The sequence below is a fragment of the Ctenopharyngodon idella genome, chromosome 16 (genome assembly GCF_019924925.1).
Source record: "Ctenopharyngodon idella isolate HZGC_01 chromosome 16, HZGC01, whole genome shotgun sequence".
NCBI classification, from domain to species: Eukaryota; Metazoa; Chordata; class Actinopteri; order Cypriniformes; family Xenocyprididae; genus Ctenopharyngodon; species Ctenopharyngodon idella.
The window spans coordinates 2159878-2304056 of NC_067235.1; the positions used below are offsets into that span (position 1 = coordinate 2159878).

Consider the following 144179-nt stretch of genomic DNA (forward strand, 5'->3'; position numbering starts at 1 on the left):
TTGTGAAGATCATCATGATGAACAAAACGTGTAAGAATCATGAACTTTTGTTGGTCACAGAGCTTATTTTCTGCAATAATCCAAAAGCCAATAAAAAAAATACTGAGTTTTTTTAAGGGAAACAGGATGATGCGAACTTATGGGTTGGACTATTAAAAAAAAGAAGGAAAAAAAAAAGAAAAAAGTCATCGATGCAGCAATCTACTGACAGAAAGTGCATTTATGGATAAACTATTCATTTATGATCCAAGAGAAGTACTGTGGATATAAAAAGTCTACACTCCCCTGTTAAAACAGCTGAGTTTTGTGATAAATCATATCAGAACTTTTGCACGTTTAAAAATTACAACCTATGCAATGTCAGTGAAAACCAAAGTAACACATTTCAGAGAAAAAATAAATAAATAAAAATAAAAATCTTGGAATAAATAACTGCATAAGTGTGGATAATAGTGAAAAAGCTCTTTAGATTGAAGTCACCATTATCATAATTAGTGTTCTCTTTGACAGACAACGTGTACCTTATTTACTTTGAATTAATTTTACAGCCAGTGTAATACTGGAGAAAATAAGCTAAGCACAATAATGGACTCTTAAGTCATTTAAGTCAATTAACTCATAACTTACGATTTATGATACGCATTATAGAAATGCTATGCTGTATTTTTCAGAAATAATAGGATCTTTAATAAATAATTAAGGGAGAGGGGATTGTTGGAATAAAACTGCTGTAGGGTTTGAGCCTTTTTCCTCTGCAACTTGTTATGACGCCTCTGTGACCCTTTTTGACTGGCTGCTGTGTGACCCATGACCTCCACACAGCCCATGGGTATCAAGCAGACATATCTTATCAGTGGTTAAAATCATTTCAGCGCAATCATTTTTCTTTCATATGACATTTCTGCTCTGCACAACACATCCCTTTGTTTTTCTGTTAAAAAAAAAATGGCAAGAAAGAGAAAATGTGTTTTATAAGGAACACAGACAATAAACATTTTAACACAACCTCTTTGGAAAGCAACAGTACCAATTTCTGAAGAATCATTATATTATTTTAACGGTGGCTGTTTCAGTGGAACAAGAGTAGGACATAATAAACATAATAAAAGTAAATCCAGGCAAAACTGATAAATCCAGACACAGGCAAGGAAGGCAAAACAAAACCGACAACAAGCATGCACACACACGTAACATACATGGAAGGACAACACTAGACCAGGAACATGAGAAACACTGGGGTATATATGCACAAGGGGTGACTGGCAAACAATACACATCTGGGAACAATCAAAGAACTAATCAACAAGAAAAAAACTACAAAGGACTACAAAACATGGCGTAAAGACAGGAAATGCCCTGATCTTGGGTGGAAAAGTTCACACAAGGGCCCTGTCCAAATACCCACATTTGTGGTCTTGGCCACTTGAGAGCTCGTGCACGCGACAGGAAGTAAGTGCGCAAGACTGTCCCATGTCTTAAAAATGCCCAAGTGCAGTGCCCTTAATGCACATTATGTTCGGGAACTCACATCCCCCGAAATCGCGAGATGTCAAGAAAAAACATTCAACTGTAAGTTAAATTAATTATATATTACATATAATTTGGTAGCAAAATATAAAGTGTTGCACATTTTATTGATGCAAAGATGGGTAGGCTGTGTGTATTTTGTACATCATTTGCAACTGATTTTTATCACTTAAAGAAGCACCACAATTTTAATATTGTGTCTTCTGTTAGTTGCATAGCGACTACTGAACAGACATTTAGAAGTTTATTTTAAAATGCAAAGCACTGAAAATAAAATAAAAAAATTAAAAAAAAAGCTCTGTAAACACTTGCATTCTTTTGCAAGACTATAAGTGTGTCCCATCGGGTAATCAAAAGTTCTACACACACTTGCGGTCTTCACGCCTACTTGAACATTTGGGCCAAATACAGGAAATACATCATGTAAGTAGACAAGTGGTCAAGTGCAAAGACTGCAAGTGTGGGTATTTGGACAGGGCTAAAATCAGGGCAACACAAGACAGGAATCATGACAATTATACAATGTCAGTTTAGTGGCCACATCTGTCAAGCTCTAAAAATGACAAAAAGGGGAAAAAGCCTCAAACTTAAAGGGATAGTTTACCCAAAAATGAAAATTATCCTATGATTTACTCACCCTCAAGCCATCCTTGGTGTATATGACTATCTTCTTTCAGACAAACACAGTTATATTAAAAATATTCTGGCTCTTCCAAGATTTATAATGATAGTAAATGGGGTGCTGGACTTTGAAGCCCAAAAAAGCGCATCCATCCATCCATCCATCCATCCATCATAAGAGTAATCCATACGACTCCAGGGGGTTAATAAATGCCTTCTGAAGTGAAGCGATGGGTTTTTGTAAGAATTTTATAAACTGACAAATGACCATAGGCAAGTCGAGTTACTGTGAAAAAGTAACCTCTGACCCGATGCATGAACGTGGAAACACAGAGGATAGAGCAAAACAAAACACCAGTCATGAATTAGAATGAAGAAGAAGAATTTTTAAAGAGAAATGTCAGAGGATTTTGATATAAGAGAAGAGGAGCTTGAGTTTGTTGCCCAGCAGTATTTGTTTGAACCGCGAGAGGCGTCTAAGCTTACGATACTCCAACATCCTGCGTCATGCGTCGGGTCAGAGGTCTTCCGTACAGATGTTTGTCGGAAGCTGGTTATTATACTTTATCAAGTTTAAATATGGATATTTTTTCTTACAAGAACCCATCGCTTCACTTCAGAAGGCCTTTATTAACCCCCTGGAGTCGTATGGATTACTTCTGTGTTGGATGGATGCAGTTTTTTGGGCTTCTAAATCTCACCCCCCATTCACTACCATTATAAAGCTTGGAAGAGCCAGGATATTTGTTTTTAATATAACTCCGATTGTATTTGTCTGAAAGAAGATAGTCATATACACCTAGGATGGCTTGAGGGTGAGTAAATCATGGGATAATTTCTTTTTGGGTGAACTATCCCTTTGATTTCACTGATATTCTTCCTCTCGATAGAAGTTGTAGGGAAGACACTGGAGCCAAAACCCCTTTTTTTTCTTTTTAAGATTACCAGGTGTCAGACAAAGACACACTGACAGACACAGATGTCTATGCCATTTAAAAACTCCTCCATAGATTGTTGTAGGACACCGCAGGTCACACTGTATCATGAAACAAAAGCTACTGAGTAAATGGATTTGTTCTCCCAGCGAAATGAACTCCATCATGAATATGATTATGAATAATGCATGAATGCATTTAAATCTTTCCCTGACATTAGTTACATTGTATTTTAGTGTGTCCAGTGGCTTGTACATTGAAGCCAGTTAAGGTGGCTATCCAGGTACATATAGTAGACTTGGTGAGCATAAGAGACTCCTTTCACATTATTTTCACAAGACATTACTCTCAAAAAATCAAGGGTCCTGGCAGAGAGTCTGTTTACGCCTGAATAAATAATGTACAGGATAAAATTATATTGTAGCCAATATTATATTTGTAACCATTCACACAAAATAACATGGGCTTAATTGTACAACCACAGGACGGATGTTTGTACAGGGATTCACACATTACAGTCTTTCATGGTGATAGAGATTGAGAGTTTGCTCATGACATGCTTTTGCTGCGATTTAGGTTTGGAACAAAACAGTAAGTAAATGGTTACAGATTTGTCACTTTTAGGTAACCTATCACTTTAAACTTTAAAGCAAAACATTCAATCTACACAAAAGAATTTAAAACAGTGGTAACACCAAGAGTTCAAAGGAAAGCGAGATTCTGTGACATTGAGTTGGAGGTATAGACTGACCTGATCAATATGTGAAGCAAACAGCAAAGCCCTTCAGAGGAATTCACAGCACAAAATAAAGGGGAAAGTAGTGCACAGCAGCCAAAGTACAGAGAGCAATGCATCTGAGCCAATGTCAAACAGAGGTGAAGGGAATTCAAACTCACAAACACATTTAACGCTTAGACACGCTGACCTGTAGACTCTGTGAAGCACTGATGTGTATTCATGAGCGATAACAAGCGAAAGAGCTAGGAGAAAAATGTGATAACGTACATTTACGTGCATCCACGCACTCAAGTAGCAGTAAACCATTTCAGTAATTTAATTGAAGTAGAAGAAAAATATGTAAATTTATACGCACAGACTTTTAAATGTACATATAGAGAACACGTTCATTCATACTGCTGTTCACTTATTACGCGTGGGTTGACCTTGACTCTCATGCCCTCGGCTGCTGCATTTTACTTTGATCTAAAGGCCACGGGTTGACATGAATACAGTTTCCACCCACAGAAAGACTCACCTCTGCTTTTCAGTGGCATCTGAATCAGTGGTTCTCAAATGGTTTTACATTGGATATCAAGTGGTCACCCAATACAATACCCAAATTGTTCATTGTACGGAATTTGCTACTTTCACCGTCTTGGCAGCCAATGTTTATACACATTGCAAGTGCACCAGTGTGGAGGTGTGAGAGGGGAACAGGATCAAGGGTATCAAAATCCTATAGTTATTCTTGCTTTAGCACTAATAAGGTACTTAAACATTCACAATAGTGAGCAATAGTTTTTAGGATTAGGAGTAATGGATAATACAATAATATAGGCACCTTTGGGGGGTTTTAAAAATATATATTTGAAGAATATAATGAAAATGGAAGCTGAAGCTGAAGCTGAACCGTTAACTGAATTTTAAAATGCTCATTTTAGATTGAATATATCATGCAGGCTTAGCCTCCTACAGTGAAGCAAGGTCATAGACAAATCTCCCATTGTGACTGATAGAAAACTGAATGAATGAAAATGGAACATAGCTACAAGTGAAATGTGTGTCCTAAACAAACAACCACTTCATTGGCTTCCATTAGTTACATTTAAAAAAAAAAAAATGTGAGATTTTGTGTGTGAAGTGACCCTTGTTTAAATAAAAGTGTGAGAATGTAAATTACTGGATGGCAGCAGAAGATAGTATGGCCAAACATTCCAACAGCACGTCAAAAGCAATTCATGTAAGAGAACACACTTTGCATATTAAATGCTCTTTAAAACTATACAGTCTGGCAATGCTTATTCTCGGCACCCATCGTCCTCCCAGCTGCATGCGGGGAGCAGGCAAGAGAATTAATGAGCGAGAGCAGCTCCTGTAACAAGAATGCCAGAACATGTTACTACTGTTGTCCGTTCATGGTAACCATCTGTGAGCACTGCGGTATGTGTCCTTTGGGGCATTGCTGTGAGAGGAGCCTGTGTACCTGCTGGCTTGCTGTTTCTGGATTTTTGTTTTGCATTATAATTAGTATCATAAGTCAAATTATCTTTTATATGCTGTATATTAAGTATATAAACATTTTGTTAACTCGAAACCACTAAATTAAACATCTAACGTGCTGAGGTCATGTGACAAACGTAGAAGTCGTGCTAAGTTTGATCTTTGGCAATTAAAGCAAGACAAACTTCAATGAGCCACATCAGATATTGTTTGAAGTCTAAAGGTGATGATACACGGGGCAACTTTTTTGAGCAATGTTGCCGAGCGATGTTGCTTGGGCACTTTCCCATTAAGAATGGGCAACGAATTTCTATCTGGATACGTTAGATCGGTCGTGGGCCCTGTGTCTCACCTGGTTGTCCATTGACGGCAACATTGCCCAGCAACATTGCTAAAAAAGTTGCCCTGTGTATCATCACCTTAAGACTAGAATCAAGACTGATGTAGAAATCAAAGTTATGCATATAACTACTGTTCCCAGTAGGAGCGAAACAAGGTAAAACACATGACTATGGTATATCTCACTCCAAGGCCAATAACGCATATAGATGTGGGTGGACCTACCTGCCCACAGCATATAATTTCCTTTGTTCAGTCCAGCTCTTCACCGAGCCTCCGACTACACGGAGCTCAGAGGTGTTGCACCTCGTTTCCCTCCTTCTGGGAACAGTAGTTATATGCATAACTCAATGTTTCCATTCAGCCAGTTCACTCGGTACAACACATGACCATGAGACATATATTCACGTCTCGCAATGTCCACTGAAATAAATGTATTTCAAGGGAGCGATGGCCCTTGGTTTAAAACCCCTGCGGTAAGCATCGACTGAGCCACCGTCGCCGCAGTGACATCCAATCAATCCAAACAAATGTGTGTGGTGATGTACAACTGGTGGTCGCACAAATATCTTCAACAGACATCCCTCTAAACAATGCCAAGGATGTCACATACCCCTCATGGAGTGCACATGCACCCCTGCAGGCAGAGCCAACACTTTACTTCTATATGCTATAGAAACAGCCTCCACAATTCAATGAGAATAACGCTGTTTAGATAGCGGCTTCCCACGGACCAGGTTGGTATATAAAAAACTGGTAAGAAGAGCGCACAGTCTGCGTCTGCTTGATGTATCTGCGTAAAACTTGGACAGGGCACAAAGAATAAAAGTCTCCTGTCTTCCTCTGAGTCAATACAGAGGTTTAAATGGTGGGCAGCCCCCGACATGACTTTAGGCATATATGGATGCAACAGCACTCTTGACTCATCCAGTGCAAATTGAATGCACGAGGATGCACCAACAGCACATGGAGATCACCAATGCATTTCGCTGATGCCAGCGCCAGCAGCAGGATTGTTTTAGAAGACAGCTTCCTTAGATCCAATGATTCTAAAGGCTCAAACAGAGGTTCACACATAGCCCCCAAAACTACAATCAGGTCCCATGATGGCACCATTGAATTTCTAATGGGCCTAAGACGCCACGCCCCTCTAAGTAACCAAATGGCAAGCGGGTACGCACTTGGTCCAGCACCATTAATGCCCTCATGACAAGCTGATATGGCTGCCAAATAAATTTTTAAAATGGAATGGGAGCAACCTTCCTCCAACAATTCCTGTAAAACAGTTAGTATCCCCGCAATCGGGCACTGATACGGAGATAAAGATCTTCGCCCGCATCAAGCTTCAAACATGAACCACTTCAACGCATTCTGTCCAGGGTGGGCTGTATCAGTTCAACTGTAGGAAACGCATACAGCAGGTCCCTGGGCCATTCATGCGACAGGGTGTCCACCTCCAGCGGGGCGCTCATGTCCACGATTGAGAAAAACAGCCGGTAGTGCGTGTTTTCTGCTGATGCAAAAAGATCCACATCAGCCCAGCCAAACCGATCCCAGCTCTGCACCAATATCAGAGGTTGCAAATGCCACTCCCTAACTTGCAGTCCCCCACTGGACCGCAGGTCTGCTCCATCATTTAGATGGCCTGGGATCTAGATTGCTTTAATAATTACATTAATTTTGAATTTTTGAGGAGGCCTCTGATGGACATATAGAGGGAGATATATTTGTTTATTTGGCAGCAAGAAGCTAGTATGTTGGTAACAGTGGCATGCAGTGGTGATCTGAAATGAGGAGGTCTTCACTATTTTCTATGATAATTTTTAAATTGACTGTAGATTCATGTTCCAGTTACACTTAATGCTAAAAAATTTCCATGTTAAACATGTACTATTCATTAAAACCAAGAACATCTCTTCATTTGAGTCTCTTTTACTTTGACCATTGTCAAGGTTTGGACCAGCTGTATCCAGTTGGCCAACCCGACCACTGTCGTGGATCACATCTTCCGCACCCATAGTCTCTTGGTGGATGTGGTTTCCAACAGGGGTCAGCAGTTTGTGTGCCATTTTTGTAGAGAGTTAGTTCTCTTGACATTTAAGCACTTCCCTTAGCCTGTCCTTGGGAATTCCCTAAAGGCCAGATGAGCGGCCTTGAGTCGATGCTTTGTTTCACCTGGGTTGCTTATAACTCTTCTTCAACTATAGGGCTATCACCATTGCAGTCTTATAACCACCTCCCTTGTTTCCTTCCCAGAAGATGTCATATGGTACTGTTACCTCTGATGGTACTGAACCAAGACCTGGGCTGATTTATGCCACTCTGTTCCTCTGGTTTATGTGTCCAGTCAAGACCGAATCTGACCGGTCATGCTGATTTCAACAATTAGGCTTTAAATGCCTTTATATTATGAGTATAAACCTCAGATTGTGCTACATTACCTTTGCACAGGCATCCTTAAAACACATTGTGGCAACTCAGGACTGGTGCTTCACAGGTGTCACTCGTTGCCACTCATTCCTCCGGCCTCGCTCTGTTCTTATGGCACTCGGTCCCGCCATGCTAGCTACACACATGCCATTCATTGTCCTCTTATTGTTGTTGTTAGTGGCCATTTATTTGTTATAATTCCTGTAAGAACTCTTATTTTAAAGCACATTTTCTCAAGGTGATGGGCACAGAGAAACTCCAGGGGGACAAAAAAAGCAAATGAAGCACATCTACAGCATAGACATTACTTCTACTACAGTAATTTAATGAGTTCATAACATAAAAACTTTGCATAACTGGCCAGTGCATATTCATTCAGACTGCTTTAGTAAGAGTGACTGAAATGACAGACTGCAGCAGAATTTAACCTAAAGTGTGGCCTGTCTTCAACTTCAATCATAGACATCTAAGCAATGCCATATCATCATCTTCATCTTCTCATGTGGATGTGTCCTACCATTCCCAAGTTGTCCTAGAGGGTGTACTAAACAGACTTCCTGCGATGGACTGGCCATTTGGCCAGGGTGTATCTCTACCAGATTAACACAGAACAAGAGGTTTGGAAAATGCATGAACAGACTTCCTATGCCAGAGCTAGAAGTATTCATTGAAAACTCCATTAATTTTATCGAATGGAAGGCTGAAGGCAACTTTTACAGAAATTATGAGGAATCACATCCCCACTTGTGAGATCCCAGGCATTAGAAACATATTGTTAGGGATGTACCAGCAATGAGAGATGTAAACGAAGTGACAAGGGACAAATATGCACAGCTCAGAGTGTCTTTCCCAAAGTGCAAAAAAGTGGTTCTCCAGTGGGGTGCAAAAATCTATATACAGTGCCAAGAATCCAACAATAAGTGACAGTTTTAAGCAGAGGTACTGGCCTGAGAATGCATGTCACCATTTCAGGCACTGCAGTAATTTCACAAATGATGCTTGACTCTCAGGAATATATTCTGACCCCATATCAAAACTGACATGACCACTACCGGCTCTTCATTTTAGTAGTAAAGAAGATCCTTTGCTATGCATCTAAGGTCGTGGGTTCAAGTCTCAGTACCGGCAGGAAATGTAGGTGGGGGAGTGAATGAACAGTGCTCTCTTCCACTCTCATTACCCACAACTGAGGTGCCCTTGAGCAAGGCCCCGAACTCCCAATCGCTCTCCAGGCGCCGCAGTACAAATGGCTGCCCACTGCTCCGGGTGTGTGATCACAGTGTGTTTGTGTGTTCAATACTTACTGCTGTGTGTGTGTGCACTTGGATGGGTGAAATGCAGAGCACAAATTCCGACATGTCACTTTCAATGAATTCTTTGGTGTTTGCCCCTGTTGGAAAGCTGTCCGTATGCTGTACCCTGGTGAAAGGGTCGCTGTAATTGGGAGTGTTGAAACCATGAACCCACGCCGACAAATAAAGAAACTACTGCCTGTACAGGTTCTTGATTTGGGAAATCACAAAGGATCATCCCGGATGGTTGCATCATTCTTCACTCTAATAATTAAAGATCCCCTCCAGACCTTGATGAATATCCTTGTAACATCCATTCAACACAGACAACATCTATAACAAGAACCTTTTAAAACAAACAAGGCCCATGAATGTACAACTGGCAAAGTGGAAACTGACTGATGGAAGTCTGGCAATTGGAGTTTTGCAGTTTGAAATGATTTCTAAGCTCCACAATACACTCACATGAGAAAAAAGATCAAGGAACCCTTACTTTCACCTATAATTTGATAAAAGACCACAAGGACAAGGTGAGACTTAATAACAATTTATTGCTCCCAGGGGGAATTCTGCTGGCTACAGCAATAATTAAAAGGAGAAATGACATATAGTGGTGCCAGACATAAATTATGTCATTTCCAACCACATGTGAATTTTTTTTTATTATTTTTTATTTTTTTAGGAACAAGTACTAAGAAGCCTGTGAAACCTCTACTTGGCAAGAGACTATTAATGTGCATATAATTCTCTAAGACATGTTTCCAATGTCTAGGGCTAAGAGTGTCTAGGGCAGACAAAAATGGGGTAGTGTTGAGAGAGAAAGTGAAAAAGGATGTTTCATCTTCCCTTCCCTATAACTGTACTGTAGCACTGTAGTTTACATCACAGTGAGACCTTTGTGATATGTTCCAAAGATGCAATCATCAGTTCATGCTGTTGTTGAGGTAGTAAATTAAATGATCCAGCAAATAACCCAACAGAAGGGTTGCATTTTCATTAGAACTCTACATGTATTCTATGAAAAAAACAAGTGTAATGTCAGTCACTGCAATCTCTTACCCAGTGAATAAGAATGACAGATGGAAAATGACACATGTATGAATACACTCCACATTCTGTTGTTATAGATGAAATTGATGTGACATCACACAAGCAAATAAACCTTCGGGTTCTTCGGACAAGTAGCTTTATATGATGACTCTGAGCTGACTACATCTAGTTCTATTGATCTCTTAATCAAATGTAATAATATTTGTTGATGTTACTAAACATTAGTTAAACATAATGAAGGTAGTGGTATTGACAAAAAAAAATCACGATTCGATTCATAAGCTTGCGAATCAATTTTGATCTCAATCTCGATTCAGTATCGATTCTTTTGGATATATACATGGAATTTTCTCAGGGAAAAAAAAACTTGTACCCTGTCAGCTGGTACATTATTATTAAAAGTTAATTAACAACTGATTTGTAAACAATTACACAAAAGTCCATTTTTATAACAATAACATTATAATAATAACTTTTTAGTGGTATTAGAGTAAAAATATAATGAATATGTAATATAGTGCATATTTTTTTAACTGCACAGTTTATTGAATGGCTTTTCTGAGGTAAATGTAGCATTACGTGACATTATTTACAAGCTGTTTTATCCGCGGTTGAAATACTGATTGACCAATTACATAAATCATGACACATTTCATTAAGTTTTACTTGTTCTTTCAACATACCCTCTGATGCTCATACATGTTTATTTGGTGCTGTAACTAGTAGTAAAGAGGAACAGATGATCGGTTAATGGGCAGCTTAAACTCAGGCGCACATTAAAGGGTTAGTTCACCCAAAAATGAAATTTCTGTCATTAATTACTCACCCTCATGTCATTTCAAACCCGTAAGACCTTCATTCATCTTCAGAACACAAATTAAGATATTTTTGATGAAATCCGAGGGTTTCTGAACCACACACAGGCAGCAACGTCAGTGCACCTTTTAAGGCCCAGAAAGGTTGAAAGGACATTGTTAAAATAGTCCACGTGACTACAGTGGTTCAACCTTAATGTTTTGAAGCGATGAGAATACTTTTTGTGCGCAAAAACAAAAATAACGATATTGGACCAAGGTATTCGGTGGGCCAACAAACCCAAGTTTACTTATTACTACATTCAAAATACATTCAAAGACGCATTTTATTAGTGTTGCATTATTTTTCTTTACATACCCGGTCCACACTGTAACCGAGACCTGGGTCCTGTACGTTTTTTAATGGTTTGTATTTGACCTGACATCTGTTACCTTGGTTGCTTTTTTGTAAGTTAAAAAAATCGGTATGCAGCTTCAGGGTTTGTGTGACGCCTCAGAGAAATGCAAATCTACCGAAACCACCTGCAGGTTAATCAGATCTTATTAGAGCAGGAGCAATCACAAATTGTGTCAAATCCTGAGTGTGTTCTGATCCACAGATAATGATGGTCTAAAGAAGACCAAATCTCCAACCCCACACAACACTTGTTAGTTTTCAGCTAAATTTGATTTAAATGCTAATACAAATCTAGTTTTTAATGTGCCTAAGGAAACTGAAAGTCACCACAAATCATTAGTAAACAGCAATTCCATGTAATATATGGTATATATGGCAGGATGATTCAGCAGTTGATTACTGTACAATCACATGAGAATCTGAAAGCTGGAAGGATGAAGGTGTCTCAGTGTGGAGCGAAACCTCCCCTTCTTTCCAATTTCATGGACTGGAACTTCAGTTGAGCTGGAACAGATTGTATTGGAATGGGATGCAAGTCATACATGTCACACAAAAGGGTTCGGACCGCCAAAACTTTCCAGAAAAGCACAATAGCATGAAAAGTACAGTCTGTACTTGTTCCATCTGTCCATTGATGACACCACAAATCGCACACACATATAATACGTACGTATGTATATTCTATTCAATCCGAGCTTATTCTAGTTCCCCCTGCTTCTCTGACTCTTTCAATCTTGTTTTTGCTTGGCTGTCATGGTGACATATGTTTAGTTCGCATCTGTCCCAGCTCCGGGCGAGCCCTCATGCTGAGTCGCTCTTGCTCTGGATGCTGCGTTGCCATGGAGAGCAGCTTGCAATTACAATAGCACTACCGTAGTGAGCAGGTGATATCAAAACAGCACTTTCGCCAACTGCCAAGGGCCTCATACACACTATGGCACACTAGTTGGCAGAAATCGATGTGTAGCACACTGTTTGGTCGTGTTCAAGATGCTGAGCTTCAGCAGAATATAAGGAAAGCTGGAATTGTTTATGTAGGTTTTTGAGTGAATCCAGTGTCAATTGTAGTTTTTTAAAGAAAGCTGTATTATTAGTGCTGTTGATTATTCATCAGTGCAATGGAGTGCTGCTTGGATGATGTATTTTTGTAGGCCAAAACCCAGACAGTTTGCATTTTATCACTTCCGGGTTCCATCGGCCCAAAGTCAATGGGTTTTTTGAATGGCTTTTTGCCTGAAAGCTCAAGATATTTTCATGTTTTATTCCACAACATAAAATACATAAGTAAAACCGCCTTGATTTTTTAAAAAGCTTTTATTGTCTTGAAAAAAGCGGTTGCTAACAAGTGGCTAAATGGGACTATAGATGTAAACATTAACAACAGTTTAATGTCAGAGTTCAAGAACAACTAGGTCACGGGTTTTCAGCTTGTAATTACGGTAATTGCGATATGGCGGAACAGCATATCATCATTTCAGGGATTTGTTTTTAAATAAAGACTGAAGTACGGAGCCCCGCACATGACGTGCAAGAAAAAAAATTAAATCGTGCGCACGATTTACTAATTCATTCCCTCGATTTACTAAATCGTGCGCACGTTTTAGTAAATCGAGGTAACAAATTAGTAAATCATGCGCACGATTTAGCCTACTATTTTTTTCCTCATGTGCGGGGCTCCGTATGAAAGAGTTAACTTAAAGCTGCAGTCCGTAGGTTTGGGATCTTTGTCGCCATCTCTGTTTGAAACCTGCAATTGCAGTTATTTGGGGAATTATCATCTTTACGTGGGATGTGGATCGGCACGGCTCCTCAGCGCGGATGAATCTAATGTTTGCCGTCAGTCACCACACCGGTGTGGATACTGTACTTCACAATCACAGATTGTAGTCTTGAAGTATGACCAAAATAAGAATTTTCACCGAAAATGTCATCTCAATAAGTAACATGTCTGACACTTTTGTTCTGACCAACTGAGAAAAAAATCATTACAGTAAATCGCGCTGCCAATGGTGATTAAATCTAACGATCGCTTAGCTCAGATCACGTCAAACCGTGCAAATTATTATTATTGTTATACTTTGTTCTAAAATTGGTAATATTAACAACATCAGCATTGCGTGATTGTGCGTATTTAGTGTGTATTAGCGTTACCTGTAGATTTCAATTCCTGTAGCTACTCCGCAGTCCGAAGTCTTTTGCTTTTGACTACGGGTGAATCTCGATTGTCATTTTGATCTTTCTGGATTACAATCCACCATCAAAATGATGTTTAATTATCCAGCTGCTGTGAGAAAAGGCTATAAGTGATCCGTCACCTGCAGCATCCTCACATGTAACTTACTAACCGGTTTATGTAAACAGACGTGACGTAATGACACAAAGATGAATGGCTGAATGCTCAAATTTCCCACAGAAACCCACCAGTACTATTTGAATTAGTAAACATTACAAGCTTACCATTGTGAATCGGCCTAAGGTAAAGAGATAGTTTTAAACATTGGCTGGTTATGTACATGCTCAAAAATTGATTTTGGATTTTAACCAAAAACGGACAGCAGCTTTAATGATGGTGATGTTGAAGTCATGTGACCATGGTGTAGTTCGTAGCATACATTTAACTTTTTACTTCTGCTGATTGTATATATTCAATCTTCATAAAAGTTGCATTCATTTGCAAAGATTATCATGATGAACAAAACGTGTAAGAATCAAATACATTTGTTGGTCACAGAGCTTAGTTTCTGCTATAATCCAAAAGCCAATAAAAAAAATAAATACAGTAACACTTTATTTTAGGGTCTTTTAACTAGTTGCTTATTAGCATGCATACTAGAATATTGGCTATTTATTAGTACTTATTAAGCACATATTAATGCCCTATTCTGCATGACCTTATTCTACATTCTTAAACCTACCCAATACCTAACTACTTTACTAAATATTAATAAGCAGTAAATTAGGAGTTTACTGAGGGAAAAGTTTATATGTGTTCCCTATACTGAAGTGTTACCAAAAATCCTATTGGTTTGTTGTCAAGGAAACCAAGGTGATGCAAACTTGTTGGTTGGTCTTCAAAAATACATCATTGCCGCAGCGCTCTATAGCTCATACTCTGGCCTAGGGATTTGCTAAAATAATGCACTTTAATGAGAAATTCATCCTACAATTGGGTTATAGATATGAATTATGCTTGATGAAACCTGCTAAAATGATTAAACACAAATAATAACTTTAGTTAGCTTCATTTGTAATAAAATCCATACTTTAATATTTTTGATGGCCACCTGTAATATCCAAAAGATGTGCAGTATATTCTGTTTTTACAAGTACAAAAACAAATTTAAATCCCAAATCATAATGATAAATTAGAATAAATAGATTTATATATCTACATTTTCACTTTAATTCACAACCAATAGTAAAGATATTGTACATTCCTAAAATGACTTGACTTCCCTTTTTCAAAATCATTTCTTGACATGTCCTTGCTTTACAAGAAGAAAACTATATGATTTGTTGGTGAGAATATTTGGCACACCTAACACATTATTTGATACTTTCATATAATAACTTAAATGCACAGAAACTATTTAGACATACAAATAAAATTAAGAATTTTTGGACTATGCTGACAACCCCATATATAACCAAATACATTTGAGTACATAAAAATATATATATGGCACAATAATCATGAGAGAGTAAAAAACTGTCTAGAACACTAACTGAAAGTGTGCCACAAGAGACCAATACAACAATGCAACAGAGAGAAGAAAAAAAAAAATGTTTTTCTCAAAATCACAATTTTCAGTAATGTGCTGACTTCATCAGCTATAAATGTTTAATTGTCACATGCATCCACACATGCAACTGAAGCATGGTGCGAGTCGAACAGCATCAAATAACTGAAATAATACAGCCTGGAATATAGTTATCAATGTAAAAGAAACTGACTTTTGCATGTAACACAAGAGTGAATCTCATGAAACCTGTCAAGAACATCTCTGGGTCATATTTCACCAAAAACATTAAAAAAAAAAAAAAAATGCATAGCCTATTTTTATGACAAATTAGATTTTGTGGAAAACAAAAAGTCAAGTATTTATACATCTTGGTAATATATGCTGATTTTAATAATAAAAAAGTATAATGGTAATGATGTTTGATGTAATACAGAAAAATGGCTATTACAGCAATGGGAATATATATATATAAAAAAAACGTAAAGGCCCTAAAAAGGCTGAATTTTCTTTATGCAAAATATAGTTTCTTATTTTGAATTTATGGTGAAATGTGACCTGGACATCCGTTTCATACATGCAAAACAGCCTCAGTGCCTGGAGTGTCATTAATTCCTGTCATTATCCACTGATGTCCTTGTCAAAGATTTTAAATTTAAAGGCTTTTGAATTGTAGCATTGAAGAATCCCTGAACTCAGTCATGTGTGCGTTGTGTGTCCATAGAGCAGAAGTTTCAGCAAACGCAAAAGCCTGCGTCATGCCATGGTGTATCCGTAACTCCCACAATGCAGTGCAACCAGCAAACGATCACGCAGGACGTCCTTGCTGGGGTATTCTGGGAGTTTCAGCATGTTAATGCTGGGAGAACAGAGAGATGGGTAAGTGATGCTACATTGTGAGTGTCATACTGGTTTCATTACATGCACTTTTTTCTATTTGTTATTCTTTGTCACTCTCCCAGTTCTTCATCATTATGTTATAAAGCAGCTCTGCATTTACAGCTCAGAAATCTCAGAAGAGCCACATTGCCCTCTAGTGCTCCTATCTGAACAACACTATCCACGTGTCTCTCACCATGTACTCGAGGTAGGCAGTAGGTTTGATGTGTAGGGCACAGCGGCAATAGTAAACTTCTGCAGACCACTGCCACCCATAAGGAAAGCAAATCCTCCGTGAGGGACTCTTGAACTGTTAGACAAAAGAAAAAAGGGTATCATGTTGTTGTTTGTGCATTAAAAAAAGCTCTGTAAAGCTCCAAAGCACAAAACGGAGTTCTTCTCTATATCAGTGTCAGTGTTTCTGAACTCTCTGAAACACCTCCATTGTAGTCTTGAGTTTTCTTCTAGGAACGAACACGTCACAATATTCCTCATTTAAATAGGAATACATCCTAGGTGTATATGACTTTCTTGTTTCTGATGAACACAATCGTAGAAATATTAATAAATATCCTGACGCATCCGAGCTTTATAATGGCAGTATGCGTTACCAAACGAGTATGAGCTGAAGAAAGTGTCTCCATCCACATCCATCCATCATAAATATATTCCAAGCAGCTCCGGGGGGTTAATAAAGGCCTTCTGAAGTGAAGCGATGCATTTGTGTAAAAATAATATCTGTATGTAACAAGTTATGAAGTTAAATATCTATCTTCTGCCAGACCGCCTTCCATATTTTTCAAAAAGCTTACGCTGTACGTCCTACGCCTTCCCTATTCAACTTACGGAACTGACGCAACGCCAGTTCCATTTTTTTCGTAATTTGAATGCAGTAGGCGGTCTGGTGGAAACTAGATATTTTACTTTAAAACTTGTTAAATATGGATTTTTTTACATAAACGCATCGCTTCGCTTCAGAAGGCCTTTGTTAACCCTCTGGAGCCATGTGGAGTACGTTTATGATGGATGGATGTGGATGGAGACACTTTCTTCAGCTCATACTCATTTGGTAATGCATAGTGCCATTATAAAGCTCGGATGCATCAGGATATTTATTAATATTTCTCCGATTGTCTTCATCAGAAAGAAGAAAGTCATATACACCTAGGATGGCCTAGTAATTTTCATTTGAAAGTGAACTAATCCTTTAAATCAGAATTGCATGATATAAAGTCAGAATTGTATGATATAAACTCAAAAAAAGTCAGAATTGCAATTCTGAGTTTAAATTCTCGCAATTGCGTGTTATAATGTCCAATTGTGAGGGGGGAAAAATTGTTTTTCTCAGAATTGTGAGTTTATATCTCACAATTCTGACTTTATAAGACACAATTTTGACTTTATATCTCGCAATTGCGAGTTTAAATCGTGCAATTCTGAGAAAAAAAGTCAGAATTGCGAGATAAAAAGGTCGCAAATAGCTTTTTTATTTATTTTTTTTATTTAGTGGCGGAAACGAGTTTCCACAGGAACTAAGTCACTATTGTACCCTGTAAGTGTCACAAGCTTATAAATGGTCAATACACTGATCATATTTATATAGCATTCCTGTTTAAAGTGCCTGAATACAGCATGAAGAAATAACTATACGTACCTTCCTGTAACAAACTGTAAGAGAAGGACTCTTTCTTCTTGAGTGAGATTTTCAACCACTTCCCAAAACCACTGCAACAAAAACACATGCGAGTCTCTAATTGGATTGGGCTATAAAATGACTGAAACAATAAACCAGTAGATATTTGTTAACTGATACATTTCCATTTATTGTTTTTAATCGCTGCATTATTGCAAAGAATGTGTGTTACAATTACCATAAGGCAATTTACCTTCTACTACTGTTGCTGTCTCTGAAAAGCACTTGTGCCCTCACTATTAATAAATGTATATTGTGATATGTAAAAATTGTTACAATTATTTGCTTCCATCATCCAGAATGGCATGAATGATCGTTTTGTATGTGCTGGTGCTGATGGGATACCTGTATGACAGGCTCCTGCAGGTCATAGCCACTAGTGTACTCTGTGTTCCTCTTCCAGTCCATCACATCAATTTCAGGCATGCCCGACAACAGCAGCTCCTACTCAAACACACACAAACACAGAAACATACAATCCCATCAAGCATCCACAGCAGCTAAACATACACTCAGGTTCTGATTCAGGGAAACTGAATCATTCCTAACATGGCCTAGGACTTTTAAAGAAACAGTTCTCTCAAAATATTAATATTGTGTCAATTTATGCTCATCATGTTATTTCAAATCTGTCATGACTGGTGTCAAACCCGGTGCGGCACGTTAAAAAGGTGTCTGAATGTGTACAAATGAGATTTGTTACAGCACATAGGTTTCTGATCGATTTGGTTGCAAGTGCAGTAGCTTGCAGAGAGACTCCGCCCACATGCTCTTCTGATTGGCTGTGATTTGTTACTGATTTGGTTGCGAGTGCAGTGCACTTGCAGAGAGACTCCGCCCACACGCTCTTCTGATTGGCTGTGATTTAAGATTGATACTTTTATCTCATTCTATACTTTTTTTTTGTTGTTGTTGTTTTTCTTTTTTCTTTTTTTTTTTTACAATCTATTTTTTTTTCCAGTGAGCACAGGAGAGAAAAACAGCATAGAGGAACTCCAAATGAAAAATGCAACATGAGAATATAAAGAGAAAGAAGCAGGAGTCTCATGCAGAGATGAGAGGAGGAATCTACTGACCAGCTCATATTCATCAAAGAGCTGGATGAGCGAGGGGAGGATGAAAGTGTGAAAGCCCTGAAGGAAGGCATTGATCTGCGGCTGAATCGCTCGGGTCATCCTGAGCTCCGTCACCAGCTGCACATACTCTGCCTGACAGACACAGAAACATGACAAATCAAACCATCATTCGCTTTTTCACAATCATGGAGAGAGTGCTTTGTACTCAGTAGTCTTGGGTGACTAAAATGAGGGTGAATGTCCCTAACAAAAAACTAATGTGTAAATGATTTAAACTGATTTGAAAAGTACAATTCATCTTTTTTTAAAGTACCTTTGATTTCATGTGGAAAAGTTTTTAATGAGGTAAATTATTTAAACGAAGAGACACAACTAGTTTCAAATGGTATGAATATTACCCTATTAACTAGCCTGGTGACTGGCTCATCTTACCCCACTGTTCCCTACAGTTGATTCCAAAGGTTAATAAAAGAGAACCGAGGCACTTCTAATTGAAAACAATGACAGAACGCCTATATATACTACCTTGTTGTCTTGGGTGACCTGGATGGCAGTTCCTCCTGGTTTGAGAGGGACTTCTTCCATGGTCCCAAACACATCCGTCTCCACGGAAAAGGTGAGCTCAAGGCCAAGGTCACTGATGTCATTGTCCAGGATCCACTGAAGATTTTTAGCATACTCTGGGTCAATGGACGACACATCCTGATAGCTCACCGGGATGCCTGCAAAGATCACACACAAAACACATTAACACTTGATGCATGTATCAGACACTCCTGTTTACATGCACATTATTTTCCCACTGCAGCCCAGGTAATAAATATGCCAGCTGTCTTCCGCTTGGGATTTCTACAAACTGGAATACTGGCTTAATCAGATTGTGGCTTATTGGGTTACCATGTGAACATGATGCAATTTCTGATTCGTATATGATTATTCTTGTGCTTGTAATCATGGTCAATGAAAATGAACAAGTATTGAGTTCACGTGATTAAAGCATATCAATTGTGTGTCTATACAAGTTCTGATCTGTACACATATGCATGCAAAGAGTATTTCAAACAGATTAAAAAAATGTGCTGATACAGAATTGCTCTGAGAGTGGAGTGTGTTACCCAGTATGTGCTTGTAAAAGGAGCGTGTGAAGTAGATGTTCACCAGCTGCCGATGATAGAGGGCCAGACCCAAGATTTGACCAGCAAACCGGAAGTAGTTCAGATGGTCTGGATTTACAGAGGAATTGCTGTTGGGTTGAAATGTGGTACCTGTAAAATAAAAATAAAAAATCCACACATGCACATATAAAACACAAATGTAAAAATTTAAACACAACACAGTGCATCTAAGAAGAGAAGGGAATATTATCTATTTCTGCACAAATCACAGAGGAAATGATTTCCCACTAGCCAATATTTCTTTGCTGATTTGAAGTCATTCATTCATAGGGTCAAGAGTCAGAGTCACTGTGTGCGGCCACATCTCTCAGCGGGTGGACGTTAATGGCTCCAGCGACTCCCAGCTGAGTTCACGGCCCTGCAGACCCTCAGACAACTTCAAGCTGCCCCTTGGCAGTGACCAATGAGCTTTTTCCCACACTGAAAGAAGATCAGCTCAGATCTGATCCAATCTTTTCCCTCTGCAAGTGCAACATGGTAAAAGCAGACTCTTCCATGGCGATTGTTCAACTGAGTGGTTTTTCCTGCACTTGTATTTTTTTTAACATAAGAGCGGACGCGGCCATTTGTGTCGAGGCTTAATCATAAAGGCTAATGAATCAGAAGTCTCTGCATATTAACAGAAATAAATATCTTACTTTCACTTTTCAAAATAAGGTGAATAGAATGTAAATGTTTTTTTTTCATTGAAACTAAACATTAAAGGCACAATATGTAAGATTTTTGGATTAAAATATCCAAAAACAACTTGAACAATGTTATATATTTTGTTGTACATTTTGTTGTATATTTTGTACATTCATCGACAGAAAACGAATCATGTTATATAGCTCAACACAGCAAGTCTTATTGTTTAAATCTCATTTTCTTGATTTACCATGAGTACCATGCTTTACCATGCCTAATATTGATCTATCTTACCGCAGTGAATAACAAGTGTCTTATAGCAGCTGCTGAGCGAACGCAGAGTAGCATTTTAACAACTTTCAACACTCAAATGTATCTAATATGATAAACAGCACTGCGTTACCCAACATCCTCATGACCGGAAGAAGCGAAAGCGGTGACTGCGGCATAATAAAAGTTATTATCTCTCATTATCTCTCATTAGCAATCACTCCAGCGGTCTCGTTCCACTCCAATGGCCTTCAGCCACACCCCGCTTCATACTACAGTCATGTTAATAAATCTTTAATACATTAGCTCATCCATGAATATGATTTCTTCCCGAGTCTCATCAGATTTTTTTCCACCGGCTGTAGACGTAAAGACAATACCTCCCATGATTCTACGAAAATCAAGGCGTCATCAAGCTACACCTTTGTTTTGAATAAGTGACCTCTAGTGGCGAAAAATTACATATTGTGCCTTTAACATATAATTTGTATTGTATGTCCCAAAAACAATTCCATATCACACCCAGTCATAGGGCACTCCATGAACTACATTCTTATTTTTTGTTTACACTTTTTTTGTCACTATATTTCCATATCAATTGATGAGCGTGACAGACAGAAGTGGGCGATAGTTCAGTTAGAACAGCTGATAGGTGCAACACCTGACCCGACCAATATCAAGTTGGCTAGTGGATGCTGACATGGAGGACAAACATTCTAACTACACTGTATTTTAGAGATAATGTCATTTACCATCAGCAGATTGTGTAAACAGCGCATAGTCTGGGTTGATGATCTCATTGGACAGAATGTCAAACCACTCTCTGACCACCCCCTGACCCTGAGAAAAAAGACAGAATAAAGTTATTCATGGCATCAATCCCCTTGCATTAAAACCCCACGGATAAAATACTCTAAAATCTTGTAAAATGTGCAATAATATGCAGCTACCTAAATTATTTTAAGCATCATCAGTAGACTCTTGATGCAAAGCAAGCTTATGGTGGCTTCACTGATCACTGATTTATTTATTTATTTATTTATTTATTTTTTTCGAAAGTAAGAGGTGGAAAATCATTCGGCATAAGAACTCTGGCACAGTTCTAGGTTTGGGAACTGAAAATCGATTCCAATTCTGAATCTTCCGGCAAAAAGTCTTTGACATGACTTTTTAGTGGAGTAAAATCTAACGATACTATAATTGGATCATAATGCCGGATTGAAAAGCCTCAATGTAAAGACCTCAATCAATCCGATGTGCATGATCCAAATGAAATTTTGATCGGATTGAAAGGGTGATGTAGACCTGGAATAATCCGTTCAATAGGAGAAAAATTAAGCATGCAAACACTTGACTCCAACTATCAAACACATACCTTTTTACATATATCTACAAACAGTTTACATACATTTTACATCTTATGGTCAGTGGAGGAGACTTAATGTTTAATAAATATTGGCTAAAAAAGCTCTTATATGTCAGAGGTGTCATCAAGGCAAAAATGGCAATTATGCTCACAGTGACATTACTGCAGTGGCTTTAGTTTTGTTCAGAATACATGTAATGCATATATAAATTAATATGTAAATCAAGACTGTACAATGTAGGTTCATATAAACAGAACTTTCTAAATCTGAAATTAATGTAAACATTGATTGTATTTTTGTTGTTGCCATTATGATGCTTTTACCACTTGTGCCCAACTGTGGTAGAATCAGTGTAATGAATGACCTCTTTTGACCGGGCTAAATGTCTGGAAGTGCCAAAAGATTTAAGATGAAGAGATTCCTGGATGACATGTTCAAGCTTACCATTCCCTCTTCTCCGTGGAACCGCACAGCGATGCCTTGTTTGAGTTTCTCATTGGACGACTTAGATACAACCTCACAGCTGCTTCGGAATATTGAGTCTGAAATAGGAGATGATAAAAAAAATGAATGAAGGAAGTGGAGGCTGAAATATGAAATAACCTTTGAACAGATAAAGTAGAAATTCATCTACCTCTGTGAACAAGAAGAATATCATTTTCATTAACTGGCCGGTGAACCATGTCTGAGTCTGGCTGTCCGGCCAGAAGATGTTCATAAAACCACTCACACCTGTCTTTAAATGGCTAAGGCAGAGAGGTAAACAAAGACCCATTAAACATGAAGACAATCATTCAGTCCTGCTGCACTGCTCTTGTCTCACAGATGAATTCTTAGGCCAGAAACATATTTTACACAAAGATGCAAATGAAGACCTGAATGCTTGACCAATGCAATGCAAGCACACAGCGTCAACTCCAGCAGGTCAAACTAGGGCTGCACGATATATCGCTTCAGCATCGATATCAAGACGTGTGCATCCGTGATAGTCACATCACAGGATGTGCAATGTCAAGTATATGGATCGTAGTTGACACGACAAGGCACTGTGGTTTGAAACGCACATGATTCTTGGATTAATTGCAAAGTTTAACCATCATACAGTGAAAGTTTATCATCTGCACGTGTTGTAGGTCCTGTCTTTAAACATTCAAGTGATTGTAGACCATTTAAAGTGCAAGAAGACATGAAAGAGAATTCAATCCGAAATTTGCGCACCATTTTCTGTGCACAAACACACAGAACAGCCGAGACATAACGCGGACACTGAATTCAGTTCTCTTTCTCGTCTTTTTGTGCTTGAACGGACACATGCACGCAAAAAATATGTCAAAATGTCCTTCTCTCTACGAGTGTCCTTGTAAACAAAGCCGCTTATGGCTTACGTGAATGAAAACAATTGAGAAAGAAAACAGATGTGTATCATTATTATGATGTATTATGATTATTATGTATTATATGACATTATCATTAGATTCGTGCATTTGCTCTTAAAGTGACAGCAGCCTAATATTCCTGCTGCTGTCTGTCTCATTAATGTTAATCAAACAACAAAACACAAAGAGAAAATCACTTTTGTAGCTTTAACAAAGATTAATTATATTTAATTCATACAGTGAAGACTATGCAGTGTTATTTTACATTTGATATTCAATTTCTGTATCTGAATACTGTTAGACTTACCTGAAAAACATAAAGCACTGTTTATTTCATTTGTATCTTTGTTCTATTGTATTTATCTATGCTTTTAAATTTGTTTAATATTTTCTATGCAGATTCACTCCTCTACAAAATCACCCCAATCATTCTAGAATGATTCAGTCTTTGCAAATAGAGATATTCATCTGTTGGAACTGTTTTCATATCACAATATGTACTGCAGAAAAACAAAATATTGCATTGTCAGTTTTTTCCCCCGATATTGTGCAGCCCTAGGTCAAACAAAATATTACATGAGCCATTTTATTTTATTTTTTGGGGGTTTGCGATTTATGCAATCCTATTAGCATGTCTACAGTTTTAATACTGTGTAATATTGTGTAATATTGTGTAATTTTGTGAGTTCTATTAAGTGATTTTTTATTTTTTTATTTTAATCAATAAATAAATAAATAAAAACTACACCAGGGCTGAAAATTTAGTCTAAATTAATTGTCACTCACTTGATCCAATCTAGTCTGTTCAATAATGTCACTTCTTGGGTGATACAATTATTATTATTATTATTATTATTATTATTAGTACTACTACTACTATAGGTGGAAAATCATCTGGCAACAGAGCTGGGCAAAAAAGGTAGAGCACAGCTAAATATTATATTTTTGACAATTAAGCTTAATTAAACGATTAAAATATTTTTACTACAATTGTACACTCAAGTGTATCCAGCAATTAAAATCATATGGCAGTGTCATAATTTGAACTGATAATAAGTTGAGAAGGTAAGAGATGGACAGCACCAGCATCATCATCTTAAGGAGAGGGATACAGATATTTGTTTTATTAATATTCATTGAAAAATTAAATTAGATATTAGTTAATTAAATATATACTTCTAATGCATTTAGATGAAATATCATGAAGACATACATATTCTTGGGAATAACATGAAATAAATAGGGAATCAAATCAAGTAAATAGGCTAATTTCTTCATGACTCCTAAAGTTTTCCAGGCCCTATGGGAGTCGAGGACCCTGCTAAAGTCCACATCAGATCGTGTGGATCTGATCAGCAGATTTTACTTCAACTCCAGGATCTGTTTCAGGACTCATCATGCTTACCTGGCCTTTGATGATATGCATGAAGCGAGACATGAGTTCAGGACATTCCAGCAGGAAGTGGAAGTGGTTGAAGATGATTTTGGGATTCCTGGGAACAATGAAAGAGCAACTGTGAGAAAGTATAGGGCTACACATGCATACATACACATATGCACACCGCTGGCCATAAACTAAAGTTTAAAGGAATAGTTCACTGAAAATGTGAAACTGCCATATTTACTCATATATTTTAAAACGTAATTTATTCCTGTGATCAAAGCTGAATTTTCAGCATCATTACTCCAGTCTTCAGTGTCACATGATCCTTCAGAAATCATTCTAATATAATAACATTTCTGATTATTATCAATGTTGAAAACAGTTGTGCTGCTTCATATTTTTGTGAAAACTGTGATACATTGAACGGTCATTGTATGGAAAAGAGATGCATGTTCTTTTTTTTTCTCATTAAACTATTCCTTTAATAAGCAACGTAACGCATTTATAAATGTATTAGATGCTCTTGACGTACCTTGTCACGAAACACTTGAGCACTTCATCATGTTTACAGACAAACTCGATGAATCGAGGCGAGGTCATGCTAGATATCAGAGAAGGAAAAGGAAAATGAAGGAAGAGCATGCAGGGTCTCAGACTTGGCAATGAGAGTATATAAATTATGCATTAATTAAAGAGTGATTTAACCATCTAATAACATTAGGGAAGCAGCCTGTGGTGTCGGGTGACGATTAAACCATATTATTAAACACTCATTTAGCAACTCATAATATAATAACTGCACATAATGTAATAAGTGTTACTAGTATTAAAGTAATAAAATGTTCATAACGTAATGATTTTCTCATAATGTAATGAAATTTTGAGTTTCTGAATGCAATAATGATTTTTCACAGTATGTAATAGGCTACTGTATGAGAAATGTATTACATTATGAACACACTGTAATAACTTATATTGTAACCACAGTTTACAGCTATTTACAATATAATAATTATCTTTCAATATAATAAATTTGATCACAAACATAATAACAGTTTTATATAAAACAAGCTATTACATTAAAAGAAAAGTAGCTACATATTAGGCTACAATGTGAATGCAATATAATGCGATATATATATATTTTTTTAACAAATTTTGTGATTACGATGTGCTCCATTATTTTAAGTCACGTTGACCCAGAAACACATTTTCAGTCCATTAAAAAATAAATAAATAAATAAATAAAGAATTGTGGAATTATACGTTTTTAATCATTTTTTAGATATAGTCCCATAAATGGTTGTCATAAGGTAAATTTTATACTGATGATTTGGGTTATGAACAAATAAGTAATGTACAGTAATAATATTAATAATAATAAACTGTTTACCATTTTAAAAAAAATGTACTGTATAGAAATGTTTTTTTTTTTTCAGTTTAAAAAATTCTAATACAATTACGACAAATATGACCATGTTTATAATGTAATACATTTCTCAATGTGAAAACTGATTTTACATAATGAGCTCAAGATTTTATTAAAAATTAATACATTATGAACATTTTATTACATTAATATTGTAATACTTATTACATTATGAGTTGGTACACACTACATATTTCACACTTTTGAAGCATTTAGGTCCACTTATACGGTTCACGTGTAAATGTGAGATGTACAGTATTCAAGACATACATTTTGTCAGTATGTGTGTTTTCCTACTGGGTATTGAACGCATGAACTTGTCATTATCCCTTTTTAACTGTTTTCTGCAGTTTAGTTTGAATAAACGGTCTGTGTGGACTGGGAAGAAACATCTGAGTTTGAGGTCAGTCTTACCCATGTGGCATCTGACAGGAACAACACATGTAGAAGGCCTGGATTACGGCGCTCAGGCGATTGGCTATCATAGAGATGACATCCTGACCGTCGGCACAACCCTCTGGCGTCTTCATCACTGACTTGGCGTCCAGCAACAGAGGGGCATTTTCACTGGATACAGAGGGGTCGCCCTCCTGCTTTTTCAGGAAAAGTGACGCAATATCATTTCCTGAGGATGAGGTTGTTGTGTCTGTGCACTCCTTCTCCAGCTCAGTGGAGATGAGAACCAGCCATTCATCAAGAGAGTGCCATAACAGCTCCAGAGGCTAAACAGCAACACAAGAGAACGTCACGTCAACACAGCTGTGCTTCACAAGACCAGAGCAGCTTTGGTCTTTCAAACTGAGAGAAATTATACCATTCTTCAGCAGACTGAATGTTCGTCTATGGTCTATACACTAGGGCCAGGTGATGTATGGAATATTTACAGTATATTCTACAGTGGTGACTAAAAATAATGTCTGTCCTAGGAAATTTCACATCTTCAACCTTTATTCAAATATTATTACAAATTTGTTAAAGATTTTGTAAGCATATTGCGTAATTGTGCTTGGAGCCGATTGTTTTATTTGTGATAACGCAATGAAACATGACAAATTTACATCATTTTTAGCCAGAGAGAATCAACCAAATATAAATAACTGATTATTTTGTTCTCAATGTATGCTTTTTTTTTTTTTTTATCTATGCATATTTTTTTATTTTTTGCATAGTAAAATAAAACCTGTAGCTGTAGTTTGTATTATATATATATATATATATATATTTTTTTTTTTTTCCTCATATTTTGATGGTTTAATCAAACTCACAGGGTCATTAAAAACAAATATCCCCTCCAAACATCACTTTTGGCCACTACTGTATATGATATTTTATATAAAACGTAGTGACATTGTAAATATCTCATTTGTAGCAGTATACTAGTTTGAGTGCTTGTGACATTCTATAAAAATGTTAGATATTTTAATATTATCTCTGATTGAAACTTCAAGGTCAAAACCATCGATAGAGGAGGCAAGTTTGATTCATTACTGACAATAACTTCTTCCAAAAATTTCCTGTCAAGGCACATATTCAAAGGATCGGATCATCAGTCAAAAATGTTCACTGAGGTCCGCAGTAAAATATGGGTGTTCCTTCATTTTTGGCCTTGTGGGTTTTCAGAAAATAAACTCAAACACTTTTCAAACTCTCATTAGTTACTGAGTTTAACCATATTCTATGATGGAAATTATAATTAAACAGTTTGAAAATAAAATTGTCTAAGGCCAATTTCAAAGAGTAGGTAAGATTTTAATTGTTTTTTTTTTTTTTTTTTTTTTTAAATGCAATTTAAAAAAAAAAAATCATAATTTCAACATAATTTGACAGAATTACATCTTGATTGTAAATTATGTAAAATAATCATAATTTATTTAATCACCAGAATGCTCTTCAGTGATGCTGTTATATCCTTGTAAACAAATACATTCACTTTTGATAAAATGTTATTAGAAGCTAAAATTTTTATTGTGATGGAAATTTAATAATTTCACACATTTCAAACATTTAATAATATAATTAAATAATAAAAATATATGTATAATAATATAAATGTATAAAAATTTTTATAATAAATATTAAAATAGTTTTTTGTGATGTCATGACAGGGTTTTTCCTGGATCAAAAATGGTCTTCGGTGATTAACGGACGAACACGGTCATCCACACACACAGTACAAAGTATCTGACCCACGTGAACTGAGAGTACTGGCAATAAATCCTAAATAAATGCAAAGAAACAGTTTGTAATATTAACTTCTCCTATTTATTCATGGAATAAAAAAATAATCACTGTCAAGACTGATCATAAAACACAGTGCTTAAAAATCGGTACATTTATGTGTAAAAAGTCACTGATTGAGTGACTGAGTGACTGATTTGAAAAGTTAGTAATAAAATTAATAGCAAAGTAACTACAAAAAGCCGCAGGTCTATTATTTCGCATTTACACTCCAAGACACAAATCATTTTACACACAGTATCAGATTATTTCGTTCCGTCCATTGCTATGGTTATCGCTGTCAACTGTGCATTTAAATACAGTTGTCAATCCAGAAACTTTGCAATGTGTAGTTGGCAGCATGAAAAATATATTTTATATACAGAAAGCGAGAAAAGATTCCTGCCATTATAATCACTGTAGCTGTCAATCACAACACAAGGTACACAAAGCTGCACTCTTGCGAAAACTCCCGCTATAATAACTGAAGCTGTCTACGCTGTGCAGTGAATCACCTATTGACATCGTATTTATTCTTTGTTGGTTATAATTAAAGGATTCACGAGCGTGCAGAACTTGCACTGAACAAAACCTCACGTGAGTGTTTTAAAGCAACCGGCTACAGCAGAACGGCAGGTATCGTCACATTAAATGATCAAATAAATCTTTGGTGGGACAATGATTCATTTTGGGGTCTGGCAAAATATTTTCAATGCATATATATTTTTTTATGATGAATTTTTAGAGTTTAATACTGAAAGTAAAGTCTAGGTGTGGGACAAGGGTAAAACAATTAAATCATACATAAAATACATTTGAAAAGCAAATGAATAAATAATGGAAGTCAAGAACGTTTTTAATGTCAGTTGAAATCTGTAGTGTAATGCGCACTGACCTTGAACACCTGGCTACGGGGCGTCTTGTTTCCATTGTAGCACATATCAGTCCCGTTGTTTGGGGAGGACGGTCCAAGGCAGAACACATGACAGAAGATCCGGATAATCCGGAGTAAACTCTTTGTTTGGACCTCAAAGTTACTGGACAAACTGAATGGAAACAGAGTGAGAAACAGATTTGAGTAAAGGAAGTTCTCAATAAGAAGAGGAATTTCTTAAAAATTGTGGATAACGTAAATGCACCTCAGCAGTTTGTGTCCATTTGTGGTGGCCACCTCCGCCAAACTGGTCAGGATCCTTTGGTAGTTGGAGTCACTCTGCTGTGAAACATGTTCTAGAACCTGCCTTAGCTTAGAAATAATATTCAACATGTAAAAATACATTTATGTACATAAACTTATGAAGAAAGATAGATGAGGAAAAAAGAGGTGTACCATGTTTTCTTTAATGTCATCGTTCTGGGTCATCTGTATCAGTGTCTGAAACAGTCTGCCGTGGTGCTGGATGAGGATTTCACACGTTTCGCCATAACCACCCTGAAATTAGTTACAGACAAGCTTTAGTGTCCAGTATATGAGCACCCGAGTTCTCATTAACTACAACTAAAACTATTAAAAACATTTCTGTTCACTGAAATAAAACAAACTAAATGAAAATTAAAAAATGTTGCCTTGGCAATAAATTGAAATTTAAAGATTGAGATGAAACAAAAGATTAAGATTAAGATTAAAAGTTTAAGATGAGACAGCTATTAACTGACAATAAAAACTAAAACTAACTAAAAGTGAAATAAAACTAAATTAATCTTAAATAGCAATATAAAAAATATTAAAATGACAAAAGCACATGGCGAAAATATTAAACATTAAAGGGTTAGTTCACCCAAAAATGAAAATTCTGTCATTTATTACTCACCCTCATGTCGTTCCACACCTGTAAGACCTTCATTCATCTTCAGAACACAAATTAAGATATTTTTGATAAAATCCAATGGCTCAGTGAGGCCTGCATCGCCAGCAATAACACTCCCTTTTTTAATGCCCAGAAAGCTACTAAAAACATATTTAAAACAGTTCATGTGACTACAGTGGTTCAACTTTAATATTATAAAGCGACTAGAATATTTTTGTGCAGCAAAAATAACAAAATAGCGACTTTATTCCACATTATTTAGTGATGGGCGATTTCAAAACACTGCTTCATGAAGCTTCGAAGCTTTACGAATCTTTTGTTTCGAATCAGTGGTTCAGAGCACCAAAGTCACGTGATATCAGTAAACAAGGCTTCGTTACGTCGTAAGTGCTTTGAAACTTCAATAGTTCACGTGACTTTGGCAGTTTGATACACGCTCCGAACCACTGATTCGAAACAAAAGATTCGTTAAGCTTCGAAGCTTCATGAAGCAGTGTTCTGAAATCGCCCATCACTAGATATTGTGGAATAAAGTTGCTATTTTGTTATTTTTGGCGCACAAAAAGTATTCTAGTCGCTTTATAATATTAAAGTTGAACCACTGTAGTCACATGAACTGTTTTAAATACGTCTTTAGTAGCTTTCTGGGCATTGACAAAGGGAGTGTCATTGCTGGCGATGCAGGCCTCACTGAGCCATTGGATTTTATCAAAAATATCTTAATTTGTGTTCTGAAGATGAATGAAGGTCTTACGGGTGTGGAACGACATGAGGGTGAGTAATTAATGACAGAATTTTCATTTTTGGGTGAACTAACCCTTTAAACTAAAATGAACATGAAAACTAAAAATAAAAGCTAATTCAAAATAGTGGACGAACTATTAAAAGCATTTCTGTTAACTGAAATAAAGCGGAAATAAAATAAAATATAAACTAAATGAAAATTAGAAATGCTTCCTTGGCAATAAACTAAAACAAAAAAGCTTAAGTTAAATAAAAACAAAAACTAAACTACAACTGAAATAAAATGAACAAACCTAATAGCAATACAAAAAAAAAAAAAAAAAAAAAACAACAACTAAAAAACAAAACAATAAAATGTCAAAAGCACATAAAAAAATTACTAGAGGTGTGACAAGATCTTGTGAGATTAAAACGTGAGATTTCTCGTCGAGGTGAAAAGCTGTCTCGTGATATTGCCATGACGGAGTGTGAGGGTGAAATTAGTGTAGAATATGCCACCGCTACTTTTACATTATGCCTCCACTGTCGTTTTGCTTTTTACAGAAATAAAAAAAACATTTAATTCAGTTGGATAACGGTCACATCAATCCCATCCAGCTTACGTAGTGCAGCAGGAATCAGGGTTCAGTGATTACGTGACAAGAGTAAGTGACAAGATGACTGACAAGGCCATAGTGGAGGATTCGTTGCACAACAGAGTCTTAGTGTCTGACAAATGTCTTGTGTTGTAGAATATGCGCTCAGCACTGCCGCTCTCTATTCACAGAGTATGTGTGATCGTGAAAGAGAAAGTAAAACGCGAGCGCACATTCAAATGCGATTTCAATATCCCACATTTCGAGCGGCTCCCTGATGCATGTAAATATCTCCCAGTATGAAAGCTATCTCAGGCTGGGCTGTGTATCTGTAACCATCTCTCAGTTCTGTATCATGCTTGAAGAAAAATTCGGTCTCTATTTGCACTTTGAATATTGAGAGAGTACTTTGATTATGGTTGCACTTATTGTTTGCACTTAATACGACTAAGAGAAAACTGTCATTCATTTTTATTTATACTGTTTTTATTTCTATGATCAATTTGTGTAAAGGAGTTTAGTTAGGAGGTCAAAGTTTTCATATAAACTCATACAGGAGAGAAGCAGTCGGTTGAGTTTGTGGCAAAACCTTTTACACTGCTTGAGCATTGTTGTCTTTTACTGCATATGATAATTCACACTCAGAAAGTAGAACTGAAATGACTTTCATTACAAGATGATTAATTAAAACATTTCAAATGCACCTGCAGACTGTTTTTCTAGTCATTGAGGATTTCTTAAAAAATACTGTGTACAAATCTCGTCTCCTTCTCATGAACTTAATCTCGTGAGCTAACTGTCTCATCGCACCCCTAGAAATTACTAAAAATTAAACTAAAATTAACATGAAAAATAAAAATATAAAAATGAAAGCTAATTCATAAAATATTAATCAAACTAAAATAAGAAGTAAACTACACTGTGTTCACCTGCACACACAGGTCCAGCGGCGTGACCCCGTTCTTGTCTGGCAGATACTTGGCTCCCCTGAACAGCAGTATCTGAGCTGTGTCCCTCTGACCGTGACTGCAACACAATGACAAACGCTTATAAACTGCACAATATCAATATCTTCCTTCAATGTGAACAAGTTTAGATTGAAAATCCCCTCATTTTTCTATGATGTTCAGCATGTTGCACTTTGTTCTCTGCTAGTAAACAAATTAGTTCGGATCTTGAGTGTATAATGAACATGACAGATTTGATCAACAGTGGAAAAACAACAATTTTAATGACAAATTCTGTTCTGTTCCTCACACAAAGCTACCAAAATGGCTTGGATGCTGTCAGAGCCATAGCCTCGTGGTCAGCGCTCCAACCTACAGTGCGCAGGCAATAAGGAGGACACAGATGAAGATGAGGAGAAAGAGAGCAACGTTTTTCTTGTACAGTTTTCCTCAAGTTTTGCTTTGTATAGAGCTGTCACCATCATACTGATGAGTATAGCAGCTCACTGTCCCTCCACAGACTAACATAGGAGCAAAAAAAATCCAATTTGGGCCACTTTTGCCCGCAGTCTGAACGTAATCTTTGTATGCCACCCTCAGTTCAGGATTCAAGACAACATCCTGGTTGCCCACCAGTAATGAAGGGCCTGCCATTCCCAAACCCAGACAGATGCGTATGGTTCATTTACAATACGCAAGTATCACAAAAGTGAGTATGAAATTACAAGAGTCAGAGCAGGCCCAGACTTTTTCAACCCCACGTTTAATTAGTCTTTTTAATTATCTGTTGTGAGGCATGTTAGTGTTGATCACATCATCATCAGCCTTGAGTGGACTGATATCAGTGGCAAAATGTAATCAAAACAAGAGACGGATGCAGTGCTGTTGCTCAGCAACCAAAGATGAACACTCAGAATACCAACAGCGGCGTATCCTCATCAGGACACATTCTTATTAGCCTGTCATTACAGCAAAGAAAGCTCAATTCTCTAGTTATTCTCATTAAACTCACAACAAAGCCCTGTGTTAAAAGGTTTTATACAGGAAAATTATCTCTCCAAACCCCTAACTATCCTAATTATGTTTTTTGTGTAGTCAGAAAGCTGTCCCGATTCAGTCACTGAATGGAAGTTAATTTTCTTTAGGGGCCACATTCTAATTCTTGACCAAATGTGTCACTTTCCCATTTCAGGCCAAAGTGAAACAAACAGTAATCATGGTAAACAGTCTATCTTTACATTGGCAGCTGGTAGTTCTGTGAATATGATCACCTGCAGGCGAAATAGAGTGGAGTCGCTCCAGACACATTGGGCCTGTTGATGTCCGCTCCACTGTCCAGAAGACACTGCACTGTCTGTGGGAAACATCACAAGAACATAACTTAATACAATTAGTAAAAAGGACGTTCGGTTCTAGCGTGCAACTGTTGTAGTCAGGCAGTTTTCGTACAGTCTTGTGTCCATTCTGGCAGGCCACATGCAAGGCTGTCTGGCCCATGGCGTCCTCCACGTCCACATTAGACACATGCTGCACCAGATCATGAAGAAGCTCAGTCCTTCCATTCACTGCCAGCCAATGAATCTAATGACATGAGAGGATGAGATAAAGAACACAATATTATTATTATTTTTTTTTTTTTTTTTTCCTGGTGAAAGAAATATATAAATTAAGAAATGTGCAGTTTTATCATCATACTCACAGCAGTGAGACCTTCATTATTGCAGATATTAACATCAGCATTGAACTCTAACAGTCTGCCCATACACTTCTTCTGTCTGTAAAAATATAAGACAACATGGGGAAAAAGATCAGAGGTCTCAACATAAAATAATTTCTCAGTCTGAAGAAAATTACTGATCAGATGCCATTTTTTGCATGCAATACACACATGCCAGAGGTGTCAGTCCAGGGGTCAGAAAGTAAAAGTCCTGCCATGTGTTTATTCCACCCCTGAACTCAGCCAGCTGATTTCACTAATTAGTTCTACCTCCTGGCTGAAAAACTGTGCTAATTAGCAAATCCAGGTGATTGGAACAAAATACTAAGGAGGACTTTTACTTTCTAAACCTGGACTTTACACCTCTGACATGCTTAGGCTTGAAGGGATAAAGACTAATGAATGTGAATTGTTCTGCTTCCAGCAGGTGGCAGTGCTGCTCTGAGTTTATGAAACCCTCAGTTTACCCGTTTCTTGCAGCCAGATGCAGAGGTGTGCAGCCGGATATATCCTGATAGTTTGGATTCGCTCCACGCTTTAACAGCAGGACAAGACACTCTACCGACCCACAACTGAAACAACAACAAATAAAAATCTGAAGAACATTATCAGAATACATATATAAAAAATAATTTGCTGTTTATTTAGGAAACACTAAGAATACTGGAAACCCCTTAATAAAGAGTTTCAGAAATATATTTTCAAACATTGATGGCAGAATAGAGAATGCATTTAAAAAAAATGTGGTTGTGTCAATTCTGTAATTTTGTGAGAATGTGAAAAGAACAAAATTCTACAGCAACAACTTACTTGGCAGCAATGTGTAGAAGGCTTCTTTTAACACGTCCGAAGGCGTAGTTGACATCAAACTTTGAGTTTAAAAGCAATTCAGAAACTGACCTGTAAGCATAAAAAAAAAAAAAAAAAAAAATGGCAAAAAAGATTCACAGTTGTTACATTCAGTAGTGTGGCCCAAGATTTAGGAGTTTAAAGGATTTTAATTGTGTTCCAGGTTGTTGCATTCTCACCATAGTCAGGGGAAAAAAATATGTCGGACTAACAATGTGTTCCTCATACGAACAGAGACACTCACCTGTGCTGGTCAGCCATGACCATGGGCATGAGGGTGTACACAGCTGTTTCACTATCTACAAGAACAAAAATACACACATTTCAAATGTATTTTCTGTCAAACAAAGACCGACCCAAAACAGTGCACTTGCAAACAGCTAGGAAGATGGAATATCTTATAAAATACATCAGGGTAGTATGCTGCACTACCTATGATTTATGCTGGATTAAATAAGTTTGTGTATTACAATAACGAGAGTATACTGAGAATCACCATCAAGAACAAAGACAAAAGTACGATGTCCAGATGCATTACAGACGGTTATGAGAGCCATTCTATAATTTAGGGCACATTTCATGTCCACTGATGATAATGACACTTTTATATCAATTAAGGGAAAGCATTTTATAATCTTAAACAAATATTTTGTGCACCCTATTTTGTTTCAGTTTGTTTGAAATTTCCTTGATGTTCCTTAAATTACAGTTTTTGCGGTGTCAGTTTTAGAAGTGAGTGGGTTAAAATGATCTATATTCCATTTCTCTCAAACGTTTAAGTTTTGTAGTTGTTGTTAGATTGATTTTAAATTTAATTTAGGAAAATATTTTATTTTGTTCATGTCAACTTTGTTACTGATTAAACAATGCCCTGCAATTAAAAAATAGTTTATAACAGCTCCATGAAACCAACATCATATAATGTTATTTTCTTCTGTGGAGGACATTTTGAACAACAACATTACTGTAAGTGTCCTCTCTCTCTCTCTCTCTCTCTCTTTTAAAATATTAAATCTACAATAACCTATTGCCAAGGAGTATTACAGGGATTGTTCACTCAAAAATAATAAAATAATGTCATTAATTACTCACCCTCATGTTGTTTCAAACTAGGGCTGGGCGATTTTCCGGATTTTTTTCCGATTAATTCTAATTTAATGTTTTGCCTCAATTTTATTATTTTTGAAATCGAGAAATTGCAATTTTGAATAAAAATGTCAGCAAGCGTAACACGAGAATGAACCTCATTGGTTCTTGTGGAAGCTCAAACGTGCTGCGTAACACGAGAATGAACCTCATTGGTTCTTGTGGAAGCTTAAACGTGCTGCGTAACACGAGAATGAACCTCATTGGTCCTTGCAGAAGCTCAAACGTGTTGCGTAACACGAGAATGAACCTCATTGGTTCTTGCTGAAGCTCAAACGTGCCGCGTAACACGAGAATGAACCTCATTGGTTCTTGCTGAAGCTCAAACGTGCTGCGTAACACGAGAATGAACCTCATTGGTTCTTGTGGAAGCTCAAACGTGCTGCGTAACACGAGAATGAACCTCATTGGTCCTTGCGGAAGCTCAAACGTGCTGCGTAACACGAGAATGAACCTCATTGGTTCTTGTTGAAGCTCAAACGTGCTGCGTAACACGAGAATGAACCTCATTGGTTCTTGTTGAAGCTCAAACGTGTTGCGTAACACGAGAATGAACCTCATTGGTTCTTGCAGAAGCTCAAACGTGCTGCGTAACACGAGAATGAACCTCATTGGTTCTTGTTGAAGCTCAAACGTGTTGCGTAACACGAGAATGAACCTCATTGGTTCTTGCGGAAGCTCAAACGTGCTGCGTAACACGAGAATGAACCTCATTGGTTCTTGCAGAAGCTCAAACGTGCTGCGTAACACGAGAATGAACCTCATTGGTCCTTGCTGATGCTCAAACGTGCTGCGTAACACGAGAATGAACCTCATTGGTCCTTGCTGATGCTCAAACGTGCTGCGTAACACGAGAATGAACCTCATTGGTTCTTGTTGAAGCTCAAACGTGTTGCGTAACACGAGAATGAACCTCATTGGTTCTTGCTGAAGCTCAAACGTGTTGCGTAACATGAGAATGAACCTCATTGGTTCTCGCTGAAGCTCAAACGTGCTGCGTAACACGAGAATGAACCTCATTGGTTCTTGTTGAAGCTCAAACGTGTTGCGTAACACGAGAATGAACCTCATTGGTTCTTGCGGAAGCTCAAACGTGCTGCGTAACACGAGAATGAACCTCATTGGTTCTTGTTGAAGCTCAAACGTGTTGCGTAACACGAGAATGAACCTCATTGGTTCTTGCAGAAGCTCAAACGTGTTGCGTAACACGAGAATGAACCTCATTGGTTCTTGCAGAAGCTCAAACGTGTTGCGTAACACGAGAATGAACCTCATTGGTTCTTGCAGAAGCTCAAACGTGCTGCGTAACACGAGAATGAACCTCATTGGTTCTTGTTGAAGCTCAAACGTGTTGCGTAACACGAGAATGAACCTCATTGGTTCTTGCAGAAGCTCAAACGTGTTGCGTAACACGAGAATGAACCTCATTGGTTCTTGTTGAAGCTCAAACGTGTTGCGTAACACGAGAATGAACCTCATTGGTTCTTGCAGAAGCTCAAACGTGCTGCGTAACACGAGAATGAACCTCATTGGTTCTTGTTGAAGCTCAAACGTGTTGCGTAACACGAGAATGAACCTCATTGGTTCTTGCTGAAGCTCAAACGTGTTGCGTAACATGAGAATGAACCTCATTGGTTCTCGCTGAAGCTCAAACGTGCTGCGTAACACGAGAATGAACCTCATTGGTTCCTGCTGAAGCTCAAACGTGTTGCGTAACACGAGAATGAACCTCATTGGTTCTTGCTGAAGCTCAAACGTGCTGCGTAACACGAGAATGAACCTCATTGGTTCTTGTTGAAGCTCAAACGTGTTGCGTAACACGAGAATGAACCTCATTGGTTCTTGCTGAAGCTCAAACGTGTTGCGTAACACGAGAATGAACCTCATTGGTTCTTGCTGAAGCTCAAACGTGTTGCGTAACACGAGAATGAACCTCATTGGTTCTTGTTGAAGCTCAAACGTGTTGCGTAACACGAGAATGAACCTCATTGGTTCTTGCTGAAGCTCAAACGTGTTGCGTAACACGAGAATGAACCTCATTGGTCCTCGCACATCAAACAATGAACTTCTGTTTACCACAACTGATATGTGTGTTGATGAATTTTTATATGTGAATAAAAACCTAAATTAAATCTGTTCATCATATAAAGTGATCGTGTCTCTTCAGAAAACTAAACTGCTCGATTCATATGGATTAGTTGTACGATCTCTTTATGAACTTTTTGAAGCATCAAAGTGGTAGTTGTAGCAGTTTATGGAGGGACAGAAAGCTCTGAGATTTCATCAAAAAGATCTTCATTTGTCTTCCGAAAATGAACAAAAGTCTTACGGGTTTGGAACAACATGGGGGTGAGTAAGACATAATTTTCATTTTTGTGTGAACTATGCCTTTAATTGATCGTCATATATGTTGGGTACATTGTTAAGGTTTACAATATTTCTATGATTTCAGTTTAAATATATATTCAAATTTGAGGTTAAACCTGATTAAGAAAATAACATTTGGTTGTCCAGACAAGGCCTGACTTTGAAATAATGCAAAGTCAAAATGGTGAAATTGTCAAATATGTTACCGCTCAACTAAGTTACCCTATAGAGCAATTCTTGGATAACATACTGTATGACTGTCAGATGACAATATGTATATTAAATTGTGAATATCTAGTTCTTCTCTTATCATTTCAGGGTTTTTTTTTTCCTTTTTTTGTTTTTTTTTTCTTTTTTCATTATTGTTTTTCTTCTTCATCGTTGTTTAATTTTGGTGTAAAATATGTCCTGGCCGGAGAATCATCCAAATGATTCACACTTTTAGGTATTTGGTTGTAATTGACCAAATATGGACAAACCCGAAAGAATGTAGCCTATGGCCATAGACAGGAATCCTTCCCGGAAGCCGAGATGACTACAATGTATCCAGGGTCGCCTTGACAACTTCAGTAGTCTTCAGAAATAGGAATGTTTGTAAATAGATTGTATTGTGTGACGTCTCACCTTCGGGGAGTTCCACGGTCCTCGCGCGGCGCAGGGAGCGCGTCAATCGATTCAGCTGTACATTAAAATGCTCCATCGCCCGTTCCATCATATGAGATGACCAACACAGAATTCAGCTCATGGAACACTCACTCACTCACTCTCTCTCTCACTCTCTCTGAAAAGCCAACGCCTCGATCTCTTCCATCGGCTGTTGGCTGATGCGCTGTGTTCGCGGCTCATTCCACCGCACAATATCCCTCCATCGCTCTATGATTCATTTTGGGACAATATTTCCTCATGGTGTCTTTCTTCCTGTTTTCATTGCAATGCATTATGGGAAATGTAGTCTTGAGATAAATGCACATGTAGACGTAAGGGTCAATGACGTGACGCCTTTCCATTAATTGGTCTTTAAACGACTTAAAACGTATTTTAAGGTCTTTCTTTCGGACTTAAATGTTATAAAACATTTTATATTCACAACTTAAAGGTAGGCTATTTAACACTTTTTTTTTTTTTTTTTTATGCAGCACATTACTGTGTTGTGTTAGTCATAACAAAAAGTAGGCCTAACTAATTATGCAATAATACACTTCCAGTGTTCCCGAAGGATTTCACAGAAAATCTGAAAAGAAGTTTAAAAATATAAGATGGAGGCAGATGACCCATTAAAAACAATGAGCATTTACTTTTAAATTGTAATATACAGTCATGTCTAAAAGTGATGTTTGGCCTAGACAAATTTATCTTTACCCTTTATTCACTTCATTTGAACTCTTTCTCTCACTGTACCGTTTTATATTATTGTTTTATAGCCTATTAAAGCTATTTTACTTTAAAAGATAACACAGTAAACAAACAACAAGCATATTGATGAGTGCATGTGAAGAAGTTCATCCAGGAGTAGCAGTTGAGTGTCATTCTCAGAGGAAAGAGGACAGCAGCATGTCTCGCTCCTCCATGAAGTTGCCCTATTGACCTGGAAATGGACAAATCACAACAAAGTGAATTTTAGTAGGATGTTCAACAGTCAAAGGACGTGTGATTGTAGAGAGGAGAGAGAAGTTCATTTCCAGGTGATGGAAATGAGCAAACCAGCTGTAATCCAGACCTCTGCTCTTCTACAAGGTTCAGCTCCAGATCCTCAGCGTGCTGCGCTCAAACAAAGACAGTCAACCAAAAAAAAAAAAAAAGACCAGTATCAGAAATAAAGGGATTTTATGATGTATTCAAATGAAACACAATCAGATTTCATTGTAATAAAAATGTGGGTTACTGAACTTTAGTTACAGAGAAAATCCAAAGACAACAAAACTACCATCATAAAAGCAGTAGAATAGAAAACACTTAAAAGGACATACAGTACATGTAACTGCAGCTCATGAAGACATCATTAAATGTCCTTTACAGTGCGTACGATACTAGTTCAATGCGTTTCAACACTCCAGTTAAGTGGTTACGGCTTGAGTTAAAGCAAACAGCAACAATAGGGTTACCTTATATTTGATCTGTAATGTGACTCTTTTCAACATTTACCACAACAGCTCAAACAGTGGCATGTATGGAAAGAGTCATACACAATAAGCAACAGAAAAGATCAGTATTAGAGTTTGTTTATGTGTTTTTATATACAGTATGTTTATATGTTTTTGTGATTTTAATTTCAACATACCGTTGACATTATTTTACGTATCTAGAGATTGACCTTCATGAGAAGACAGCCTGCCTTGTTCGTAGTCGCACACAAGAACTATAAAGACTACAACAACATTAGAATAGAACACATAGAAACATTAGACTACAAACGACGTCATTAGAATGTTACTGTTGCTGTTGTACAAGGAGCTCTAAAAATACTACAAAGCACAAGCATGTAGCTAGATAAGTAAATTTGACTTATTTACATACTGAAAACAATCTAGTCTCCAATCATGGAATGTCTCAGACTTCATGTTCGAGGAAAAAAAAAAAAAAAAAATGTCTTTCACATGACTCATTCAATGTGCAGGTGGAACACCAAATCTTTCTGTGAATAAAATAAAATAAAATAAAATAAAATAAATAAAATAAAGATGATAATAACCAGTTTGGCGTTTCCCACAGCAAAAGCTCAAGAAGATTGTAGAAACTCTCAGATCTACAGGCTTGCGATGTTTTGGGGGAAAAGCAGCACAGATCAATGAGCTCTACTGTATTACTGTATTAGGTAATAATGATATTCTTCATAATGATTCATTTTTTTGCAGTTAATCTGAATGCATCACATTGCATCGATTCAATTTGAATAGACATCTGTGGCTGCTTCTTAAAATGTGTCTTTTAGCTCATGACTATTGTTGAGGCCATCTATATTGTGTCAGAATCAGATAAATGAAGAGTGTCCAATAAAGAGGAGTTATTCTTTTCTCTCTCAGTAAATGATCTACTGATAACCCAAGAATTCACTTAAAGATGAAAATGTAGTCAAACTCATCTCACACAGTCTTCAAGACATTTTTAGTTGTACATGAATTAATCAAAGAATTTTGTTAAAAATAAATAAATAAAAAGTAAAATTTTGTGTAATGCAAAAGCTTTGACAAGCTTTGTAAAATGTTTAACTCAAGGATTCAGAGTTTATATTTCATCAAGAAAACCACTTCTGCATCCTTGTCATGTAAAGTGTGATTCTGAGTTACTGTTCATATAAAATATGAGTGTTTGACTGAAGGTGGAAGAGCGCAAGAGGATGTTTGAGGTTTCTTACAAAACACAATGACGTTAGAGGAAATTTGTTTTAAACTTTGACGCTTTATTCAGGACTGAGACTTTTATTTTGAAGACTTTGAAGTCCTGTGTCATTCAGTGTAATCTCTACTAGTTCCTAATGGTAGGATTAAACAGATTAGCCAATAATAAAAGTCATGCAAGATCAGCATGTACCTCCTGTCAAAATATAAAGCCATGCATTTGTTTGATCTGACAGATAATTAGATTTTTAAAACCACTGATTGTAAAAGTTATACCCCTGGAATGGTAAAGGAAGATGAAGAGGACTTTGAGGAAGAGGAGGAGGAAGATTATAGAGCTGAAAACAGAGGAAACATTTCAGTTGTCTTTTCTGTCATCTCCAGTGTTTTGTCTGGTGAGTTTTTTGATACATAATAACTACCAGGTTTAAGAAACAGTCTGTAAGTGGAGACAGTAGAAGCAGTTGTGCACTTACAACACTATCATACCTGTTGCATTAGACAAAAGATGAAATGTGGTCCAAAGTAATCATATTAACTTCAGGGGCATTATATTATTGATCCATCATAACCGATTTTGGTTTCTAAACATTTATTTAGTCTAGGTGGAAAAATATTAAGGGTAATATAAAAATGTAAATGTCTGAGAGACAGCTGGTAGATATCAGAATTAATACATGTTAGTTCATATATTGCACACTATACAGGCATTAAAATACACATCAACAACAATAAAACTAAAAGCTAAAAACGAAGCTAATCTAAACTAAGCTATTTTATTTCAGACCAATTGCATTTTGCATTATGTATAAATGTATTTATTTCCACATATATTCGTTTTTATGTTTTATTAATTAAGAAAACCAGGCCTATTGCAAGTTCTCATTTAATTTACAGGGCTTAGACACAAAACGAAAGAGAGAAGAACAGCAAGTGAAGTAAATATATAAATAAATGTAAAAACGAAACAAGAAAATATATGCACAGGCTCAAAAGAATAAATAATACCCTTCTACACACAAGAAATAAATACAAGATCATCATGTGTGGTATTAAGAAAATATATATATATATATATATATATATATATATATATATAATTTTTTTTTTTATCAAATAAGTCCAGCAAAATCCTAGATTTTTATTTGTTGTTGTTTTGTTTTGTTTTTGTTTTTTTGACAGGGCTTTTATATAGCCTATGAATAAAGACTTAAAGACTACAAACGATGGTGATTTGTCATATATTCGTCTTTTATTATGAAATCTGCATTTCATAATATAAGACGGCAATGACGTCACATTCTCGCGACAGTTTATTGAGTAGTAGGAAAGTGCTGCTGAAGGTGCTGTTGTGACAGTAGTGTCATCGCTACTGCTTATTACGTTTCTCTCATGTTTATGTGTGTTTTTAGAGCAGCTGAATTGGGTCATGTTGTCATGTTGGATAGGTCAAAAAAATGAAGCCACTTGCCAAAATGAGGAAGTCGCATCTCACAGCACTCCCATAACACTTCCTTACAAGTGAACTCCCACGATCAGTGGCGTTCAGTGTATTTTTGCCAGTTTTTTTATTTATTTATTTATTTCTGATTAGTGATATCCAGTGTGTTTGGACAGGTTTTCTCAGGAATTGGCGTTGTTTTAAAGCATCAGTAATGTTGAACGTGCCATCGCAGTCTTTTCCGGCAGCTGGATCTCAGCAGAGAGTCGCACCAGCCGGACAGTCCAGAAACAAGGTTTGACCCTTAAACTACGTTATTGTCATGATTTAAGGGGTGATTTAAATGCATAGACAGATGAGCCGGATATTTATTCATATTTAACATTAGTGTATGTTTAAATACAGTTGTGTTTACAGCTATGTAAGTATGTTGCTGTGTGTAACGCGTACAGGTGGCACTAAAGCCCGGTCACAGTCTGCTGGACTGGATCCGACTGACCAAGAGTGGACGTGATTTGACTGGACTGAGAGGAAGACTGATCGAGGTGACAGAAGAGGAGCTGAAGAAACACAACACCAGAAATGACTGCTGGACATGCATTAGAGGTAGAACTTGAACAGCAAATCATCATATTAGAATGATTTCTGAAGGATCATGTGACACTGAAGACTGGAGTAATGATGCTGAAAATTCAACTTTGATCACAGGAATAAATTATATTATAATAAAATAGAAAACAGTGCATGTATAATTTTTTCTACAGTCTTACAGAAAAGTACTCTACTTTTGTCAATATAATATTTTGATTTTATATTAAAGTCACCATGTTTGTGTGTTTTTTGTAGGTATGGTCTATAACGTGAGTGCCTACATGGATTTCCATCCCGGTGGGGAGGCGGAGTTAATGAGGGCTGCTGGGATTGACAGCACTGACCTGTTTGACCAGGTAAAATGCTGCATGAGCAGAACTTGAATGCTGTTTTCAGAAAATAGTCCATGTTTTGATCTCGAACGCTTACAGTATTAAAGTACTTACAAATCATTTGTAAACTGTTTATAGTTAATTCATAGTTTATAAACTGTAGCCTCTACATTGTTAATATATTAATTGGCTATTTACGAATAGTGAGTTCTTCATTCATTGTCACTGTAATTTACAAATGATCATTGTAATCATTAGCTCATACGTAAAGAGTCAGTATGTTTAGTAACACTTTAGTATAGGGAACACATATAAACTATTAACTTTTTAACTTTTCCCTCAATAAACTCCTAATTTACTGCTTATTAATAGTTAGTAAGTTAGTTGTTAAGTTTAGGTATTGGGTAGAATTAATAATGTATAATATGGTCATGCAGAATAAGGCATTAATATGTGCTTTATAAGTACTAAGTACTAATAAACAGCCAATATTCTAGTAATATGCATGCTAATAAGCAACTAGTTAAAAGACCCTAAAATAAAGTGTTACCGTATGTTTTTGTTACATACCAATATCTACATATAAACAGTGAGGTCAGTCTTATTTTAAACCAGAGTTCATGAAAACATTAAAAAGTTATTCAATTAATAGTAATGAGGTGTAAAGAAATGTTTATGTATAAAGCAAATTTATGCTTAATGCACTTGTTAACAATTTACGAAACTATTAATATCTAAGGGTTTCTGGTACCACTTCAGTATAGGGAACACATATAAACTATTAACTATGACTTTTCCCTCAATAAACTCCTGATTTACTGCTTATTAATAGTTAATAAGGTAGTTGTTAAGTTTAGGTATTGGGTAGGATTAATAATGTCGAATAAGGTCATGCAGAATAAGACATTAATATCTGCTTTATAAGCACTAATAAAAAGCCAATATTCTAGTAATATGCATGCTAATAAGCAACTAGTTAAAAGACCCTAAAATAAAGTGTTACCAGTTGTCTTAACAAGTTTGCATAGACACAAAAACATACATTACTGACAGCATCTAAAACATAAACAATTTATGTATGAACAGATTTACTGACGTACAAATGTTTACAAATCCTTATTAATCTATGATAATTGAATTCATGGAATTAATCAGTGCATTCTATTGAATTTGGGATCAGTGACATTGTTTTCAATTGCATTTAATGAGGTTGACTCAGTTACTTAATTATAACATTTCTTTTCCGTGCTCAAAAATATCTATATTATAGTATATTGTAACTAAAATTGTCACCATAAATGTTATATTTAAAAAAAAAAAAAAAAAAAAAGATTATGTTTAGCTTAATTTGTAAATATTTTATATTTCTATTGCTGTATTGTACATTTTGGCACATATCCAAACATACAAAAAAGTCTGTTTTTGTGTCTGTAAATGTTACATCTACATATGTCTTATTTTAAGCCAGTATTGTTCATGAAAAAATTAAAAAGTGAAATTAATAGGAATGAAATGTATAGAAATGTTTATGTATAAAGTGAATGGATGCACATTTATGCCTAATGTATTTGTAAACATTTTAGGAACCATTAATGTCCAATGCAATCAATGTCCAATAAAGGTTGTTTTTAGTATTTTCCGTGACCTAATGTAAAGTGAGGACTATTTATTCCTTATAATCATTAACAACTCCTTTACTGTTGGTTTAAAAAACTACATCATTTAGGTATGGTTAACAAGTTGTTGCATTATCTAACTCTTAACATATGGGCTAATTAAACTAATAATTAAAGTGACACTGAATGAAGACCTCACTATTTTTATATAGTCTATTAAAGGTGCAGTGTGTAAATTTTAGCGACATCTAGCAGTGAGGTTGCGTATTGCAATATAGAGAAGCTACAGTGGCCAACACAGGACAAAAATGTCGTAGTCTGAGACAGCAGAGAGAGGCTAGTCAAGCAAACGTGCTCTGTAGAGCACTTTGTCCATTTAGGGCTACTGTAGAAACATGCCGGCGCAAATGGCGATTTAACATGTAAGGGGACCTGCGGTTTATGTAGATATAAATGGCTCATTCTACGGTAATAAAAACGGTTCCTTATGTAATGTTTTTATACACCACTGAAAACATAGTTAGGTATATTATATTGCATTTCTGTCGATAGATCCTCCTAAAATGTACACATTGCACCTTTAATGTATTAACAAGACTGCAATTTATAAACTACGAATCAAATTAAAACTAATAGTTGGTGAATGATTTACAAGTGCTGTATACTTCTTCTAAAGTGTCACTGTATTTTTGTCCACCCCAGGTCCACCGGTGGGTGAATTATGAGTCCATGCTGAAGGAGTGTCTGGTGGGACGGATGGCAGTGAAGCCCAGTCCTGCTCTTCAAGGTTCTCTTAGCACTTTTGACAGTAGAAAAGAGTTCAGCAAGATGCACATAAGTTTGTGGAAACATAATTATTTTCATACAAACATGTTGTTTAATGAGCTGGAAATGAAAAAATCTGATTTATTTGATTTAACCTGAAATATCCCTTTAAATTCAGAACATGAAACATGAAATAAGCTTTTTATGGTTGTTTTAATTCCTCGTTACGTGGTTCTTTGGTTATTACAGCTCAAACAGAGAAGATGGAGAGCACTCATTTGAACGGTATGACAGCAAACCCATAGTTCAACTATGTGGATTTCTAGTTATAAATGCTGACTATGCCAATACTTAATTATTTATTTGACTCATGAGGAGTAATTGTGTGTATGTTACTGCTCATACCAGGTTTGTCTGCTCCTCCACCCTTAAGACTGGAGCCTTTATCTGCTCCTCTCCCTGCCAAAGATCATCGCCCACGGTATGTTTGACTTTTGTTATATCTCTATTGTAAGAACAATAGTACTGAGTGACTCATTCATTGATACATTAACAGCTGGTCTATGTGTGTTTTATTCCAACTTCTTATGTTATTCAGCATTCAGCTGTGGTTGCGGTCTAATGAGTAATGTTGAGTTTACGTGTTTGATCTCAGGGAGAGGGTTTATTGTGCTGTCAGTCTTACAACACTCTAAAAATATTAGTATTTTATTAAAATTAAATTATATTAAAAAATATTAAAGCTAAAACTAAAATTGAGGAAAGCTAAGTCACACTGTGCATTTTTTTCCATATGACTTAGGTATGACTGGTTCCAGACAGATGGCACTGTCAATATTGTTGTTTACACCAAGCGAAAGGTTGGTGCCAACTGATTTTCATAAAATCCAGTGGTTATGTGGCTGTCTTCTCTCATATGTAAAAGAAGAAAGTTTAGTAAAGTCAAACACTTTATTGTTTTCACCTCACCAGATTCCCAGCTCCGGCTGTGCAGTTGTGGATCTACAGGGTGATACTCTTCGGGTGGAGATGCTCTTGGGGAAGATGTCATACCTTCTCTACTGGCGTGAGTCTTTCACCAGCCACACAGACATGAGTTGATTATGGAGTTGATAACACTGTTTCTTTTTCAGGCCTGTCCAGTGAAGTTCAAGAACATGTTGATGGTGAGTAGTATGTTAAATTACAGTAGACATGCTTTTTTGTGTTGAATCTAGAATTATATTGAAAATTATCTGTTCAAAAAAACCCACTATGGCGGTATTAGCGTTGTCAAAAGTACAAACTTTTCAGTACCAAGTCGATACTGAAATTTTAAAAATGTGACGATACCAGCATTTCCTCACTAGCATTTTGAGCGCTGTTGATATGTCTGTTCTGTGATTGGCTACAATGATCAACGCTCCAAAAACATGTTGTAAATAGACATCAGACGTATCCGCTTTCTCTGTGAAGAGCGTCAAAGATGTCAATTTACAACATGTTTTTGAAGCGGTGGTCATTGTAGCCAATCACAGACGTATCTGCTGAGCGCTTTTGACAACACTATGCGGTACAATGGTACATTGATGGAATCAGATTATATAATGTATATAATTCAGATACACATAGTACTTTACTATTGACATAGCCCCGAAGGTAAGTAAAGGAAAAAAGAAAAAGACATTTTTAGTGCTTATTATGAATTATCAATATTTTTTCTCATTCTAAGTAAGTGTCTCTATATTTCTCTCTGCTTATAGTCCAGACGGCTCACTCTGTAGGAAAAGTTCAGGTGTGTCTGCGCAAATCTGTTAAAGACAAGTGGACACAAGTGGGACAACCACTAGAACTCCATGACACATTTACTCAGTGTAAAGATCGTGGTGAGTAACAAACCTGTGAACTCCATTGTCAGACAAAGGTCTAAGTCAATTTGTAAAGATAAAGTTATAGAGGAACTCATTTGAGATATTACATTGTTTTGTGACATAACATGAACTAAAGGGGTACCACAAGGCTCGGTGTTGGGCCCCTTATTATTTGCTTTTTATATTATTAATTTATGACACAGTGTTAATGCAAATTTTCGTTTTTATGTTGATGTATTACTGCTGTGCTTCTACATGAACAATTTTCTTGGAATGTTCACAAATAGCTTTTAAAATAATACAAACCTTCCAAATTTAAATTAGTTCTAAATACAAAGAAATAATGATTTTTACCATTTAAGGTGTTCATATTCAAACAAATATTCCTGACTACTTTAAATATGAACGTTTATTATGTGCATCAGTGCCTAAAGTAAGGACTGAGTTTGGGAAGAAATTGTTTGTATCTGCTGCTCCTTTAAACCTTTTGTTAAACCGTTAAACAGTTCTAAGACAGAGTAAAAGTCTATTTAAACAGATATTTTGGCTGATGTTAATATTTTAATATAAAGTTAGATAGTACATTTGCCTGTTTACCCAATTTCCTCTTCATTGCATTTATTTATTTATTTATTTTCACGTTTCTTTCTGTTTTATGTGAAATTTCTTTATTGTTGTAATATGCTGCGAGGTCTCTCTCTCTCTCTCTCTCTCAAAAAAAAAAAAAAAAACTTTGTAAAACATAAAAGATTAATAATAATAGTAATGTTTAATAACATTTGTTTTATCACAGGGCTCTTCTACAGGGAATGTGTGTTGGTTTCAAAAACAGAAGTCACACATGACACGCAGGTCTTGCGTTTACAACTTCCTCCAGGGTCACGTATGCCAGTTCCTGTGGGGAGACACGTCTACCTCAAAACGTCTGTCCAGGGTAATATGTCACTTTGTCACACATCAAATGCTCTTCTAATCTACAGTAATCGAATGAAAGTTGACGTGCTTATGGAGTGTTCAGCAGGCTGGTTTTGTGTGTTCGTCGAGCAGGTACAGATGTTGTGAAACCCTACACACCAGTGGATCAGACGCTGATACCTCCTGCACAATCCAGTGCTGAAATGGGCTCAGACATACATCTCATGATAAAGATCTATCCTGATGGAGTGTTGACCTCACACCTCACCAACCTTCCTATTGGTTAGTAACTTCTCATATCTTTTTTTTTTTTTTTAACCTTTTTTATTTATTTATTTATTTTATTTAAACAGTATTATGTGCTTTTATATCAGGGTTTTTAACAAGACATTTAACAAGTCTTTAGGGAAAATCCACTGTTGTCCATAAATCTGAGAGTCATATAAAATCTCAAAAAAAAAAAAAAAATTATACATAGGAGTTAAATTATTTTTTTCCGTTCCGTTCAGTTTACTTTAATTCTTAACTTCCTACACGAAGAATTGAATTTGAATTAAAAACTCTCTCAATTCAGTTCTACATCGTGCACAACCCTGTTTCACATACTGGAAAAAAAAAGTGCAAATAAATTGTACATTAGTTTTATTTTATTGTAACTTCCCTATAATTTCTCTGAAACATATATTTATTGGACTTTGGTGGTTGAAATCTATTGAAGAAATGGTTTGATTCAGCTCACAATTTTGAAAAGATTTTAATAACTGTACATTTTTTTATTACATTTTAACCTGTTTTCCGGTTTGAATATAGCCATGAAAGCTGGAATTGCATTAAATCACAAACAAACCTTTCTAACTAATGTCATGTTTTTGGTCTGTTCCAGGAGCCACTCTGTCAGTAGGGGGTCCTGAGGGCTCCTTCACTATGCGTGTCCTGCGTGATGTCACTCATTTGTACATGTTAGCAGCCGGCACAGGATTCACACCCATGGCTCGTCTCATACGGCTGGCCCTGCAGGACCTCACATTAATCAGGTCTGCCCCATACAAATCTAGAAAAACACTATGAAGAGACAGTATTTGGTCACTTAAGTCAGTTGCAATCTGCAGTTTCTGCAATGACTTTTGCGTGTATCAAGGTGATTTTTAGTAGATGTATGTATAAAGTCAGTTAGTTCACAGAGTTGTCCTAGCAAAGCCACCATAGGCATAGTTCATCACATTAAAGGGTTTGTTTAGATGGCCCACTCGGTAGAAAAAGTTGTGTCTGCACAAATCTGTTGTAGACAAGTGGACGCAAGTGGGGCAACCACTAAAACTCCATGACACATTTACTTGGTGTAAAGATCGTGGTGAGTAACAAACCTGTGAACTCAATTGTCAGAAAAAGATCTAAATTAAGTTCGTAAAGAAGAAGGTATAGAGGAACAAATTTGAGATATTACATTGTTTTGTTACATAACATGGACTAAAGGGGTACCGCAAGGCTCGGTACTGGGCCCCCTATTATTTGAATTTTTATGTTATTAATTTATGACAGTGTTAAAGCGAATTCTCATTTTTATGTTGATGTATTACTGCTGTGTTTGCAAATAGCTTTTGGAATTTTACAAACCTTCAGAATTTAAATTACTTCTAAATACAAAGAAATAATGATTTTTACCATTTAAGGTGTTCATTTTATGTTCTGATTCCATTTATATTTAGTCTTTTTCCTCCAAAATGTTTGTTTTTAGCGGCAAGAAAACAGATTCTTTGTCTACAACATGGAATAAAATCCATGTATGTCATTCACAAGTGTTGGTAGGCAACCACTATTGGGAATGCTTACTAGCGACCTCACCGCCAGCCACTGTGAACTGTGAACGCAGCTTTAGTGATTAAGTGTGCTTCTTTTTATACTTAGCCTCTACATCATAATCGCCTGAAGTGACACACAATTTTAACTGATCCTACAGTTTAAATGTTTTCCTTAATTTAAGCATTAACACTACACTTAACATGTTTGTGCGTATTCAAGCAGGCATGATTTTTATTTTGGCATGTCTTTTCAGAAAAGCCAAGCTGATGTTCTTTAACCGTCAGGAGAGGGATATTCTTTGGTGCTCTCAGCTGGATGAACTTTGTACGAAAGAGGAAAGGTATAATTTATCACATTACATAAAATATGACTGTTCTATCAGGAACATCACATTTTTAACTACACTGTGGGCTTATGAAGTGGCTCTAGATCAGTTAATTGCCTTTGTCAAGTCAAGTCACCTTTATTTATATAGTGTATTTATATATACATTACAGATTGTTTCGAAGCAGCTTCACATAAAAAAAATAAGAGTTTTAATGTTGCAAAATTCCTCAATTTTGAAATGACTTTGGTTTCAGCTGTAAAGCAGCTCTACAGAAGACATTAATGTCATTATACAGCTCAATTCAGATTCACTGTTGATTCATTTGGGCAGCATCCTAACTGTCATGTATGTTTGTCAGGTTTGAGGTGGAGTATGTTCTGTCAGAGCCTGCAGACTCATGGAAAGGCAGAAGAGGGCGGATAGATGCTTGTATGCTGCAGAACTTCCTGGAAAGACCAGACAACTCCAAGTGTTTAGTGTGTGTGTGCGGCCCAACTGGATTCACGGAGTTAGCAGTGCAGTGAGTCATTTGTTTAATGGTTTACACACACACAAACATGCTTTTGATATATTAGAAGCTGTTTGAGTGAGTGCTTTATTTCATTTAACACACGTGCATTAATTTTAAAAAAGTTGCACAGGTCCTAGAGGACAAAAATGCCTGTCAAAAAAAAAAAAAGGTCATAAAATATTATATATATTAATATTTTTGTCCACTTTTTGGTAGTCCTGATCAGAACTACCAAAAACTATAATTAATTTTTAAGATTTTAACCCTTTAAATGCCACTTTGTTTACATAAGGCCACAGTTGATGAAAAAAAAAAAAAAATCTATTTTTACATATACTATACGCTAAGCAGAATTTTTTGGGGGGATTCTTACAGTCTTGGACATGTCAATGATTAGCAGAAACATTAACTTTGATGCATTATTAGTTTTTGTCAGTGTCAAAAAAAAAAAAAACTATCACTCACACAAACACTTCTCAGTTCATGCATACAAACCACACTCTGACATCCTTACATACACATCCACACATTTATAGGTGCATCATTTATTTAGTTGGCCTAAAATGCCCTATAATACAGCAGAAGCAGAAAACAGGAAAAAGCGAGTATTTGCTCCGTAGGCCAAACCTGAGAAATGGCGCCATCTGGTAGAAAATCATAAAAATGTCAGTTTTGAAGCCTTGCCAACAGAATGAAAGCCTATGAACAAAAAATGCATGATATTTTGCCCCCTTAAGGTCCTGAGTGTAAGTATTTGTGTGTGCCTAGTGTAAAATAGATTTATAGAAGGAAATGAGGATGAAATAAATAAAGTTCCAATACAAATACACACTTTTGGCAAAATCTACGCTGTTTGCATTAACAAGAAAAACATTAAAAATACCAAAAATGAAAAAGACAAAAATGTCTCTAAGGACACATAAGGGTTAATTTATGCTTTACAAAGATTTATTTACTGTTTGGTTAATGAAATGCTTGTTTTTCTCCTGGCATCCTCTCTCACAGATTGGTCAGACAGCTGGACTTCAGTGAAGAAGAAATTCACATTTTTCAGGGCTGATTGAGACACTGGAGAGTAACATGAATTTCTTATATACACACACCTGCAGACTACTTCTATGCATATAAAATGCACTTTCCAGTTTAATGAAACTGCAACAAGCGTTCTACTACATTGTCTTTTCATTTGTGGAAATCCAGTGTACAATCAAACGCGTGCACTTCTACATTCTCGCATAACAGAGACAACCACAAAAGCACTTGCTTTTCTAACATTTCTATTAGAAGATTTTCCCACCGACTTCTGTCACCAAACCATTCAAATACCAGGCCATTTAAGACGGCAGCCTTAAGTAGAATAATTCTCCTAGTTTTGTTCTTACACTGAAATAGAGGATCAGTTGTGTTGTCTGAATGTTTTTTTCAGACATATTTGAACCTTCACAGGGACATGGGAGGTTTAGTTGACATGGGCGATGTGTAATGCAACTAAAGCAAAACTTAATGAAAGAAGCAATCCATGGAACCAATTTTGTTGCTGTGTCTCCATATAGCAGATTGAAATCAGTATATCAGGATGCAATACATGGGTCATTTTACAATGAGAAGTGTAGTTATTGCTGTTTGGAAATGATAATCTGACTGCCAAATGAATAAGCATTCTTCATAACACTGTACTTAAAGCCTTGATGTATAATGCATTATAAAGGTATTCATAATGTACATTATAATGCATTAAATCTTTTTGTAACCAAAGTTAAAATGCATTATAATATTTTCAGATTCCTTGTTACGGCTGAAATCGGTTGTTTGTCATGTGTTTAATGCAATAACTTTCTAAAGGTGAATAGATAAGTGTTATAATAATGTATTATAACTGGTTACAATTATTCATGAGATCATACAATGCATTATAAGGTTCATATTTATTGCAATAACCATACTTTTATAATGCATTATATATAAAGGTTTCAATGTAAAGTGTTACCAGTTTCTTTTATCTCAGAATATGTGCAGATAATGTTCTAATATGTTAAATAGAGTGCAATTTCCCTACACAAATGTAAACTCCTTAAATATGTTTTGTGCCTCTAGTGCTGTCGTATCTCAACTGAAATCTGGTGGTGTCACATTTATCTGCACTGTAAACTCATATCACAGGTCTGATGTCATGAAAGTCAAATAATTTCATGCGATGAAAACTATTATAGCAAAGCACTTTCTGTCATATCTGCAGACCTTTTTTTTTTTTTTTTGAAGGATCTGATCATGCAATGTGTTTATTTTATGTTACTTAGGATAAGATGTGTTTGTATGCATTGCAGTCCAAATATTTATTTTTAGAAGAAAGCTCTGAAATATGAATGACTGTATAAAACTGATAATTATTTGACTCACCAGTCATCTTTATACAAACAACTGATGGCTTCCAGCTGACAGCTTTCACAGGATTTCCTCTTGATCAGTGTTCACATGCAAGGAAAGGATGGGATGTGGCATTAAACTGTCAGGAAGACGGTGAATACAGTGAATTAAATGGTTGAAAAAAGTGTTTATTGTGTCTTGAGACTACTTGATTAAATTAAACACTCCTTTGGAAAGTTTTGTTGTTTAATGCTCATTCTGTATGTCTGCAGTCTTTAGTCTGAAACAGGTATTTCACCTGCAAGAAGACAGTGACCATACAATACAGGGCAAGGTATTCAGTCAAATCACTAAATAAAACTAAACACAACATAGTTGGAGTTTTAGAACATTGATACATTTAAGGTAATTACTCAGCTAACAAAAATATGTTCTAAGAACGTTTTTATAACGTTCCCATTAAGTTATGAAAAAATTATTTTTAAAAAACGCCCAGTTTTTTACGTTTTATTATTTTTTTTCTTGAAATGCAAACATTAAGGAAACATTCCATTTGATGATTGTTCAAGCATTATGGGAACATTACTTTTGAATTCTCTCTGAACGTTCTGAAACAAGTAGTAAAAATGTTTGATAAACATCCAACTAAAACATAAAAAAAAAAAAAAAACTCCAACGATGTATAAATAATGATTGTGCTAACATTTTGAGGACATTATTAAAGACCAGATAACTTAGAGCAAACATTCTATTAATGTTACCGAAAGAACATTTGTTCAAAACTTTGAAAGAACCTTGCCAGAACGTTAGCTAAAGTTCTGAGAATGTCTTAATTTTTCTTAATGTCTTAAATCTTCATTTAATTCAGGCACATGCTTTGGCACATAGATTGATTAATCCCTGACTCTGAGTACTGTGTAGGCCTAGTTTCTCTATGTGCAGAATAAATTGTCCTAAAAAATCCTAATATTTAATTGGTAAATGACAATACACGAAAACAACAACAAAATGTACTAATACAAGCTCACATTTTTCTTTTTAACAGATGCAAAACAAAACTGTCACCTGTTTTAGTCTTTTTCACCTGAAAATAATCAAAATAATAATCTCTTTTCATAATTATGAAGTTATTTATGATAATTGTGACAGTATATGTCAATGTTTTTATTTTATTTAAATTTTTTTTTTTGGGTCAGGGTTTTTTTTTTTTTTTTTTTTACCCTGAGGTGGAAAGTGCCTTCCATAGCTTGCAGTCTGAATTTAATGTAAAGGAAGAAAGAAAGAAAGAAAGAAAGAAAGAAAGAAAGAAAGAAAAGTGTACCACAAAACGATAGCAAGAAGATAAGTATTTTTAAGGACCTGGTTCTTTTAATGAATCATTCAAGATGACTCACAAACTCACATCAGTCTGAGGAATCCTTCACTAAATGAACTTACTGAATCCGCCTGGGCATTTTTACCAAAAGCTTCGTAAAAGGCAGTAGACCATAGAGACTATTGATGCCAGTGGTTTCTACATGCTATGCTGGCTTGTCATGATGCTTTTGGGAAATGCATCCCAGAGCGGTTATAGAATCTGCATCTGACTCACTTAATGAACTGAATGTGAGGATGTCTCAAAATCAATGTTGTATAGTTAAGGTTTAAAAAACTTAAGGGTAATTGCTGATTGTTTGTTCATTGCATGTTTAAAACACACATTAACAATTGAATTTTTGCTTTATATATTTTTATAAAAAAATATCTTGAAACAGTCCTCAAATTCGGCTGGCCGATCTGTGTTTCAAGAGTGCTGATATAAAACGGTCCAACCCTCTGATCAGCGGTCAACTGGAGATAGGCCTCTGGTCCAACAGCGTTGGGACGTCTCACTGTCAGTGCATTAGTAGAGGGGAATTTTAAGATTTTCGACTATTTCTGCAATTTACAAAGTGACTGTCTTTATTAGCGAGTCATTGAATTACTCATTCAACCCATTTGTTCAAACTGCTGATTTATTCGACTGTCTTAATGAATGTATAATTGAATCAGTCATGTAACCAGTTTGTTCAAAACACTGAATCATTCAGGAATCAAAAACCATCTCAAATTCCCTATCGGTATATACTGCAGAACTTATTGCCATTGCCTTGAAACATCTGCAAGACAATTCATTCTTTAAGATTGAGTAAAAGAGATTGAAGCCATGAAGCTACACACTTAGTAGTTGGCAGTATGTGCATTTTAATGCTGGTTTTATAAAGTCTGTAAACACAGTTTCGGCAGAGCCTCTAGAAAATAATGTTTTTTTTTTTGTTTTTTTGTTTTTTTGTTTTTTCAAATAAACTTTACATACTGAAAAATGGACCAACACACATTTCAGTATAAAATTAGGAATGGCCAAATCATGTAAGTCTTTTATTTTGTCCTTCCAAAAAAATCTGCTACATTGCCAGATGTAACCAAAATTTGTACTCTTTTAAAATGTTGAAATGCATATAAAATACTGAACTCAAAGCACCATACAGAAAAGAGGTGAATGTATATAAAACATGTCAAACATCAGGTAACATTAATTATGAAGTAAATGAACATAGCATTTATCACTTTCTTTTTTGTCTTTCTTTTCTTTCTTAGATTTTCTCTTTTTCAAAAAACAAAACAAAAAAAAAACATACAAATACAAATCAGACATATTTGTGCTCCTTTTCTAATAGTACATAAATTCAAAATTCAAATATATATTCAATACAAATATACAGCCAAAAAAGTACAAGTATATATATATATATATTTTATTTTTTTTGTCTTATTTACCCTCACAGTGACATAATTAAGACTCAAGCATCTCTCAATTGACACTCCATTGGCAGTGAAGTGACGCAACTGACGCTGGTAGGTCACATGATAGGCAAATGTAGTATGTCCAGATTACACTCGTACTACAAACACTTATACTATATAGAACATACATTTTTAGCGGCCGTGAAGTAATTATTTCGGATGCAGCCCATGTGATTTCTCAAGACAAGTTTCACATATAGACCAGGCAGTGACTTTGCTGATTAGCTCTTGTATTTGGAAGGCGTGGATTACTTAATTAGAGCTGCCATATTGAAGGTTCCACTTTCTCCTATTTGATGAAGTGGTCTGTTTCATCGATATACAGTCCCTGGCAATATTAAAGACAGTTCATATAATTAACTGAGTAGTCACAGATATTCTACAAATACTTCATGTATTAGAATGAGTTCAGTTTAAATGATAGATGAACCAATCAAAGTGGAACATTGCATATCGAAGTTGATTAAATATTTTAGTCAACTGGTGGCCTTAATATACATTATTGTACCATACTGTTTAAAAGTTTGGTGTCAGTGAGATTTTTTAAAAGAAATTCTTAAAAATTATTATTATTATTATTATTTTGCTTTAAATTGATCAAAAGTAACAGTAAAAACATTTAGCACATTTATCGGTTTCCACAAAAATATTGCAGCACAAACACTGATAATAATAATAATCAGAAATGTTTTCTGGAGCAGCTAATCAGCATATCGGAATGATTTCTGAAGGATCATGTGACACTGAAGACTGGAGTTACAAAAATTACATTTAAAAATATATTCAAATTGAAAACAGTTACATTTTTCACAATATTACTGTTTTTACTGTATTTTTGATCAAATAAATGCAACTTTGGTGAGTGTAGTTTTTTTTACTTCTTTCAAAAAGATTTAAAAATCTTACCGACCCCAAACTTTTGAACGGTAATGTATACATATGTATACAGGGAAAGTTAATTGTGCAGTTTTGATGAATGTTGAGTTATTCTGACATATGATATAAAATCACATACCGCATACAGCCTCGGTGTGAACGTAGCCTTTTTGGCAACTCAAGCTCATTGGGAAAACGTACCTGTGGCGACATTTCTACACAATATTTCTTCGCAACACTTTCAAAGTGAAATGTCCAGTAAGTGGCACTAAAAGCATGTTTAGTTTTATCCCAAAAAAAAATAAGGTGAATCTGAAAACGTTTTATTGTGTTGGTTGTTGTACGTATCGCAGCAGTTCTGAATTGAAATGTCAGGTAAGTGGTGCTAAAAGGTTAATGCTCTAACGCAATTGAAAATAATGTACCACCTACACTAAAAACATTTGACATAAACATAAAAACATGACATAAAACATTTTAGCTGCTTTTACAAGTCTTTGAGCTCTTTTATCATGACTCTTCCCATCACAAGTGCACTGCTGTATCAGGTGAGCTACTGAGCAAGTTTACTACATCAGAAAAGCCTCACGTATGGATCTGGTTATGAGATGAAAACGTCAAAATGTATTAGTTTACAAATCATGCTCTACGGTAAAAGTGTTTTGAGGTCATAACATAGTTTTGTGCAAGAAACAGCACAAAAATAAATCTTTATTATCCGATAATCTATCCCTGTAATCATTTTGTGTCAAAAAGAATAAAAGTTGTTGCTGTTTTACTGCCTCTAGTGTTCTTTTCAACTGGACACTGCAGTGATTTCTATGTATTTGTATGTACATTTTCTGAGTTTTGCAAAAATGTTGGAAGAGGCACGTTTTTCCAATGAGCCTGTGTTGCTTTTTGGGGCCCCTGCATGACGTTTGTATATATACTCAAATTCAGTTTAGTTATGATCAGTATGCCTCGTCTCTAACAATCTGAGCATAGGGAATTCTTCCCAAAGTTCTTCATTCTCCTCACTTTCAGTGGAATTCCGAGGGAATGCAGTGAAGTGTTTCACTTTAGTAACACCCCTCACTAGTGGCACATTCTCGTATGGTGGGGGGCTGCCAGGCTCGTCCCCCCCTAACAGGGGCTGTGTGGAATCAGAGCGTACATAGGCTGGCAGAGGTGCCGAATGGCTTTGATACGGACCACCGAAAACAACAGTGGCGTAAGGGACAGAGTCCCTGTCATGCTCCGAGTTGTAACTGCCACAGGCCTGGAAAGAGTTGTGACTCTCATCACGGCTGTAGATATCATGTGACCACTGGCTCTCCTTGATGTAGTCACTCTTGAACAGCTCTTTCTCAGGCAGATCAAGAAGACTGAAGTGGGACAGATACACCAACATAGGGTCCTTGTCTTCTTTAAAGGGAGGCATGCCCTTGGACAAAAAACATGTTAAGATATTAATTTTTAAAATTAACAGTTTGATTAACTATTTCTAATTGACTATTTTTTTTCCCACATATTCAGTACTGGGACTTCAGTACAGTACTTTTTTCCTACTGGATAACATATTTTAGTAATCATCATAAATTAGGTATAATTGGAAAGCTTAAACACTCAAAATTCATCCTTTGAAAACCATCTTGCACTACCATGGAATCGGTACTTTACATCCTTTTCGTGGGCTCCTCCCCCTAGTGGGCGGTCTCAAATTTTACAAAAAGTACTGCATTATTTTAGAATCTTTTTCTAATCTTGACAAAACACATATCCTTGAAAGGTCTGAGACTTCCATGTTTCCATGTTTGGCTGTCATTTTGTGATTTTCTGTCAAGTGATGCTTTGACAGAAATGTATTCATTTTTGACAGGAAAACATAAAAACAATTCAGTAGAATGTGAGTGTCGCTTGTTGGCTATTTTTAGTAAAGCACCAAATCAAAATCTCACAGGAACCTCAATTTTTGTGACATCAACTACTCCAAAACTGGAACACAACTTAGCTAGACATATAGATTGATTTGATTTTATAGCAATTTTAGTATAAAATAAGATGTTTAATACATTTGCTTTACAGTAAACTTAAAGGGTTAGTTTACCCAAAAATGAAAATTATCCCATGATTTCCTCACTCTCAAGCCATCCTAAATGTATATGACTATCTTCTTTCAGACAAACACAATCAGAGTTATATTAAAAAATATCCTGGCTCTTCTCAAACGGCACTTGAGTTTTTGAAGTCCAAAAAAGTGCATCCATCCAACATAAAAGTAATCCATACGACTCCAGGGGGTTAATAAAGGCCTACTGTGAAGTGAAGCAATGGGTTTTTGTAAAAAAAAAAAAAAAAAAAATCCATATTTATACTTTATAAACTACAATCACTGCCTTCCGGCAGACGGCCGTACACGAGTCTAGTTCTGGGGGAAGAGTGACCTCTGACCCGACGCATGATATACTGACGAACACGAAAGCACAGAGCAAAACAAAACACTGGTCAGGAATTAGAAGTCTAAAACGAGAATTTTTAAATAGAAACGTCAGAGGATTTCAATATAAGAGAAGAGAAGCTTTAGTTCGTTACCCAGCCCTATTAGTTTGAACCTCGAGAGGCGTCTAAGCTTACGATACTCCTACATCATGTGTCGGGTCAGAGGTCACTCTTCCACCGGAAGCCAGTTATTATATTATAAGTTTTTAAATCTGGATATTTTCTTACAAAACCCCATTGCTTCACTTCAGAAGGTCTTTATTAATCCCCTGTAGTCATATGGATTACTTTTAAGATGGATGGATGCACTTTTTTGGGCTCTTTAAAGTCTCGAGCGCTGTTTACTACCATTATAGAGATTGAAAGAGCCAGGATATTTTTTAATATAACTCTGATTGTGTTCGTCTGAAAAAAGATAGTCATATACACTTAGGATGACTTGAGAGGTGAGTAAATCATGGGATAATTTTCATTTTTAGGTGAAATATCCCTTTAAACTTCTAGAACTTTTTTACCCTTTCATTTTTTGAAGTACAATAGGTCTGTGTTCCAAAGCAAACCTTAATTACAACCATTTAAGTTTGGATTTTCACATCAATGCTCAAAGAGGGCATGACAGTTAACAGGTTAATTAGTCAAATTATAAATTATACTCAGTTGATCATACATACCTGCAGTGAGTCAATGGTGGTCCACTTCTTAATACTGCTGTTGGCAGGATCGGGAATTATAGGCCACAAAAACATCTTCACCCTATGACAACCAGACATTAGTAAGTTATATTACTAGTACACTGTAAAAAGGATTTCTAGAAGTTGTAAATAAAGATTATTGGAGTATGTTTTACAAGAAAATACTCTTTCAGTCTTTCTACTTCAAAATGCCACATTATTTCAGTGTATTACTTGCAGTTACTTGCAGTTATTTATTTTTTTTTCAGTGTACTGGCCTCGCACAATAATAACGAGGCTGTGGATGCTCACCGTTCATGTTTCCCCAAACAGGTAAACACAACAATGATGATGAGAAGTGATAACCCAATGCATGCTGGGATAACAAAGAGCACCATTCCAATTCCATCTGAAAAACATTTTCAATAATCAGTCAAACCAATAATGAAAATATTTTAAAATCAACATGCCAGGTGTCGTTAAGGAGAGCATTCATATTACACTCATGCATGACTAAATGTACTTAGTGATTATGGTTTGTAAAAGTTATTATTGAAATCTTATATGGCATTTACATATTACTATCATCTGTCTCATCAAACATAATCAGATATGTGTGTGCACAAATGTTCAAAAGTTTGGCTCGGTAAGATTTTTGAGTTTTGCTCACCAAGGCTGCATTTATTTGTGCAAAAATACAGTAAAAATTGTAATAGTATGAGATATTATTACAATTTAAAATAACTGTTTTCTATTTGAATAGATTTTACAAAGTAATTTATTTCTGTGATTCAAAGCTGAATTTTCAGCATCATTACTCCAGTCTTCAGTGTCACATGATCCTTCAGAAATCATTGTAATATGATGATTTGATGCTCAAGAAACATTTATGATTCGTTAATGAATAGAAAGTTTAAAAGAAAAGCATTTATTTGAACCCAGATACTCTCTCTCACACACACACATGCACACACACAAACATACACACACACAATATATATATATATATATATTATACAGTATATATTATTGAACAGTATGGCCATAAATATTCACCAATACTTCCAGTTGTCAGGTACTGAACTGATCCGTTAAAACTTCCACCCATTGTATGAACCTCTACAAAGGCAGAATATATGGTAAACGGCTGAAGATCTTTCACCACAGCGCTGGTCTTGTTAGTATTTATAACTTGAAAAGGGATAGAAACATTGTGGTTAATAAAATAACTATTCAAAAATCTGCTACCATCCAAAAATCTGCTATCAACTTCTTTAAATCCTTGAATACCTTGGATATCATCCGTATCATTCCAAAAGTAAATAGTATATCCTTGAATGATCCCATTTGTCTCATTAAGGGGAATTTTATCCCAGCGAAGATTCACCTGTGAATAACGGATTTCCACAGTTTCTAACTTTGGTGCCGCAGAGGGTGCTGTGAGAAAATATGAAACATTTGTCAGCATTCTAGAATTATACATCTAGCAAAATCTGAGCCCACTAGATGGAAGCATTGTATCATTATCCAGCTTTGCTTTATTACACATCACTTCGCCAGTTTATAGAAAGCCCTCAGATATCCACTACTTTCATGCACTACACACCTTTCTGACGGCTGTATGCCATTAAGGTAAGAGGACGTCCAACCCCGTTAACATATTTGGGATAAACGGAGATCTCATATGGCATGAAAGCCTTTAACCCTGAAATAAAACAGCCATGATTAGATTTGCATGCACTTTGTCTGCAACAAATAAGAATATATTAAGATTAAGTACCAAATACCAATGTACCAAAAAGGTTATTTTATTGGGTTTTAAAGTATATTTTTTAAGTGACTTAGCACCTTTAACCTTTTTTTCTTAACCACATTTAATTTGACACTTGTTTTTCATTATTATTATTACACAACTATTCAAATGTTTGGAATAATTAAGATTTTCTCTTACATTGCTCAGTAAAAACAGTAATATTGTGAAATATTACTACAATTTAAAATAAAATAATACAATTATATTGTTATATAATACAATATAATAATAATATAATTTTCTATTTTAACATATTTTAAAATGCAATTTATGATAGCAAAGCTGAATTTTCAGTCTTCAGTGTTACACGATCCTTCAGAAATCATCCTAATATGCTGATTTGCTGTGATATACTACCATTCAAAAGATTTGGTTAAGTAAGATAATACTTTTATTCAGCAAGATGTCACGATTTAGGCACAGGAAAAGCAGTAGAAAAAAAAAAAAAAAACAACTAGGGAGGCAATCTAGAAGGTATGTTCATTAACATAACCCCTTATTTACACTGCACACGTCTGCGGCAAGTTACGGCTCCGGCAAGGTTTTGTTCCGTCCTCTACGCGGTGTCAACTCACACCAGAAGCATTTCTGCTGGATTCGGGAGACCACGAGATTTGCCTGTCCGACCTTGTTTTCCTTGATTGTTCGTGTTTTTAATGGCCAAATGGTTATATTTTATCCAGTTTAATTGTGTTTATTGCTATGCCCTACTTTATTTTGCTGTAGCTTACGGACAAAGTTAATACACTTAAAAGTCCAGTTAAGGATAAAAGATTTTCAAGTTTTTCAACTTTGAATCTCTTGTCGTCAATTTCTTGCCTCCTAGTGATGTGAAATATAAGCGGGAGTCTTCAAAGGGTGATTATTTTGACTTTATTTTGTATTTGAGCTGCGCCGCTTGGACGTAGCGTCCGTCAAAAATAGACTTGCTGGATAAAGATAAAAAAAGAAAGGAAAAGAAAACATTATTATTAATAACATTTTTAACATTTATTAATAATTTAGCTCCAATTATAATTTATAGTAATTTTGCAGCAAATTAGCGTATTAGAATGATTTCTGAAGGATCAGGTGATCCCAATGATGCTGAAAATTCAGCTTTGATCACAGGAATAAATTATAGTTTACTATATATTCACCTAGAAAACAGCTATTTTAAATTGTAATAAGATTTCAACACTTTTACTGTATTTTGATCAAATAAATGCAGCCTTTAAAAAACATTTTTAAAAAGGCATGATTAATCCAAACTTCTGACTGGTTGTTTATATATAATTATTGATTTTCTGATTTATAATAATAATAAATACCTGTTACTATGGTACTGGAGCTGTTTTTGTCCAACAGAATGAAGGACAGAGGAGCTGCCGGCATCTCACACAGAGATCTCCACTCCAGCACGTATTCCCTGACTCTGGAGGACACCGGGCTTTCCCACGTCAGGAGCACAGACGTCTCTGACTGGGGATGCACATTGAAATTAGACACAGGGTCCAGCCCTAAAACAGGACAAGAAGAAGTCATCAAACAATATCATTTCATTGGGAATACAGTGCGAACAGAACAACTGTCAGAAATAAGTAATACCTTTCTTCCGATACACTGGTACTTCATTAGGATTCGAGCTCCCCTTTGCATTAGTGGCTATCAGGTAGACCTTTTTAATCCACTTGGTGAGACTGAAAAAGCAGTGGCTTTCTTGAGTTACACACAAAGTCTTTTTAGGTTCCTTTGATTCAACAGTGTATGTCAAGTTCCAGCCATTGGCACGAAATTTTTGTGAGGGCTAAAATGAGATGAGGCAGTGGTTAAAGGGAAGTTTCAGGTTTAATACATCTGTGACATGCTGTCAGTTTTCACAGAAAAAAGTAAAAACAAACAATACTTTTGCTTCATGACACTTCTTGGTATCCTTGCATGTGAAAGTTACCAGGTTTGCAACATTGCATGATCATGGCATAAGTTGAAACACTGAACATAACTTAATATTTATAACTGAATATTTATCCTGCTGAAGTGCTTTGTCCCATAAACTTTCATTGCTAGTGTATGATGTATGGTTTGACAAAATTATTCACTATGCTTTCCATAGAGTTTAACTAAAACCTTCATTAACATGACCTCCACAAATGTGAATGAACATCAGAGATCTTTCAATCACTAACTGACTCAGTGGCACCAATTTACCAAAAAGCCAAGGTATGGTGAACTAAAAGTTTCATGATGTAGAAAACATTTGGTGAAAAACAAACACTTTTTTTAAAATTAAAAAAAAGAAGAAAAGAAAATACCACTATAACCAGTAGATGGTGGCAGAGGAGCTCTTTCCACTCCTTAATAGATTTTTTTCCCAGAGACCAGTGTCTAAATGAAGTTCCAGGTAAAAATTTCCCCCTCAGAAAGTCCCTGCTCACGAGGTAGTACTTTTTCAAAGTTCAGGAACTTTCAGGGGAGGGACTTGGGCGCTGAACATGCTGATTGGTTGAGTTCACGCAGCATTTTGATTGGTTGACCTTACGCAGCATTTCATTTCAACCACCATTTTTAAAAGCCTGTTGCGGTGCGTGCAGTAAGAGTTGTTTGCTGTTCAAATCAACAATGGAAATTAAAAAAAAAAAAATCAACTGATGGACCAACAACGAGGTTCAGACTTTACAACCCGAATTCTGGAAAAGTTGGGACATATTTTAAATTTGAATGAAATGAAAACTAAAAGATTTTTTAAATCACATGAGCCAATATTTTATTCACAATAGAACATAGATAACATGACAAATGTTTAAACTAAATTTTAAAATTTTCTGCATAAAATGAGCTCATTTCAAATTTGATGCCTGCTACAGGTCTCAAAAAAGTTGGGACGGGGGCATGTTTACCATGTGTAAACAGTGTGAAGACGTCTGGGCATCGAGGTTGTGAGTTTCTGGAGTTTTGGTCCCATTCTTGCCTGGTATAGGTTTCCAGCTGCTGAAGAGTTCATGGTTGTCTTTGGTGTATTTTTCATTTAATTTGCTCTAAAACCTTTATATACCTTTCAGCATTCATAGTGCCTTCCAAAACATGCAAGTTGGCAATATCGTATGCACTTATGCACCCCCATACCATCAGAGATGCTGGCTTTTGCACTGAACGCTGATAACACACTGGAAAGTCTCGCTCCTCTTTAGCCCGGAGGACACGGCGTCTGTGATTTCCAACAAGAATGTCAAATTTGGACTCGTCTGACCATAGAACACTTTTCTACTTTGAAACAGTCTGCTGAAAGGTATATAAAGGTTTTAGAGCAACATTAAACGAAAAATACCTCAAAGACAACCACAAACTCTTCAGCAGCTGGAAACCTATGTCAGGCAAGAATGGGACCAAATTCCAACACCAAAACTCCAGAAACCCATGACCTCGACGTCTTTACACTGTTTTGAAAAGAAGAGGCGATGCTACACCATGGTAAACATGCCCCCGTCCCAACTATTTTGAGACCTGTAGCAGGCATCAAATTTGAAATGAGCTCATTTTGTGCATAAAATTGTAAAATTTCTCAATTTAAACATTTGTTATATTATCTATGTTCTATTGTGAATAAAATATTGGCTCATGTGATTTGAAAGTCTTTTAGTTTTCATTTTATTCAAATTTAAAAAACGTTCCAACTTTTCCAGAATTCGGGTTGTATTACGCTTATATGTAGAGGACGAAATCCAGCAGGAAATGGAAAGTCGCGCACAGTCCTACATCACTGGACTAATGTTCACGGTACTTTAGACTGCGATGGAAATGCATAGCAACCTAGGACAAAATTCCTAGGACAAACTGTTCCGGATAATTTCAGTGGAAATACGGCTTAAACTTCACAATAAATCTTTTATTTAAATCATGTCTCCGCTTTGTTTGTTATGATGAGAGGATTTGTGCACGTATAAAACATAGTAAAGTTGCGCTAAACATAAACTCATACAGCGTTTTGAGAGAAACTGAGTGGATTCTCACTACCGGTAACTTAAACACCTCCAATTGGTCATTATTTTCAACAGAAATGGCTGTGATAAATAAAAAATAAAAATATATTACTTTTCATTGACCTGACCAGACAGCTGCCACACCCTGCCATACCCAACTGAGGCCCCTGAACTCAGTAGTCATAAATGTACCTGTGTGTGTGTGTGTTTGTGTAAAATAATATAATACACACACTATACACACTAAATAATATAAAATTAGAAAGAGATCCTTTTCCAAGTTGTGTTAAGACTGTCAGAAGGACTCTTACCTTCCAGTAGAGCTGAGCGGCCTGATCATTCAGTTTGAGCCATGTGTCCAGATGTCCGGCCGGAGCTGAAAAAAAAACCAACAACCAGTTCTGAGTGTCGCATTACAGCAAATATTTTTACACAGATAATTGTGTTCTTGTTCCTTAGTAGAAGATTTTAAGTCATACCACAAAGAGGTAGATACACAGTAGTGGCCAAAAATAATGTCCGGCCTAAGGAAATTGACATCTTCACCATTTATTCAAAGAATTGTTAAAAAATTTTGCAAAGTTGTGCTTAGAATCAGTAGTTTTATTTGTGATAACACAATGAAACATCAAATTATGTGACATAATTTTTGGCCACGCTGTCATACAAAGAAATTATGAACACATGCATAAACAAGAGAGAACCTACAAAATATTAATAATTAATTACGTAATAGTCAATGTATGTTTTTTTCCTGTCAGCCTTTTGTTTGTTTGTTTTCTAATAATTTTTTACATAGCAAAATGAAACCTGTAGCTGTACTTTTTTTCCAAATAATTTTGTTGGATAAATACCTTAATCAAGTTTAGTGTTTTGTCCTTCCCTCATATATAAAATACTTAAAAAAATATAACATTTTCCTCATATTTTGATGGTTTAATTGAACTTGCAGGATAATTAAAGACAAATATCCCCTCCGGACATCACTTTTGCCCACTTCTGTAGCAGCATTGTGCTGTAGATTCACAGCAATTATTGTTGTGTCGTCTATTACAGTAATCTCTTGTACATTTATTGTAATGTACACAGTATATTTTGGTCATCATAGTTTCCCAGGATGCACAGCGACATGAATAAATTATGCTATTGCATTTTCGAAGGCAACACCAATCACCACACACTATTATTCCACAAGGCAGTGCAATAAGGTTATTGTAATTATTGTTATTTGTACAGTAATTTGCAAAAATCTGAATACAGTATTTTATTACAAGATAGTGAACACATAAAGCTTGTTACCCCTCATAAGTGTGGTGGCTGTTTTTGGATCACTCCATTCACTCCATAAACTGTACTTCACTCTTATTGTGGCGCTGTAATTTGTCCCATGAAGGAGGCCAGACACATTTATTCTGTTTTCTTGTCGCCCCCTGAAGTTGAAAACCTATAATAGAAGGAATATTTAAGACACTTTTTTGGATAACTTGAAAACTGTCTCAGCTTTTATACAAACAATATTATCATGAAAAGCAATCACTTACCAACTCTTTGTCAAGCTGGTTGTTCAATGTTTTCAATCTCAACTCTACACCGAAGGTCACCTGCAACCATTTCTGAGACTCTGCAAGACTCCAGCTGAACTGTAAGCTGCCAGACGGATATGCTTCAACCTTTGTAATCTTAGGAGGTTTGAGCTTTGCTGTAATACAATACATGATTATTATTATTATTATTATTATTATTATTATTTATCACAACACATCCGTTAGACAGACCAGGGGCCTGTACCATGATGGTAGTTGAACAAACTCAGGGTTATAGGATTAATTTCAAGTTGACAAAACCAAACCACTCCAATCCAGCTTTGTTGGTACCATGATGCTGATCATCAACTTTTTCTGTCAACTCAGGCTTTGATCCTGAGTTTGTGGAGCGCGTGCACACGGATGCGTGACATCAGTGGTGAACAGCCAATCACATGCCTTGCAACAGAGAGAAACTCTGATTCACTTTTCGCGAGAGAGCCAACGTGATTCAAAACTCTTCTGCTGAAGGTTAAGAGATTGAAGAAAATGAAGAATTTAAACGCATTTACACTAAAGAAAATACTTGTCCATGAAAGAGGAAAAATAAAAGAAATGATCTTGCTCTATCAGTGCAAGTGAAACTTGTGAAGTTAGTTTATATAGTTGCTTGATAATACTCAAACATTGATTCTACAGCTTATTTATATTACATATGATCTGTATATATTAATATTCATTTAAACTAAATGCTTAATAATAACTGTTAAACTAAAATTGCTTGTGTGTAATGGATTAATAATAATATAGATCATATAATAATTATATAAATCATAAAATAATTCTAATTATCATTAAAGCCAGACAATTTCATCTTTAAATATTTGTTTTTACTATATAGTGACCTTTAATTTGGAGGAAGTGAAACCGGGGGCGTGACTTTATTGCGTTGGATGTGTCAGTATCACTTTGCTCACATCTGATTGGTCCAATTTCGGTTTGAGATCCCTTACCCAGAACATAACCTGCCCCGGAGCAGGTTAGCTGTGGAGCGTAAGTTACTATGGTGATGAACACCGCTAAAAGCCAAGTCACTTTCATGGTACCTAAAACCCAGGATTGGCGCAAACTAATCTGAAATTTACCTGGCTAGCCAGTGAATCCGGCTTCATGGTACAGGCCCCTGATATTCTTCAAAACACAACCACTTATGTCATGGTCTATTTTTGAATACAAGGAAGACTTTGAAAAGATAATTATGAATGGTCTTCTTCAAAGTAAAAGTTTGACTGATACAGCCGGAAGCAGAATTGTCCAAAAATGACAGAATTTAAGAATTGGCACGCCTGAAATTGACTTTAATGATTAAAGATGTTAAATTAGAATTTGAAGTGGAATGACATGAGGAGAATATCACTGAATTGCAATTCAAAGAACTTCTCATTTCAATAGTCCAACACAAGATTTGTGACAAAATAATAGTAATTAATTTTGGCTAAATATCCAATTCAGTCATGAAACTCTAGAGGGGGCAGGCTGATAGGTCCTTTACTCTGCTGATCCTACAGCCAATGAGATTGCTTGCTCAGCATTTAAACAGTTGGGTTCAGTGTTTGCTGTAATGTAGTCCTGCAGAGCTCCTCTGAATGAACCCCTCCACTTCCCCCAGCTCCACCTGCCTAGATCTGCTACAGGATTTATGTACAGGTGCTGGTCATATAATTAGAATATCATGAAAAAGTTAATTTTTTTATTGTAAATTATTTTTAAAAATGAAACGTTCATATATTCTAGATTCCCTACATGTAAAGTAAAACATTTCAAAAGTTTTTTTTTTAAATTTTGATGATTAGAGCGTACAGCTCATGAAAGTCCAAAATCCAGTATCTCAAAATATTAGAATATTTCCTAAGATCAATCAAAAAATGGATTTGCTAAACAGAAAAGTTCAAGTTCTTTAAAGTATGTTCATTTGTGCACTCAATACTTGGTCGGCAGCACATATTACAGCAAATGACTTGCTCCTAGCACAAATTACTGCATCAGTGAAGTGTGGCCTGGAAGTGATCAGCCTGTGGCACTGCTGAGGCACTATTGAGCCTTCAGATCATCTGTATATTGTTGGATCGACTGTTTCTCATCTTTCTCTTGAAAATATCCCATAGATTCAGGTCAGGCATGTTGGCTGGCCAATAAAGCACAGTAATATCATGGTCAGCAAACCACTTGGAAGTGTTTTTTGCACTGTGGGCAGGTGCTAAAGTCCTGCTGGAAAAGGAAATCAGCATCTCCATAAAGCTTGTCAGCAGATGGAAGCATAAAGTGCTCCAAAATCTCCTGGAAGATGGCTGCATTGACTTTGCACTTGATAAAACACAATGGACCAACACCAGCAGACATCACGGCCCCCCCAAATCATTACTGACTTCAGAAACTTCACACTAGACTTCAAGCAGCTTGGATTCTGTGCCTCTCCAGTCTTCCTTCAGACTCTGGGACCATGATTTCAACATGAAATGCAAAATTTACTTTTATCTGAAAAGAGGACTTTCGACCACTGTTCACTGTCCAGTTCTTTTTCTCCTTAGCCCAGGTAAGATGCTTCTGACATTGTTTCTGTTTCAGAAGTGGCTTGGTAGTCCTTTTCCTGAAGATGTCTGAGTGTGGTGACTCTTGATGCGCTGACTCCGGCTTCATTCTACTCATTGTGAAGCTCTCCCAAGTGTTTGAATCGGCTTTACTTTACAGTATTCTCAAGCTTGCGGTCATCCCTGTTGCTTGTGCACCTTTGCCTACCCAATTTCTTCCTTCCAGTCAACTTTGCATTTAATATGCTTTGATATTTCACTCTGTAAACAGCCACCCCATTCAGTAATGACCTTCTGTGACTTATTCTCTTTGTGGAGGGTGTCAATGATTGTCTCCTGGACCATTGCCAATTCAGCAGTCTTCCCCATTAGTGTGGTTTCAAAGAACAAGAGATACCCGGAATTTATACTGTAGGGATGGTCATTTAATGAAACTCAAATGTAAATATTCTAATATTTTGAGATACTGGATTTTGGACTTTCATTAGCTGTACGCTCTAATCAACAAATTTAAAAAAAAAAAAACTTTTGAAATGTTTTACTTTACATGTAGGGAATCTAGAATATATGAAAGTTTCATTTTTTAAAATAAATTACAATAAAAAAATGAACTTTTTCATGATATTCTAATTATATGACCAGCACCTGTATGTCCTTTTATGCATCATCAGTATATCTTACATGCTAGATGTAGTCAGCCAAGACCACATACTGTACATTAACATTGCCATATTCAATAACATGTTAAAACTATTCCACGAGTTGTCATGACTGAATTATGCTTATTCACATTAAGACAATTTCAGACAACTTGATAAAACTAAATATTGACACCAACATTTAAATCTAATGATTATATGTTATTTAGAAATACAAAGAAAATGTTCTATTTTCAAGTTTTCTATGAAGGTTATTTCTGTCCTTACAAATGAAGTATACTATGGTGCACTATGAAATATATACATTAAATCTAAATTTCTATAGATAACATTGTTTATTAGTATCATCTATTGTTTCTGGAAATACCCCATATGTTGTGTCTATGATAGCATGTTTATGAGTACTGCATATATAAAAAAAAAAAAAAAAAATCACATAAAACTATTTAAAATAAAGTTGTTTTTTTTTTTTTTTTTTTAATTTTATTTTAATTTTTACTGCTTTATATGCATACTCAAATTACTATTCAACATCCTTATACATCAATTCATATTTGGCCTATATGTTCACCTGTTAAATTAATTTGATAAAAAATTCTGATTGCTCTTTTTACCTGTTTTCATAGGGATCAGTTTCAGAGGAGCAGAGGTGGCATTTCCAAAGACATTCACTGCTGTCACATAAACTTCCAACTCTAAAAATAAATGGTAAGAATCCCGTGGAATCAAGCAGAAATGCTCTCCAGGTGGGATCTCAAATTGTTTTTTTCTTGATTTGGCCCTGGAGAAATAGAAAATGTATAAAACATGTCACCACAACCATGTCACCAATTAAACTGAATTTATTCTAAATGACCATAAGAGTGAATCTCACAAAGTCACAATATCCAAGTCATATTTAACCCCAAATGACCTTCACTTTAGAATTAAGTATACATTATGCATCATTCATGTTAATTATAAACCTGTATATAGTAGTTCTTAGTAGTTCTCTGGGAGGAATGAAAAAAAAAACAGTAGTTATTGATTAGCTAATAGTCAACTACCACCTTCAACTGAGCACTATTACTTACTAATTTATTAATCAGAGTTTCTTGTTAGTTAATATAGTTATAGAGTGTTAATAATGCATTACTCATTTGTTCCTGTGTAGTTATTCATTAATGAAGGATCAATATTCTAAAGTGTTACCACAAAAATTTATAATAATCCTAAAATCAGAGTTGTTTTCTTTATTCCTTTTTCCTCTATTTCCTCTATTTTGATTTTAGAATGAATCGTGACCTTTGTGAGATTGATCAATAAACAAGCTACAGTTTTAAAAATGTCAGCAGAAATTAGTACCTCAATGCATGAAGAGTATAGTTTGTTGGAAGGCCAGGATCCTGACCAGGATCCCATTGACACAGGAGTCTGTATGTCTTTGTTACAGTCAAAGCGCAGCTCAGGTTTGTAGGAATGGGAGGAATATCTTTAAAGATAAAAGGAAGATTAGAAGTCTGGTGAACTTTGGCCTAGAATGACAATGATGAATAGACTTCTGAAAATGTCATATTCAAATAAAATTTCTTGATGTGAATGTACAAACCGACCTTCTTCAGAGCAGACACCATATTTAATTTGGTGTGAATAGAAACAAGGCCGTGAAAGATGGAAATACAGTCCGTTTAAGATATGTTTTGCTGGTTGAACAATCAGTACCAACATCAAAGCCTCGTTTTCATTCATATCAGATTAAATATGGAATGGACCCTCTATGACTAGTTATTAATTAGCAACATAGTACTTAATCATGGACCCTTTTCACAGACTGTGATGATGTGTTTTCACAGTTACCATCATTGGTCATTAATGTTTTTAATATATTATAAATATTATTTTTAACTCTTTCCCCACCATTGACAAGATTTTCCATCATTTATGGCACAGCGCTTCCCGCCATTGACAAGTTTTTCTGGCAATCCGTGTTTTCACTGTTATATGGTAGGGGGTGCTGTTACGGATCTTCTGAAATAGTACAGGACCTCCAGATCCCAAAACAAGCGAAGAAGAAGAACTGTGTAAACCAGAGAGAAGGGTCTGTCTGCGTCCCACAGTGTTACAAAAAACACGCCCCTGCGAGTTACTCCTACTACTACAAGTTCCCTTTCGATTGGGAACTCACAGGATTCTATAGGGAGCTCCTCCAGTGTGACCGGTGTCTGAAGCACGTGTTCAAATGCTACAATGTCATTGGCCGGTGACAGTCCGTGACGTCACTATCAGTGTGAACCTGAGTACAAATGGGCACCTGTAGTACACGTCATCTGTTTCTTTTGTCTTCAGGATCTGTTTGTTTGCATACGTATGTGGAAAGGCGATCACTATGGAGTAACACCCAGCCAAGCATTTCAGGAAGTGTGTGCCTCTGTATCAGAGATAACGAGTTCCTGAGGACACACACGACTTGTGCATCATGTGTTTGGGTAAAGAGCACACGCATTCAGTTCTCGAGGGGTGCTTATTGTGAGGCACTCTTTGTAATGCATTCACGAGACTGACGGAAAGAGACAGATAGGAAGCTTTTACTTCTTTGTTCTCACCTGAGGGATAGTAGTTAGCATTTGCACGAGTGCGTTCGGCTCTCGAGGGAGTCGAAGGCACTCACAGTGTGTTTGTGACTGTTCTTGCGTGATTCTTGATTAAATAATAAGAATCTGGCGTTTGAGCAGACCACATTCAGCTCTTTGTGATGCGGTCGCTGTGAGAAGCTCCTTTGATGCTTGATTCTCTCTTGAAGGATGAGAATTGAGTGCCTGCACCTCACGGTTTGGGTCTGAGGCGGGTCCGATCACGGAGGTGGTGGGCAGAGTGTGGGGAGAGTCGGACGGGATTTTTTTCCCTTTACGGTCCTCTCTATTATTACCATTTTTATCTTATGTGTGAGGTCTAATTCTGAGGAATTAGATGCAGAGAGAGTGCAGGCAGGTGTTATTGTTAAAAAAAGATGCTCCCTTCCGCTGGACTGCACGATAGCAATGCAAAAAGGAAAAAAAGAAAAGAAAAAATGAAAAACTGTAAACTGTAGGTGCAAGTATATTCCTAGTCATGCATGAGTTGAGGATGTTGCCAACTAAATTTAATCAGGCCAGTCGAGTGTTCAGGGTTTTCCAGTTCCTGAGACGACCTCTTCTCGGTCTCTGGAACCCTTTCTGTTTTAGGGAGGTTGTAGCTGCCTCCCCTTAATTGGGGCCTTTAAGTAGGCGGCTCTCTAATAATATGCTAAAATTTTAATGTCGAAGCTGCCTCCCCCTGATTTGGGGGTCCCCTAAGCAGGTGGCTCCCTTGTGTTAATGAAGTCATAGCTAGCTTCCCCAGATTTGGGGTCCCCTAAGCAGGAAGCTCCTTTATTTATCTAGGTCAGAGCTGCCTTCCCCTTACGTGGGTTCTTTTAAATAGGCAGCTCCACTAGAATGCAGAACTTTAGCATTTTTTCCAAGATTGAAGCTGTCTTCCCCTATCGTGGGTTCATTAAGCAGGCAGTTCCCGTGTGGAATCAATGAAGTTGAAACTGCCTCTCGCACTTTGGGTCCCCAAAGAAGGCAGTTTCCTCATATGCTCTTGGGATCATTGGCTCGGTTGAGCTTGGGCCTGCCCTTCAGGGTTTTGTAAGTATGTCCTTGAGAGAGCTCAGTGTGATCCCCAGACTGCAGGGGTTAAAATGGAGTTGTACCCTCCCCATTACTGGGTACCTTCTATTTCGGGTCCTCCATGCCCTGTTCCAGTTCAAGCAGGCCTCCAAGATTTTGGCATGGCTGACACTAATGCAGCTGTTGCCAGCATTCTCTGATGGGTGTAGTTTACCCATTCCCTGTTAATGTTAATGGGGTTCTTTTGTTCGGGTCTATCGCCCTCTGGACTGAGCCTAGTCTGTGCTAAGGATCACATAACTCAGGTGAGCATTGTACTCCCCTCACTCCAGAGGGTCATCATGCTGAGTCTTCAACTCACCAGAGAACCCATCTCTGAGCACCGGTGAGAAGTTGTTTTTGCCTGTTAGCATACCTACTCTTTGGTAAGCATTCGTAATTAAAGAGTGCTGGTTTGTCGAGACTCTGACTACATGTTAGATAGTGTTGAGCAGTTTTTTTATTCTAAGTTTAAAAACAAACAAACAGACAAACAAAAACTGCTCCTGTGGAGTATCTAAAGGTTGAACCAGATCCCCTTAGGTATAGTGACAGGTGAGGGAACTTGTTTTTAACTTGTCTCCCAGTGCCAGTAGGTAATGCCTGGAGTTAAAGGTTGCAGATCTTTCAACTCTGCCCATGGGATGGACATTGGCACCCGCCCCGCTAAGGAAGGGAGGAAGTATTAAAAGCCACAACTTCCTTGCATAGGGTATGGAGCTTGGATAATGGCCGTAGAGGATAGTGTCACTGACAGTTCCATTGACGACCTGAGTTTGGGAATCTGACTTGGGCAATTAAGTCCGTTGACTCCTTGTTTTGTGTTTGTTACAGCAATTAGGCAGTTATTTCTTCAGCATGATGAAGTGGGTATTTGTTCCCCATAGCATCCTAGGATGCAGTGCGAGTTCCCATTCGAAAGGGAACATCTCAGGTTATGAATGTAACCTTGGTTCCCTGAGAAGGGGAACGAGATACTGCGTCTCATTGCCATGGCTCGGGCCTGCCAGTTTACGTCCCCTTCAGACAAAGAAGTTGATGACATGTACTACACATGCCCTTTTGTACTCACGGTCGCACTGACAGTGATAGTGATAGTAGTCATCGGCCAATGACATTGTCGCATTTGAACATGTGCTCAGACCCCGGTCACGCTGGAGGCATTCCCCACAGCATCCTATAGCATCTTAGGATGTAGTGTCTCATTCCCCTTCTCAGGGAGCCATGGTTAAATTCGTAACCTGAGACGTTATGCCTTCTGCAAAGAAACAAGCCTGGATGTAATTGACTCAAACAATCTTTTGAAGTAAATTATTTTATGTTTTATGTATAAAATGTTTGTAAGGCTAACTTGTATTGCTTTCTTATGAAGTATGAAATAGCTATTAGTAAAACAAAATAAATCATACAAATCAAATTAATATAGACTCATGGTGATTGAGGTAAATAATTAAAATATTTTAAAAAAGGAGGAAAACAAACAGGATGACTTACAGTGTCTGGTGATCTATGTAATTCGATCTCTATGCATTATCACTAGGTGGTGATAGTGAAGCTAAAAAGCGAGGAAAGTGAGGTAGAAGAAGAGTAGGTTTGAAATATTATTATTATTTTAAACTTACCAACATACAAGTTTTGATAAAAAATAACAATTGAAGCTAGAATAAAGTGTTTTGTTGCTGTTTGTTTAAATGCAGAGGCTGTTTTATCTTTTGATATATTTGATTTTACATATTCATACACAAAAAAAAAAAATATATATATATATATTCTGGGGGCCATGAACGTGTTGTGAATATGATCAAAAATGCTACCGCTGGCTGGCAACTTTTTAGAAAAAACTGGCGGGAAAGAGTAAAAAAAAAAAAAAAAAAACACATTTATAAAACTATACTTTGTGTTATATTTCCTTGGCAGTAATATACATAAAAATGGATTAATGCTGCTGCGAGGATGTTTCTAATACAACGGCTGAGGGAGTGACAGCAAATTTCCCATGATTCTCTCTTCTCACTGCCATAATCAATCGCTATGTCCAAAATCTAATACTTTCCCACTATATAGTAAGCTATGCGAAAAACAGTTCGCCAAAGAAGTAGTATATTCGAAAAACAGAAGGTGAAAAGTACCCGGATGACCTATTGCTTCCATTGAGATTCTGAAGTGCTCATTCGATGGACACTTTACTATCCCATGAGGCCACGGGAGAAGCGACGCAACTGATGCTGGTAGGTCATGTGACAGTAACAACATGTTACTTTCACGTAAATTCAGTTGTACTCAGTAAATTCAGTACACGATTTCAGATGCACCGAATTTCTCAATATTTTTCCCCCTTTTTTTGGAATGTCATGGAAACGCTATCATGTATTTTTTCTTTTGCTATTGGAGCAAATGGGAATACAAAAATTATATTTGCTATCACCTCCCGTTCACCACTACACAAGTTTACCTAGTTTAACTATGACGACTTCCGCTTATGAGAACCCTGGAAATGTGAAAAGGGTCCATTATCATTAAAAAAAAAAAAAAAAAGATCCTCACATCCCACTTTAACTGCCACTCCATCGGCTATTTGGCAGGTATGATCCCTTACACACAGGACACAAGTAATGTCTGCCCCTGTGTGTGGTAGGCTGGGGACGAGTATGCCATATGTCCTGTTGCTCTCCTGGTAAGAGAGATTGCTGGGGGCAAAATTGTTGTTAATCCGCCACATCACATGAAAGTCTTTGCCTTTAGTCAGCAAGCAGTCGTCCTCGATGGAGCAGGACACTGATACGGGCGAGCCAGCGAGCACCACTGAGGCAGGAGTGTGTATCTTAGCACACGATGATGCCTGAATCACTGCAGATAATAAAAGTATATGAAGGCTATTAAAATCAAGAGTTCCCATTCAGTCGGTCACGTTCGACGTACGTCGGACAGACCAACGAATAGGAATCTCGCTAGAGAGGCCAATCTACTTCGAGTGTAACTACAACGAGCCAATGCACATTGGCATGCAATCATATGCATCAGCTGCTCGCCTCGCAGCGCGGGTATATAACGAGCAGCAGGTGCGTTGCATCTTCAGCTTTTCGCTTCGGAGCCGAACGGTGTTGTTCCTGTTCTCTGCAAGCAAGTGTCTGCTAGAAGACGAGTCAAGCTTTTTGGTTGAACTTCTCTTTTTTTTCGAGTGCGGGCGAACAGCACAGCAGCGGGGTCGAAGTCCTCTCTTTATTTTCTGTTTTTTGTTTCGTTTGCCGTTATAGAGCAAATAGCTGTTTTGACAGCGTCAGAAGGCTGTTCTCACGGCCGGTACGGTGCGCTTCGAGCGCTGAAAGCCGTTTTTACGGCTGGTAAGAGTGAGCGCCTTCAAAGAGAGAAAGAGCACACGACAGGCTGCACACAATCCCTGTCTGTGTTGCGGCGGCCGTTCCCCTGCGTGCTTCAGCACTCTAAAAGAGTAAAGTCCCTAAAAGAGCTTACACAAATAGAGCTTGCGTCTTTTTAAAGATGACATTCTATTTGTGTGTTTCTGGATGCGGTCGTTTCCTGTCCTCACTGACGGCCACGATCACTGTTTCACATGTCTGGGCGCGTGCTGAAACGATGTTCGTGGGTGGTTCATGTTTTCGTATGAGAACATGATCACGTCGACACGCCGGTCGTGACTCTTCTTTCTCCGGGAAGCTTGAGTCCCCTCTGTTGTTGGCCAGCTGCCGCTTGTGTGTAAAAGCACAGCCGCGGGTCTGCCCGACACTCTGGGAGACCGCGGAGATCAGCGAGAGCAAACCTCTCGCTCCTCTGCGTGTCGTGTGCCGTCGAGCTGTCGGGCTGCAGCGCGGGTTGTCACGGCAACCCAGCGCTCGCTCGGCGCTCTAGATGCGCGGTCTCCTTGCCTAATCTCCATTGTAGCGCCCTCTCTGGTGCACCAGAAGAGGTCTACTTTGGTGAAATGGCTTGGGTGTCTTGAGGTTGAGGGGTTCCTTCGGGGAACCAACCCCCTAGGGCCCCTCCCTCTAGCGCATTACATGCTGTGCAGCTTCTGGATTGGATTGCTGGTCCTCTTCATAGGGGAACCTAGCATTCCATTTAGGGCTCCAGCTGAGGGTCAGATGTCGATTGCAGCATCGGAGAGAGGGCTGTTATGCTCTGGAAATGAGGGTGACGCTGCCCACTGTAATGGTGTGTGCTTATGCTGACTCAGATTCAGAGTTTACAGCCATGCTTTCCCGGGTGTTTCGGATGTGCATGAAAAACTTGGCAGTATGGAGCTATATTGGTGCCATAAATATGGAATGCCAAAAGTGCCAAAATCTGCATAAGTTTTTACTCTCTCACTACCCTTATGGGTGGGGTGGCTGTTCACAGACCACACCCACCCTGCATGTGAGGCCAAGGCACTCTTTATGCATGAGGGTAGTTCTGAGCCGGGGTTGAGCTGCGCTTGTTGACTAACCGTGATCAAAGTCACGGCGCAGGCCTTCGGCCAGACGATGTCCACCTCAGTGGTCCAGAAGCGCCCCCCTGGCTTACCTTGCTGAGGTGCAAGAGGTCGTAAAGCTAAACGCTTTCTCGACACTCCCATCTCACAAGGTGGCCTTTTCGGTGACACTGTCGGGGACTGAGCCCAGCAGTTCTCCTCAGTTAGTGGCAGACCGGGGAGCCTCCCCCGACAAACCATTGAGTTCCTCGTGGGCCCTCAGTCTGCTCGTCGCCAAGGGTGTCGTCCCCTGCAGAATAAAAAAAAAAAACTCCGGCCCAGTCTGCTCTACTGTGTCCGCTGCAGGAAGATGACACCTCCCGTCTCTGCTACTGTTTAAGTGGTTAGTGAAAAATCACCCCTGAGACGGGTGACCCAGAGACGGGTGGGGCTGCTCTCCCCCCCCCCGGAGGAGGGCCGGGTGGTAAATCCTGTTGGTTGGGTTTGTTTCTGTTCTCCCGCTGGTCCAACAGCCAGCGGTACCCAAATTTTCAAAAAGAGAGCAGTTCCTCCATCTCTGGGTCTGAAGAGGGCTCGGAGAGCAGTGGGAGGAGAAAAGCCTCACCACTCTCATCCCCCTCTTCCTTCGCCAGAGGGCAGCAGCGTGCAGTCGAGAAGGCAGCAAAGCCTCTCCTGCGCCCCCTGCCCAACCGTGGAACCAGGTAGGTGTTGCACAGCACACTCTGACCCCGCTTCGGGCCGCCTCGCAGAGAGAGCCTCCCGAGCTGCGTCCCTGTGTTCCACCTCGCTGCCTCACTGCGGGTACGCCTGCGGTCCCTTTGATCCCGCCTGTACGGTCTCTGTGAGCCTGGTTAGCGCTCCCCAGTCCGTCTCGCTGGCTCATTCGGACCATCGGGCTCGGCTATGCGATTCAGTTCGCCCGGCGTCCCCCCAAGTTCAGGGGTGTCCACCTCACTGCAGTGAAGGCTGTCGATGCCCGTGTCTTGCGTGCGGAGATCGCGGTCCTACTGGCGAAGGACGCGATAGAGCCGGTCCCTCCAGCCGATATGAGGTCAGGGTTCTACAGTCCCTACTTCATTGTACCCAAGAAAAGCGGTGGGTTACGACCGATCCTGGATCTGCGAGTTTTGAATCGGAGCCTTCACAAGCTACCGTTCAAAATGCTCACGCAGAAATGCATTTTCGAGTGCATCCGTCCCCAGGATTGGTTTGCAGCGATCGACCTGAAGGACGTGTACTTTCATGTTTGATTCTTCCGCGACACAGGCCATTCCTGCGTTTTTGCGTTCGAAGGTCAAGCATATCAGTACAGAGTCTTACCCTTCGGGCTGGCCCTGTCTCCCCGCGTCTTCACGAAGGTCGTGGAGGGAGCCCTTGTTCCCATGAGAGAACAGGGTGTTCGCATCCTTAACTATCTCGACGACTGGCTCATTCTGGCACAGTCCCGGGATCAGTGGTGCGAACACAGGGATTTGGTGCTCAGACACCTCAGCCAGTTGGGTCTTCAGGTCAACTGGGAAAAGAGCAAACTCGCCCCGGTGCAGAGGATCTCTTTTCTCGGTATGGAGTTGGATTCGGTCGAACAGATAGCACGCCTCACAGAGGAACGTGCTCAGTCGGTGTTGAACTGCCTGAATACGTTCAACGGCAGGACAGCGGTTCCACTGAAATTTTTTCAGAGGCTCCTGGGGCATATGGCAGCCACAGCGGCAGTAACCCCGCTCGGTCTGCTTCATATGAGACCGCTTCAACACTGGCTCCACGGCCGGATCCCGAGATGGGCGTGGCAACGCGGCACGTTCCGGGTGGCAATCACTCAGGAGTGCCGCCAAACCTTCAGCCCGTGGTCGGACCCCTTGTTTCTTCGGGCTGGAGTACCCCTAGAGCAGGTGTCCCGGCATGCTGTGGTATTCACGGATGCCTCTGCCACAGGCTGGGGTGCCACGTACAACGGGCATGCAGTGTCAGGGGTTGGACGGGCCCCCATCTGCATTGGCACATCAACTGCCTCGGCACATCAACTGCCTCGAGTTGCTAGCGGTACGCCTTGCCCTGAGCCGCCTCAAAGGGCCGCTACGGGGCAAGCATGTACTGGTCCGGACGGACAACACTGCGACCGTTGCGTACATCAACCGTCAAGGTGGTCTACGCTCCCGTCGCATGTCGCAACTCGCCCGCCATCTCCTCCTCTGGAGTCAGAAGCATCTGAGGTCGCTTCGTGCCATTCATATTCCCGGTGTGCTCAACCGTGTGGCCCACGAGCTATCACGAGCTGCGCGGCCAGGAGAGTGGCGACTCCACCCCCAGGTGGTCCAGCTGATTTGGAGAGAGTTTGGAGAGGCTCAGGTAGACCTGTTTGCCTCACCAGAAACCTCCCATTGCCGGTTGTTTTACTCCCTGTCCGGGGAACACTCGGAACAGACGCACTGGCGCTCAGCTGGCCCCGGGGCCTTCGCAAATATGCGTTTCCCCCAGTGAGCCTACTTGCACAGACCCTGTGCAAAGTCAGGGAGGACGAGGAGCAGGTTCTGCTAGTTGCGCCCTATTGGCCCAACCGGACCTGGTTCCCAGAACTCTCACTCCTCGCGACAGCCCCTCCCTGGCCCATTCCTCTGAGGAAGGACCTTCTTTCTAAGAGACGGGGCACTCTCTGGCACCCGCGTCCAGACCTCTGGAAACTCCATGTCTGGTCCCTGGACGGGACGCGGAGGTTCTAGGTGACTTACCCCCCGAGGTACTTAACACCATCGCTTCGGCACGTGCTCCGTCTACGAGACGGGCTTACGCCTTGAAGTGGAACCTGTTCGTCGAGTGGTGTTCTTCTCGTCGAGAGGACCCCCGAAGATGCTCGATCGGTGTCGTGCTTTCCTTCTTGCAGCAGGGGTTGGAGCGTAGGCTGTCCCCCTCCACCCTCAAAGTCCATACTGCTGCTATCTCCGCATATCATGACCACATAGATGGCAAATCTGTTGGTCAGCACGACCTGGTCGTCAGGTTCCTTAGGGGGGCGAGGCGGTTAAATCCTCCTCATCCTCCCTCCATACCCTCTTGGGACCTTGCTCTGGTGCTGAGAGCACTTCAGATTGCTCCCTTTGAGCCCTTGCAATCAGCAGACTTAAAGATTCTGTCTATGAAGACTTTGCTGCTGGTTGCATTGGCCTCCATCAAGAGGGTAGGGGACCTGCAGTCTTTTTCGGTCGACGAATCGTGCCTGGAGTTCGGGCCGGGTGACGGCCATGTGGTACTGAGACCCCGGCCTGGCTTGTGCCCAAGGTTCCTACCACTCCCTTCAGGGACCAGGTAGTGAGCCTGCAAGCGCTGCCCTCGGAGGAGGCAGACCCAGCCCTGGCTTTGCTCTGTCCAGTTCGCGCTTTGCGACTGTACATAGACAGAACTCAAAGCTTCAGGACCTCAGACCAGCTCTTGTCTGTTACGGAGGCCAGCAGAAGGGAAAGGCTGTCTCCAAGCAGAGGATGGCCCACTGGATAGTGGATGCCATCGCCCTGGCTTACCAAACTCAGGGCGTGCCCTGCCCGCTCAGGTTGCATGCGCACTCCACGAGAGGCGTCGCATCTTCCTGGGCGCTGGCTCGTGGCGCCTCGCTACAGACATCTGTAGAGCTGCGGGCTGGGCGACACCTAACACGTTCGCTAGATTCTATAGCCTTCGTGTCGAGCCGGTCTCCTCCCGTGTTCTCACCTCAGGTCAGAGGCACGGAGAGGCCCCGGCTTAGTGTCGGCTTGCTGCGCTTACATGCGCTTTTTTCTCCAGAGAGTCCCTACAAGGCAGACCCTGTTGAGTCCTCCGATCTCCCTTCGGCAGCCGACGTGGCGGAACGTCTGGCGCTAGGCCTATACTCCGTTGTATCCTTGAGAACCGGGTTTAGGCTGGGTACCATATGTGTGACCCTACTGGGATCCCATATGTCTAGTTCCACGGTTGCTCCTAAACGAAGCCCGTGTCTTTCCCTCTGGGAGAACCCACCTCTCATCGAGTTGGAGTCACCCCAGTTCTTCCATATGTAGTACAGCCTACGGGTTAGTCCATATGTACTTCTCCACTTAACTCCTTCGGGAAGGATGTGGCTTCCGCAGCGTTCCTTTCCCAGCGGAAGGGTACGCTTTCCCAGCGTTATCCAATAGTCTCACTGAATGGGTTTTGGGGAACAGCAGTGATTGACACTCTCTGTGTTAGCCCTGTCCCACCGTCCGTAGGCAAGGGGGTTCAGGTGGCTTACAACAGAGCGCTGGAAGAGGGCAGCCCCTGTGGCGCTTTGGTAGGGATTCCTATTCGTCGGTCTGTCCGACGTACGTCGAACGTGACCGACTGAATGGGAACGTCTCGGTTACAAAGGTAACCCTCGTTCCCTGAAGGAGGGAACGGAGACGTACGTCCCGTCGCCACAGTCGCTGTACCCCGCTGATGCTGCCGCCTATCCGGTTCGGCTCCTCAGCGAAAACCTGAAGATGCAACGCACCTGCTGCTCGTTATATACCCGCGCTGCGAGGCGAGCAGCTGATGCATATGATTGCATGCCAATGTGCATTGGCTCGTTGTAGTTACACTCGAAGTAGATTGGCCTCTCTAGCGAGATTCCTATTCGTCGGTCTGTCCGACGTACGTCTCCGTTCCCTCCTTCAGGGAACGAGGGTTACCTTTGTAACCGAGACGTTAGTGTTTTAAATCATACTAACACAGTGTCAAAAAGTGATGTCCGGTCTAGGAAAATTGACATCATCACTCTTCACAAAGATTTTGTAAGCATATTGCGTAATTGTGCCTGGAGTCGATTCTTTTATTTGTGATGATAACACATTGAAACTTTGTGTCAAATGTTAAATTGTTTCGACATTATTTTTGGCCAGGCTTTCAAAAAAAAAAAAAAAAAAGAAAGAAAAATAAATCATTCAAACACAAGAGAGAACCAACGAAATATTAAATACTGATTATGTTGTAGTCAATGCATGCTTTTTCCTGTGAGATTTTGTTTTCATAGTAAAATAAAACCTGTAGCTGTAGTTTGCCATTTTGGGCCAAATAATTTTTCAGATAAATATCTTAACAAAGTTTAGTGTGTTGTTCTTCCCTCATATTTAAAATATTTAAAAAATAAAATAAAAAAATATTTTCCTGATATTTTGATGATTTAATCAAACTTGTAGGGTCATTAAAAACAAATATCCCCTCCGGACATCACTTTTGGACAATACTGTACATGAATTCAGGGAGAGAATTCAGGCTCTAATAATAAATTAACTAGCAACACACCGATACAGATTACTAGTCTTGTGATTTAGCATTGCGTGACACATTCCCGACAACTAGCCTATTTCAAAACATGTGGGTTCTTGAATGACATCAGAGAAACTTTAACTTTGGTGTGTCTAAACAGACAAATGACATTGTTATGTATCTGATGCATATTTGAGATTGCAATTCAATTATTTACTGTATACCCAATGCTGTCATGTCAGTACATTTTTACAGCATTTATTAACCATTGTTAGTGCTAGTAAAAAAATACAGCTGTTCATGTTAGTTCACAATTCATCAACTAATGTTAACAGATACAACTTTTAACTGTAATAATGTATTAGTAAATGTTGAAATTAACTAATAAATGCTGTAGAAGTATTGTTGATTGTTAGTTCATGTTAACAAATATAGTTAACTAAGAAATTACACATTGCAAAGTGTTACCCAATTTTCTAAGCAAATGGTGAAAAGGGTAATAGATTTTGTAAACTTTTTTTTTCTGTTTAAAGAACAATGCATTTAAAATAAATAAAAAAGATTTAAAGTGATAGAAAAAGAACAGAAATGGTCTCATAATCATAAAGTAATGAGTAAAAAAAAAAATGTTGATTCACCTTTTATCAAGACATTAATATATATCCACAGCACAAGCACAAGCCAGACTGATGCCATGGTTATGATGACTGAAAGAAAAAGTGAAATCTTGTTACTATTTCAGAGAAGAGAAGTCTTCAAATCGCAAAATCTTCAGTTTCTAACAGCCAATATAAAAAACTTAAGATAAGACAAAGATAAAAACGATAAATAAAAAAAATACATAAAACCATTTTCTTCACATAAAAAGAAGCCATACGGTAACATCTTATAATATTCTTATATATAATATAACATTATATAATGCTTCATTAATGTACAATCATATGGTTAAAAATGACTTTTTAATATTTTGTTATATATTCATACTTGAATGTACATGAACTGTTTAAAGCGTTATGTAATATTTATAAATGACTTATTAATAAAAGATATTCTAAAGCATTACCAGATATTCTAATTAAGATGGTAACATAAAGATGAATTCAATACATACTTTAAAGTGATTAAATCATCTGTAAGTGGTGAAGATCACATTTAAACTCTGGTGAAGTTACTGCCCAGCGAGGTCTGGAACTTCTCTGTAAAAAATAAAATAAAATAAAAGTTTTTTGAAATGATCCTATCCAGCTGCCGTTCTGAGAATGATTTCTGTGCTCTGAGTGAAGAGTCACTGCTGTCAGTCCTTCCGTGGCATATCATTCTCACCATCCTGAACCACAAGTGCAAACCGAAGGAGGAAATGTCAGACTCTTGTGAAACCCCTGCACACGTGTCAGTTTCTGCTCCCACTTTTTACTCGTACTTATGAGGAAACTTTAACAGTTGAAATCAAATAATCATGTAGAAAAGCTGCATCAATCATGGACTCATGAGCTATGGAACAAAGCACAGGGGCTCAACTCTTTTTAACTTGAAACATCACCTTAATAACATGGCACTCATGATGCTAGACAACAAAAAAAAATGTGCATATGCCAATTTAAAAAAAAACAAAACAAAAAAAAAACACAGATTGAACATGTTCTGTGAGAAGAACCCATAAGTCCACTTTAGACAAACTGACAAACCCAGCAAAACGGACTGCTGTGTGCCATTGATAGACTTATGTGCAATGACATGCAAATTAAACAACCAATGTAGGCCTACATGTCACAAGATGAAGACAGACGAAGGCAGAATCAAAGTAGATTCAAGGTTTAAGGTTTAATCCAAATGCAGGCGCAAAAAAGTAACAGCAGTGGTGGACAGTAACGAAGTTTTTTTTACTGTACTCAAGTAGGCCTACATTTATATCTGTACTTTACTCGAGTATTTTTATTTTGAGCAACTTTTACTTTTACTTCACTACATTCCAAAGCATAAGATCGTACTTTTTATTCCACTACATTTCATAAAACATATCGTTACTCATTATTTTAAAATGAAGAAATCGTCACATGCTCAGAGACGCAAAGCGGTGTCCGATTTGTGCACGAACTGATTCTTTTCCTGTTAAATCGGTTCACAAATCACATCAACAGTTCATTCGCGGATTGGACTGATCGTATTGCAGCTGTTCTCGAGTCAACAAATCACTGATTCAATGATCCGTTCAGAGCGACTCTCCAGTAAATGAATTTCACTATCTGACTGAAAATTTGCCAAGAACTGGGGGATCCTCTGAGTGCGCGCGACTGATGGCGAAAAGTAAGTCAGCCTACTAATGTTGAATTTTAGGATTAATTATTGTAACTGAAAATCATATTTAGGTGAGTTGTTTTTGAACTAAATCTGCTGTAAAGGGCGATCTGTTTAAGCCCACTGAAATGCTTTAATGCGGACATGTCCACATCAATGTGTCTACAGATCGCGATCTCGATTCAATCAGATCAAATCCTTTTTTTTAAATAATTCAATTAAATTAAATATTTTTAAATAGACTGCAGCAATTAATATTTTTTCCTCTAGTAAATAATTATATGCTATTTTGTTTAGTTGTCTATTCAGAATCATGGGAGAATCATGATTTCTATTTGAAAGAAACAAACAAAAAAAATCTTGATTCTCATTTTATCCAGAATCGTGCAACTTTAACACAAATTAAAATAACACATGCACGTTCATCTTCCCCTGCTGCTGTAGCAATTTCTTAAAATGTTATGTATTTAGCCCTGTATGTTTCAACTGTTTTTATATTTTTTGTCAACACACATTACATGCATCCACTAATCTTCCATCCATACTGACTAGTGCTGGCTATTTGACATATTTGACATAATTATTTTGAGCAACAGGAATACATAATATAAAATTAAATTATATAAGTGGCCTATATTAAAATACAAAATAAACATCCATCAATTAGTAACTTTTTACTTAAGTACATTAAAAATCAAGTACTTTTGTACTTTCACTCAAGTAAAATTGAAAAGGAGCACTAAATACTTTCACTTGAGTAATATTTTATAATATATATCTGTACTTTTACTCAAGTACTTGATTTGTGTACTTCGTCCACCAGTGCGTAACAGCGTGTTCAACAGAAACATATACATCATGACAACTGATGACTGGTGGGGACTAAGAGAAAGAGACACATGTGACTGATGAACACAAACTGAAAGTCCATGAAAACAGAAACTAAGAACAAACAAAACTGAGTGCATGTGACAGTAGTGGCCAAAAGTGATGTCCGGAGGGGATATTTATTTTTAATGACTAAACCATCAAAATATGAGGAACATATTTGGTCCCACTTTATATTAGGTGGCCTTAACTACTATGTACTTATATCAAAAAATAAGTACAATGTATTATTGTGTTCGTATTGTCTTGCAAAATATTTTTGCTGCTATTGAGGTGGATACGGATAAGGGTTGTTTTTTTTTTTTTTTTTTTTTTAATATAAGTACAATGTAAAAACATGAATGTACACAATAAGTCCATTGTATCAAATGATTAATTTAAATGTAAGTACATAGTAGTTAAGGCCACCTAATATAAAATGGGATTAAATATTTTAAATGTATAAATATGAGGGAAGAACAAAACACTAAACTTTGTTAAGGTATTTATCTGACAAATTATTTGGCAAAAAAAAAAAAAAAAGCATAGAAAATAAAACAGGTCACAGCATACATTGACTATAACAGTGTTTTTGACTACAGCAACCTTTTTTCAGTCACGGCACCCATTGAAAATGTAAAAAAAAAAAAAAAAAAAAGTGTTGTCATGATACTGGAATTTCTACCTTCGATACGATACCTTGAAAAGTATCGATATTCGATACTGTGTGGAAGAACAGCCTTATATACTGTCATATAGATATTTTTTATATTATCTAATTTTTTATCCATTAAAAGTCTAGGCAATGAATAATTTCTTCTGAAGATATTACTTTATATGATGACAGATTTTAATTTAGGCTTTTATTCATATATAAACATTGCTTAATTTCCATTACAACTATCTCACCTAAATGTTTGCTCACTCAATGTATTTGTGTTTTTACAATGGAGTCATTTTGTTTGCACAAGCTGGATTTCAAACTTTGAATTGAAAAAAAGACGGTAGTGCCATAGTTATATTGTAATTACTCAAATAAGTACTGAGTGCTATTAATTAATTACATGTACATACTATAGAGTTATAGTTATGGTTAGGGTTTGGTTTAGGGTTAGTTAATTGTAATTATGCATAATTTACTGTTATTACCATAGTAAGTACATGTAGGAATGTGTACTATGGCACTGTAAAATGCGTAAAAAAGTGTTACCAAAAAAGATAAATAAACAGCCAGTAATTAAATAAGAACAAATAAACAAATTACTAACGATAGCAAAAAGAAATACAATAGAATAAAGATACAAATTACATAAATTGCTTTAAGTTTTTCAGGTAGGTTTAACAGTAATAGGGCTATTTAGGTAAGAAATACTACAGCAGTACGGCAGATTTTTTAGGCTGCTGTCACTTTAAGACCTGATGCACAGATCCAATATATTGTTGCACATAAATTTCTTTCTGAACTGTTTATGTTCACTTAGGACATAACCGATTGTGTTTATGTGAATACTCGGCAAGACGGACATTGTGACAATATTTTTGTCTGTTTAAGCACAACAAGCCGTGAAAAAAAGAAAAGAAAAAAAAAAATCAATTTGGCACTCGCGAGCTGTTTGAGAGGCAGATTTATGTGTGTGCACTTTGGATTTGAGCACAGGAATGAAAATGATGAGCAACCCCCATAATCCCAAGCCTAAATTTAGACTGACCTTTCTTGTGATTTGCATTTTTATTATGAATTTGTGTATTTTTGTTACTGTAGACATCAGAGATTGATGGTATATATTAAATGCTATTTCTTTTCTTTCTTTTTTTTTTTTTTTTACACATTTTAGCAATTTAAAAATGTTTGAAGTATTTTTTTACATGGCACCCCTGCTCTCGCCAGAAGGCACCCTGGTTGGGAAACACTCGACTACAGTATAATCAGTTATTAATATTTCATTGGTTCTCTCTTGTTTCTGCATGTGTTCAACATTTCATTGTATGACAGCCTGGACAAAAATTATGTTGCACAATTTGTCATGTTTCATTGTGTAATTATCACAAATAAAACAATCGACTCCACGCACAACTACGCAATATGACTACAAAAATCTTTAACGTATTTTTAAGAATATTTGCATAAAGGGTGCGGATATCGATTTTCCTAGGCTGGACATCACTTTTGCCATTAGAGTTTGTAATGTGTGTTCAATCTAAATTCCTTTAATTTGATTATCCAATAAGCTTATTGTGCAATTAACTGAATGCATTTTATAATTGTCAGACAGACGTAAAGCTAATCATTTTGTACAAATATACTAATGTTACAGTACATGTTCAGTATTATCATAATAATATAAACATGTCCTCCAACCAATACGCCTATATAGGTCATTTGTCACTTCCCTGAAATACGACCCATAGGAGCGTTTATTAAAGCCCGGCCCGAATCGGTGGGGTGGGTGTAGTCGTTAATAAAAAAATGAGTTTTGCTAAATGGAAATAGGACAAATGGTGTAAAAAGTCCACACATTGCATTTAAATGAACACGCATTTTGATTGGTAACGACAGTCCTACGTCATTTCATGACGACAGACGTAACACGACACTGTCATTATTTTTACGCCAGCTAGAGGGTGCATGACTTTAAAACGTAAATATAGGTTGTAATAAGGTGCTTGAAAAACAACCTATAGGGTCGTTTTTATTTGGAGGACAGTCTCAATAATATGGTAAGAGGCCTATATATGATTTCTGCAGTGCTGGCAAGCTAATTCAGCTGCTGTCCAGTTTATATCTGTTACTTATTACAACATACAATTGGGTCAAACCAATGCAATCAAGCTCAGAGTTATAGAATTCTGCCAATCTCAGAGCGCACAAACACAAGAAAGCCGACAGCATTAAAGTTCTGCTCCATTCTCTGCTTATCAGCGGCTCACATAAAGGCCGCCCAGCATTTCTGCTTCTCGCAGAGCCTAATTGCCTGTGGTTCTTTGCAGCCTGCCTGCTAGAGAGCAGTTATTATGTTTATACTGAATTTTTGTCACTGTCTGGCATGTTGCTTCAGTTGCATGATTTAATATGCCTGTGAACACAAATGAGCTTGCCAATTTCTCCTTTTCCATTTATGTACTTCTGTGTGTTTGTCTTATTTTTACATGTTTTCGCCCTTCTCTCAAATTGCTTCCAGGAACTTGATGCAGTAGCGGTTTTTTTTTTTTTTTTTTCTTTATAGAATTATTGGTGTCACTTCTATCTAGATTTGTGTCTACAAATGTATATAAAAACACCTTATAGCATCTTTAAAACTTCTCATATGGCCCAATAAAACAGTACGGTTTTGGCCTCTCAGACGTGTCATGGATTGTCATTCATCCTTTCCACAAACCATACATGCTGGTAGTTCTTGTCATTTATCTTTAACCGTGTTCTTTTAATATTAAATAATTTCGTTCAACATGTTGAGAAATGATTATAAACAGCTCCAAAATCATCTCTTGCCTTCCATTATTGTGAAATCTAGCAGTGTTGTTGCACAATGACAAAAGAGGAAGGGGCAGATTTCCTCAATCTTTCATGTCCTCTTTACAAGACAGCATCAAACATCTAAGAAACCTTCAAAACAAACAGAATGAAGTGCGTTCTTCATTTTTCATTTTACAGTTTCAAAGTAGAGATGCATAATTTTATCCTGTTATTAAATTTAAAAAATCCTATGCCAAATTTTCGTGTTATTTTTTGCCAAGGATTTCTTTGGGAACAGTGTTGCAATGACTCGGCTAAAGAGATATGTGACAATAATCACATCTTGTAAATATCATCTGTGGTAAACCAGTGTCTGTACTGGTCAGATCATATAACATATAACATAATTCTTATAAAAGAGCAACAAACATAATTGACCAAAACAATCATATCAGTGATGTGGCCTCCACTATTGTGAAGAAACCCCATGCAATTAACCCTAAACCAAACCCTTACCTAACCCTAACACTATAGTAAGTACATGTAGTTCATTATTATTACTCAGTACTTAAATGTATAATTACACTGTAATACTGACACCTTAAAATAAAGTGTGACCACCCTTTTTTAATGGTAGAGATGAACAAAACAGAAAATGGGTTAACATGTCTGACTGAATGGTCCAAATAATCACGCTCAATACTGAGAATCTCTCAGATGGATAAAGATAGTTTCCATTCCTTGAAGATTAAGTATTTTTTGTACATTGTTCGGAAAGGAAGCTGGAGACAGATGTGGGTTTGAAACAGGAAGTGTTGTAAGAGCAGGGGCCCCTATGTGCTAAAACAGCGATGGGTGTTTGATTTTGTGTTGACTTCCTATTGTCTTAAAGGTGAAGTGTGTCCTTTCTGCGCCACTAGTGGCACCAAAAAGAGCTCAGGTCACTTCACAAAAACAAAGAAAACAATTTTTCATTTGAAAAAGACAAATGTTCAGGACAATTCTGCCAAATAATGATTGGCAAAAATGTTTTTCCATCCACAAATCAAGTTTTATGTTTCAAGCTAGTTACCAGTGATCTGATTAATGGGGAATCTGAATTAAATTCAAAGTAATCAAGTAATTTCCCACAAAAGAAATGAGTGGTTTAGCCAGAAGCTAGTCTTGTTGTTTTAATGAAAGAGCAAATCCTGATCAATTTTATCACTTGTTCCCAATTCAGTTCGCCTGTATGGTGTCTATGGAGCCCCTAAAGGGACATGCCATGATGATGATCAAAAAAGAAAAAAGAAAAAAAGAAAAAAAAAAGGTGAGAGATGGGAGGAAAGATTATATTTTAATGATTTTGTGTTCCCTCGTAAAATGTTTACGGTCCCATGATAAACTTTGCATTCGCTTGCAAAACTTTTATGATAGGAATAATATAGGAGGAAAAGCTATTTCAGCACTTATGTGAATGATCACTATGTTTTCAGGAGAATGCAAAAGTTTTGTGATAGAACGCAATGTTTCTCAGGGGAACACAATACTTTTGCAAGGGAACGCCATACTTTTGTGTCAAAACACAAAATCTCCTATCTCAGTTTTTTCCCCATCACCATGTCCCCTTAGTATGGAAGCTTCTTTCCGCCATGAAATAAAAAATTAAAAAAAAGGTATGTGCAACACTTTTTATCTCACAATTCTGACTTTTTTCTCAGAATTGTGAGATATAAACTCACAATTGCAAGTTATAAAGTCAGAATTGTGTGATAAAAAGTCAGTATTGAGAGTAATAAGTCAGAATTGCAAGTTATAAAGTCATAATTGCGAGTTATAAACTTGCAATTGTGTAGTATAATGTGCAATTGTGAGGGAAAAAAGACTGATGTTTACCTTTTAAATTTTTTATTTAGTGGCAGAAACAAGCTTTCATACCTTAGGGACTTTGGTGTTAAATAAATAAATAAATAAGAACTGCTACGCACACATCTTAAATGTCAGGGTATATGCTGATTCTGTATCAAAATGCATAATTTCAAAGTCGCTGATTTTCGCACTGGACATGTTAATATTGGGTCATCTTTAAACCGTCCCATATCTGTAAGTGAACAGTAAGGCTAAGAAACTGGAAAGTGGCTCTGTGCGCTTGACGGCCGTCTTGATGAGAACAGACCGAGACAGCAGAGGAGGAGGGTCAGATAAGCTCAGACTCACGCTCTTGCTACTTACAAGCATCCAATCCACTCCTATCTAATAGCTGTCAGAGGCAGGCCACGAAATGGAATTGACTATTGATCTCCTGCTTAGCACAGGTCAGTGGCGATGGCAGGGCTGCACGCTGGGAAGGGCGCGTGGAGGGGAACAGCCGGAGAAGAACACGAAGGAGTGAGCATGAGGAAACAATAGAGTTTTATTAAGCATGGCAGATCTGCAAAGCACTGTAGCAGAGAGAGCGAGAGAGAGAGAGAGAGAATGAGGGAGAGAGGATGAGGGAGAGAGGATGAGGGACATCAGAAGAGAGCCTCAGAAAAGATCAAATTCTGCTGTATGGAGATGATTTATTTCAGGGGGAACAGATGGCCAATCTGGCCTTGGGATAATTTGAGGGGGGAAAAAATACATTAAATTATGCTATATAAATTGGATTCACATATCTGAATAATATATTTGTAATATTCTGACATCATTGTGCAACATGAAAGGAACTACATTCCCCATTTTTAATACGGACGCTGTATCCTTCTGCAGGTCTCTTGTACCATCAGCTCAAACATGACCTAAGAGACACATCACCGGCTTTGGACTCTTGTCATCACGGTTTACAGTTCCCCATTTCCCTTTTTACCGGTCTGTCGTTATCATATCCGATTGAACAGGGTCAATGGAAAATACAACTTATCTATAACAACAATGTATATGTAACTTAAAATGTGTTATACATTAAATAAATGTCAATCTTTTAAACTACTCAGTGTCTGTGCATTTTTCTGTCTGCATGTGTTTATCTTTTCTGTATATGTGTATGCCTGTGTGTGTGTGTGTATATGAGTCTATTATGTGTACTATTCTAATGTGGGTTCTCCTAGTGTATGGTAAGTAAATGTCTGTTTGTGTTTTCGTTTTCTCAAAGGATATAGTCTCTGTGGTAGTGCAGGTTCTGGCCTGTGGATTCCGCTTCCATCCTCCTCAGGGGTGGCTCCATCATCGGGTTCACTACTCCATTGTACTGGTCCTTTACCAAGTGTCGCCAGTCCCTCTGCCTCTGAAGACTCCACTTCCCCATTTCCACACCTTGTCATCACTTCCTCAACATTCTGTGGAACCACCTCTTCCATGTCACACTCCACCATCTCCATGAATTGACCATCCTCTTTTACAGACTCCTGTGTCACTTGTGGATAGAATTCTTCAGCCTCCTGCTGCAGCTGCTCTTTCCGCTGGCCAGATTTGAAAGGTCTGCAAAATCCTGTCCATTCGCTCTCATCCTCAGAGGTACTTTCTCTGGCTTGCTGCTCAGAATTTGATTTGCTTTGTATTCCTTTTACCATCTTTCTCAGAGTTGCTGTGGTTTGTTCTACTGGCAGGAATTCACAAGGCAGGAGCATGTTACGGTGAAGGACTCTGACTCGCCCTTGTCCAGTTTCAGGATGCACCTCATAGACTGGACACTCTGATCTCTTTTTCTGGACCACATAGACCTGTTCCTCCCAATATGATCAAATTTTTCCTGGGCCCCCTCTTTCACACATGTTCCTAACCAGAACTCTACAGCCAGGCTATAACTCCACTCCATGGGTCTTTCTGTCGTACCTGTCCTTGGATCTCCCGCTTGCCATGTGCGCTGATTCTGAAGCCAGCTTATATGCCTGATCCATTTGCTTTCTCCAACTTTCTGCATGCTCTTGATGAGATGAGGATTGGTCTCTGGGGCTAAGGTTAAACATGATATCAATAGGGAGCCTAGGATGACGTCCAAACAGCAGGAAGTAAGGAGCAAATCCTGTTGCCTCATTGCGTGTGCAATTATATGCATGCACTACTTGTGCCAGGGAGTTCTTCCAATCCATCTTTTCCCTATCAGTCAGATTGCGCAACATGGACAAGAGCGTCCTATTAAATCGCTCCACCTGTCCGTTCCCCTGCGGGTGGTAGGGTGTTGTTCTGGAGCCTTTAATACCACTGTGCTGCTGGAGTTGTGCAAACAACTCGTTGTCAAACTCCTTCCCCTGGTCATGGTGCAATCTTGTGGGGAAACCAAATTTCAACACAAAATCCCCAAAGATCTTTTGAGCTGCTGTCTTAGCTGACTTGTTGAGGCATGCATACGCTTGAGCAAAGCGAGTAAAATGGTCCATGATGACCAAGATATATTCATACCCGCCTTTGCATCTCTCCAGATGAAGAAAGTCAGCTGAAACCAGTTCAAAGGGGTGTGCTGTTTCAATATTGGTGTGTGGTGCTCGGTTTGGCTTGTTGGGGTGTTTTGTCTTGAGACAGCGACATATTCGCAAGACATGATGTTCAATGTCCCTCTGCATATGTGGCCAGTAAAATCTGTCTCTCATTAGGTGGAGCGTCCGCTCTACACCGAGATGACCCATATTTTCGTGCAACTCTTTGAAGGCCAAGCCATAGAACTTTTTGGGCAGCACCAGCTGTGATAAAGTTGCTGTTTTCCTGTAAAGGACTCCATTCTCATCCAGGAACAACCTTTTTCTTTCCCGCATCAGTACTGCCTGGTCATCATGACCACTCCAATCTCTGTCTCTATACCATCGGTTTGTTCTTATGCAGTTCAACACAGAGCTGATCACTGGATCCTGTTCCTGGGCATGCCTCAGCAATCCTCTGTCAAAGTTCAACCGGTTATCCTCTTCTTCACCTAGTGCTGTCTCTATGGTCACCGGACACATCCATGGAGTGTGTTCTTTTGACTGAATACTGAGAGCCTTTGTCACACAGCTGATAACATCTGGACTCATTTCTACCAAACACTTCTGCATATATTCCTCCATCCCCAGTGGCATGCGTGACAAACCATCCGCATCAGTGTTGGTTTTCCCTGGACGATACTTAATCGTGAAATTAAAATCAGCCAGCTCTGCAACCCAGCGATGTGTAGTGGCATTTGGTTTAGCTGTCGTGAGCACATATGTTAAAGGATTGTTGTCAGTGTAGACAACAAAAGAAGGAGTATAGTAGAGATAATCTCTGAACCATTCACATATTGCCCACTTTATGGCCAAGAACTCAAGCTTTCCTGAATGCAGATGTTCTTTTCTGCAGCAGTCAGAGTTCTGGATCCGTAAGCAATTACCCAGAGCTTGCCTTCCTGTCTTTGATATAACACTGATCCCAGCCCTTCTTGGGATGCGTCACAGTGGAGGATGAATGACTCTTCAAACTTTGGGTAACCCAAAACAGGAGGTAGTGTAAGAAGTTCGATCAACTGGCAGAGCACCTCCCGGTGCTTTGGCATCCAGACAATGGGATGGGTTGAGGGGAGCTGTCCCTGGCTATTTCCTAACTTAGCAGTTTTCTTTCCTCTTTTAGGAGCTGTCTGACATGCACCCTTTTCCAGGCTCAGAAGGTCGTAGAGAGGGGTAGCTATTCTGGAGAAATTTGGTATGCATGAGCGGTAGTATGATATAAATCCCAACAACTTCCAAAGGTCCCCTACCGTTGCTGGTTTCCGCTTTCGCAAGGCCTGAACAGGTGCTAGGTCTGCAGGGACCACTGTATGACCATCTTTGGAAACAAGCTTTCCCAGGTACCTTACACGATTCTTAAAGACTTCGCATTTTCTTGCTGTCAGTTTAATTCCATGTTGTTGATAGCGCTGCAAGATTTTCCGCAAGTCTCTGAGGTGGTCTTCAAAGGTTTTGCTGTGGACTAGATTGTCATCCAAATATGGCTGGCATATTTCATCTCTCTGCCCTCTTAGACATTCCTCCATGCAGCGTTGGAACTCTGCTGGTGCTGAAGACAGGCCAAATGGAATGCGGACCCATTCATAGAGCCCCCAAGGTGTAATAAAAGCTGTCAATGGTCGGCTATTTTCCTCCAAAAATCCTTGGTGGTAAGCTTTTCCTTGGTCTAAGATGGAAAACCAAGCACTTCCACTGAGACTGTCCAGCATGTCTTGAATGCGGGGAATTGGATGGCGGTCTGGGATAGATTTCTGGTTCAGTTCACGATAGTCACAACACAATCGCAGACTCCCATCTTTCTTCCGCACACATACAATGGGCGATGAATATGCAGACCTTGATTTTGCAACTTCCTTACCTCCTCCTGCTGTTGAGGCAACAAATGACCCAGAGGGACAGGTGGATCCCATCGGTCTCCATCGGGCCGCCCCATGTTCTCTGAAACCACTTCTTTTGCCATTTCAGCTTTCTCGACTCCTGGTGTTTACTCACTGTGACTAATTACCTCTTCCAAATCCACAGGTTTTGCAGCAGCAGGGTAGACAGCTTTTACACTCTGTACATGGCCTAACACTGTGCGTGGTTGAAGTGTAATATCATGACATGTGTCATTACTTACTGGGATAAAGACTTTTGATCGGGTACCCTTCTGGAGCTTGACCACATTCTCAGTGACTGCTAGTCCCTCAGGCCAGTCAGGACTATCGACTGGAATAAACAGCATTTCCTGTTTACATGTCAGAGGAATGGTACGCACTGAACACTTAACTACTTTTGTCTCACCAGGTAGAATTTTTGTTCTTTGTCTGCTCCCTTTCACGGTTCCCTCGCTAGAGTTTGAGTCACCCTGCTGGACCAATCGCATAAGCCCCTCTGCCCTCTTGCAATCTACTAAGAAAGCTGCAGTCAATGTTTTAACAATAGCTTGAGTTGGTTGTTCTTTCTCCTGGTGTAGAAGATGTTCAATAACATTATATCCAATGATTGGCTCTTCTGCCACACCAGATGTTTTTGCTACTAGCAGTGGCACAAGAAGCTCTGTGCTGGATACGGCAGAAGGCTCAAGCTGGAACTTTACTTCAATCCATCCGCTGAAAGGGATGTCTGTCTGATTTACAGCCTTTCCAGTCAATGTACCTGGTCCTAGTATCTCCTCTGTGTCTCTTACTTTTGTGTGAGATAGATGTTCTTTGCGCCACTTTTCATTGATCAGGCAGACCTGTGAGTCCGTATCCCATAATACTTGTGTTGGGACACCATCCAGGTAGCAATTGACAGTACATTTCTTTCCTATCAGGTTCAGCAGTTGAGGAGAAAGGTGGGCTGCATAGATGGACCCCTCCAGCCTGTCTGCACTTGCAGAGTGCTGCTGTACATTTTCTTGCTGTACAAGATGACTTACGTTGTTACAGAGCAGCTCGCTGGTGTTACCACCCAAGCCACATTGTCTCTGACTCTGGGTGTGAAGTGCAGTTGGATCCACTGCCATCACTTGATCCACATTCACTGTATGCTGTGGTGCCCTACAGCCTTTTGAAAAGTGTTTTCTTGGAAGGTGGTCGCCCATGACGGAAGGGTGGTTGTGATTCACGGATGCTGTTTTTGATTTCTGTTATCTCCTCTTTCAACTGTTTGACAAGTTCAAACAATTCAGCCTCACGTTTGGATGTGTAGCTCTGGACCCTCTGTTCTTTCCCTCTAGCTGTTGCACCCTCTGTGAGTTTTTGTCCATCTGCTGCTTCTCCCAGTCTTTGTAGTACCTGTACATCAGCCTGGAGCTCATTTACTTTAGTCACTTTTGTATATGTATTTTTCTTTTGTTTCTGTTGTCTCTCATTTTCAATACCTGCAGCCTCATTCAATCTCTCAATGAGCTCTTCATCTGTGATGGACTGATTTTCCAGATCAGCTTTCAACTGGAATTTTTATGTGATCGCTTGTGGGTCCGGTACTGACAGAACGCAAAAACTTCTTTTGGATGAGCTCAGCACTGTACTGTTCCTCGGCCTCTCCATCTCTGGAAGCGATTAGTAGCCTCTCTTTCAGTTCTATGGCTCTGAACAAGAAGTTTTGGGGTGATTCACGGCTGTCTTGTGTGATGTTTACCAGCTTGTGATACAAATCTGTGGGGCTATCCTCTTTAAAATGGCCCTTAAGGATGGTTTTTAATTGAAGAAGGGTCAGATGACTTTTAATTTCCAGCATATCCCGGAGGCTAAGACCTGGACTGATGGCCCTCACAACTGCATCCACAATTTCTGTCTCTGTATGGCCTTTCTGCACTCCACTTTCAATCTGATGCATTAAATTTGTGTAAGACAGCCGATCTTTCTGACCTCTCTCTCCTATTTGTCCCCAAATTTTGAAATCACGCCTGATGGTCACCTCTGGCACTCGTGATGGCTGTGGCTGAGCATCCCAGAATATAGCTGGAGATGCTCTGTTCTCTTTGATCCGTACTTGATCACTCAATCTCATAATTTAACTCTCTAACGCTTTTGTAGAGTTCTGGAAACTAAGTTGGAGGTCTGCATATTGTTTTTTCAACTTTTCCAGCTCATCTTCATCCCCCCTTTAAGCTCCTCACTGCCTCACGAGCACCCTGGCCTTTCATTTCTTTAATCAATTCGACCACACTGACTACGAAATGACGTGCTGCCTCCTCATCCTCTTTTTCAATTACATCGTCAATCTCTTCATTAATTCGATGAATCAAAACATGACATTCGTTACCTCGTCTCCTGGAACTTTTGCAAACACAGCCAATTCCCTAAGTTGATCAAGTCCGTGCCTAGTCAATCTTGTAACTGCCGAAGATCCATTTTAACTTCCACGCTGCTTTCTCACTCACACGCTCGCTGCTGTCCGCATTCCTTGAAAACTCCTAAGCTGGCTCGCCAATTTTTTTACACACGAAGTCCACACGTGTGTTTTTATGAAGATATAAGGTCCGTTTATTTCAAGAATACTTGCAACACCGAGTTACAATCTGGGAAAAACCACATAAACAATGCATGCTCATCCACCCGTCTCGCGATTTTTTCTCGTTCTATTCAATCTCGCGAGAGTACCAATCTGTCTTCTACAAATCTCGTCTGCAAAGCTTCAGCTTAGAAGTCACAGACAGACATTCTACATACATACTATTGTGCAGATAGAGCATGAAAAGAACAGAACCGTTAAATATAAATCACAAGACCTAAAAGAATGCAGAAAAATTAAATAACTGTGTAATGTAAATGAATAATGCAAATAATTGCAAATAATTGCACACATGCAAATAATTAACTTTCATGATGACGAAAAACTGCAATGTCACGTAAGTGTGGCTGCAATAGAGATGATAATCAAAACCAAACAGATTTTTTGTTTTTGGCAGAGTATCGAGGCACAAGCTGTACAGGCTCCGCCCTCTTCTGCAAAGCGGGGCGGGCAGTAGCAGCTCATTTGCATTTAAAGATACATGCACAAAAACAGCATGTTTTCCCTTCCACTCAAAAATGGGCATTTACAACATGGTATAATAAATGATCTGTGGGGTATTTTGAGCTGAAACTTCACAGACACATTCTGACACACCTGAGACTTATATTTCATCTTGTAAAAAGGGGCATAATAGGTCCCCTTTAAAAGTTACATTTTTAGGTTTGTTTACCTCAACGGTCTATCAGAGCTTGTCAATTGTTTGAGATGGCCAATCAAATCAATGAAATCAATGGGCTTTACTGTTCACACGAATTCCAACATGACGCTTAGTTTTTGCAGTGAAAGAGTGGGTGGTAAGATGTAAGTAGCTGTAAATATTTGACAACTGTTTTACCATAGAAATGTTAAATGGCCGACAGTAATATCCAGTGATGCAAACTACTCAACTTTTTTTCATGAACTTTCACTGTTTTGAATTGAAAATATGCCATCATTTACACGATTCATGCAATTCATAACAGAATGTGATGAGACAAGGAACGTTTTGCATATTTGACATATTAGACATACGAATAAGCGCAAATGTCTGCAAATTTTAAAATAAAATATTATTTGCAAATAATTTAAATTGATTACTTCATAACTACAACAGACCTGTAACTTGTACCGTTCATATTTATTATCTTACTCCCTTAAATCCCTTTTAATCATTTAATTCCTTTAAATAAAAAGACCAATAACACCCCCTCCCCAATGTTCAAGACATGGTGGTTAGGGTTGCCTTGATTGAAGGGTATGTTGAAAGAGTCAGAACAGCTAACTGAAATGTATCATGTCTCATGTAATCGCTCAGTCAGTGTTTCAACTGAGGAAAGACGTCAATAAATCAGTTTGTAAACAATGTCACGTAACGGTACATTTACCTCAGGAAAGTCATTTAGTGTCTATAGACTGTAGTTGGCAAGAAAAATGCGCTCTAGAGAGGAGTATTTTGCAAAAAATAAATAAAAAAATAAAAGCACTACGATACATATTCATTATATTTTTACTCTTATATTATTAAAAAGTTATTATAACATCAGAATTATTATAAAATGGCCTTAAATACAATTATACAAATCAGTTGTTACATTTGTTGGTTTACATTAGTTAAGATTTTTTTTTTTTTTTTGCCTTGAGGAAAAAAATAACATGTACTATATATCCATGTGCTGTATACATACAAATGAATCAAATCAAATTGAGATTGAAATCAAATCGCAAACTTATGGTTCGAATCACATCATATTGAGAAGTTTGCATCAATACCACTTGCCCAACCTGCAGGAATAATTCACTCAGAGCAGAACTCAGCCCTGAATTACATGAATCACGTAAAGTTGAGTAGTTTTCATCAGAGGGTATTGCGATTGGTCGTTTAACATTGCTATTATTAAACAGTTGTCAAATATTAAATATTTTGCTAGTACTTAGTACACTCTTTCACCATTAAAAACTAAAGCGTCTCGCTGGAATTCATGTTTGGTAGCAATATCTGTGAAAAATAAAGCCCACCTTCTTTGATTTGATTGGCCATCTTGATCATTTTGACATTGACGAGCGCTTAGAACACTGAGGAAGACCAGCTTTTTAAAACTATTTGTCAGCCTAACAACAAATAGAGACGCATCAATATCAAATATAACTCTTGCATGTTTTTCTCTAATCGTTGTAGCTATATTGTGCTAAAAGTAACCATGTCTATCCAGAACTACTTGATAACACATATGCTTAATATCTGATTGATGTACTCAACTTTCACTCCATTAGTGATACTGGTCTTCCCTCCTAAAGTGTGCAGAAAAACAATCTTCCCTGTCAATATGATGTTCAGCAGGGCTTTGCTTTTGCTACCCTTTTGACAGCACAATAAAGCTCCCAAGATTCAAAGTTCTCAAAAGGTGCAGTATCTTTTCACACAAACGATCCAAAAATAAGACCTTTGTTAGGCCAGCCTAAAGATAGCTTTAAGTGTTCTACTGTTTTATAGAACTTTTGCATTCATTTAGTTTTACCTATACAATTTTGTAGATTCTCAGTGACAGATGCAAATGTTAAGGTTCTGTTATATCTGACTTGGCATATTAATTAAAAAAATAGGTTTTATAAAAAGCAAAATTCCAATAAAAAAGAGGATTCTTAAACAAGTTTATCTCACTGAGACAGTGAGACAAGCACTCACTCCTTTCATTGACTATCACAGCCAAATAAAACACCAAGCATGCTGATAATAATAATAATAGTTTCCACGCTTTCTCATAGAACCGCCAGTCTGACATATGGTGATGAATGGCCATGCTGTTCCATATTCACTCCTTTAAGAAAACATAGTTAATTGCCTCACTTTGTTCTGTCAATTACTGTTCCATTTGCGCTCAGGAGAAAGGCTTAAAACTAGCTCCCTTTTCAAGGCAATTGATTTATGAACTGCTTAGCATAACCTTTTTCATCCACCAAATGTATCATTTTTTATTTATTTCTTTATTCTGAAAGGGCCTTTCAGGTGGAGATGTATACATCTGGAGTGGTGTGAGGCACAGGAAAAACCTGCTTTAATTAATCAAAAGCACAAAAACCCTATTGTGAACTTTACAATCTTGGACAGTAAGCATATATTGGAATGTCTGACAGTTTTCCATTTTGTTCCAGGCTTGTAATGGAATAGCAAATGTAAGCGAAATGGTCTCATTGTTACTTACATCACCATGATATGGAACAATGAGGAGAAAGGACGGCTAGAAAATGAGAGATTGTCATAACATGAAACTACATGCTACTTTTAATTCAATAGTGTAACCTCTGTGCTGAATTACAGTATTACCAAACTTTGATACCTAAAGTGAATTATTCTGCTGGGAAAGTCTTTAGAGATTACAAGTACCACCCGTTCATTTGCTGTAGTTTTCAATATCATTTGCAACATCTATAAAACTGTGTTTGTTCAACACTTAAAAAAAAAACAGATGCATTTTTGATACTTTTCAAATACCTTTTCTGTATAGATTCTGCTGTTTTATCCTTGTCCCAGAGCCATACTTTTTAAACTATGAAAATTCATTATTACAATAATTATGTTTAAAAAAAAATGATAAGCAACAATGTTATATGTTCCCTGTTCTTGTCTGGACTCTTGTTATATTTCCTGTTTCCTGTCCTGGTTGCCATATTTGTAGTCCTTTGTAGTCTTTCTTGTTGATTAGTCTTGATTGTTTCCAGGTGTGTCTTGTTAACTTATAAGCCCTGCTGTATATACAGCCCTTGTGTTTCCCTTTCAGTCAGTCACGTTCGACTTCACATCGAGTGACCGACAAATTGGGAACTTTGCCAGAGAGACCAATGTACTTTGGGTGTTAACTAAATGAGCCAATGCACATTGGCATGAGATAATTGCATCTGACTGCCACACCCTGCAGCGTGGGTATAAATAGGCAGCAGGTGCAACGCATATTCAGTTTTTCACTTTGGAGCCGAGCGGTGCATCTGTTTATGCTCTTCTGATCTGAAACAGTGTGTTTAAAAGAGCCAGTTCTTCAGGGTAGAAGCCTCTTTGCTTGGTGTTGGTGAGATGGCACTGCAGCGGTGGTCGCGATCTCTAAGAGAGCCTTCAGAGAAAGAGTGCGTCTTGTGTGCACACTGCAGGCTGCACTAAATCCCTGCCAGAGTTGCCGAGAGAGCTAATTTCCCTAAAAGAGCATTACATGGGTGTGACACGGTGTCTTTTTTAAGACATCATTCCACACGTGTTTCTGGATGCGGCGTTTCCTATCCTCATTGACGGCCACGATCATGGTCTCAAATGCGTGGGCATAAGCATGCTGAGACAGCATTCATGGGTGGCTCATGTTCTCTCATGGGAACATGACCACGTCGGCACGTTGTTCATCTTGCCTTTCTCATAAGGGCTTGAGCATTCAGCGTGTTGTGTTCAATGTCACGGCAACCCAGCACTTCACTCTGCGCTCTAGATGTGCGGTCGAGACTCGAGTGCCTCAAATGAAGTGGAGTCTCCTCGCCTATTCCTCGATCTAGTTCCTTTCCTGGTCACCAGGAGGGGGCTAGGCTCGGTGAGGGCTTCGCCCCCGTGGAACCAACCTCTGTGGGCCCCTCACCCCTCTAGCGCGTCGCAAGCTGTGCAGTTTCCGGATGGGACTGTTGGTTGCACCAATATGGCTTTTGGCATAAAAATGCCAAAATCTGCATAAAATGTTTACTTTTCTCTCACTACCCTCGATGGTGAGGCAGCAGTGCTTCTGGCAGGCTGTTTCTGCCCTGCATATGAGGCCAAGGCACTCTTAATGTACGAGGGTAGTTCTTAGCTGGGGTTGAGCTGCGCACAGTGACTGACCGCTGGCCCTCGGCCAGACGATGTCCACCTTGGTGGTCCAAAAGTGCCCCCTGGCTAAACCTTGCAGACCACTCGCAAGGTGACCTTTTTAGCGACACTGTCGAGGACTGTGCCCAGCAGTTCTCTGCAGTCAGGAGCAGGCTGAGGCAATCAAGAGCTTGCCCTGACATGCTACCAGAGTCCCTCATGGGCTGCCCCTAAGTCTGCTTGTCGCCAAGGGGATCGGTCCCCTGCAAAAAAAAAAAAAAAAGAAACTTTGGCACAGTCTGCTGTACTGTGACTACCGCAGGAAGACAACGCCACCCGTCTCATCCGCCGTTTAAGACGCCCCCCCCCAATGGGTTTGCAGCGATCGAAGGACACGTACTTTCATGTCTCGATTCTCCACAGGCCGTTTCACAGGCCGTTCCTGCACTTTGCATTCAAAGGTCGAGCATATCAGTACAAATTCCTTCCCTTCGGTATGTCCCTGTCTCCTTGCATCTTCACGAAAGTTGTGGAGGTGGCCCTTGTTCCTATAAGAGAACACAGCATTTACATTCTCAACTATCTCGACGACTGGCTAAAACTAACACAGTCACAAGATCAGTTGTGCAAAAACAGGGACTTGGTGCTCTGTCACCTCAGCCAGTTGGGACTTTGGGTCAACTGGAGAAAGAACAAACAAACTCTCCATTGTGCAGAGGATCTCTTTTCTCTGTATGGAGACACAGCTGGCCCCGGGGTCTGCACAAATATGCGTTTCCCCCTGTGAGCCTACTTGCACAGACTCTGGCAAAGTCAGGGGTGATGAGGAGCAGGTCTTGCTAGTTGCCCCTATTGGCCCAACCGGACTTCGTAACAGCCCCTTCCTGACGCATTCCTCTGAGGAATGACCTGCTTTCTTAGAAATGGAGCACCCAATGGCACCCGTGTCCAGACCTCTGGAAATCCATGTCTGGTCCCAGGACAGGGACGCAGAAGTTCTAGGTGACCTACCCCAGGAGGTAGCAGACACCATTAATTTGGCACAAGCACCGTCTATGAGACACACTTATGCCTTGAAGTGGAACCTGTTTGTCGAATGGTGTTCTTCTCACCAAGAAGACCCATGAAGATGCTCAATGAGAGCCATGCTTTCCTTCCTGCAGCATGGGTTGGAGCGAAAGTATATGCTGAAAATATATGCTGCTGCAATATCTGCTCGTCAGGTTCCTCAGAGGGTGAGAAGGTTAAATTCTTCTCGCCCTCCCTCCATACCCTCTTGGAATTTGGCTCTGGTGCTTAGAGCGCTTCAGAATGTCCCATTCGAGCCTTTGCAGTCAGTAGAGCTAAAGATTCTAACTATGAAAACTTTTCTCCTGGTTGCATTGACCTCCATCAAGAGGGTAGGGGACCTGCAGCCATTTTTGTTCGACGAATCGTGCCTAGAGTTCGGGCCGGCTGACTCCCATGTAATCCTGAGACCTTGGCCCGGCTACGTGCCCAACGTTTCTACCAAACCCTTCAGGGACCAGGTGGTGAACATGCAAGTGTTACCCCTGGAGGAGGCAGACCAAGCCCTAGCTTTGCTCTGTCCCATCCGTGCTCTGCAACTGTACGTGGACCGGACACAAAGCTTCAGGACCTCAGAGCAGCTCTTTGTCTGTTACAGAGGCCAGCAGAAGGGAAAGGCTGGCTCCAAGCAGAGGATGGCCCACTGGATAGTGGATGCCATGGCCTTGGCATACCAGCCAGAAGGTGTGCCCTGCCCGCTCAGGTTGCGAGCTCACTCACCAGAAGTGTTGCATCCTCCTGGGTGCTGGCACGTGCGCCTCACTGACAGATATTTGTAGAGCTGCGGGCTGGGCGTCACCCAACACATTCGCTAGATTCTATAGCCTTTGTGTTGAGCTGGTATCTTCCTATGTTCTCACCTCAAATGGGTAGAAGCACTGATGATTAAAATAACATTTAATATATTGTCATGTTCATTAATAATAATACAATAATGTTAATGTAGAAAATAGACAAACCTTATATTAGTGTAATTGTCTAGATTGGACATATGTTTAATCTTCCCTTATATTAAACAATTATTTTTTTCTATTTATACAAAAAAATCAGAACATGAAGTGATATCAAAAAAAAAAAAAAAAAAGGCTATAAATGTCACAATCAGCTGCTGGGTAATTATTTAGTAGAACAAAATAACTACATGATGTTTCTCTGTCTCTGTCATTCACTAAGAACTTTAAATCAGTGCATTAACTGAAGGGCTGTAAAAAATATTTTCATGATTTATCAACTTTTCACAAATCTTTTGTCAAATCAGCTTAGGTTCACAAACGTTGTTCAGCTAACATAATATTTTGAGTTTCTGTTGAATAAACTAATCTCTTTCTTTGTATATATTTTTTTAATTTAAATTAAGTCAACATTTTAAGTCAACCAGGTTAGGCAACTTTAAGTTAAATCAACAAATCATTTTTACAGTGTAATTGTGTCTTTAATAATTTCTGTGCATGATATTAATCTAATGCCACATCCACAATCATACATTTTAATTTAAAAATTAAATTTTCTAAAGAGTTTCACGTTCCTTTTTCGCTGGAGGAAAACAATAGTGTGATGAGGGGTGAGTAGAAAAAGGGCCTACTAACGCTTCCGGCAACATGTGAGAAGTGCCGGTATGCAAGAAAAAGTGAGAGTAAGCTACAGCTTAAAATATAGAAGTGCCGGTACTGCATAACAGTCCGTACCGGCCCACTTCGAACACTGGTTATTAGCCTACATTAGCTTGTTTACTAGTTCTGTCAGGATCACTATCATCAAAGATGACTGGCAGTTAGCATACAGTTTGGATTGGCAGTATGGTTCTGTTCTGGGCAAAAACTCCCTGCCTATCCATGCAGCCTAGCATGGATAAGAGCAGGGAGAGCAGCGATAACCCCCCTTAGGGTAAACAGAACAGAACTAAGTATTGCAATATCATTAATTTTCTTAATGACAATAATTAATGTAACAACATAATTGAAGAGTGAGTTTGATCAAAAGAAATATCAGAAGGGCAAGTCCTGACTGGACAAAGGAGGATCTGGGGACGGAGGAGGTTAATCAGCTCTTGAGTAATGCGATAAAGCTGCTGATATTACTGAATGGACCATATATATATACGAATGCGGTGATAGGCGTCGTATTCCTATAGGTCATTGTGAGTCAGCTGAGTGTCAGCTGATGTGAGCTTGACTAACATGACCTGCCCGACGCTGCACTTGATTTGTCATAATGTCACACTGGGTTAAAATGATGCTAACCCCTGTCCAAGCTAAACATGACAAGATACAGTAAAACAGTAGAATTTATTATTATTATTAGTTTTTCCATGACTTCAGATCAACTGCTTGAACTTCAGAGTCAATTTCATTTAAGAAATCTTTTTTGCAAAGAACTTTTCCTACCTTTGAGAATACTCTTTTGCATGGCACAGATGTGTCTGAAATTGCAAGTCATTGGAAGGCCAAATGGAAGTGATAAGGGTAGTTGGTCCGGTTTCTGGCACTATGCTCCAGTTCGTCATTTGTTTTGCTGATATATGGTGTACTGCATCCAGCTGAACCTCCACTGTGGCATCAGCTATGACAATAGGGACTTTTGACGTCTCTCCGATTTTATGGTCCAGTAGGTTCCATATGTTGTCATCCCACCATCGCCTGTCTGCCCCATTCCTGCTGTTGATTTATTTTGAGATGATTCAGTCATTGTGGATGTGGGGAAAGTAAACACTGTAATCTGTGCTGAGGTTGCTAACTGGTGTGTTGACATTGTAAATACTCCAAAATATCAGTGTCCAGATGAAACAAAACCTTTAAGTAATAAATGTAAATTTATTACTACTAAGTGTTTTCGTAAATTAAGAGGTTTGCTGGAACTTGAATTTTGTGTCTGATAGAATTGCTTTTGTCAGTGTCTAGTGCAATTTGGAACGGGCGACACTTTCTTCAGTTCAAAAAAAAAAACAGAGGAATGGCATGATTTTATTAAATGTAGTAAAAAGTGTAATACTATGCTTTAGAACATAGTGAAGTAAAAGTTTCCCAAAATAAAAATACTCCAAAAATGTACTTAAAGGTTTAGTTCACCCAAAAATGTTCTGTCACTTATTACTCATCCTCATGTTGTTCCACACCTATAAGACCTTCGTTCATCTTCAGAACACAAATTAAGATATTTTGATGAAATCTGAGATGTATATGACTCATATAAAGACAGCAATTTAACCAGAATTTTGGGTGAACTAACCCTTTAAGTACAGTAACAAAGTAAAAAATACTTTATTACTGTCCACCACTGAAAGCCTCATAGAGATGCTTTTGTCTTCCAACAACAAATGTTAACAATGAGTGAAGGATCTGTATACCATGTAAAGAATTTATTTGTTCTCTTTTTCCAATTATGGTGTGTTTTCTTTATATTGAGAAGACCTAGACACTTTTTTGTGTTAACAGATTAACAAACTAACAGATTACAAATACTTTATATCCTTATTCCTGAAGACAATTTTTATTTGTTCTTTTTAATTTGGCTGATTTTCATGACAGGTGATTGACAGGACATTTGAAATTACTGACTTTGGATCAGCTCAAACCTGCCTGAATCAGATTTTATGAACCTAAATTGGTGTTCACACTAACAGCAGCAATTCATTTTCAGTGACATTTGGTGAAGCAACATACAAGAATGGCAATCAAACAAAAACTCTCCAAAATTAAATACATGACTATAATATAATTGTAACATGCAAAATGTTTGTTTTGTTTATTAGTAAAGATTATCTTGATTCTCCATTCCTTTGTCGTGTGTGTTTCTCTCTAAGACAACACGATACAATAATAGTATGACTATAATAATAATAATAATAATAAAATCAGATATTTTTGAATGTCCATCAATGGAGAAAGATACAATATGCAGAAAGTGTAGTTACAATATCTACCAAAAGGGGCTAAATAGACCATGCTAACCAGCTATATCTTGAATCCTTGGGCAATACTGACAACACTCTAATGTTTTAAACAGGACACCACATCTTTACCATTGGAACAAGTAAAATGACAATTTCTGGAAACTTTCTGGTGCAATTATTATATTAGACTGGGGGACAGAACCAGTGTGTTCAACATAAAGAGACACCTTAAACTTTCATTTTGGGAAGCGGTGGAACTGTTTAATATTTCACCAGAATTATTTTTGTCAGCACTGACAAGCTAAACAGCAACTTGATTTAATTCTGTAATTGGACACTCACCTTTATCCTGTTCCCATACTTTAGTAATTAACATGGCCTTCCATTATTTGAAAAATGGGACACCGAATAATGGATTTAAAATTGAAGGTGATGGGAAACTGAGGATGAGCTGCTGGGCCAAGGCAGTCACCTATTTATGGACTGAGCATTACAAGAAAGTAATATCTCCAAAGAGACCTTCCGAATTCTCAAATGGACAGTTTGAGAAAGTAAGCTGCAAAAATGAGTTTAAAATGCTACAAAGAATTTTATTTTGACACACACATGAAGATTTATGTTAAAAAGCTTATATATGTTAATCAACTTATTTTTATATACTTATTAAACAGGCTAATGTTCTAGATCAAAGTGTTGAATTAGCAGGGGAAGGCTCACATGAAATGTCCCAGCCAGAATGTATCACTTTTCAATCAGGTAGCACTTATTAATATTAATGACCGCTCCTCTGCCATGCTACGTTTTGTTTCTGTTAAGAGTGATTGAACTTGATGATGAACTTAATTTCATTTTTGTTTATTTTCCTGTTATAATTTCATTCATTTTCAGTTTTGTTTTTGTTCTTTGAATCAATTCAGAGCCCTGGCTAGTAATGTAGTAGTGGTTAGAAACATAGCAGAATGTTGAAAATCTTGAAAAATGTTGAAAAGCATTACCCAATGCTTTGATACCACAGCTCTATTTCTATTTCGGGAAACCTATCAGGGATCCACCTGGGCTTCTCTTACTTCATCTCCACCATTGTGTTTCCTGAAGCAAGCTTCTCCAGTTAAAACTCCATTATATATTGGTTCATGGGTTCAAAACAGTATTTTGTGTAATAAAGCCTTCTTTTGTTGAAATCACTGAAAAGCACTCCCAAGAAACAAAAGATTTGCAAAAGTTTCAAAGCTTCATGAAGCAGTGTTTTGAACATGTCCATCATATTGTAGTTTGGTGTGTGAAAAATTAGACAGGGTGATGTTTATTATCAAATGTCCCTACATGTTGCATAGACTTTGTAAGCTGTTTAACCACAAAAAGACAAATTTATGTATCTTCAATGTATTCAATGTGCTCCTTTTTTCGTCATCCACCAAACCCATCCATTGTGCAGCTTCTTCAGAAATGCCTCAAGCCATTGTTGCTAGCTCTAATGTGACGTTTTTTTTTTTTTTTAATTAGTAACTTAGAAGCTTGACACATCTTTTGAACTAGAAACTAAACATCCTTCATAGTTTCAGATCTGCAGATTTTGCAAAAGAAAGTGGTTTATGTGTTATAGTGACCTCACGTATACATATGTAACTTGCTGTTCTTGGTAATTTGGCTCTGTATGATGTTTATTGTAAAACAATAATACTTTTTTATTGATAGGATTGGTCAAACAAATTGTTATTAGTCTACATCCCTACTCCCAAAGTTTCTGCCTTCTTTCCTTAACAGCTTAGGGAGTTTTTCATTAGCATTGTCATCTTTGGCTTGCTCACTGGGAGTATTAAGACACTGATCGCTGTAAAGCTGCTTTGTAATAATATGCATTATGATAAGCGCTATAGAAATAAAATAGGATTTAACTGAAAAGCACCATTATTGCAAAAATTCACACGCGTATCAAGAGGGTGGAGATTATAAACAGACTTAATGCGATGGAGCTTAACACATGTTGTTGAAACTCTCCCTTTTAGGGTGAGAGTTCTTTAGTCCGTTTGACTTTTTTTTTTTTTTTTTTCTTCTGGTGCAGCTGGAACATGCGGCGAATGTAGCTGAATTACCTTTTTTTTTTTTCCCCTTTCTTAGCTTTGGAGCAGATAAGAGCTATACGTGGTTTGCTTTTCTTATCTTCTATTGCTTTGCTTATTTGTCATTGAAACAAATCCGATTTTCTCATCATCAGTGTCTGCCTCAATGCCTTGAGAGGAGCAGAGCAGATGACATTTCTTTTACAAGTCGTTGAGTGAGTAGTGTGTGGAAGCCTCACAGTATGACTATGTGGATGTCTGCTTCACTCACTTACTGTTCTTCAAGCTGTGTATTAGTTTTAGAATGTGAAATGGCCATTTAGTTGTTTATTTTCAGAGACACTACAACCCAGACCACTAAATTCTTTCATTTTTCTTAGACTCACTTTGCTCCCTTAACTTTTCCCCCTTATGCCACAATCTAGTAACAATTGTTCATTTTGCTCACACTTTCATAAAGCAACCTTTTCAATAGTTAAAAATGTCCCTCAAAACCGTTAGATGGTTGGAGCTATGGAGTAGCAGTTATAGTGCATATAAAAGGTCTACACACCTGTTAAAACAGATGCTTTTTGTGATGTAAAAAATGGAACAGCATTAAATCATATCAAATGTTGCACCTTTATTGTAAAAATTACAACCTATAATGCCACTGAAAACCAAAGTGACATTTTAGAGAGAGAGAGAGAGAGAGAGAAAAAAAAAACAAACAAACAAAAAAAACCTAGGAATAACTAGCAGCATAAGTGTTCATAAGCTTCTAAGTTACTAATTAAAAAAAAAAAAAAAAAAAAAAAAAACGTCACATTAGAGCTAGCAACAATGGCTTGAGGCATTTCTAAAGAAGTTGCACAATGGATGGGTTTGGTGGATGACGAAAAAAGGAGCACATTGAATACATTGAAGATACATAAATTTGTCTTTTTGTGGTTCATAAGTGTATATATATATATATATATATATATATATATATATATATATATATATATATTGTCTTGGAAATATTTTCCCATTTTTCAGTTCCAGATCTGTTACAGTACATTGCGAGGGCATCTCCTGTGCTTGGCCCTCGTCAGGTCCTCTAGGATTCAGGTCTTGGCCATTTCAAAACAATCATCTTCCTTTACTGAAGCCATTCTTTTGTTAAATTTGGAGCTATTCATGATTCCCTCCACCTTCACTAAAAAGCCCCAGTTCCAGCTGAAGAAAAGCAGCAGCATGATGCTGTCAGCACTGTGCTTCAGTGTGGGTATGCTGTTCCTTTGCTGATGTGCTGTTGTTTTTGCGCCAAACATATCAAAGTGAAAATTGAGGTTTTAATCGCTGAAATTGTCCCTCGAGACATACAACAACCAGTGGCATTTCACAATCAAAGCAAACATAACGATTCTTCAGGCAGCGAATTTTGAATGTATTCTGGATTTGAGCATTACGGTGGATGGAGACAGTGGTCACGTTTGGGTTTGTTTCTTGGTTTCAGTAGGTGTTTGAAAATGTCTAAATAGTAAAGTAAATAAAATTATGAAATTGAAAATAATACTGCAACATATACAGTCAAACCAAAAAATATTCAGACATTTTTTATATTTTTGATATATTTTTACTAGTGGGTACAGGAAACTATAGTTCATTTATGTAAGTGAGGATAGCAAAATAAAGTAAACTGTGACATATTATATCCAAAAATTCTTCATACAGTGCACTACTAGTAAAATTTATAAAAATTTGGAACCAAAAATTATTTGACCTGACCATGTTTTGCTTAAGTGTTATCTGACATAATTAAGATTATTTTTTTCTGACACAGTTTAACTCTGAGATCTTGTCATATTTTATTACCATTTTTTTTTTAAACTATAGTGAATAAACTGAATTAATGAATGAAATGTTCAAAGTGTCTGAATACATTTTGGTTTGACTGTATGTCAAAATGGCAAAATTATGCCCTAAGATATAATTTTATGACAATACATTTCCAGTGCACTTTGCATCTGTGTATTGATGCTAGTTCCTAATTCGTCGATATGGCAATGCCTAAGGTTACTTTTAGTCTCTTATAGGGATAGTCCACCCAAAAAGGAAAATTTGTTGTTAATTTACTCACCTTCAGGCCACCCAAGATGTAGTTGACTTTTTTTCTTCGGTTAAACAGTAAAGAAGATTTTATCTGAAACCTTGGCCCTTGGTGATTCGTATAATGCAAGTCAATGACTACTGTCACTTTGAGGGTCAAAAAACAAAACAAAAAACATATACAGGCAAAACAAAAGTAATACCGGTGGCTCCTGATGATACATTAAGGTCTTATGAAGAGAAACGATTGGTCAAACTGCACATTATTTACAACATTATTACCTGTAATCCAGAGATGGAAACTCGAGTCTGCGACTTGGACACGAGTCGCACTTAAGTTTTCGAGTCGCAAAAATGAACGACTTGTGACTTGACTTGGACTCGTGAACTACTAATCCGAGACTTGACTTGAGACTTGACTTGGACTTGAAAACAGAGACTTGTGAAAAATACAAGTCTTTTGGCGTGACATTCCCGATTATGCACACGAAACACCACATTTTACTATCCATTCATTCCCAAATATGTGCTGCAGCAGCGAATATCACAAATCATCTCCAAACACACCAAGCCATCGAGCGCGTGACGCATCTGAAGGCACGAGAATTCATCACCCATTAGAAAACTTGTTAAATTAGCAACAAATAATAACAACATAGTCAAACCTTACCTTGTGATAAACTTTGTAATTTCATTTGAAAAGCAATCAATTAATCCGAAGGGAAGCTGCGGTGTTGCACAGCTGCAGAGGCAGCTGCAGATTATATCACCTTATCACAAACGAGACACACAGATGGAAATGTTGTTTGTTGTTTTATTTACTGTAGCGTGTATGTGTCTATACATAGGTTTTCTTACCGCCAGCGCTCACTGGAAGACTACATTTTCCAGCATTGCTTGAGATCTACAGCAAACTACGGCAACTCATATAGCTCAAAATACACAGCACTTTTTTCCTTGCGGTGGTTCTAAATGGTATAATTTTGTATAAAGTTAGAAAGTAATAGAAATGATTTAAGTAGTATTTTGTGTGCTTTATTAGACAATTTTAAAGTAAAAGTAATCTGTTTTGATATTTAAATACACTGTTAATTACAATAACAACTAGCTGAAAAAATATATTGATAAAAATAGAACAAAGACTTGACTTGAGACTTGACTTGGACCCCTAAAGACTTGAGACTTGACTTGGACTTGGACCTCAAAGACTTGAGACTTGACTTGGACTTGACCGCAGGGACTTGTGAACATGTCTGCTGTAATCCTCAGCCTCTGCAAACGGTCCTGAGTGCGTTCACAACAGTCTGCAACTCGAGCTTCCTGTCGCATTATGACACATGAACGGGAGCGACCTCACACGTGAGCTGATTGAGTGATTGTTTACAGCAGAGAGGGATGACACGTGTGTTACATTGTTCATCAAAATCGTTCTTACTTGTGCTTATCCTGGATGAAGCAACCTTTATATGCGTGATCTCAGTCGGGAAGATTGACTTTTCACAGATTCTCAATGTTTGAGCTCACGATCCAGACTGCCACAAACGCGCTGAGGACCGTTTGCCGAGGCTGTGGATTAGAGGTAATAATGTTGTAAATAACGTTCAGTTTCTTGCACAGACCAATTGTTTCACTTCAGAAGACCTCAATGTATTGTCAGGAGCCGCGGGTATTAATTTTGTTTTGCCTGTATGTTTTTTTTGACTGTCAAAGTAATGGTAGCCATTGAGTTGCATTATACGAATCACCAAGGACCATGGTTTCAGCTAAAAATCTTCTTTACTGTTCAACTTAAGAAGAAAGTCACCTACATCCCTTGATCTATACCTTTAATAGTGATGCTAAAGGTGCTTGACCATGCTTCAGATTTTGACGCCTTGGGGGTGAGAATGGGTTGCAATATTATAAGATGGTCAAAGTCAGTAGTGAATGGACAGCCTCAATTAACTATTCATTGTTCACATCTCAAAAGTTCACTGGAAATGCAATAAGCAATATTTCTTCATTCTCAGTTGATTCGTTCTATCACTAAATGGACGTTACTGAACAGAATCAGAATATTTTGAACTGGTATAGTGGTATAGACTCTCTATTGACATGGAATGTTGCTTGGCTTACCACCAAGACAGTGTGTTGCACATGGTTGACAGGTGATGGTGAGGACTGAAGTCTTTCCACAGTCTGAAGTCTGTAGAAGATATTTTCAAGAATGTCGGCAACCAAGCAGTTGACCCAATATACCCTTCCATAGTATATATTTTTCCACTCTATGGAAGTCAATGGGGCCTATCAACTATCTGTTTACCCATATTTTTCAAAATATCTTCTTTTGTGCTCAGCAGAAGAAAGAAATTCACTCAGGTTTGGAACAACTTGAGGGTGAAAAAATGATGACAGAATTTTCATGTTTTTGGGAGAACTATCCCTTTAAGAAGAGATTTATGGTAGAGTCTAAATGTATAAGCGGTCTTAGCTGCAGAGAAATGTGATTGTGGTAATTAACTTATCACAGCAGGTAGGTTCAGTCTGCCAAAGCTTAAGCACCGGCTGTATTTGGAATACCACACTACTCCTGCTATCGCTGCAGTTTTTAGTATCTACACTGTGCACAACAAGCAAATTCTCTGTGTGAATAGAATACTCTGATTACCTACTGCATTTGCCAAAATGAGAACAAAGCTTACTGCATGGAATACTGTGTCCAAAATGTAGTGCACTTGATTTGACCTTACATTTTCAAGGTAACAGTTGAACCATAATTTTTGCATCGAGTTTTAACATCTGTTGACTCATTTTCAAACAGCTAAATGCAAATTGACATCACTCACTGAATTAAACATGCATCGTTATGAGATCTCGTAAAAAATTTAGAGAGGTCATGGGATAACAATTCATTCCAGAAGTTAAATAAAAACACCTCAAATATGTTTGGCATATTTTATATCCCATCAATTTTAATATATTTTAATCAGTTCTTAGATATCAGAGTACAGTAGGTACTAGTGTTAAAAAATTAAAAGAAAAAGGAAATGCCAGAGCCAATCAAAGTTGCCAACTCGGTGACTTAATCACTAGATTTAGCAACATTTTTTTAGATCCCTTTAGCGGCATTTTTGTTTCTTTTTCAAAAAAGTGCCTAGTGACAAATCTAGTGACTTTTTGAACAAACCTCAACAACTTTACAAATGTCACCAATACTGTCCTGTGAGCGTGATGTCTTGTTTTTCCACTGCAGTCACACCTCTCTCTACAGAGAGTGACAAACAGAAGCAGCACTAACTGAAACTGAATGTCATTTTTGTGACTTGTGTGCTGTGTGAGAGAATAAGGAACACATTTCATGGCTTCTAACTTTCTCTCTGAGTTATCCTTTTACATATCTGAAATCACAGCACAGCCACCATCTTTAACTTACATGAATAGTGATTTTGGCTGACAACGTTGCAGTTATAAATCAGGAATTTTGGCAGTGCTGTGGTGATTGCTGGTTAACATGTAGTCAGTCACCATATCATACCGGCTCTGAGACATACCGCAAATGAGACAGCTTTATTGGACATCTGGCAATATATTATATTAAAATACAGTATGTGAGCACAGATTACCAGCGAAAACAGATGTAAAGTGGCGACATCAGGCAGAATTCATGCAATATGATGCAACGATGCCACGAACATGGTAAATGACGCATGACATCATTTAGCGACATTTGGAGATTTTTAAGCAGGCTTTAGCTGTCAGAGTTATATTTAATTCTGTTTAGTTGTGTTTTGGTTTAGTTTCCATCGTGTTCCCTGCCCCCAGACTGAGTTCTGTTCACTAGTTTGTTCCCTTAGTTACATATTACATTCACCTGTTGATCATCATTTCCCTTGTTATCTCTGTATATTTAAGCCCTCGGTTTCCTCTGTTCTTGGTTTGGCCTCGTTTATGATGTAGGGGAGCGTGGGGCACAAACTAACGCGGGGTTAGTTGTAACACACGTGGTTTAAATACTTCCACACACGCTAGCATGAAGAAACTTAGTGTATTTATTAGTTGCCATATCGACAATATATAGAGAAAAAAAATGCGCCAAAATTCAAAAATCTTTGGAAGATATTACTGAACATTTATTTAACAATAGCAAAAGTAAATTTCTTACTTAAGCTAATTTTTCATCTATATTTTTTTGTTTTTATTTAAAATTAGACAAATCTGATATTATTTTAATCTCCAAATCTCTTGTTTAGCAGTTTGGGTAGTTCTGTAATGCTTCACTAACTATCAGAAGACACTAACCAGGTTTAAAGTCCAGTGTCGCAGAGAGGGTTCGTTGTAACACTGTGTTACAATGTGCCCCGCTATTACAACTATACTATTCTATACAGTTATGATACAACTGGCATAATTAACTTTTATGAATTTCTGTTGATAAACTATGGAAAAAAAGGTGAATAAAGACTGAGAGGAAGAACGTGAACATTCAGAAAATATTATTTCAAGAAATGTTCAGCATTTGTACTGTCTCGTCTATTTATCTCGTTTTCTGTGAGAGCTGTGAGTGGAGGGAGAGGAGTGTTTTTGTTCAGCTCTGTGTTTTTCTGAATGTCTGGATATGTTTCTTCATCTGTTTGCCTGTATTGTTTTGACCAGTGCTGTACAGCTGTGTTTTACAGAGTGTTCATTGTCAAACTACAAAATTATTTAAATTTGAATTTCTAAAAAAAATGCTATTATTTTATATGAAAAAAATAATTATTGTCTTTTATTGACAAAATATTTTAGTTTGTCATGTATATTTTTTTAATTAAGTCAGATAAAATTTTTAGCTGTCATATGGTCATGTTACAACATGCCCCATCACATGTTACAATGTGCCCCACCCATGATGGGGCATGTCACATTTCACTTCCCTTCTTTCGGGGTAAATAAAAAAAAAAAGTATACACTGTATTAATGAAACAAAGCCACATATTTGTACCAGACGTGTGAAATTAATGTGGAACAAAAGAAATTCCCTGAGCCCTAAGTAGATTTACACAAACTGAGTAAATCAAAAAGCGTTAGGTTGTGCCCCGCTCTCCCCTACGTGCTTGTGTTTTTCCGTGATTCTCATTTCCGTGTGTTCATTATTAGATTGTGAAATAAAGACTTTCTGTTTATTTTCCAATGTCAACAACCATACCAGAAGACCAAACCTAAAGAGAAGATTTTTTATTATTTATTTATTTATTTTATTTATTTATTTATTTATTTTTTTGGACTTACTAATGACTTACCAGCAGTCCGTCTGCTCTGCATAGAGCAGGAAGAACAAACCATTGAGGACCACATGAGGAGATTTTTAGGCCAGGTATGCCTCACCCACTACCCGGATCGCTCGCTTTACATTTTTTACTAAACCAGTGGGTATGCTCATGGAGTTCAAGGGGATGGAAAAAAGCTAGGGGATGAGCTAGACCTGGCCTCTAGGAATTATTATTAAGAGGATTTGGAAGAGGATATTATTTTTAATCTCCGGTCGCTGCTGCACAGCTCCAGCTCCACCCACCTCAGCTCATCGACCGCTCAGCTCCACCTTGGCTCCTCCCTCTGTCGGCTCCATCTGGGACTATCATCCTCATGGCTCCACTGGGCTCCCTTGTCCTTCTGGCTCCACCTTGGTCAGTTGTTGCTCCGCCCGGTCTCATCGGCTCTCATCAGGTCTCCACCTACATTGGTTCCGTCTCTGTCTGTTGTCCTCCTGGCATGTGTACAACAGGGTTTATCAGCAAAGTTTTGATCATGTTGAACATTTAGAAGCCTTAGAAAAATTTGTGTATCAAATATGATACAATAGGCTTTATAAGGTTAATAGTTATTAATATTTTATCAGTGTTTTCTTGGTCTTGGCTCTTGCAGTGTGTTACAGTTGTAGTCCTGGGGACACCCAGCATTAAATATTTAGGATGATAGAACATTCGACCACAGTTGGAAAGGTATTTTAATACTGACAGTTTGACAAACTTTACCTTTAAAACGGATGCTAAAGTAATACAAACTATTATTAATGGAATGCAGGTGAACTTAGACACAAGGGAGAGCTGGATCCAAGTGCAGATGATGATTTAAGCAACTCATAAACTCTGAAACACTCAGGTGCTGACGAGAGGAACAGGAAACAGAAAACAAGAACTAAGTACAAACTAAAAGTCCAAAACAAAAAGCATGAAGACCTATAATACTATGAACAAGCCAAATATGCATGAAAAGTTGTGGGATTTTTTTTTTTTTTTTTTTTTTTTTATATAAGAGAAAGCTGTGGGAGCTGATATTTCTCCCCAATATCTCTTCAAACACTGGGGATTTTTTCTTGAATTATCATCCATTTCCAGTTTTGAATATAGAGAATGTTTAGCTTAAACTTTATCGCATTGCAGTGCAAATAATTGCCTTTATTCTATGTTAGTTTCTTATTATAGCAACTTGTCATTAGTGTGCCTCAGCTGCAGAGAATCCCGTTCACTAGAGCTTAATGACATGCAGCCACAAAACCAGTACAAACAAAACTGGACAAAGTAATGAGGACAGTATAGCTTTGAAAGCAGGCTTTTTTCCTCTCTCTTATTCACTTCTTTGGGACACTTTGTTGTTCTGATACTTAAAAATAGTGTAAATTTAAAAATAGCAAAATCTATATTGGTTGACACATTTCTAACATGAAAACATATTATACCGCCAAACTTTATTACACATTTCAATTCTTTTTAATTCAAGGCATTCCAAATTTCCTTTGATGAATTATTCAGAGCAAATATCCTTCCTTGCACAAAATCAAACAAATTCAAATAAATGCTTTATTCAAATAGATACAATAAGAAATAAACATTTCTTGTTACATTTATATAAGAGCAATTTGTCTCTGGAATTCAAAAATCTCTGTCCATTTTCCTGCTGTGGTCGTGTGGAGTGAGTCAACAGCAGACATCTGTCTCCATTACCCAGCAAAGTGGGCAAAGGTGAAAGAGTGAGAAAAGGTACACAAGACACACATAACAGAATCATAATTACCTGTGGCAATATGATGCCACCTTTACGTTCAGTTCTAATTAGGTAAAAGCCTTTTGGCAGACAATGCAAACAATATCTCTCAAATTGATATGGCCACATGACCTGAGCAGCAATTTGTGTCAGTGAGCGTGAGGATGCTGTTTTGTATGATGGCTCATTTGAATGCTGAGAGTCTGTGCATCTGTGTGGTACCACACCACCGGCCCCTGAGTATCAGCCTGCGTCTGGGGACTAATTAATCAGGTCTCGTGTCCTCTATGCGATTCAAACTCAAAGGAAAGTTACAGATGCAAAGGTTCAGCTGTGAGCCCAAATGCGGCTTCTGCAGATACACAGCACTGCAGCAGTGCACAGTGAGCGCTCATTAACAGCTTTAGCATGCATGACAACAAAGGAAATGATAGAAGATAAAGATTTTATCATTACTGTCCCCACCACTGCTCAAAGTGGAAAAAATGGCAGTACCTCCCTGCTATATATTGAAAATTGATATCTTCCCCCTTTATTCAAATATTATTTAAAATGTGTTAAAGGATTAGTTCACTTCAGAATTCAAATTTCCTGATAATTTACTCGCCCCCATGTCATCCAAGATGTTCATGTCTTTCTTTCTTCAGTGTAAAAGAAATTGAGGTTTTTGAGGAGAACATTCCAGGATTTTTCTCCATATAGTGGACTTCACTGGGGTTCAACGTGTTGAAGGTCCAAATGTCAGTTTCAGTGCAGCTTCAAAGAGCTCTACACGATCCCAGACGAGGAATAAGGGTCTTATCTGAGAAATGATCATTTTATATATATATATATATATATATATATACTTTATAACCACAAATGCTTGTCTTGCACTGCTCTGCGTTGGAAAGGTCACGAGTGATGTAGACGGAAGTACAGAGCAAGTGTTTACAAAGTGGATGTGCAAAGACTAAGTCAAACGGCCTTTACAAAAAAAGTTGGAGGAGAAAATGAGATGGAGTTTCTCGCCCTACCGCAGTACTTCCGCCTACGTCACACGTGACCTTTCCAATGCGTGAAGCATCAGAGCAGTGCAAAACAAGCATTTGTGGTTAAAAAGTATATAAATTGTTATTTATTTTTTTTAGAAAATAGCCGATTGTTTCACTAGATAAGACCCTTATTCCTCATCTGGGATCGTGTAGAGCTCTTTGAAGCTGCACTGAAACTGACATTTGGACCTTCAACCCGTTGAACCCCAGTGAAGTCCACTATATGGAGAAAAATCCTGGAATGTTTTCCTCAAAAACCTTCATTTCTTTTTTGACTGAAGAAAGAAAGACATAAACATCTTTGATGACATGGGGGTGAGTAAATTATTTGGGGGGTGAGTAAATTTGTATATTTTTAAATTGAAGGTCATTAGATCTTCAACCAAACCATATGAATGTGAACCATAAAAGTGACCAAAACACAATGAGATATATACTTCATGTATTCATTATATAAAAAAAGTTATGAAGCACTTGTGTGGGAAAAAAAGTGATAATGTGTAACCATTTAAAGTCAAAAACTAGTTACACCCCCACACCCTCATCCGCTTCAATGAGTTTTATGTGAAGATCTTCAGAAATTTCCTTCTTTTGTGAACTATAACTGTATTGTTGGTGTCACCCTGCTCTGGTAAATCTCATGTATCTTCTGGTCCTCAGCATCCTTGAAGGAGTTGAGAGACACCACACCGATTCTTTGACTTTCAGTTGCTCTTTCTGTATTTCAGCCCCCTTATCAGGGCACAGTGTGCACTACAGAGCAGAGGACACTTGCCCTGCTTTTAATGAACCACAGACAGCTGGTGCCAGGAACACCATATTGTGATTATTGATTGGATCAACAAAGACACACACAAGCTTTCATTCATATGCACCATGCTGTCATGAGTTGGATACCCTGACAGTGATAAAATGGATCTGGCTTTTAGGCGGCAGGTGACTGTATTCTGAGCCAGAATCAAATAGATAATTCATTAACAAATATGGGGCTCAGAATGAAGATCCCTCTCTTGGCCTTAAACACCATCATGTCCAAAGCTCCAGTAAACCTACATACTGTAGGACAAGCCGTGTGAAGAATGGATCGATAGATGGATTTTGCATTTACCCATAATGTATAAGATCAGAAATGTTTTTTTTTTTTTTTTGTTTTTTTTTTGTCCCTTGTTTGCAATATATTTTGTCTTTTAAATTTTTAAACAAAATATATTTTCAGTTTTACAAAAGTATTTTCTGAAGCCACACTATTTATAACTTGTATTTAGTATATAAAGAAGACTGGCTGCTCCTACAGCCAAGAACATATACTTCAAGTTATATGATCCGGAGTACAGAATCTCCGGATCAAAACACAGCTGAAGAAGAAGCAGAAACAAGCGTTAGAAGCATTGCTAATGCACATGTAAGCTGTAACGACTAAGACAAATCAGACACAATAATTTTTATAGTTAACCAATAATGGTTTAAAGCTCACTCTGGGGTCTGTCCCCCATCCCCCGAGAAGTTCTCAGTTACAAGTTTTATTGCGCTAAAGAATGTTGGTTGCCACGTGGAAGAGCAGAGAAGAGCAGAGACAAAGAGACACACAGAAAACCTGCATCTTTCCCACAGAAAACAGACTTTCCTGCATTAATTTATAGACAGACTGTTCTATAAATTAACATGCATATCCCCAGGAAATGGTATCCATTATTACTGTTTGTTGTACTGTACTCAGTATTGTATTCACATGTTTTATGATACATTTAAGGCAACCTCAATTATGCCATGTTTAGTGTCTATGGGTTCGTATCGAGAAGATTTAAATGCTTGTGTATGCGATATGTCGATACCTCATGCAACACATCAGTATTACAAGAATCTTTAATAGTTCTTCTTCAAAAACTCAACCAGTTAATCTTGCTCGGTCGTAAAAGCCCTGACAGGAGACGTGTTGTCGCCCGGAAATACAACATCTTCATTGGTCAGGTCAACCCTAAGAGGTGTGACTTTGACCAGAGGTTAAAAGCCAGTGCACAACGCCCCTCCCTCTCCCCTTCTTGCTTCTTGGACGACTGAAGAGACCCCCTTTTGCTCCAGGCCTCTTCAGGCCAAGGCCTGTGGGCCTGGAAGGCCTGTAGGCCTAGGCCTGCAACCCAGCCATGTGCTCATCTATGAGAAAAAGAAAGAACTCTTTCCCCACTAAGAGTCAAATTAACAGCTTAAGTTGTTTCATATTACTTCATCCAAGGCAGAAGATACTGACTACAACTTCGGACCGAATCATCAAGGACTCCTGAGCCTGCAAGTCCGATGCTCCTCGAACTAAAGGCATCTTGCAAGTATCGTACATTTGAACACTAAACAGCGATTTAGTATTAATTTGTAAACCACCTGTGTCAGCAAAGGTGTTTTATTACTGAGGAAACTGATGATTCTTTTCCAGATTGTCTTTGACTTTTTCCTATAGCTCCATTCCCGGTTCCACTTCCGGTTCAACTCTATCATTGCTCGTTTTTACCTACGTATGTGTGTGACCTGCGTGTATCTTATGTGTTTGTTAGTTTAGTTATGTGTTTGTGAGTTAGTTAATAAAGATTGTGCACAATACATGTTTGGTTCTGACTCTGTCTGCTAATAAATTGCCTCTTAAATGATTTAGATCTTGACTACATGCTCTGAGTAGTACTGTACAATAAGAATGTTGTTTCCCATAACCTGGAAATGAACATTTCTTAGAATGAATATACAATCAACACTGAGTGTTCACTGGACGAACAGGTTAATTGATTGTAATATTAATTTTAATGTAGCTACATCAAGTTAATCTGATTAACTGATTCACATATTCATAATTAATCATAATTAATAATCATAATGAGTTATGAATAATTATTAATATTGGCTACAAAGCCAATGGGATCCTCGAACATTAAACAGCATGTAAAAACTGCCTAATGTTATACCAAATGAAATGTCGACCTAGGAGGAGGTACAGGACTGTGAAGCTTTGGGGGTGTTGATGGACATGATCTACTCCATCTATGGCTGTGTCCCAATCGCCCCCTATACCCTTAAATAGGGCACTATTTGATGGAACAGCCATTCATAGTGGTGTCCGAAACCACGTTATCGAGTGCACTCATTCAATCCCACAATGCATCACAATAACGAGTGTACAACAGATGTTCGCTCAACGGCCAGAGAATACCCATAATACATTGTGAAAGTCACATGGCAAATAAATTCCCACATCTGACCAGAAGATGGTGCCTGCAGCTGAATCATTCATCCATCCATCTATTTTCCAAACCGCTGGTCCAATGTGACTACAGCGTAATGTCATACAGGTATAAATTCATTTTGTATTGATTATTAAACAGATTAATAAGGTTTATACATGCTAGTTTCCATGACAGAGTTTAAGATAAATATTTTCTGTACTACTGCAGTTTGCAGTTTGCAAAGTTTCTAATGATTATTAAACGGCAGGCACAAACTATGCAAAAGCAGCAGTCCTTCTGGCTCAGTGTCTGAATTCACTCGCTCGTTTTCATTCAACTATGTTAGTGGACTAATGTAGGGAATAGTGAATGAGGGTATAGGGTGAGATTTTGGATGCAGCTTATGTTTTGATCATATCATATATTGCATGTTCAGATATTCATACAACAAAATATTCTGGGCGTCCATGAAAGTTTTGTGAAAATGATCAAAAACTGAAAATGCTGGCAGTGAATGGCAAAAAAAAAAAAGCCAAAAAACTCTGGTGGTGTGGGGAGTTAAACATAGTAATTCTACTAATTTGCGTTTTATTCTTATTTGTGATGTAGTGATAAATGTAGGGGTGCGCTAACTTTTTCAAAACCTATTTCAGGCATGCTCACTGAACCGCTAAATTAAGGGTGAACCTACAGTACAGTGCATGTGTGCCATCAGAGAACAAAAGAGATGTGCATGCATTTACAAAGACATATACCACCAAGCATGCTCATACAGTGGATGAAGATTCATGAAAGTTTTTAAATATTTGTTGCCCACATATTTTAATTGTTACAGAGGTGCAACATTACTATAAAGGACAACAAGTGCAATAATATGTGAAGTTTTAAATTACATTTATCATGCCTATAGTTAATGCAAATATAATATTCCCTTGTGTAAGGTGTGTCATAAAATGGTGCTATATATACACATATATACTATATATATATATATATATATATATATATATATATATACAGTATATATATATATATATATATATATATATATATATATATTCACTCCTGTTCATTTCACTTCTATTTATTCATATTATCCATAATATTGTAAAAATAATCTGTATATATGTCTGACTTAACCTTTGCCTTTATACTATTCGTATTTTTATTCTTCCATTTTATTTTAAAGTGTTTTGTTGTTGTCTTTATATGTGTGCACTGGAACCTTTAGTACAAAGAAAAATTCCAATAAAGGCAATAAAGCTCTTTGATTCTGATTTCATGACTTGCGCCTGGATGCTTTCCATAGAAGAGCTTAACTGGAGCTTCGATGAATAGTCACAAACAGACATTGATTGCTACGAAGTTCTCCTTATATAACAAGCTTGAAAGTGGCGCATAATCATGCGAGCTACAATTGCAGCCTGCCATTATGAAATATCCATAATTACTTCACAGTGGAGAGGGTGTGAGTTTTGATTTCTTTTGTCTTCAGGCAATGGCTTTGCAAATGGTTGTGTTCTTTTCGGACCTGTGGTTTAGTTCGACAAAATGGGAGATTACAAAAGCTTTTTGAAAAGGAAATGTTCCAGAGGGAATAAACGCTGTGATTTTCTCTACATCCCATTTTCGAATCTTATGCACAATGTTGGCTGAAACAATGCATGGCTGATGAAAGACAAGCACAAGGCTAAACATCATTTCTTCAGATTCTTTGTCTAACTTTCTAATCTCTGAAATTTATGGAGACTTGTGATTCACCTGAAACAAATCAAGTATGCACAATTTTCTTAGAGAGAACAAAATTAGCATGATGCTTTGGAGAATGCTCAGGACTTCTGGTTCACAGCTTGCTTTACTGATGCTATAATTAGCTTTGTATGTTTTTTTTAATGCCCATAATGGCAACATTGACAACATTATTTCGTGATGGCAGCACAAGAGTTATTATGAAGGACCTTAAACGGATCTGTTCTTCACCCATCCAAGCAGCTCAGTTCACAGTTAACACATTTTCTGAGTTTGGGTCACTTATAAAGAACACAAACTTCACTTTATTTTCACATTTGACACATATTTTGAGGACAGAAAGATATAGCATTCCACCAGTTTTGTAATGAAAAGCCCATTAAAAACTATTGTTGACAACTACTCAAAAGCTTCCTTCAGTTTTTCTCCAAAATAAAACTTATTGTCAAACTGTGCCACATGAAGTAAAATCTCACTCAGCGTAATAATGGCATTCAGCTCTTCTTTTGGGCTTGTGTTTGTGGCACTTAAGAAGCTTTATGCAGCTGTTATGAGCACATATTATTCCAGAAGCTCAGGAATGTACCATCACCCACGGAGAAGTGGGGGAAAAGGTGGATACACGAAAGAACATCTTTCCAGATAATAAAATCTGTCATGTCATATGTCAAACGAGCCAGAAATCATTACTCAATGTTCCAAACCTAAATGCCATACTTTCTGTGGTACAAAAAGAAATTATGATTATTTTTTTTTTCTGAACCTTTTCACAGCCTTTTTCTATACAGTGACAATGGTGACCATAAACACCAAAAGCAACAATGTCAGGTTTGCCATTATTGTTACTGTAGCAAACACCATTGGTTCAATCATATGGCTTCAGAAAAGTTGGTAATACTTTATTTCGATAGTCCAATTTAGACATTTTATTAACTATAGGTAACTTTGCAACTACATGTCAACTAATTCTACTAACCTGAACTCTAACCTAACAGTCTATTAATACTCAGAATTAGCTGACATGTAGTGACTTATAGTAAGTAAACTGTTTAAAGTGGACAAAGTAAAGTGTAACCAAAAACTTTTATGATGAGTAAATAACAATTTTAAACAGTTAAACCATTCATTTAACTCTGCTGTCCTCTGAAACTTACTCAAAACCACTCTATCATTTAAGCAAACACATTGTGGCTCATATGAGTCATACTGTTGGTGCAATTTCTAAGGACTTTCCCACGTTTGGAGTAGGTCAGCAGTTGTTTTTCAAATGGGTTCTATGTTATACAACACATTGGTCAAACTAATCTAATTGCACATAATTCATATTGATCACATGTGCAGACCTTAGTCAACTTTATGTATAAATCATCATCATCATCATCAAATAAATAATAATAAAAAAATAAAATGGCAGAATCGTCAAGTTGGACAGTTTTCAATAAGTACCCTTAGTAATTATTCTAATTTAACTGTTCTTTCTTAAAGATGAGGCATGATGCTCCTACATACTGTGTGTGGAAAGTTTAACCAGAACAGAAGATGACAAAACACTGACCACAGCTAAGAACTGTCAGCATCAGCCTTTTCTGTGTTTAGTTGCTCTCACTTCCCTAACAACATTCATGTCGCTGAAATGCTCATCTTTCCTGTAAAAATAACTGATCGTGATGAGAGGAGGGAAGTACCATAATTGCTTTTAGAGAGGCCTTAGTGTTCTTTCAGTACCTTCAAACTGCAACAATCCCAGTATTTATTCCAACTACAGTATAATCAAACAGCCAGGCATACGTTTAATTGTGACAGATTTCTTGGACATATCTTCTTCCTCTAAACTCTCCCTTGTTGCAGTGCAATTGGACCCGTTCAATGGCCAATCAGCAGGCAGAGGGTTTGTGATTTGGCATGGTCTTTAAAAACAGACTAGAGAACACTTCACAAGCCATCTCATTTTCCTCATTGCCCTCTGTTTGTCTCATGTGGAGAGCCAGAAGCATTAATAATAATCAAAGATGCATCTTATTTGTTCAACTTGGCTGCTTGTCTTCTCAAATGTTCATAGACACGCTGTGAATTACCTTCATCACTCTCATGTTCTGTCGCGTGGGCTTTCTCAGTCGTTCTAGTCAAGCTTTATTGTCATTCAGCGATGTTCCTTACATGGGAGAGAGATGGCATTTCTCCTAGGCCTTGGTGCAAAATCAAACAGCTGATAGTATAACTAGGCACTAGGGTAAAAAGACATTCAGATTACCAATTACCAAAGTGTAAACTGCAATTATTATGCTTTTTTCGAATACTACATGTAGTGTGTTAAATGGCTGTTTCTGAGTGTAAAACGTCTGCAAAGTTTTAAAGATCAAAGTGCATGACAAATAAAGTTAGTATCTTCTAAAAGAAAGAATCGATTGTGAACTGCAGAAACGAACAAACCTTAAGTCTTATTTTATGTATTTTTTAGTAAAGAGAAAAACCTGTTAGTGTTTAATGCTTTTATGTTTTACATTTACATAAAAGAGTGTTTACACTTTATTTTGATGGTCCCTTTTGAATATTCTGTTGACTATAAGTAACTTTTCAACTACATGTAAACTAACTCTCATTAGAGTACTTGTAGACTGTCTGCTTTTGATTTTGATGCTCCCCCAACAGAAATTCTACTAACTATAAGTAACTTTGCAAGTAGCCTACATGTCAAACCTAACCCTACCAGTCTACTAATATTATATTAACACTCCAATGAGAGTTAATACAGTCTTAAAAAAAGGGGAACCCCTGGTGTTAAGACTCATATGACTTAATATAATATAAATGATGTCTCTTACTGAAATATATAGTAGAAAACCCATGAAAGATTTACGTTATTTAAAAAAAAATCCATGATATATTTGGACATATTTGGACAATGGGCGGCGCCATTTTGTTTGCATTCTTTGTCGATGACGTCAAATGGTTGCACTCACTGAGTGACTGACACTGTCCTATTGCTATTTTTACCGTAACACAACTCAGAATATAATATACGATGCCACATTGTGCAGCTTTTGGTTGTAATTTTCAGTCGATGAGCCACAAGAGAAGCGATGTAAGTCTTTACTGCTTTACTAGCAATAAAATGAGGAGAAAAGAATGGGAAGTGTGAAGAATGTGGACGAATAAAACTTCCTAACTGCATCTTTGTTCTCTTCACTTTAGCCCTGATGACTTTGAGGCTTTTTATCTGTATGTTTTGGTGCAGCGGTAATCTAGTAACGCATACAAGTCTTAATACCTGCTGGGTTCCTTTTAAAACCTGATCAGCCTTTTCAATTTGAGCCAGAGCGCTAAATTAGTGAGGATGAAAGCATTGAAGACGTGCAATGTCTCTGTGGCTATTCGAACTACTGTTGTGTGATTGACGTGTTAAAATCGTCTGATCACCTGAATGCATTACACACAGTTAAATATGCTGAGTAGATGCTACTATTTTATGCGATCACAGATATCTCGTGCATCACAGCGCACGCAAGCTTTGAGGCAGTCTGTCTTAATCGAGATGTGTTATGGGCTGCCCTCGTCAGTCTCCACGACAGTCACGGCATTTGGTTAAAGCACACACTTATATCCATCGCCAACTGTAAGCTCTTTCAGTAACTGTGGTCTACTAAAAGCCTCAAAGGCACCAAGGCTTGTGAAAAGAACAAAAACACGGATCTTTAGGAAGTTTTATTCGTCCACATTCTTCACACTTCCCATTCTTTTCTCCTCTTATCGCTAGTAAAGCAGTAAAGACTTTGCTTTGCGACATCGCTTCTCTTGTGGCTCATCGACTGAAAATTACAACCAAAAGCTGCACAATGTGGCATCGTATATTATATTCCAAGTTGTGTTACGGTAAAAATAGCAATAGGACAGTGTCAGTCGCACAGTGACTGCAACCATTTGACGTCATCGACATAGAATGCAAACAAAATGGCGCCGCCCATTGTCCAAATATGTCATGGATTTTTTTAAATAACGTAAATCTTTCATGGGTTTTCTACTACATATTTCAGTAAGAGACAACATTTATGTTATATTAAGCCATACGAGTCTTAACACCATGGGTTCCCTTTAAAAAAAATCTGTAAAAATAGGGCACAATGTACTGTATTAATTTATTTATTTTTTACTGGAGTTTTACCTGTATTTAGAATTTTGCACTTCATTGAATTGTGTTTTAGGGTTAACGGAAATGTTCGTAAAATTACTGGATAATGCTTAGGTAATGAGCTGCCAGTACTCTTACAGTTATTTTTTTAACGTTACTTATAGTCAACAGAATGCATTTGTCACGTTTCAGTTTGTGTTTGGACTTTCAGTTTGTATTTTGATTCGTTCTTGTGCTCCTTTGTTCAGTTTCCCGCCACTACTTTGTGTTCATGGTTAACATCATCATTAGTTTAGTTGTTTCAGCCGTTCGTCATTAATCATCTCGTTTCTGTCTATGATTTAACCTTCACTCTTCCCTGCACTCTTTGTCCAGTCTCTGTTGTCTATAGATGTGTTTGCACTGTCTGTTTGCCTGCCTTTGAGTTGAATTAAAGTCTTTGAGTTTTTGATAACCTGATTCCTCTGCCTTCTTTGGATTACAGCATTAAAGGGACCATCTAAATAAAGTGAAATCAAGAGAGTTTCTGTTGTTGTTTTTGTGTTTTTTATCATTGTGTGGTTACATTGATCATTTGAGCAATGACTGCACCAATGACAGTGATAAAAGAGCTTAAATTAATGTATTAAATTTACATGCTAAATAAGTTACATTTGAACATAAATAGATGCGATTAATAGGTTCCAAAGCCAACACTCAATGTTGAAATAAATGAGTGGGAACAGCTTTTTTTGTTGTTGAGTAATTCACTTACAAAACTGTCTATGCTATTAATAAGTTCCTCTAACTCCATGTAGTTGATTAAAAAACTAAATTCATTAGAAGTTGCCATTACTCAAAACGAATTGGGTAACACTTAGACCATGCTTATAATGATTTATAGCCACATTTATACATATTTATAAGTAAGTATTGCTATTCTATAAATATATTTATAAAGACTCATTAAGATCTATACTGCATTATAAGAACAGTTATAGATACATTTATATTATTTTTATAATTACTTATAAGCCATTTGCTTTTTCAATGTGCATGCTCATAATCCATTATACACTGATTTATAAATGATAACATATAAAATAGTTCCATAGACTCTTGTTTGCTGTCTTTCATGGCTAAAGTTTGGTAATGAATGGTAATTTTGATTTGTTAAAATCTATATCTCCTCAGCCATTTGCATGATATTGCTTATAGCAGTTTGGAATTATACTTTAAAAATATTGTTGCAGTGTTTTGCAAGTATGTAACATTAAAAAAGGTACTTTTTTTTTTTTTCAACTGTTTGTATTAATGATTTCTGTTTTGTTTTTGTTTTTATTACAGGAATTGTTGTTCATTAGTAAGCAACTTAAAATGTAAAATGAGCACATCTTCATGATTTCTTAACATTGATTTAGGAAAACTGCATCCTATGATATCACTTTACTTAAAGCCAACAATGATGCATTTATAGAGATTAGTAACTTGTTACTCACAATAAGTATTTGTAAGAACACAACATGGCTATTAATAACAATATATTCACTAATTTGATAGAAATAAATCTGAATAAAAAGTCATTGTAACTGATATAATAACATTCTAGCAATGCAAGCTGCATCTTTATAAATACATTCATGGAACCATACGACTGACTAATTAATACTGCATGACATAAGTAATTATAAAAACAATATAAATGTAACTATAACTGTTCTTATAATGTGGTATAGGTCTTAATAAGTCTATATAAATATGTTTATAAAATAGTAATACTTGCTTATAAATAAGTATAAATGGAGCTATAATTCATTATAAGCATGGTCTTCATAGAAAGTGTTACCACGACTTGCTTTATTTATTTTTTTTCTTTCCAGTCCAAACTTTTGTTTTTAGAGTGCAGGACAGTGTTTTAGAATACATTGGTGGGGTGAGAAAAGAGCTACGTGACTCCTGACTTTTTTCTGCATGAATTTATGATTAATTTGTTAAAATGGGCTAAAATGAGGACTGCTCTTAGACTTAATAGACATGATCACAAAACCCCACACTTCTCACATGTAACACTTCATTAGGCTGCTGACAAGAGATATGCAGATTGTATAAATATAGACAAAATCAGGATATCAGCAAGAGGAGAAAGACATTCACAAAAGTGTTTAAAAAAGCAAAAAGCAAAAGGTGCTTTATTTTCCACTTGATCAATATTATCTGCTCTGCTATAAAAAAAAAAATAAATAAAAAAAATAAAAAAAGTCATGTTAAATTTACAGTAAAAATGGCAGCTGTGGTTGCCATAAATTTTCAGCTATTACAGGATGGCATATTGGTGCCTGTATATTTTACCACTTATGACTATCAGTGTTCATCATAAGTGTCCTGTCCATAAAACATGTACTCAAATATAGTGATGTTTGGTTCTTGAACGAATCATTCTTTTGAGCCGGTTGAAACCGGTTCATAGGAAGTAACCGGTCGAGCCGGTTCACTAATCGAACTGAATCGAACTTTAGTTCTGGGTTGATGACGCAAGACACACAAGCCGAAGTAGCACGTCCGACTCAAAAAGAACCGATTGAGCCGGTTCACCCAGCTGTCGACGTTTGCCGAGGATTACCGAGGAGTCTGATGAGTGAGTTGAAGATACCATACAAGCCTGTGGCACGTACTGGAAATATGCTTATTATGACTACTGTTACTAAATAACATAATTAAAACCTGCAAAAACTTTTTTGTCGAGAGATGTAAATAAATTTTACTATGGTTTATTATACATGCAGATTATATTTTAAGTTGTTAAGTGAAATCAATGAGTTTATTCTTTCTATACTTTAGACATAGAACATATCTGCGTTTGTGCATAAATATGTGTGTTGTAGTTGCGAATCTTATCCAAGATGTAGGCTAATCAATATTGGTCAGTCATATCTGACATAAAGGATCTGCGATCCAATGAAACTGTGACCACAAACTGGTGTGAATGCGAATGAAAGGCAATAATCAGCAATATGCGTTCACACAAATAACTTTTTATTTGAATTTTTCAATATGCATTGACACAAAATGACAAATGAACCTATGAATCGGCTTTTTGAACCGGTTCATTGAGCTGAACTGTCCGAAAAGAACCGGTTCGCAGAAATGAATTTTTTGCATCACTACTCAAATATAGATGGTGCACAGAGTGATTCACATAAACACCGGGTTTTTACCGGGGTGAACCTGTACGGAGTCTGTACCCTAGCTGTAGGCCAGACGAGGAGTGGCTGGTGGTGTGTGATGTTAAGCTGGGCTGAGAGTGGTGCTGATGAGGGACAGGTGCTGGTGATTTAGTAATCATGTGAGAGGGAATGTTGAGTGTGTGTGACTGAGGAGCCTGGTGAGTCCATGACAATAGGTGACTGAAATCACCAGTTCCAGTCTGATTGTTTGACTTCGACACAACTTCCAGGATTCAGGGTGCAGAGGTTTTTATCAGTATGCCTTGTAAAAGTCTTGTTCACAAGATATCAGACTTCTGCATTGAGCAATTTTGGTAAAGGACTAATTGTTGGATTTGTAAGTTACATCCATAGCCATCAAATATTAAAAAAACAAAACAAAAAAACTTATAAACATTAACAATTAATGATTTTAGAAATACCCACCCCTAAGCAGCAAATAAAAATAACAAAGTGGACCTAGCTTTTTCAGTCCATGTCTGCATGAATTTGGCATGAGTAAGTAGCCCTGAGAGACTTTACAACCAGGTGAGATGGTACTGGAGGTGTTGCTTACAATCTGAACTGTCTGCAGTCTCTCCTATGGTGAGTCTATGATTCAAATGCAGAGGGAAGTGTCGAAGCCCATGCTGAACTGAAGCAGATGTAGACAGGACTGGGTAGATTACTTACATAGTTCATTACTGAATACACATTACATGATAAAAATTGTAGTAGGTAACATAATCTATTACATTACACATTTTAGGTTGATTACTTTTAGATTTTACATTTGACCTAACTTATTTATAATATTGATTCAAATTGGATAATTTTGTACCAAACTGATATAAAATGAAAAGAGAAAGAAAATGTATTCCATTCTTTATCAACAACATGAAGTGCATTAAACATTACATATTATATCAGGGTTATATAGGAACTGAAGGGCAAGTTCATGAAAAGCTAGTAATTAATTTAATCCTAAAAATGTTAAATGAAAAGAAATAAATTATTTTAAAATAAAACAATTAAAAATATCTACCTTATTTTTCCACGTGGAAGTAAGGTGTTTTCTGTGAATGTGCGGGACTTCCGATATATTAGCCGCTATAGGGAAATAATGAGAAGAATATCAAAGTGCAGTGAACTGTTTGCGTTACAAAACAGTTATAATTAAGACAATACATTAAAATAATATGGTAAGATATACCAGTTTGCTATATTAAGCAGCATAACGAGCTGTTTTGTACAGCTAAAAATAACTGGAAGTGAATGACACTGGAAGCCAGACACATTAAAATTACAAATGGCCATGCCCACTCTCACCTGAAAAATAATGTGGATAACGGCAAGCAGCAATTAAAGGTCCAAGCACAAAGAAGGAATAAGTCAATCCATCATGGCTGGGAGCATCAAACCAACTGCAACAATGAGCAATTAAAGGGATGATTTTAGGCAAAATGGCGGAAAAATCATAAATACAATCACTAGTAATATTATTTAATGGTTTCATTACTTTTGACCAGTAGGTGGCACTGTTACTAAATTGATGTTGTGTGGTCAGTTTGATGTGACAATGAAACATATAAAGTTTGCTGTCAATATGCCAAAGCATTGCAGAGATGCAGCCTCAGATGCAGTTTAGCATCACGCCATCAACTTTGTTGATGCGGTAAACAAAAACCATTTTGTTTTGTAACAATACACCAATGCATTCAAAAAATATAGAATTTTACTGCAAAATTCAAAGTGGCCGACGCCCAAAATGGTCGATATTGGAATATTGAGTACTTGGGTGTACTTTTCTCCTGACCACTTGGTGGCACTGTGCCAAAACTGTGCCCATAGCCTCAGGTTATGGTTGTCATAACATACTCCAAATATTGTCAGAATACGTTAAACCATTGTGCCGATATAGCCTCATGTCCAAATTCGTTTGCTCATTATTTGAGAACGGTTTGACTAATCAATTTGAATTCCATAACTTTGTGTCGACATGGTCTGAAGATGATTTGGTTCAATATTCTTGACAATTGGAGCAACGGCCTAGGAGGAGTTAGAAAAAGTACGTTTTTTGGAAAATTCAATATGGTGGAAAATTTTTCATGATGGAAAATTACGTCATAGGATGCAATCGAATCATCTTGAGGCAAGGAGTCAGAGGGAAAAAATAGTTTCTAGCCCTTATGGATCAAAAGTTATTAGAATAAGTGTGAGTGCAACTTTGGACAGTTGGTGGCACTAAATGGTTTGAGATAGAGACTCAAAATCTGCTGTGGTTAATGTTCAGACTGACCTCTATCTGTGTCAAATTTCATAACTTTCCCACAAGCAGTTCTATGGGCTGCCACAGACTTCCAGAGCAGAAGAAAATTTCGCAAAATTAAAAAGAATTTCTGAAAACACACACACACACACACACACACACACGCGCGCACACACGCACGCACGCACAGGCTTTTTTTAGAAAGGAAATTTAAAAGATAAATAAGAAGAATTAGGAATAATCAATGAATATGTAATCAATATAATCCAATTACAAGCATTCAATTTTTGGAATCTGATTATATAATCCAGATTACATATACTTACAAATGCTGGTATTTTATGGAAGCTTGTTTCCACCATGGAAAAGGTAATTGTGACTTTTTAATCTCACAATTCAGAATTTTTTTCTCAGAACCTTGAGTTTATATCTCACAATTTTTGAGGCTTTATTTCTTGCAATTTCAAGTTTATTATAAATATAAACTAGATATAAATTAGATATAAACTCTGAATTGTGCAATATATAGTTGGATTGCGAGAAATAAAGTCAGAATTGCGAGATAAGTCGCAATTGCCTTTTTAATTGTTTTAGTCCATTGCGGAAACAAGCTTCCATAGTAATCTTTCATTAGTGCGGTTTGGAACGTCCTTATTGATTTCAGTATCTGGAGGATGTATATATATATATATATATATATATATATATTATGACATTTAGGTTATGTATTCATAAGATTTGTAAATTGTCAGTTATTATAATGACATAAACATCAAACCAGCTAACAAAGTATATTAAAATATGGAGATAACTGTGGACAATGCAACAGAAGGTCCCGCCCCAGCCCTCGGTCAACAACAGGGAACAGGAGGGCTCCTGGAAGTGTGATAAAGCACACCTGAAGTTAACAGCACCTTATGACCACTGCCATAAAGGCAGCAGGAGCCTCTGACTGTCAGGGGCCTCCGACTGAGAGCCCTGCTGTGGACACCTGCAGACAAACCAATGCAGATTACATTAAAATAGACAAACAGCACTTGAAACTGTACCAAAGTCAAAAGAGAAATCTGTCTGCCTCAGGACACCATATTGCTGCTTTGATGGCGCAGAGTAATTGGAAATGGTGTGTTCATTTTTTTGTAACTTTATATCTCACTTTATTTCTCATATTTTTTATTGTGTGACAAAGGTAGGCTGTTTTTTTTTCTGCAAAGAATTCTTTCTGCTGTCACAATTATGAGACTGTAATCTATCAAATAAAAGAGATGTGCATCTCAATCATGTCTGTCTTCACTTCTTTTTCACAACAAACATAAAAAAATTAACTGGATGACTAACATATCTTAGGAACTTGTGTTTAAAGTGAATAACATTTCACTTGAATGTAGTACATCATAGAAAATGCTACACTTGCTCTCTCTCTCTCTCTCTCTCTCTCTCTCTCTCTCTGTGTTTCTTTCACAGGAAAGAAGTCTCCATTGTTTCTGCTTGTGCACCTACATGATTCATGAGCCATCTGTCGTGTTTAATATTCCTCACACCTCAGACAGGATGTGCCCGTCTGGCATGCTGTGCCACTCCATGTGACCACTGTTTTGGCATGGCGAGGTCCTCTCTAATTAAATTAAACTACTCACAACTGCTACCTAGTGACTGGGGTGTTCACACATAAAACATGAAACATTTATGCTTTGAGGGAAAATCCAGTAACACCATTACTAAATATTGGATTAAGAAATTGTACTGAAAGTAACTTCCCTCTTGTATGTATGAGCAGTAGCTTCAAGGTTTTATTATTTTTTTCTGTTCTTTTTTTAAATGAGTAATGATTCACACATTTAAAGGAATACTTTTAAAGGGTGATGACAGAATTTTCACACACACACACACACACACACACACACACAAAAAAAATGAAAATCCTGTCATCACCCTTATGTTCCAAGCCTTTCATTTGATATGTTTACCTGTTTATCATATTCACACCATAAAATTAAAGCAAAAAGGGAGTTATTTAACAAAAACAAGCTTTACTTAAAACAAAAGCACAATTGAAATTATATTTAAAGGTGCAATATGTAATATTTTTGCAGTAAAATATCCAAAAACCACTAGGCCAGTGTTATATATTTTGTTCACTTGAGTACTTACAATATCCCAAATGTTTCCAACTATTTGTAAATCGTGAGAAAATTGCAATTTTAACCAAGGCTCCGGGACGTGTGAGGAGTCGCCTGTCAATTGCGTCATACCCGCGTTACCCTCGGTTTCATGGAAACACCAAAGACGCTTTAATATATTACACTTTTTTAATAGACAAGGCAACAACTGTTTTGATATATTTATAGACAGAAAACTAATTGTTGTTATATAGCTCAACACGTTTAGTCTTATTGTTTAAATCTAATTTTCTTGATTTTTCTTGATTTTTTGCGAGTACCATGCTTTACCATGCCTCAGAGAAAAACACTATTTTGTCAAGTAGCTAACATAGCATAATCAGATGCAGCTTTATTTTTAGTAAGAGTAATACAGAATTTTCTCCATCATACAATACGTTTTAAAATGAATCGCATGCCATTTATCAACACAAGCCATCCAGCATTTAATATGATATTCAAAATCGATCTATCTTACTGCAGTGTGTCTCAAACAAGTGTCTCACAGCAGCCACCGAGCAAACGCACAGAGTAACGTTATAACATAATTTTCAACATTCTCAAATGTATCTAATATGATAAACAGATCTGTGTTACCTCATACTCATGACCGGAAAAGCGGAAGCAGCGCCAGCGAGGCGTCTGCTTGTGAGGCGTGTGTTGCGCAATCGCTCCAGCGGCCTCATTCAGCTCCCACAACACTCGGACCTGCTCTGCTTCATACTACAATAACTTTAATAATCGCATCCATGAACATAATTTCTTCCCGAGTCCTATCCCTCTTCTTTTGCACCGTCCGTTGAGGAGAAGACCACATGTCCCAAGATTCCGCGCTCAAACTTGGCGTCATCAAGCTACGCCTTTGTTTTGAATAGGCCTCTAGCGACCTCTAGCGGACAATATTTTTACATATTGCACCTTTAAGTGTTCATCTGTTTCTCAAACAAAGCTATGGACTTCAATGAAACCAGCCTTCATTCATAATAATAATAATAAAAAAAATGTAAATATATAAGGAACTATCGAATTACTGAAGGTAGGTAGACCAGGCAATCGTGCAAACAAGCCCATAAAATTAACGCTCATGCTAATGACATATACTGTAAATGAACGCAATACACAGAAATGCACCTGGACATTAGTGTTTCCAATATTTTTCCCTGGCGAGAATTACCACTGCCATAATCTCTTAAAAAGTGCACTCAAGCATCTCTTTTATATTCAGCCTAGTCTATATTAATTTACTGCCTGTTTAATTTGGTGGCAATAGCATGATGGAGATTCCGACAGGCTTTTTGTGTGTGTGTGTCTGTGTGTCTGTGTGTGTGTGTGTGTGAATTATCTGCAATCTATAATGAGCCTATTTACATAGAAATGAAGCATGTTTGCACAGAAAGGAATGTTAGTGACCACTTAAATATGAAGAAAACCAAGAAAACTGGATTGCAGGTGGCTAGTGAATAAGGTTGACATATCACACACAAAACTATTTAGTGATTTCCCCCGATAGTGTCAGTACCAGAAAATCTAGATTATAGATTGCTGAACCTCTGAGAATGAGAGATTGTCTACTAGAAAAAGAAAAGCTGTGAAATTTGTGAGAGAGAGCTGTGAAAGAGTGCGTAAAAAGATTGTGGAATACTTTAAAAACAATGTTCCCCAATGTCAAATTGCAAAGGCTTTGCAAATCTCATCATCTACAGTGCATAACATCATCAAAAGATTCAGAGAAACTGGAGAAATCTCTGTGCGCAAGAAACAAGGCTGAAGACCTTTATTGGATGTATTGGATGCATCACTCATCAGCATGATTGTGTCAATGACATTACTAAATGGGCCCTGGAATACTTCCAGAAACCACTGTCGGTAAACACAATCCGCCGTGCCATCTGCAGATGCCAACTAAAGCTCTATCATGCAAAAAAGGAGGCCATATGTGAACATGGTCCAGAAGCGCTGTCGTGTCCTGTGGGTCAGCGCTCATTTAAAATGGACTGTTTCAAAGTGGAAAAGTGTTCTATGGTCAGACGAGTCCAAATTTGACATTCTTGTTGGAAATCACAGACGCCGTGTCCTCCGGGCTAAAGAGGAGCGAGACTTTCCAGCGTGTTATCAGCGTTCAGTTCAAAAGCCAGCATCTCTGATGGTATGGGGTGCATAAGTGCATACGGTATGGGCAGCTTGCATGTTTTGGAAGGCACTATGAATGCTGAAAGTTATATAAAGTTTTTAGAGCAACATTAAATGAAAAATACATCAAAGACAACCACGAACTCTTCAGCAGCTGGAAACCTATATCAGGCAAGAATGGGACCAAATTTCAACACCAAAACTCCAGAAACTCATAACCTCGATGCCCAGATGTCTTCACACTGTTTTGAAAAGAGGAGATGATACACCATGGTAAACATGTCTCCCATCCCAACTATTTTAAGACCTGTAGCAGGCATCAAATTTGAAATAAGCTCATATTGTGCATAAAACTGTAAAATTTCTCAGTTTAAACATTTATGTTATCTATTTTTTTTTTTTTTATTGTGAATGGCTCATGTGATTTGAAAGTCTTTTAGTTTTCATTTTATTCATATTTAAAAAAAACGTCTCAACATTTCCGGAATTTGGGTTGTACTCCACATGGCTCCGGGGGGTTAATAAAAGCCTTCTGAAGCGAGTCAATGCATTTGTTTAAGTAAAATATCTAGCTTCCACCAGACCGCCTTCCATATTCACCTAGGCTTGAGGGTGAGTAAATCATGGTGTAATTTTAATTTCAAAGTGAACGAATCCTTTAACTAATATTAACAAATGGAACCTTTCTTTAAAGTGTTACCAGCAAATAATAAGCCAGAAACACCCCTCAGGTTGTGTTGGGGTCATTTTGACCAGGAGAGGATTTTCTTTTCCCAAAAATGCTAGTTAATGTTATAGTTAATGTAAAAATGCTTTTATCTTGTACAAAATGGCAAAAAGTGAAACTGACTGATTGTAGGCCTCATGTTCTGACTGCTTGCAAAGATAAAGGCCTCGGACCTGTGCATGTGTGGATATATATATATATATATATATACACACACACTCTCACACACAGTACACATTCTCTCTCTCTCTCTCTCTCTCTCTCTCTCTCTCTCTCACAGACACACACACACACACACAAACACACGCATACAAACACACACACATAAACAAACTATTTTGAGTATTACAGGCTTTCCTTTTCAAAGAGATGAAGTTTATCCTCAGATCAGTTTCAAAAAATAAATACAAAACCTGTCCTAATTAAAAGAAAACAAGTTGACAAAAAGATTGAATCCAGTTTGGTGAGAATATTGCATAACGTGCAGGGCTTGACATTAACTTTTTTGCTCTCCAGCCACTGTGGCTAGTGGTTTTCCAAAGTTACTATCCACTCAGCATTTTCACTGGCCACAGTTGTGAAATTGATACCATGGGGAAAAACTTCCATATAGATATTTTTAATATCATCTCATAATTTGGCAGCAGGTATATGCTGTCACTTTAAGACCAGATCCATTATACTGTTACACATGCATTTTCTTTCTCAACTGTTTACGTTCACTTAAAACATAACTGACTGTGTTTACGTGAACACTCGCCAAGACCGGCATTTTGACATTATTTTGTTTATATTTGACTGTTTAAGCACAATAAGCAGCAAAAAAGAACTCAATTTAGTATTTGTGCACTTTGCGGGAATGAGTACATTTTTGACCGGGAACACAAAAGGTTTTACAGGGTTTTTAATACAGTATAAGGGTTAAAATAAAACAAATCTCTAGAATATTTTATATAGACAGTTTATGTTCATGAATATGCCATTAAAATGAAATCATTAATAATATGGAAACAATCATGGGCACCAGTCACTGAGCAGCTGTGACCACTGAGGGTTTGGATTTGAGAAGTCAGGTAAGAACATCTGTATGCCCACAGCACATTGCTTTTGGTCATAGACTTTAGCATCTGGTGGGCATGTAAACAGACTTAAAATTGATGTGCCCACCTGTGCGTTGTCATCATATGATTCCCAAGAATGCTTTAGCTGCCAACACACCTCTGGCTGAGTGCTTAGCTAACAGAAAGTATAGCATCTCAGATTTAAATATTTCTAGAGAATGGTAAAATCACCAGATTTCACATTAAATATCATATTCAGGGTTGTAAAAGATACAAATTCAAATGTTTTAAATGGGTTAGTAACCATACTGCAGAAGTCTTGGTATGCAACCGATATTCCTCCAGGTTAGTTTTGTTGTTTTTTGACAGAATATATTTGGCCTGCATGGTTTGAGTGAGCCTTTAAAATATGAAACTGAACTGCAAGAAAGACCACAGGGAGGTTAACCAACTGAAAGAAAGACAAACTTGAGACTACAAGAAAAACAGTAGACTACTAGAAATGTCAATTCCCCGATATGAGATTTGACCCTTCTGCTTCTCGTCAACCTCCTGTATCACG

At 37.6% G+C, this 144179-nt stretch overlaps 3 protein-coding genes and 1 long non-coding RNA gene across 8 annotated transcripts; 2 read left to right on the forward strand and 2 right to left on the reverse strand.

The window, feature by feature from the left end:
- Positions 1-14867: 14867 nt before the first annotated feature.
- Positions 14868-39946, reverse strand: hace1 (HECT domain and ankyrin repeat containing E3 ubiquitin protein ligase 1). Of its 2 annotated transcripts, XM_051865973.1 has the most exons (24): positions 39638-39946; positions 35745-35799; positions 35462-35551; positions 35119-35223; positions 34634-34709; positions 34384-34515; positions 34206-34288; positions 32917-33013; positions 30191-30292; positions 30000-30106; positions 29756-29906; positions 27058-27365; positions 25747-25815; positions 25236-25323; positions 23089-23200; positions 22899-22996; positions 21840-21927; positions 20131-20280; positions 19541-19737; positions 19016-19147; positions 18285-18383; positions 17901-17971; positions 16443-16556; positions 14868-16226 (listed from the first exon to the last, which is right to left on the reverse strand). In XM_051865973.1, the coding sequence occupies exons 1-24, from the start codon at positions 39726-39728 to the stop codon at positions 16124-16126; spliced, it is 2718 nt and encodes a 905-aa protein (XP_051721933.1). In that variant the 5' UTR covers positions 39729-39946; the 3' UTR covers positions 14868-16123. The 2 variants fall into 2 exon arrangements, with proteins under 2 accessions (XP_051721933.1, XP_051721934.1); XM_051865974.1 differs by lacking the exons at positions 34206-34288; positions 34634-34709; positions 35119-35223; ... (1 more) ...; positions 35745-35799; positions 39638-39946 and having other exon boundaries at positions 34384-34496.
- A 2633-nt stretch (positions 39947-42579) lies between these two features.
- On the forward strand, positions 42580-55097 carry LOC127497498 (cytochrome b5 reductase 4). Of its 2 annotated transcripts, none has more exons than XM_051865979.1 (17): positions 42580-42743; positions 43966-44084; positions 44242-44395; positions 44636-44736; positions 47031-47115; positions 47343-47378; positions 47502-47574; positions 47896-47953; positions 48066-48159; positions 48227-48259; positions 48836-48958; positions 49737-49877; positions 49991-50140; positions 50742-50892; positions 51912-51998; positions 52345-52506; positions 53503-55097. In XM_051865979.1, the coding sequence occupies exons 1-17, from the start codon at positions 42632-42634 to the stop codon at positions 53555-53557; spliced, it is 1734 nt and encodes a 577-aa protein (XP_051721939.1). In that variant the 5' UTR covers positions 42580-42631; the 3' UTR covers positions 53558-55097. The 2 variants fall into 2 exon arrangements, with proteins under 2 accessions (XP_051721939.1, XP_051721940.1); XM_051865980.1 differs by lacking the exon at positions 42580-42743 and adding an exon at positions 43673-43691.
- A 2148-nt stretch (positions 55098-57245) lies between these two features.
- csf3r (colony stimulating factor 3 receptor (granulocyte)) lies at positions 57246-86934 on the reverse strand. Of its 3 annotated transcripts, XM_051865975.1 has the most exons (16): positions 86695-86934; positions 86219-86287; positions 78464-78766; positions 73596-73722; positions 72866-73032; positions 69023-69180; positions 68781-68925; positions 67793-67857; positions 65113-65311; positions 64836-65024; positions 63319-63417; positions 63003-63149; positions 62769-62903; positions 62025-62121; positions 61713-61794; positions 57246-59986 (listed from the first exon to the last, which is right to left on the reverse strand). In XM_051865975.1, the coding sequence occupies exons 2-16, from the start codon at positions 86274-86276 to the stop codon at positions 59504-59506; spliced, it is 2454 nt and encodes an 817-aa protein (XP_051721935.1). In that variant the 5' UTR covers positions 86277-86287; positions 86695-86934; the 3' UTR covers positions 57246-59503. The 3 variants fall into 3 exon arrangements, with proteins under 3 accessions (XP_051721935.1, XP_051721936.1, XP_051721937.1); XM_051865976.1 differs by lacking the exon at positions 78464-78766; XM_051865977.1 differs by lacking the exons at positions 62769-62903; positions 63003-63149; positions 63319-63417.
- Positions 86935-87694: 760 nt separating this feature from the next.
- On the forward strand, positions 87695-95146 carry LOC127497500 (uncharacterized). The gene is made up of 3 exons (XR_007925562.1): positions 87695-87887; positions 93422-93508; positions 94930-95146. It is a non-coding gene; the product is annotated as an uncharacterized LOC127497500 (long non-coding RNA).
- The last annotated feature ends 49033 nt before the right edge of the window (positions 95147-144179 follow it).

Coding starts and splice junctions, on each gene's coding strand:
- csf3r (XM_051865975.1), bottom strand. CDS start 86,276: ATGGCATCAGTCTGGCTTGTGCTTGTGCTGTGGATATATATTAATGTC. Junction 68,926..69,022: donor ACCAGCTTGACAAAGAGTTG/GTAAGTGATTGC, acceptor CTTCTATTATAG/GTTTTCAACTTCAGGGGGCG. Junction 62,904..63,002: donor TGATACGGATGATATCCAAG/GTATTCAAGGAT, acceptor TCCCTTTTCAAG/TTATAAATACTAACAAGACC.
- hace1 (XM_051865973.1), bottom strand. CDS start 39,728: ATGATGGAACGGGCGATGGAGCATTTTAATGTACAGCTGAATCGATTG. Junction 27,366..29,755: donor CCCGTAGCCAGGTGTTCAAG/GTCAGTGCGCAT, acceptor GTTGCTGTTTAG/CCTCTGGAGCTGTTATGGCA. Junction 25,816..27,057: donor TCCTGTCAGATGCCACATGG/GTAAGACTGACC, acceptor TCTGATATCTAG/CATGACCTCGCCTCGATTCA.
- LOC127497498 (XM_051865979.1), top strand. CDS start 42,632: ATGGTAAAGGAAGATGAAGAGGACTTTGAGGAAGAGGAGGAGGAAGAT. Junction 42,744..43,965: donor CATCTCCAGTGTTTTGTCTG/GTGAGTTTTTTG, acceptor GTGTTTGGACAG/GTTTTCTCAGGAATTGGCGT. Junction 49,878..49,990: donor CCTCAAAACGTCTGTCCAGG/GTAATATGTCAC, acceptor TTCGTCGAGCAG/GTACAGATGTTGTGAAACCC.